We start from the raw sequence: 144,179 nt of genomic DNA, 5'->3' as shown, positions 1-144,179 counted from the left end.
CTATGTTGTCCAAACAAACCATAAGTAATGGTATTACCGGTGATTGAAAGCTTTGTTTAACTAAAGTATTTTTCTACTAAACAATCATAAAATTAAGTTAAAAAAATTATATATGTTAAGATTTGAACTTAAAAGTTATTAAATGTTACATTTTAAAATTATTTTTATGAATTAATTGAGTAAAAATTGATTTTAAAATTTAAATTAATTTTTTGAGTTTTTGAGTAAAAAATAATTAGTTCAAGTTAGATAATAAATGTACAATTTCGGTTTTTTGAATAACCCAAATAATTTAAATAATTAAATATAATTCAACCTTCATGTATATAGTTTTTTTTTTTAAATAAGACAGACAAATAAAATTAACCACACAAGAATTCTTTGAGCAAGAGTGTCACTTGCTTGAATAATAGGAGAAAGTACTAGCACCTCCCTTGCAATCTCCTCAAATATCTTTAGTCCTTGGTTTGTCTCAAATGTCATTTTGGCTAAGTAATTAGCATTTTTATTGAGGTCCCTAAGAGAATCTTGAATGACCAAAAATCACGCATTCATCAAAAGGTGATGAATATGTTTAATGAGAGCAAAGTTCAAACTTGTCATAGAGGAATTTTGAATGGCCTTGACCGCCTCCAAGCTATTTGTTTGAATCAGCACACCATCATATCATTTGTCTTGGAAGAGAGCCAATCCATCAAGAATACCCCACAATTCAACATCAAAGACTGAGCATTTGCCCAAATATTTGTTATATCCCATAATTCACTCCCCGTTTCTATTTTTTATGACTCCCCTAGCTGCAACATTTCCAGAAACAACCTGAGCAGCCCCATTAGTGTAGAGATTGATCCAATTTTCTGGTACCTTAGCTACTGAAATTAGATCTTTTTGTCTAGACACGTCCCTGTGAAAACAAGCAAATTGTTTTGCCCATATATATATATATATGATTACATAGTTGAATATTAAATTTATTATTTGGTATTGATTTAAAATACACATGAACACTAAAAAATGGATATATTTTACTTAAATTCATTAGTGAAGTTTAAGCTATCCATAACAATAAAAATTTTGAATATTCAGATTGAACGTCTAGCTATATTGTAGAAGCCCAAATTGCCTGGGCCCGATTATATCAAAACCCAACCAAACCTCTAAACCCACTAAAACCCTTAACCCATGACCCATTTACATCTACCCAAACCCATTACAAAACCCAAATATTAAACCCAATTCAAAAGCCCATTAAGCCCTCCCAAAAAAAAAAAGAAAAAACCTAACCAAAAAAAAAAAGAAAAACCTAACCCCCCAAAAAAAAACCAAGAAACCTTAGCCACCTAGCCACTTTCCCACTTGCCCCATTTTTCCTCCCATTTTTTATATCCATTGTCTACCACCACCACCTACAAAATAGAAAAAGAAATAATAGAAAATCATGTAAAAGATGGCTATAAAAAGCCATTCAAAAATCATGTAAGGGAAGAGGGAATTTTGATCAATACAAAGAATTTATCTTCAAAAAATACCTAAAGGTGATTTTATCTTCTTTATTTTACTCTTTTTTATTTTTATTTTTTTTATTTTTTTTCCTTTTTTCGAATCTATTAATCTATATATATACATCATAATAAAAGATATAATAAAAATATATATACAAAACAAATATAAAAAAAATTACCTTTTCTTGCCACCACGTGCGGTGGCCGGCGCCAGTGACGGACGGCGGCCGACGGTCGGCCGGTGACCGGCCCCTGGCCGGATTTACCTTCCCCCTCCCTTCTCTCTTCCCTCTCTCTTCTTTTTCATTTATTTTTCGTATTTACCTTGGATTTCATATTATTTTGCTATTTAATTTAGCTTTAAATATTAATCATGTTATATATGTAATATTGTTATCACTATTATTTTATATATTGTTATTATTATATTATATTTAGCTATATATATATTTTCTTTATGTTCCGTTTCTTACTATTATATGCATATATATCTATTATTATATTTATTATTAATATTGTTAGCACTAGTACTTTTACTTAATGTGTATGTAGATATACATGTACATATTAATAGTTTTTTTACCATATGTATATATTGTATATATTATATTTATATTATATATATATTCTTAATGTTATTAGTTGTATACTTCTTGTATATTTCTATGTATATACTTTATATTGTCTCATGTACATACTATGAAATACTATTATATATATACGTATTTTTAATACCATATTGAGTATATATTATTGTATTTATTTTTATTCCGATTATACTTATTATTAATGTTAGTACATATATTTCACCATAAGTGTATATATACCTTTTTGTGTATATAATATTATTTTCGTATATTTAATTATTATTCTAAAAAAGGGTTATAATATGTACATATTTATGAAGTATTATTAATAGTATTATTTTTAAACATCATTGTTATTTCTAATATATATATTATGTACATTTTTTATTTCTATTTTTTTATTTGTCAATATTAATTATTATTATTCTAATATTTTGATATTTTAATATTTTATATTATTCACATCACTATTCGTATTTTTTACAATAATATTCTTACATTTTTTACTATCATTTTAGAAACTTTTTACATTTTAATTTTAAGAATAAGGCAATGTACCGATTTTAACATTAAGTCATCGATTTCATCGTTATGTTGGGTGAAATTCGTCGGCTTGTGTTAAAAAACGGGACACCCTTTCTAAAAATATCGAAAACTAAAAATTCTCATTTTTCAATCGGATCACGATTAAATATTATATTGAACTCGTATTTTTGAAAATCAAGTCAACACATGTTTATGAGATACCAATTTTGGACGTCGCGAGGGTGCTAATACCTTCCTCGCGCGTAACTGACTCCCGAACCCCAATTTTTCTCTGGACTTTCACGTAGACCTAAATTCGGCCTTCTTTTTGTTTTAAAATAATTTTATTAGGTATCCGATCACACCTATAAAAAAGGATCGGTGGCGACTCCCTTTGTTAATAAAATCGAAAGTTGGTTTTCAAATGTTTAATAAATCGCCACAATTAGCGACCAAGCGAAACTAAATTTTTTTTACGTCGCTACAGCTGGCGACTCCACTGGGGACGCTTTTTGAGAGTCGAGTCGAATTAAACTCGCGTTGTCAAAATTTTCAAAGTTCCTTGTTCAAATTAACATTTAGTCGTGATCCTCAAATTTTTGGTTTTCAAAAAAATCATGCATTTGCATCGTGTTGTATATATTCTAACTTGTTTTATCCGGTTGTTTTTCAGCTTTAAATTTTTGTGATTTTAGTTTTGGTTTAGTTTTTTAAATAAAACGTAAAGGTTTGCAAGTTTCTCCCCACACACCGTGCACTTGCATTTTCGCATAACATGAGCTCCCTACCCGGGCTCCGTCCGTTTAAGTGAAAGTTAACGTTACGCCTTCGTGAGTTAACTCGTCCCTCCGCACAGGCTAGTGAATACTTTCGGGTTACATATGACTTATGCTTTCGTGAGTTAACTTGTCCCTCCGCATAGGCATAAGTAAATGTAATCCCTCGAATTGAACTCGTGAGCCTGTGATGGGTTATGACCGAGACTTCGTACTACTCTTAGCAGATGATAGTACGAGCAATTAGAGTACCTGTCTGGAACCGAGACTGCATATAATGAACCATACGAGCTATCCAATTAAAGCTATGCCGAACCTCTGTCCACTTATAGTCATCAAAATAAGTACACGGGGAAAATGCTTTTTGCTTTTCATTTACACTGTTTATACAAAAGATTTGGATTGGGTAGTTTAATTTGGTTCTCAAATTATATTTGTTGTGTTTACTAACCAAGTTTGTTTTTATTTTTATTTTCATCATGCATCATAGGCATCATATTAGGAAGGTGTTGATTAAAGGTTGGTTGCCAAAAAACGGGTTTCTGATAGAGGAGTCAATTACACAAATAACCGAGAAGAATGCCGTGGTTCGGGACTGGTCTCTAAAAACTCAGAGAGAAAAGGGGGATAGTCTAGTGGAAGGGTGTGTTGCCAATTTGCCCGAACATATAACTGTAAATGTTCGCCAAAATAACCTTGAGGATTTGGTTCGAATTTGGAATCAGTGGGATTCAGACATTAGGGGCATTTTCACTGAGAGGTACGGAGATATAGCTCACTTGATCACCATCCGTGTAGACGAACAGTTGATTCAAGCCATGGTTCGATTTTGGGACCCAGCTTATCAGTGCTTCACCTTCAATCAAGAAGACACGACTCCAACCATAAAAGAGTATGCTGCTTTACTCTGCATCGACAATGTACAATTCGGCAAAATATATATGAAGGAGCCTAAGCCGATGACCTTCAAGAAAAAGTTAGTAAGACTGACAGACATGACTGATGCATGGGCCGAAAAACAAATAAGAAAGAAGAATAAAACCGTTTGTATTCCATGGTCTTCCTTACGAGATTTGGTTCTGAACTATCCCGACATACTAAAAAGGGTGAATCTATTTGCCGTGGCTATTTACGGTTTGGTTATTTTCCCGAAAGTTCTCGGACATCTTGAAGTTGCAGTAGTAGATTTCTTCGAAAGGCTAAAACAAGGAATCAACCCTGTCCCGACCATCCTAGCCGAAACCTTTAGGTCCGTGAGTAGTTGTTGAAGAAAAGGGGAAGGACGATTTATTGGATGCGCGCAGTTGCTCAATGTTTGGATTTTGAGTCACTTCTGGAAGGTAGAGCGCACTCCATTCCATATGTTTTCTAAAACATTCTCCCCGCTAGAAGCTTACCTCAAGAAAGAATGGCCGAAGGAAGTCACCGAGCAACATTGGATATCAGTTTTTCAGAATCTTCGCGCCGAGAATATAACATGGAGAGCACCCTGGATCCGTCCTTCAGTTCTGCTATACAAATGTGGAAGCCAAGATTGGGTACCTTTACTCGGGTTATGGGGACGAGTTGGATATGTTCCGCTATTAGTCCAAAGGCAATTTTCTTCGCGACAATTCCTACCCGCAACTGGAGGGTTAGCATAGTTTGAGTTCGCTTTCGCGGGTGAAGGATATATGAAGAGAGTCCGAGACACTGCAAAGTCTTGGAAGGAAATTCACCTCATGGAATTAGCCTTGTATGCTGATACGCTTACCCAAGATTACGACATATGGAGGAAGCAACGGGTAAATAGTCAGCAAATCTCGTTTACAAACTACACTATCCAGAATCCTTTCTCGGAGGAAACACCGATCGAGCTGGAAATAGTTAGACAAGAATTCGAACGAGAAAAAGCTAAGATGTTTAGGGACGTTAGTACCCTTCAAGAAGAAAACTATCAGCTGAAGATTGAAGTTCAGGTTGAAAGGTCCAGAACTGAAAAAGTACAAAGAGAAGCCGAGATCGTGAGAAACGACTTAAGGGACCTTCATTTGGAAAACAAGAAATTAAGAAACACTATAAAGAATAGTGGGTTGGGCAAGTCGACAACAGAGTGGAAGGAAGAAATTAGCAATATCAAGGGAGGAATGGAATTTTGGAAGGGAAAAGCAAAGAAAGAGGAGGAAAAGGCTGTGCGCGCTGTGATAGAGTTAAGAAGGAAGAATGCCGAGTATGAAATGGTGACTGCAGAATTTGCGAATAGTCAGTCTGAACATCAAGAATTAAAAAGGAAAGCACGAGATCTAGAAAATATGCTGCAATCTCGTCAACAACAATTAGATAACCTCCTGAAGGCTCTAGAAGAAAAGAATGATCAGTACGATAGGGACATTCACGCGTATGAAGAAACTCTCAAAGAAAAAGAAATGCAACTCGACTTTTTGATCAATAAAATTCGCAAAGCGGCTATGTAAGTTGTTCAATTATCAGATGAAGCCGAAGTTCTCAGTTGCCAATTCCCTCCGAGCCAAAGATCGAGCATATCAGAGTTTTTAGAGCAAGGAAAGAAACAAGGCAATGTGGCTAGAAAATTTGTGTAACTGTTGGAAAAATGGAAACTTTTTGTAATAGACTATGTTGATAAATGAAATGCCTAAATATGGGGCTATCTTGAAATCAACACCAAATTCTTGCATGTTTACTCATAACTAACATTTATGCATCATTTATTCTTTGGACATTCATCCATTCATATACTCATTCATTCATTCATCGCGTGTACATATCACCATAATCATCCACCGAAACTAAAGAATCGTATGATCCGCAGTTGCAAGACTTCAAATCTGGAACCACGCCATTCCTATAAAACGCGCCGACAAGCTAGAGTAATGGAAGCTGAATTCAATGAGAGAATTGAAAGGATGGAAAGGGCTCAAAAGGAATTACAAGAGCAACTGGCCAAATCGCAACAAGAGACGAGAGACCTAATGGTGAGATCTCGAGAGGAATCACTCGAGCAAAGAGATCAGATGGCTAAAATGATGGAGATGATGACAACTTTGGTCAAAGGAAAAGGACCCATGCAGAACCCCGATGTTATGGAACCTCAGTCAAGAATTCACCACAATCAGGATCCACTCTATCCCCCGGGATTCACTCCATCGCCCGCATATACAACACAAAGAGGGTATACTCAAGGGGAACCCACAGGCTTGGAACATCGACCTATGCCACCTGCTCCACCCACTAATTTGGGGTAAGGAATATTCGCGTCGAACCCAAGGGCTAGTCCTGCTGATCCACTAGTTCTAGATCCGGATAACCCAGCAGAGGTAGCCCAAGTTGAAATTGGATAACCATGAAGCAAAATATAGGAGACTAGAGGAAAGACTCAAAGCAATAGAAGGCACTGAAGTCTTCTCCGCACTAGGTGCCAAGGAACTCAGTTTGGTACCTGATCTAATTTTGCCTCCGAAGTTCAAAGTGCCTGATTTTGAAAAGTATGATGGGACAAGGTGCCCAAAAGCACATCTCATTATGTTCTGTCGAAAAATGACCGGTTATGTGAACGAGGATAAACTACTCATACATTGCTTTTAAGATAGTCTAACAGGGTCAACTCTTCGATGGTACAATCAACTTAGTAGAGAAAAGATTCGATCCTGGAAGGACTTGGCGTCAGCATTTTACGAGCAGTACAAGCATGTATCGGATATGGTGCCAGACCGTATGACCTTGCAAATGATGGAGAAAAAGCCATCAGAGACTTTTAGACAACATGCGCAGAGATGGAGAGACGTCTCAGCTCAAGTGGAACCCCCACTAACAAAAACGGAGATAACCGTTCTCTTTATCAATACTTTAAAGGCACCGTTTTATGACAAATTAGTGGGAAGTGCCACGAAGGATTTCGCGAATATTGTAAAATCTGGTGAACTCATAGAGAATGCCGTCAAGAGTGGTAGAATGGAAGGATCAGAAGGCTCAAGAAAAGCAGCACCCGTAAGGAAGAAAGAGCTAGAAGCCCACATGGTGGGAACTGGAGTCGTTACATTTCCAATTCGTATCCTAACCAACCCCGACCTCGAAATTACCCACCTCCGAATTTCCATTATCTTCCTCAAACCCCTTACTACCAAACACCGCCTCTTTACTCTTCCTACCCTGTATACGCCACGAATAACCAAAGACCCGTCACCACATTCCCACAAAACACGGTACCCGCTCAAAGCCAGCCCAGAAATGAACCAAGACCAGCAAGGCCCATTCCCGAGAGACAGCAATTCACCCCTATTCCTGTGTCGTACGGGGAACTGTACCCAAAACTTCTGGAGAAGCAATTAATATCTCCCCATTACATGGCACCCCTTAAACCTCCATACCCGAAATGGTACGATCCAAATGCTAGTTGTGCATACCATGCCGGGAACCAGGGGCACTCAACGGAAAACTGCCTGGCCTTCAAAAGGAGAGTTCAAAGACTTATCGATGCGGGTATTCTGCGATTTGACGGCACTGGCGGTACATCCGGGAACTCATTCCCAAACCACGCCGAAAGGAATGTGAGAGCAGTAGGAGAGGAGGACAAACGACAAAGTAGAAGACAGGTTTCTGAAATAAGAACACCTCTGCAGAAAATCTGGGAGGTGCTAGTTGAAAAGGGTTCGCTTTGTCATCTTAACAGAGTATTTGAGGGAAGGAATACAAAAGATCCAAGTTTTTGCGAATTTCATAGTATTGAGAGGCACGATATTCAATCCTGCAAAGAGTTTAGGAGATTACTGCAAAATATGATGGACAATAAGGAGATTGAGATTTTTTATAAAGGCGAAGAGGCCAATGAGAAAGAAGTATGTACCTTCGAAAATCAATCGTCAGGTTGTCCGTATAGCGCCAACCGACCGTTAATAATTTATTATGACGCGAAGAAGGAACTAGTGAAACCAAAAGTGATAATCGAGGTACCATCTTCTTTCCCCTATAAGGACAATAAAGCAGTACCATGGAAATATGACGTTAATATCGTCACACCAGAAGATGAAAAACCCAAAGCCGTGACTGGAAGCGTTGGGGAAGTAGGTCATTTCACTCGTAGTGGAAGATGTTATTCAAAAGAGGTCGAATCAGTAAAGAACAGTGACTTGAAACAGAAAGGAAAAGCACCGATGCATGTGACTGAAGATGAGTATGAAACTGTGCCTGAACAAGAAGCTAAAAAGCTTGTGGACGAGGAAGAAGCACAGGAATTTTTAAAATTTATCAAGCACAGTGAGTACAACGTGGTAGAACAATTGAGTGAACAGCCAGCGCGAATCTCGGTATTATCTTTGCTGTTGAATTCAGAACCACACCGGAACGCTCTATTGAAAGTGTTAAATCAAGCTTATGTGGCAAACAATGTATTCGTTGAAAAACTGGATAGGTGGGTGAACAACTTGAATGCGGATAATTTCATTTCTTTTAATGATGATGAAATACCACCCAATGGTAGAGGCTCAGTGGAAGCATTGCATATCACAACCCGTTGTAAGGGCTATATAATACCGAATGTGCTCATCGACAATGGATCGGCACTCAATGTCATGCCTTTAACCACACTTTCCAAGATTCCGATGGATTTGTCCTATCTAAGGCCTTGCCATTCTACAGTAAGGGCATTCGATGGAACAAGACGAGAAGTTATGGGAAAAATTGAGATCCCTTTAGAAGTGGGTCCCTACATATACGATGTTGAGTTTCAAGTCATGGACATTACACCATCATACAATTGTCTCTTGGGAAGACCTTGGATTCATTCTGCTGGAGCAATCCCATCATCCCTTCATCAAAAGGTGAAATTCATCATGGATGGCTGTTTGGTCACTGTCGAGGGAGAAGAAGACATTGTAGCATCTATTTCTACCGACGCATCATATATTGAAGTGAGTAAAGATGCTATGGAATATTCCTTTCGATCTCTTGAATTTGTCAATGCCACATTTTTCGCTGAGGGAAACAGAATTCCCAAGCCAAAACTGTCAAGAAATACCAAGATGAGTGTCAAGTTGACTGTAGGAAAGGGAGCCCGAGCAAGGAAAGGTTTGGGAAGGTACCTGCAAAGAATAGTCAGGGCCCTAAAGCCAGTGCACCATAAGGCCCGATACGGTTTGGGGTTCCAGCCGGACATGCGTCAAAGAAGAAAACAGTTGAAGAAGGATCAGGAGAGAAGGATCGCGAGAACTTTGGGCCGAGAAACAGAATGGGAGCCCATAACGTACCCTCCTTTGTCAAAAACATTTACATCTGCAGGAATGATATACCTTAGACAGGATAATATACAAAGCACGCTGTTATTAATTGAAAGGGGTCTTCAGAATGTCAGTATAAATGTCATTGACAAAGAAGCTAACGCAAGTAAAGACGTCTCAAGGATACGCCCTTGTCCCCTGGGTTTCAAGTTGAACAATTGGACTACCGATGATCTTCTTGTAGTTTATAAGTCTTCAGAGTAATGCTCAAACATTAACATTCTGTTATGTCCCTAGATATAATAGAATTCTTTTGTAAGAGCCTGCATTCGCTCTTTATCATTCAAATGAATATCAATGAAGATGCATTTCGTCATAATCTTTCACATTATCACTAATTTCATAATCATTTTCTCATGTCATAGCCAATCATTACATTTGCCTCATCCAATGCCATAACATTTCGTTTGTTGGTTTCAATACTTGGATGCCCCTCTATAGTTCCCTTTTCCATTCAACTTTCAGGTGCTCAGATGTCAACAGCATGAACAAACCCGTTACGAGTCCTGAAATTGATTTTGAGAAGGCTGTTTGTTTAGGAGAATTTGAAGCCGAGGAAAACGCTGAAGACTATGTCTCGTCTCCTGATTTGCTAAGAATGGTGGAACAAGATGATGAACAGATTTTGCCTCATCAAGAATATGTTGAAACAATAAATCTGGAAACTGAAGAAAGGAGGCAAGAAGTGAAGATTGGGACTTCTATTTCAGGGGGCACCAGGCATATTTGATTGCTTTGCTCTGCGAATACAAAGATGTATTCGCATGGTCATATCAGGACATGCCAGGATTGGATGAAGATGTAGCGGTCCATAAGCTCCCATTAAAGCCAGAATGCAAGCCTATTCAACAAAAGCTAAGACGGATGAGGCCTGAGATGTTGTTGAAGATAAAAGAAGAAATCAAGAAGCAATTTGATGCTGGCTTCCTACAAGCCTCCAAATATCCAGAATGGGTGGCTAACATAGTCCCGGTACCAAAGAAAGACGGTAAAGTATGAATGTGCGTGGATTATCGTGACCTGAATCGAGCAAGTCCTAAAGATAATTTTCCCTTACCACACATTGATACGTTGGTGGATAACACGGCAAAACATTCATTGTTTTCCTTCATGGATGGATTCTCGGGGTACAATCAGATCAAAATGGCCCCAGAAGATATGGAGAAAACTACCTTCATAACGATGTGGGGAACATTCTGCTACAAGGTGATGCCTTTTGGGTTAAAGAATGCAGGGGCAACATATCAGAGGGCTATGGTGACGTTATTTCATGATATGATGCATAAAGAAATAGAGGTCTATGTCGACGATATGATTGCTAAATCCCGAGGGGAAGAAGAGCATGTAGTGAACCTGAAGAAGTTGTTCGACAGATTGAGAAAGTTCCAGCTAAAGCTCAATTCGACCAAATGTACGTTTGGAGCTACCTCAGGAAAATTGCTTGGTTTCATTGTCAGCGAGAGAGGTATTGAAGTTGATCCAGGTAAAATAAAAGCCATTCAAGAGTTACCACCTCCGCGCACGCAAAAGGAAGTCAGAGGATTTTTAGGGAGATTAAACTACATCGCCCGATTTATCGCTCAACTTACGGACCAATGCGACCCAATCTTTCGACTCCTTCGAAAACATAATCCTGGAGAATGGAACGAGGAGTGCCAAGTGGCTTTTAACAAGATAAAACAGTATTTGTCTAGTCCTCCAGTATTAGTATCGCCAACTCCGGGAAGACCATTAATTTTGTATCTGACAATGTTCGAAAATTCAATGGGTTGCGTACTGGGCAACATGACGAGTCAGGAAAGAAAGAAAAGGCGATCTACTACCTCAGTAAAAAGTTCACTGAATATGAGGCAAAGTATTCATCCATTGAAAAATATTGTTGCGCTCTGGTTTGGGTAGCTCGGAGGCTCAGGCAATACATGTTGTATCATACGACATGGTTAATTTCAAAGCTAGATCCAATAAAGTACATGATGGAATCACCTGCACTCTCAGAAAGAATGGCACGGTGGCAGATCTTACTATCAGAGTACGACATCGTCTATGTGAGTCAAAAGTTAATAAAAGGAAACGCAATAGTTGACTTTTTAGCGACCCGAACAATGGATGAATATGAGCCATTGAGATTTAAATTCCCGGACGAAGATTTGATGTGCATTATAGAAAAAGAATGCGAGTTACCAAAAGAGAAGTCATGGAAGATGAGCTTTGATGGTGCATCAAACGCATTGGGGCACGGGGTTGGAGTAGTTTTAGTATCACCAGAAGGGAACTATTACCCACTCACTGCCAGGTTGAACTTCTTCTGTACTAATAACATAGCGGAATATGAGGCATGTATCATGGGACTTTGTGCAGGTATTGAACAAAACGTCAAAACTTTAGAGGTATACGGAGACTTAGCCTTGGTGATTTACCAAATCCGTGGAGATTGGGAAGTGAGAGACTCGAAACTGGTTAAATACAGTGACCTAGTGGCAGAATTGATTAAAGAATTCGAAGAAATAACTTTTAATTACTTCCCACAAGAAGAAAACCAGTTAGCTGATGCCCTGGCCACGTTGGCTTCAATGTTCAAAGCGAGCAGAGAAACTGAAATAATGCCTCTTCAAATGAGCATATACGAAGTCCCTGCCCATTGTTTCAGCATTGAAAAGGAGCCAGACGGACGACCATGGTTCCATGATATCTTAGAATATATCAAGAATCAAAAGTATCCTGAACAAGGAAACGAGAACGACAAAAGAACAATTAGAAGAACGGCAGCGGGATTTGTTCTTGATGGGGACATCCTGTACAAAAGAGGAAAAGATCAGGTACTCTTGAGATGCGTAATTGCTGTTGAGGCTAGAAAAATACTTAAAGATGTCTATGAGGGAATTTGCGGGACGCATGCCAATGGTTTCACTATGGCCAGAAAGACTATGAGACTCGGTTACTACTGGTTGACGATGGAAAGCGACTGCATTAGTTTTTCCAGAAAATGCCACAAATGTCAAATCTACGACGATAAAATTCATGTAGCCCCTTCGCCCCTTCACATCATGACTTTTCCGTGGCCTTTTTCAATGTGGGGCATGGATGTCATAGGGCCTATTTTCCCGAAAGCTTCTAATGGACATCGATTCATTTTTGTGGTCATTGATTACTTCACAAAATGGATAGAAGCCACTTCGTTTGCCAATGTGACCAAGACTACAGTTTGCAGGTTTTTGAAGAAGGAAATCATTTGTCGATATGGTTTGCCTGAAAGAATCATTTCAGATAACGCCATGAATCTGAATAACAAGATGATGAAGGAAGTATGCGAGCAATTCCAAATAAAGCATCATAACTCCTCGCTTTATCGCCCAAAGATGAACGGGACTGTTGAAGCAGCCAATAAAAATATTAAGAAGATCATTGGGAAAATGACTGAGACGTTTAAAGATTGGCACGAGAAGCTTCCATTTGCTTTGTTTGCATATCGCACATCTGTACGAACATCTACGGGAGCAACTTCTTTCTCTCTGGTTTATGGAATGGAAGCTGTGCTACCTATCGAAGTTGAGATCCCTTCTCTACGAGTCTTAATAGAATCAAAGTTAGAAGAAGCAGAATGGGTAGAAGCTCGATATGATCAGCTGAACCTCATTGAAGAAAAGCGTCTCAGGGCAATTTGTCACGGGCAGATGTACCAAAAAAGAATGATCGCAGCCCATGACAAGAAGGTACGACCAAGAGAATTCCATGAAGGAGAACTCGTACTGAGAAAAATTCTCCCAATACAAAAAGATCTGCGAGGGAAATGGGCACCAAACTGGGAAGGACCATACGTCGTAAAGAAGGCATTCTCAGGAGGAGCTTTGATCCTTACCGAGATGGATGGGAAAGAGTTGTCGAATCCAGTGAACTCAGATGCTGTGAAGAAATATTATGCTTAAGATGAAAACCCGAAAAGGGATCTTAAAAAAAAAGGGGATCAAGGCGAAAACCCGAAAAGGGCGTCTTGATTAGTATAAAAAGATTAGGATGAAAACCCGAGAGGGCGTCCTAATGAAACAAACCTGGCGGTCGAACGATAGGTCAAGCAGTGAGGCTACAGTATTTGAAGCATTTCTGAAAGCTCGAAATCTTCTACGCAAGAAGCCGCGCTCAAAAAGACTTTTGATTGAGGAACGAGGAAGAGTTCATGTGTTGAATATCTAGAGCATTTGTATCCGTTGAATACGACCCTTTCTTTCTTTTTGACATTTTTTACTCTCATTGTTTAACTTGCTTTGTTTGCCACATTTGAAATAGATGAATATGAAATATCATTTTTGTCCCTATCTGACCTTTTTCATGCATCTCATTATGTGTTTATTTACATGATAAATGGTGAAATGACATACTCTAAACAAAAGAAATGTTAAGCATTACCTGGATGAAAATTTGATAAGCACAAGAGTCTCAAAGTAAGAACAAAGTTCAATCGGGGGCAGAAGAGTGATATCTGAGAAACGTCGATTACTCGTGAAGCTTGAAGACAGGTATAAGGACTGAAGAGAAAGTCGAGAATCAAAGCAATGAACACAGATCCTCAACAATCGTGGCTAAATAGACATACGACAAACATGCTTAAGGAGCACTGCATAATCGTGTAGGCATAAAAGCATTTAAGACAAACATGTGCATATCATGATAACATCATACATGGCATATACAGGTACTCCAGCAGAGCAAGAAATCTTGAATAAGAGTCGCACTGAATCAAAGGAAAAGACATCTGAGTTCCACCAGTTGACATCTTTTGGTATTTTGATGTTTTTATTTCTGTTTCAAAAAAAATCAACTCATACTGCGAGAGGTGAGTTGAGCCTCAGGACACGCTGAGGTAATTTCAATTTTTGTTGTCAAAAAAATCAACTCATATTGCGAGAGGTGATTGAGCCTCGGGAGACGCTGAGGTAATTTCAATTTCTGTTTTCAAAAATCAACTCATATTGCGAGAGGTGAGTTAAGCCTCGGGAGACGCTGAGGTAATTTCAATTTCTGTTTTCAAAAATCAACTCATATTGCGAGACACGCTGAGGTAATTTCAATTTCTGTTTTTAAAATTCAACTCATATTGCGAGAAATGAGTTGAGCCTCAAGACACGTTGAGGTATTTTTAATTTTTGTCTTTCAAAAAAATCAACTCATACTGCGAGAGGTGAGTTGAGCCTCAGGACACGCTGAGGTAATTTCAATTTCTGTTGTTAAAAAAATCAACTCATATTGCAAGAAATGAGTTGAGCCTCAGGACACGCTGAGGTAATTTCAATTTCTGTTTTCAAAATTCAACTCATATTGCGAGAAATGAGTTGAGCCTCAAGACATGCTGAGGTATTTTCAATTTTTTGTTTTTCAAAAAAATCAACTCATATTGCGAGAGGTGAGTTGAGCCTCGGGACACGCTGAGGTAATTTCAATTTCTGTTTTCAAAAATCAACTCATATTGCGAGAGGTGAGTTGAGCTTCAAATCACACATGTGGTATTTTTTCAATTTATATTGCGAAAGGTGAGTTAAGCCTCGAGTCACATGTCGAGGTATTTTCAAAATCTGCTTTTCAAGATAAGTTTCAAAAATCAACTCATATTGCGAGAGGTGAGTTGAGCCTTGGCTCACACGCTGAGCTATTTTCAATTTCTGTTTTTAATGTCTGTTTTTAGAGAGTCAATTCATATTGCGAAAAATGAGTTGAGCTCAGGATCACATGCCGAGTAAAGAATAAAGACTGGAATTAATCGAAGACACAGATTTTATATCCCTGAAGTTACAGTGAAGCTAATTGAAGTTACAGTGGAGCTGATCGAGGATATCAGATCTTGCCTTTCTAAAGTGGCAGAAGAGAAGACCAAAACCTTATCTCATTGAAGCGATAGAAGAGCTTATTGAAGTTGTAGATCTTATCTTTTTGAAGTTACAGTGAAGCGGATCGAAGCCACAAATCTCATATCCTTGAAGTTACATTGGAACAGATTGAAGCTACAAGGCATATCTCCGAATTTGCAGTGGATTGAACCAAAGCTACAAGATGCGGTGGACTGAAAAGGGACTAACTAAACAAGAAGAGTTCCAAAGCAAGTCAAGACCTAGCAAGACCGGGCAAGTTTGGTCTTCCTTGAAAGTCTTTGCTCTATTATCGTTGCACGACAATGAGCAAAGAGGGGCAGCTGTAGAAGCCCAAATTGCCCGGGCCCGATTATATCAAAACCCAACCAAACCTCTAAACTCACTAAAACCCTTAACCCATGACCCATTTACATCTATCCAAACCCATTACAAAACCCAAATATTAAACCCAATTCAAAAGCCCATTAAGCCTCCCAAAAAAAAATCTAACCCCCCAAAAAAAGAAAAACCTAACCCCCCAAAAAAAAGAAAAACTTAACCCCCCCAAAAAAAACCAAGAAACTTTAGCCACCTAGCCACTTTCCCACTTGCCCCATTTTTCTTCCCATTTTTGATATCCATTGTCTACCACCACCACCTACAAAATAGAAAAAGAAATAATAGAAAATCATGTAAAAGATGGCTATAAAAAGCCATTCAAAAATCATGTAAGGGAAGAGGGAATTTTGATCAATACAAAGAATTTATCTTCAAAAAATACCTAAAGGTGACTTTATCTTCTTTTTTTTACTCTTTTTTTTATTTTTATTTTTTATTTTTTCCTTTTTTCGAATCTATTAATCTATATATATACATCATAATAAAAAATATAATAAAAATATATATACAAAACAAATATAAAAAAAATTACCTTTTCCGGCCACCACGTGCGGTGACCGGCGCCGGTGACCGGCCCCTGGCTGGATTTACCTTCCCCCCTCCCTTCTCTCTTCCCTCTCTCTTCTTTTTCATTTATTTTTCGTATTTACCTTGGATTTCATATTATTTTGTTATTTAATTTAGCTTTAAATATTAATCATGTTATATATGTAATATTGTTATCACTATTATTTTTATATATTGTTATTATTATATTATATTTAGCTATATATATATATTTTCTTTATGTTCCGTTTCTTACTATTATATGCATATATATCTATTATTATATTTATTATTAATATTGTTAGCATTAGTACTTTTACTTAATGTGTATGTAGATATACATGTACATATTAAGAGTTTTTTATCATATGTATATATTGTATATATTATATTTATATTATATATATATTCTTAATGTTATTAGTTGTATACTTCTTGTATATTTCCATGTATATACTTTATATTGTCTCATGTACATACTCCGAAATACTATTATACATATACGTATTTTTAATACCATATTGAATATATATTATTGTATTTATTTTTATTCCGATTATACTTATTATTAATGTTAGTACATATATTTCACCATAAGTGTATATATACCTTTTTGTGTATATAATATTATTTTCGTATATTTAATTATTATTCTAAAAAGGGTTATAATATGTACATATTTATGAAGTATTACTAATAGTATTATTTTTAAACATCATTGTTATTTCTAATATTTATATTATGTACACTTTTTATTTCTATTTTGTTTTTTTATTTGTCAATATTAATTATTATTATTCTAATATTTTGATATTTTAATATTTTATATTATTCACATCACTATTCGCATTTTTTACAATAATATTCTTACATTTTTTACTATCATTTTAGAAACTTTTCACATTTTAATTTTAAGAATAAGGCAATGTACCGATTTTAACATTAAGTCATCGATTTCATCGCTATGTTGGGTGAAATTCGTCGGCTTGTGTTAAAAAACGGGACACCCTTTCTAAAAAAACGAAAACTAAAAATTCTCATTTTTCAGTCGGATCACGAATAAATATTATATTGAACTCGTATTTTTGAAAATCAAGTCAACACATGTTTATGAGATACCAATTTTGGGCGTCGCGAGGGTGCTAATACCTTCCTCGCGCGTAACTGACTCCCGAACCCCAAATTTTCTCTAGACTTTCACGTAGACCTAAATTCGGCCTTATTTTTGTTTTAAAATAAATTTATTAGGTATCCGATCACACCTATAAAAAAGGATCGGTGGCGACTCCCTTTGTTAATAAAATCGAAAGTTGGTTTTCAAATGTTTAATAAATCGTCACAATTAGCGACCAAGCGAAACTAAATTTTTTTTACGTCGCTACATATATATTGAATAGCAGTAATAAAAAAATGAATGAAATTTATTAAATCATTTGAAAACTATAATGATGTAAAATTTCGTTTAATAAAAGTAAAATTATAATTTTTAAAATAAAAATATATTGATTTAGTCATTAATTAATATTTTTAGAGAAAATATTTAGTACACTATTAGTGAAGTTTTTAGACTCCATAAAGAGTTAAGGGTTGACAATTATTGTATAAGAGTATAGTAAAATATTAGAAAAAAAATAAGTACTTAAAAAAAAAAGAGGCATGGCAATTTTTTAAAGATAGTTGCGAAATAATAAAAAAAAACATTGCAAATATATTAGATACTAACTCATATTTTTATTTGTATTATTATGGTTTATAATATTATTTAATATATAATTTCTAATGAAAAAATTCCAAGCGAAAGCGGAAGAATCATACTTGTTATAATACAAAAACACGCCTAAGCTCCAAAATCAGTTAAAAACAAGTGAAATTTTTTATTTGACAATTATAGTAATTAATTTCACTGTCACTATTGTTTTTAACTTTATAAAAGAAAACACATTACCCATTTAAAAACATATTCAATTTTAGCCCGTCAAAATTAAACCCAAAAATAAATTATTTAAATTCAAACTTCACCTAACTCAGAACACAAAAACACTTATAATCCTAATATTCGGTAGTTAGGTGTTGGTGAAAGCAAGTGTTGTTCCAGCTCTGCAAAGATGGCGGTGCATGAACTGCATGTTATTCACCTTAAAATTCCTTAATAAACTATCCTCTCCTTGCATAAAAATATTGGGCACATTAAACAATTCAAACCCCTCCATATGCTCTGCTTGCTTACCCCTTTCGTTTTCTCATTCTACTCTTATCCTTAAATGAAAATATGATTTCATCGGAGTAGAGTTGTATAAATAATCCTACGTGGTTTTATCTTTTTTTATAAAACATCAGTTTTAATTTTTTTATTTTTATATAAAAATTTTATAAATATTATTTTATATAATTTTTTCATCCATAGAAAGCGACGCCACTACAGTAACATGGGGGAAAGACCCATTTCCCAAACACGTAATTATTAGTACTTGAAATAATAATAATAATAAGGGGGGGGGGAAATTCAGTTAAAAATTGAGATATATTACGAAAACTAAGCAGGCACTATTTTATTTTCTTGGATGAATGCTAAATTTGTAGTAACCCCGATTCAAGTGAAGAATATTCAACCTTTGTGAATTCTAAGGCCAGACAGCACAACCGTTTGATGTTGACCTCCACATTCAATCACTATTTTCTTGCCTTTTTGTTTATTTTTGTAATGTTTAGCAAATTTCCAGTGAACTTTTGGTTTGGTAGTAGAAAAGATTGAATTGCATTTGAGATTAGGACCCTACGATATTGGTTCTTTGTAAATATTTCAAACAATTTCCAAATACTTAATGGAAAACGGATATGGTAAGCTTTGATTAGTTTTTGTGAATAATGGAGCTCACCAAATTTACCAACAACTCGGGTTAATGTATAAAGGGAAATGCGTTGGATTCACACATTCAACAAATCAGGGTTCATGTTGATATTATTATTATTATTATTATTTGTGAATTTAAATATGTTAAAATATATTTATTATTTTATTTAAAAATTAAAAAGAAATTAAACACCGCCCTCTATATGTCCTTTTCCTATTTCTCATCTAAACTCATCACTACTTTTCAACATTTTGTTGAATGAAATTATTTTCAAACAGCGAACCAAATTTTAAAATAATTTTTGTAAAAAATACATCCGGTGTATAATCATGTGCATGGATCCAATCATATCAAATTAAAATTATGGATTTATGAATAGAAACGACACCCTAATTAAGGTTGAAATTATTCTTTTTTTTTTTTAAAAAAAACTTTGAAGATCCACGACTAGAAAAGAAGAAAAACAATTCACTTCTAAATGAAAAAGACTGCACAACCTCCACAAACTGCTTGATTCTTATTAATCACATTTGGGTTTTTTCTTTTGGTTTTAGAAAATAAAAATTTCTACTACTTTTTTACTGTCAATTTCTGCTTTCAATTTTTTTCTCCATTTATTGTATAGCAAAGTGTACAATTCCCTTACAAAAAAAAAAAAAACTAAAAACGAAGGGATAGACGAGATATTAAGATTGAAAAAAAAAACAAATAGTACTTGACGTCCTTAGTTCTTTCTTCTTCCTCAATCCTCAGTCTGTTCAAACTTCAGACACTGACGCTGCATCTAGTCACAAACTGAAACTTAACAGCGTTTTGTGCGACAATAACACCGTTAAATTTGCTTCCAAAAGTAATTATTGCCGGACATCGAACGTAAAGATGGTATCTCCCGGACACGAAAGCTCCAACTTTCCATCTCACCCGCCCATCAATCTTAATGGTAAGAAAAACCGACCCGGAAGCCTGTTCCGAACTTAAAGACGTGGAAAAGTCCGGGGAGATAGGTATCATGTTCCCGTTTATGAAAGGCGACCAAACGTTGACATCCTTGTGACCCTGGTAAGTGGGAGGGAGTGAAGTCCGGGGTGTGATCTGTTGGTTCCTGTAGGTGGCGTAGAGGTCGAGCCTGTCGTAGTATATTCCTATTCTGTCATTGGGGTTTCGAGACGATACGGTGACTTGGAAACTGGAAGTAAGGAAATTGGGGACGGAGGCGTTGAAACCGTAGACGGTGGTGTCCTGGAGAATGAATCTGGGCTTGCTGGGACGAAGGATTGCCCAAATGAGAAGGATTGTGATCAGAACAATTAGGATGAAGAACAGAATGCCGAAGAGGAGTCTTCGGCGGAATTTATTGCGGCCTTTGCCATGGTGGCCGCATTCCTTTGCCGACATGGTAGATAGAAAGTGTGAGTGAAAATTAAGGAGGGAGGGGGGGGGGGGGGCGGGGGGTTGAAACAGAGTGAGGGACCTCTCTGCTTTGGTTTGTGTAATGAGATACAGATGTTGCCTGTGTTGATATATATAATTACATATAGGGTACCATCTACATAATATAAAATGAGAGTTTATTATTATTATTGCATGGTGGAAAAAAATAAATCATTTATAGTATAGATATTATGAATTCATCTCGATGCATTTATATATTAGTTTTTAAGTGTTGGATTAATATTTATTTATCAATTCATGTATAAAATTATAAAAAAATCAGTTATTTTATAAAATAATAAACATTATTTATTAGGGATGGGTAATTTTATTTTTTATGTAAAATCTAAAAAAATATAATCTCAAGATTTAATAATTTTCACTTTTTCACTTTTATCATTTAATTAAAACCTCAATTATTTTTATATTATATCCTAAATATGTCGTAATCTAATTAATAGTTATAACTTTTTCAAAGACATGGAAAAAGAAAATACTCAAATGATTGGTCTCCACCCTTTATTTTATCCTTCTTTGATTTTCTTTTGCTGGATTGTCATGCATGTTACAACAAAATTTTGTCAATATTTTTTTGTTTTCATTAATGAAAAATAAAAAATTAAATGAAAAAAGAATAAAAAAAATTAAAATGGTTAAAACCTTATCATTTGATTCATTAATGCGATATAATTTTATGTAATATTAATGAATCAAATTATATATATCATATTATAAGAATAATGTTAATTAAAGCTAGTTTTAAAATATTTTTAGTGATGGCGTACATAAAATTATACACCATTAATATATTAAATATAAAACTTTAAAATATATTATTTTTAATACTTAGTACGTGCATGAAATTAACAAGTCAGTAATAATGAAAAAAAAAAGAAAAAGTAGGATAATTGAAAAAATTAAAATGAAAACTAAACATACAGCTTTTTAAAAATAATAATTAAATTACTAGTATAATATTTTAAAAATATATTATTTGATTCTTTTTAATAGTTTTCACTAAATTAATGAAATCAAATTTTGTCAAAAACATTATTAATGTCAGGTTACGAGACACTTATGTGGGTAAAAAAATAAATTTCATATGAAAGCATTGGTATTGTTGATTAAAGCAATCGACATGATCAGTTGTTTATCTTTTTGAAGAATATTCATATTGAGAAGATTAGTTATTGCTATTGACAGTGGACATTTTGATTTGGACAAAATAAAAAGCAGAGGTCTTAGGTTTTTAAATATCTATATTCGTGTTTTACCATTCACAATTACAATATGTGAATCTTAAATCTCAACATGCTAAAAATATATTTTTTAAAAAGATAGTTAAAATTTTATTTTGTAAAGAGATATTTTTCTCTGAAGTAATTAATGTTATTTAGATATTTATAAAAATGAAAATCCCTTAGTTTTTCTCCATTTAATATATCTTGATATATTAACAACCATTTGAAATGAATAATGAAGTCAAGAAGGGGAAGCTTACCCTTATCGTTTTAAAATAATAAAAATGGTAAAGGTGGATCGAATGAAAAGATTAACCAGTTAGGTCTATTATAAAATATTAAGATTGGATTAAAAAAAGATGGATGAGTTTAACCAAGTATTAGATGCGTATTGTATTTTTAATGAAAATTTTATGTATTTTTTAAATGATATTATTGAGAATATTAGTTATTAACTAAAAATTTAATTTAATTTCCATATCATATATTGGTTAAAAAAGAAGAAGAGGAGGAAGTCCAAGTAACACGTATCCATGGGATTCCCGGCCAGCCAGCCAGCCAACCAGCGGGGCCCTACCCTCTTTTTGGAGGTTCCATATGTATATCCAGCCAAGCCACGGCCACCCACTATAGAATATACACCCACATCTCTCTTCAGCCATCCCAGGCTTAAGAGTGGGTGGAGGGCAAGGAATCAATGACTCCATTCCCCGCTTGCTTTTGTATTTCTATGGATTGAAAAGGTTTTAAAGTGGTTTCCCTTTCATATATACGAATATCCTCTTTTTCTTGATACCATATTTTTATGCTTTTCTTGATGATACAGCAGGTGGGGGAATCCATTTATTTACGCCCTCTAGCACCTCCTTTACGACAAATCAATCACAATAATCCTAACCTTATTTTATATTTTAGATTCTATCACACATTTTCTTTTTTGTTTTGATCCATTGAGAGTGAGTTTTTTAATGTCTTTCTCTAGCTAAATTATTGTTTGCTACTTGAGGTTTGACCAACCAATGTTATTTTAATTAACAAGCTCACAAATCGCCTCAACTGTTATCAGCATTACTAATAATTGAGTCCGGTTAACAATTACATTTTATAGTATTTTCATTGATTTAAAGAAAAAAAATACAAATTATATATCATTTAAGCTAATAGCACTTGAGCATTGTTAACATTTACACCTCCAAATTTAGGGTACTCGTCCATGTAAAGAGTAAAAGTCAACAAACTTGAAGGTTGCTTGGAAATTTCAGAATGAACCCTTCTTGTCTGATACGTTCCCTTGGTAAATTAGTCTTCGAAGCTCATGACTTAGGAATGTGAAAACCAGATGAATCCACCCCCCAAAATAAAATAATTAGAAAGCAAAGCAAAAAAGACTTCTTCCCTTGGAGCACAAAAGACAGAAGAGAATGGAAACCCACTGTATGTAAGGATTGAAATTGTGGAAAATGTAAAAGCTCTAACTAACACAAGAAAACAAGGCAAACCAAAGTGTTCTTTTTGTACCCCTAGCCTGAATTTTCAATGCTTGAAATAACGATATCTTAACAAAACCTTCAATATCTTATTTCATAATTCATATGCTTGTAACTTTGTTTTCCCACGAATTTATTCCCATTGACAATTGAATGTGGCACAAAAAAACATCTCAAATTTTTGAATTTCTTTTTTTATATATCAAAGGTTTGGAAGGGTGGTTGAAACAACAATGTTTACAAAAGAATTTAATTAACAGCTGTCTAGATTTTTCTTACAAGTATAAATGAATACAACCATTATAAATGTATTAGAGTAATTAAAAAGTAGAATTAAACTAATATAAATATAGAAGGACGATGAATCGAATACAATCTTCATATTGTAACTGTGTATGGTGAGATTTGAGAACCACACGTGAGAGTTACATAGAGTAGAATTCAAACCTGGGTACTAAAAGACCTAAGATGTTAGTCTTTGCCATTAATGTTAAATTCTCTTTGGGCTAGAATTAATTAAGTGGGCACAAGAAACTAAGTTGGATATATTAGTTAATTCAACCTTAGCTCGATTAATACCGTTGTTATTATAATAACAATGAAGATATGGATCTAAATGTATTTAAGCGTGTAATTTTTTCTAATTTAAGAATTCAAAAGAATTATAAATAAAAATAAATATTGTATAAAAACTTGAATATATCTAAATAAAACATTGGACCTTATTTACTCATAACAGAAACATTGGATAGAAGTTTGCCGATCTGGAGAAGCTTCACCTACGATGAGCTTCTATGGTAAGTAATAGATTATCAAATATCAATGATACAAATTTTATTTTATTTAGTGCAAAGTACAGTTTAAATTAATAAGTGAGTATATATAAAAGCAAATGTTTGAACGACACATTTATGCATTTTTGTGCATAGGAGAAATAGAAGAATTTTAATAATATAATTTCTTAAAAGTAATTTTCACAAATCTTTTAAATTAAACCCAAAATCATGTGTGTAATTTTCATTTATTGAGGTTTTTTTAAAGTTATTTATACAAGTATAATTACAATTGTAGATATAAATAATACATATTTAAAATTGTAAAATTCGATAAGATTAATAATTAAATTAGAATAAATTTAAATATAATTCATACATGTAAGATTTAAAATAAATTAAAATTAAAATTAAAATTTACACATAATTTATATAAAATAAAAATTTAGAATTAAAAATTCTCAAAACTTTAAACTTACCATTAAGTCAAAATTACATTAAATTAATTTACTGAATTAAATTTAAGACTCTCGTGTTCAAGATAAAACCATTTCGAAATAAAATTATAAAAAGAAATATAAAAATTGATTTGATCAAAGTGAAAAAGGAAGGACAAGATAAGCATAGTGAAATAGAAAAATGAGTAGCAGAAGGCAAGGATATATACCCTTTGGATCGAGTTGTGGGTTCGTGGGTAGGGATATTAGGATCCCCAAAAGTCAGCTTTTTGGGCACAGAAATTTAAGTTGATTCCCACCCTACACATTGTTTGATTGTACCAAGTGCCCACCACACATCTTCTTTCAACCTCAAAACTTTTAATTCTACCATTTGAATTTTTTTTATAGTATTATTTTCCCAATTCTTTTTATTTATTTATTTATTTCTTGCATTCAGATTTTTTTTTGGCTTAACTTGAAAATTCATGCTTAAATTATACTTTTTTTTCAAAAAGATTTTATTATTTTCTTCTTTTGTATATATATATATTTTCTTTTTCTTTTTTTTCTTTAGAACTATATCGATGGTTGAGCCTGTCAGGCTACCCATTCTCCGTTTGACCAACTCGTATGGTTCAATCAAATAAATTATTAGAAATACATAAAATAAAAAATATTTAAAAACAGAGAAAATGGTTCCACTGGTTTTTTTTAGCTTGGTTCAATCAATTGTATTGGTTTGTTAGTTAATTGATTCAACCCCTATCCTTGTCCCTGGACCAATATCTCGACCGGTTCTAAAAATATAATTTTGATCGATAAAATAACTTTTTTGATCTCGTCAAGTAGAGCATGTAAGTTGTGAAGTCCAAAATCAAAATTAATCACCAACATCTAGATCTTGGAAGGGTAGCTTTTAAGCAATTATTGTCAAACATTATAAAGGAAGAAGGAAAAAAAAGGAAAAAAGAAAAAAGAGAGAGAGAAATAATGTAAAATAAAAAAAAGAATTGTAAAAAATATAATTTTTATTTTTAAGTTTATATGATATAGCAGTTTATTATTGACATTTTTTTATAATGAATATAATATTTTAGCATAAAATGGGTAACAAAAGAATAGTTTAAATACCACTTGTGACCAAAAAAAAAGTTTAGATAGCAACTTAGACAAAAGGGAATAGTTTAGGTATGCGAGTTAAGCCTTTTTTATAATAGATTTAATGAGTTAACTAACGGAGGTATCAACTTGGGAAAAAAGTAGTTTAGGTACAAATTGTGATAAAAAAAAGTTTAGGTACCAAGATGGTGAAAAGGGTATAGTTTAGGTACCAATGTGTGAATTATAAGCCTTTTTTTAATCTCTTCTCTCTCTCTCTCTCTCTCTCTCTCTCTCTCTCTCTCTCTCTCTCTCTCTCTCTCTCTCTCTCTCTCTTTGGATAAATCTCAAATCTATGTATAAACTTCGATTTAATGTGCAATTGTATATGTCGAAACCATTTTTATTTTGAAAAATGGGGATCGACTTTAAAACGAGGTATGGAGTCGCCACCAATCCTTTTTGTTCAGGTGTGATCGGGTCACCCTGTGATCGATCATTTTAATAAAGCATTTTGGTTTATTAAAACAACGTTTTTTAGTCTGTGAAAAACTAGAAAATGGATTCGGGAGTCGGTTACGCTCGAGGAAAGATCAGCACCCTTGCAACGCCCAAAGTTCATACCGTACTGATCAATTAACTTCCTAATGTTGAAAACTTGAAAAAAAATTTAAAATGTGATTCCTTTAAAAACGTTTAGCTTGAAAGTCGAGATCCTCTCGTTCAGAAGGAATAAAATATCACATCTAGCACGATTGGATACAACATTTCAAACCCTCAATACAAGATCACCTCATAATTTCCGAAACTCATGTATTTGAAATTTAAAAAGGATATTTAGCTATTTGGCCAAACGATACTTCGAAACTCAGCACGATTGGGCACGATTTATCAATTTTCTAAATACGGAATATTGCCTCATTTTAATTTAAAAAACATAGATGAAATTTCAAATGGATATTCTGTACTTTTGTCGAATGAAAAATTGAAACCCAGCATGATTGGGCACGATCTTTCAAACTCCCAAACACAAAATATTACCTCGTTTTAATTTAAGAAAACGTAGGCGAAATTTCACAAGGGTATTCCATATTTCAATTGAATGAAAAAAAATCGAAACCCAGTACGATTGGGCCCGATCTCTCAACTTCCAAACACGAAATATTTCCTTATGTTGAGAGGGTTTTTTTTTTAAAACACGAGCGATTATAAAATGAATAAAAATAAAATATAGAAAATACTAATTGATGAGAGTGCGTAAAAATCTGAAAAAATAGGGTTTTTAAAAGAAACAGATGGTATATAAGTAAATTCTTAAGAAAATACAAATATGAAACAACATGAGATTTATAATGTATGTAGATAAGCTAATATAAATTTTGTGTATGTAATAATACATAAAGGTGACCTAATTAAATATCATACATAATTTTAAGAACATATCATATGATAGATTTTTTTAAAACAATAAGAATAACGAAAAATATAATAATATTAAAGAAACACTTTAGTATTAAAAAAATGATAGTAAAATAATAATAGGAAAAAATTAGTAAAAGTGATAATAACAGAAATAGTAATAATAATAATGTAAATAGTAATAAGAATAATAACGAAAATAGTAATGATAATAATAATATCTGATAGTTTCGATAATAGCAATAATATATGATAGCAAGAATAATCTTAATAATAATAATATATTAGCAATCCAATGTTGAAAAGCATGTAAAAACGAAATAGTAAACAAAAACAAAATAATAATAATGGAAGTAATGCGATAAGTAATAAAATATTTAATAAGCACAACAAAAAATGAAAATAATTGGAGTTATAAAAGGTTTGGGATTTAATCATAATCAAAATGAAACATGGGGTGCAAGTCGTAAAATACCAAGAAATACCAAATCATGAATTGGGACCAAAGTAGGCGCACGTGCAAAGGGGAAGGACCGATAGGAAAAAAATTCCAAGCCCACAAAATGCAGCGTTCAGGCGTGGATTAAAATGAGTTTATGCGCAACATCCACGGGCAATTTAAAAACAAATAGGATTCAAATAGGGCCAAATTAAAAAGTAGTACAAATGGGAAGGACTGGGAGCGGAAATTACCCATTCAAGGTAAAAATGCGCGGACCCAGCCTATTAATCGGGTCACTACGCGGGCTTCTTTCTCCCCCCACCCCAAATATTGCTATTTCAAAATTAAAAAAAAACATTTATTTTATATATATTTTTTTAAAACATTTAAGAAGCTTTTAGAAAACCCTAAAAGTTTCTTATTATTTTCTCCATTCCCTCACTCTCATTGTTTCCCAGCCGAAAGGCTAGTGTTCAGGCCTTCAACCCCCCTTGTAACCGGCGAAGCAAGGTCCTCCAACGGTGCAAGCACAACGCACGGTAAGCCTCTTCTCCTCTCTCCGATTCTTCGTATGTGCTGTGGATCTAAATGGAGAAAAGAAAAAGGAAAAATAGAACAAAATTGTAGTAAATAATCACCTTAGAAATATTCTTGGTCGCTTTTCTACTGATTTTCATGTGTATCTTATATTATATTTCGTATTCTATTTCTCTTGTATATTTTTTGAAAAAAATTGATCCCTTTTTACAAATGTTTTCGAAAGCTTTTATAGCCTTTTTTTACGACTGTTTCTTGCTTGTTTACAGGTGCGTGATCGAGCACGACTCCGACGTGGTGTAGTGGAGTGGCGCACGTTGCGGCGCGCGAGGGAGGCGTGTGGCCTGCTAGAACGACGCAAGAAAGGGTTGAGGTTGGGGTTTGTTTTGGGTTTAGGTCTGATGGGTTTAGGGTTTGGGTAGTGGTTTAGGTTTCTATTTTTTTGTATTTTCGGCTTAAAAATTGGACTGTTTTGGTCTCTTTTTTGTTTATTGTTTATGGGTCTTGGGCCGAACAATTTTGGCCGATTACAGTATACATACATTTTGATTTTGTACAATTTTATATATGAAAATTTGATTTGATTCAGTTCTCATAAATTATTAACACAATTATTGATATAACATAGTTTTATATTTATATATTGCATATAGAAATAATTATATTAAAGACACAATAAATTGAATAATTTATTTATATAAATATGTATAATTGAATCAAATTAAATTTACATATATACATTTGAACCACGGTCAAAGTTTCATAATCAAAGTTTTGTGTATGATTGTACAGCTTCCACATCAAGTGGAGAGTATAGAACAAAAAAAAGTGGATGTCGGTACCAAAGTTGCTGATTAAGCTGTTACTGCGGTTTTTTATTTTATATAGAATCAAACTCTTCTTTTGACTATGATTGGGCCTATAACGAAAGTGGTAGAACCTCGTGAACCAGGCGTATTATACTTCTTTTTTACTTTCTTCTCTTATGATATTTCTAGGGGAAGATGAAGAATGATGCTATAGCCTCTACCAAAATAAAATTGATTATCAAATTACACATTAAATTAAATTCATATATAATTTTTAGATTTATTTTTATTTTTACTATTTTGATTATTTGTCATATAATCAACATTTCAGAGCGTGTAATACACGTCCTATTAGACTGTTAACTATGAAGAAAACAGCTTGCCCCCATCATCAAAAAATTGATGGCTTAAGCTGAAAAATTAAGGAAATAGAAAAAGGGAAAGAGGAAGGAGGGAACTCTTGATTAATAGGGAATTATCTTGGCTGCAGAAAAATCCAAGCTACAAAAGTAGAGGAAAAGATGGAAAATGAGAATTTAAAGGGAAGAAAAGGATTTATTTTTTGGGAAAGAAAGTCATATGTAGGATTTGATAAACGAAGTCAATGAAGTTTTATTTGTATTGATAAGTTTGGGGATTTGCAATTTTAAGTAATCAAGTTTAATTTTCACTCTATGTAAATTATGTGTAAATTTTATTTAAATTTATCTGAACTTAAGTTTAATCACATCTACCTAAATGAAGAATGAAAATCCCATATATCTATCAAAGTTTTTAAAAAGAATGATATTTTAGAATTAATATATTAAAAAAGTATTAAATATAATTGCATCACTTAGACAAATACTTTAAGAAAGAATTTTCCAAAATTGGAATTTAATAAAATAATTATAATAGAGAATTATAATATTAAAATATATAGAATAAGAAAAATGTACAATATGAATGTCATTATCTATAATATATATAAAGGTACGAGCTTGAAGAAATTTTTGAATTGATAAGAATATTTTTTATTGTTTATCGTATTATTAAATTAGTTTTAAAATTAAATATAATTTATTTTAAAATTATTAGTTAAAATAAATTGTGCTAATTTTAAAATAGAGTTATTACTTGAATATATAACTCTAAGCATAAAATATATAAAAAAAATTATGATAATTATAATTTAATTTACAATTATTTGTTAAAATTTTGAAGTAAAAAAAGTTGTGCTCACTTTAAAAAAAAATTATGCTAACTTAATTGATGTAAAATAGAGTTATTACTTGAATAAAATTATAAGCACTGTAATTATCACTTAATTAATACTATGTACCAATTAAAATTTAAATTATAGTATCCAATAATTAAACATATTCAATTAAATGGCATCTAAAAAAATTACTAATAAAAAAATTGAAATTATTAGCATTAAATTATTCTAATTTTATTATTACATTTCATGTCCAAATAAACCATATCATTTATCTCTAATAATTATACTACATTTTCAATTTAAAAAAAATTGAAGTTGTAATTTATCTTTGTACATACATACTAAGTCTTTGAATTTCCTTTTTTTTTTATAATAGTTTCATTTCAATATTTTATAAATTAAGAAAAAATCAATATGGACTCTAAAATTAAATTAAGTTTTTAACTAAATATGGGTAGTGAAATTTCATTTTGTCTATTATTTTACTAAGAAGTTGTCATTGGAATTTAATAAGTTTTAAGAGTTTTTAAATTAGTTTAATTTTTATTAAAATTGAATAAGTTTTTATTTATTTCTCTTCCTTTTTATATTAAACCTCAACAACTTCTTAAATCGTGGCATTAAAAAGATTTACCCAGCGAAAGAGAAAATGTTGAATATACAAAAATAAACAATAATTGAAAAAAATTGCAGTGATTAGTTGAAGAGAAGAGGAAATGAAGGTGGCATTCCTTCTTGGATGGACCAACTTCCTTCATGACCTTGGTTGGGTAGAGAAAAGAAAAAAAAAAGGTATTGTAACTATTTCTAATAAAATAGAAATTGAAATAGGAGGAAAATGAAAACATAATCACCCCATGCACCCCCTCCCCCCCCCCCCCCCCAAAAAAAAAAAAGCAGAGAAAAAGGAAAGTTACATCTCTTAAAAATCATATGACATTTTGCAGGTTTTGTTGATACAAAAACATGAAATTGAATGAGCAAGATACTAGTCTATTAACATAACTATCCCAAAGCAACCCACTTCATAGATGCAGGAAAGGATGTATTGCATATAAATTTAAAAGTAAAAGAATAGAGGATTCATTCAGGTGCTAACATAGCAATCTTCACGGTCTTTAATATATTCCAAAGTTCCTTCCCTTGAGGAATTCCCGAAATTAACCTTCAAATCATCACATTCAACATTGAGTATCAAGCTCCTCCTGAACCACAACCACATCCCACTTTTCAAGGTGGCCCAGACCTTAATTTTCAACACAAAATTGACGCCCCCATTCTTTTGATCTTTGCCCATGTCTTGGGCTATCCAAATGGGGACGGCGTGATGAGCCGACTCCCCTGTGTTAATCACAACTTGCATCGAGGTTTTGTTCTTGCTTTCCATGAACATGGGGTTGATCCAAGTAAACCCCACGTCGTATTTGTCGTTGTAATTCATAAAAACCTCCATTCCATCCACATAAAGATACAATTTAGTGTTGGGGTTTTCAATTCTAATCTCCGTCTCCCACCTTGCCGTGAAAGGATTTGCGTCGGTATTGAAATTTGTGACATGCATGTTCTCTACGTGGAAAACTGGGAATCGTGGCAGAAGAGTTGCCTAGATGATCAGCTTTGTTAGCAGCAAAATCACAATTACCAGAATCAAAAATACCAAAAAGCAACGACAAGCTCCCGAACAACGATGACGGTGCTCTGATTGTATGTAACCCTGTCCATAATATGGCCCCGGTGGCGGGTAAGGGTAAGGGTAAGGGTAAGGGCCGTATCCGCCGCGGGGAGGAAGTGCATTGTAGCCATGGAATTGGGCGTTGGGAGGCACAATTGCTGGAGGATAACAGACCTGCGGCGGATGACTTTGTGGCGGCCATTGGATTGGAGGTCCTTGTTGTGATGATGTGGGTGTTGTATTTTTATCTGTCGTCTGCTCATTTGGTTTTCCTACATGATCAGATGCCATTCTCTTTTTTGGGTTGCAATCTTTGTTTTTCTCTCTCACGTAAAATAGAGAGAGAAAAGGTTAAAGAAGTGAACCTTAAAAACGAGTGGGGAGCGTGTCTTATATTTTGGATACAAACCTATTTTTAACTTCATAATTTTATTTTCATTTTCATATAAACCTCAATTTGGTAACCGACAGACAATCATCTCATTTCATTCCTACTCCCTTCAAACATCTTCTGAAACATCATAAAAACCTATTTATGTTTGAATTATGTAGAGAGATATGTCAAAAATGGGTTAACTCAATTGCTTTTTCGATATAATTATTCAATTTTTATAATTTATTTTTTATTTTTAATTTCCAGAATAAATCGATTTCTTTTTTAACTCATAGCGATACTCAACCTCTAATAATTACATATCAAATAAGCTATATCCAATATACACCTATCCCAACTAAACTCAAACATAAATCCAATTACCCAAATAATCTAATTAAAATAAATAACTTACAACCTAAAAATTACAATTAAATTAAGGGTTAAATATAAAATTGGTAACCAAACTTCTCCACTTCTCTCAAATTGGTACTTATGATTTTTTTTTGTCTCAAGTTGGTATATATCCGAATTTTTTTCTGTCCACTATATTAATACATTAGCCTAATACTATCAGTTTTTAATATGGGAAAAAATGTCAGACTAAAATAAATTAATTAAATGTCTAAAATTTTTAAATTTTCACAATAAAAGGCTTCATCTCTTAGAGCCCCCTAAACTTTTAAGCTTTTATTATATTACAATCTATAATTTTTTTTAAAGGGCCCCTTCTCCTAGAGCCTCAAAATTACAAAAATGGGCTTGCCGCCATTTGACATCCTCTTGTACACTTTTTCTTTTTCTTTTCTTTTTCATTTCCTTCATTTTCTCTTGTTTTTAAACCGTTTCTCAACCATTATCACTTAATTTTATTATTAACTTTAAAAACTAAATAAATCATATTACTCTTCTAACTAAACCAATTATTAAGCAAAATAAAATACTAAACCCTCTCAACCTCTAATCTCTTAGCCGTATCTTTGTTCTACCGACGCGGTGAATTTCTAGCTTACTGTTCCCTTTCGAAATGAGGACAAAATGACCAACCGCCGACGTCAAAAGCGGCTATGATAGCAATGTCGATGGTGGAAATAAACGAAACCCATATCGACGATGAACTATGTTGCACCGTCTGTAAGGAGCGATGTTTACTACCACTGTGTTTACGATTACTAGCTAAAGCACAATTTAACACCCATTTAAAGAGAACCATGAAAAGGAAAAAATTTGGGAGGGGATTTAAAAAAAAAAACTCATTCAAAGTAAAATGTTGAAAACCCAGAACTTGAAATACCGAAAATTAATATTTTTTCTTAAAAAGTCAAGAAAAAAAACCCAAGAATCTAGCGTTGGTTCTTTGTTGCAGTTGTCCCTTAAACTAGAAGAGGAAGAAGAGTGAAGACGACAAGGGTAGGAAAAAGAAAAGTAAAGAAGAAAAAAAAAGGGAGAAAATGAGGGAAATGAAAAAGAAAAAGAAAAAGAAAAAGATGTACAAGAGGATGCCACGAGGCGCGTGTGATTGGATAGTGTTGACATGTCAATAAAAAGCTAACGACATTAGGCTTTTTTACCAATATAGTGGACGGAAAAAAAAGTTCAGTTATCAATTTAGAACAAAAAAATTCATAAATGTCAATTTGGGAGAAGTGGACAAGTTCAAGTACTAATTTTATATTTAACTCTTAAATTAATTAACACCCCCAAAACTAAAAGTTGTAAGTAAAACAATTTTGAAAAATCACATACCCCTTACGAAGCAAATAATTTTAAAAAATAAGAACGCATAAGGGTGATCAAACGGTCAATTCGATTAATATTCAAACCGAATTATCATTATCGAATTAACCAAAATCATAAAAGTTTTAACTATTAACAAAATAAAAAATTTTACATGTTTTTTTTTTGTTTTGCTCAAATAAGTTTGAAATATAAAAAATACCATTGCAATGTTATTTTTCCTTGTTTCTAATTTTAAAAAAGTAAGCAAAAACAACAAATAAGACAATAACAACACTAATTTAAAACCATCATAACAAACACTGCTTTAAAAACAAGAATGTCTAAGACTTGAGTGATGAAATGAAAAAAAGTTTGAAAATGCAAAAAATATATATATATTCGAAGAAGTCGAGAAGAATAAAAGATGCTCTAGTGTCAAGTAGCGCCCACCGAGACTTTGTTTTGAGTTTGACAATGGAAAGAAAAAAAATTAAGGCTCCTTTCTTTTATTTTTTCACTTTTTATATATATTTTTAGTTTAAAGATGTATAAATCTATTATGATTTTAAGTAAATTATAATAATTTGTATAAATCCAATTAGTTTTAAGCTTATTATTTAATTTGGGCTTACTTAATTTATTAGACTTATAAAATATATTAGGCTTATAATATTTTATTATTATTAATTTTGATTAATTAGTTAATTTAATTATTTACCAAAGAATCGAATTAATTGTTAATTGAAATTTAAAAAAACTCTTAATTGATATGATGAAATTAGATTCTCAAAATAATTTAATTCCATCGATTAATTCAGTATTAATTGCACACCCGCAGCGCAACCTTCCCCAATTCCACTTGGTTCCTAGCCCCCACTCCCATTGTATTGACAAGACTATCAATTTTGTTTCGTCACTTTCTAGCCCTTGTAAAGGAATGGAAAACCAATATTACGGTCACCATTTTTCATCCAATTAGCATGTGCCTTCTGCTCCCAATACAACTCTTGCTTACCTGATTCAAGATTAAGAGCCAGTTTCACCTGCCTAAAACAGAGTCATCCGGATCCAAACTATTCAAATTATCAAGCGTTGTTGCAAAGTAGTAGTAAACCGCTGCCAATTCAACCTAGTATTCTTCAACCAATTTTGAAAATAAGCTCCCAATTGAGATAATTTAACCGGCAAACTACCGACACTACCACTCCAACTAGCTCGATTGACCTCCTCACAAGAATCCTAAGACCCAACAATTTTCAAATCGACACTGATGTGCCACAAAATCATTGGATTGAACTGCAGTACTTAACAACAAAGGATAATGATCCGATACACTGTGCGGCAAATGTTTCACTGCATAATGCGAAAAAAAATCAATCCAATCAGCCGACGCCAAACATCTATCAAGCCTTTCCCATTTATTATTAGCAGCAAGAAGCCGACGGTCCTAAGTAAACCAGGATCCATAGTACCCAGTATCAGCAAGATTACAATCATCCCACACTTGACGGAAGGCTACCATTTGTCGCTCATCCTGGACTTGCCCACCGGATATCCCAAACGAGTATGCAATCTCATTAAAATCTCTTGCAACCAACCACCGTCCTGTGGACTGCGAAGAAAGCTGCCGTAAAAGATCCCAAGATGTCGATCGAGACTTCTCGTCTGGGGATCCATAAAAACCAGTAAACCTCCACGGCATCCCACCATCATCGTCAACACATCCTTATCAATTTGCTGCTGCAAGTAAGACCGCAACCAAATATCAATCCCGAGTTTCTAACCAATCGAAAATCCACCTCTAAATCCGAAAGAACCAACATCAATACCATTTAAAAAGCCAAGCTTACGATGAATACCATCTATTTTACGATATATTAATTTAGTTTCTATGAAAAAAAACTATGTGGGATTATGTTTTCTCAGTAGTGACTGAAAGCGTTGAACGGCATGCGGGTTCCCCAATCCACGGACGTTCTAGCATAACAACTTCATTGGGCCCGACTGGCATAACTCACAATCTTCTGATACAGGATGATCAACAGACATGACATGATCGATGCCAAAAACGCTCGAATCCACTGTGTCAGAAGCAGACGTTGCTCCCAATGCCACACGAGCTCGCTTCTTACCATCATCCACCTCCCCAGGTCGGTCCTCCAAATTATGCTTTGAGAACATGACACGGCTCAACTCACCCTGATCATTCAACTTTTGACCCATCAACCCCACATTTGAACTACCCGCCAACTTCCAAATTAAGGCTAATATCTTGCACAAAAGTAGAACTTGTGAAAACCTCCCCCACATCCTCAAACCCTTTATTCTTCACCCCCAAATTAGCAAGAGGAACCCTGTGATCCCCACGTAACCAACAACTATTCACCACTGGCCCCCGGCGAGGCCCTGCTCGCAATGTCACATCCCAATCCTGGGCACGTCCGCTGCAAAAGCTCTCCCCATGGCCCAACTGGCCACACAAGAAGCAGAAAACCTAGAGCCGCTCATATTGGAAGCGTACACAAGTGGTGCTTTTCATTGTGACCGCTTCATGAACTTCTATTACAACATCTATAGTTGACGCTTTTTAACTTATATTGTACAGAAAAACTCATCCCATTTCATCTATAAATTTATTTTGAAAATGATTGAGAGTGTTGGAAATAATTTTAATAGGAGTGGTTAAATAATGATTTTGAGGAGAAGAGATTTGGTTTGAGCAAAAAGCGTGTGAATTAGACATCACATGCCCATGCCGACCAAAGGGTTACTGAACTAAGTTTAAATATATTAAATTTTCATTACTCTTTACCTAACAAAAATAAATTCAATACTTAATTTTCATAAAAAAAATCTAAATTAAGTTTTACCAAGTACACAGTTAATTAGTGATAATATATCACTACATTTTTCATTAATGACGCTACACCAAAAAACACTTGGAATGTGAACAAAAAAAAAAACAGAATATCTGTGACTAAGATGCACAACCTTTTTAATTTATCTGGACATTTATTAACTCAATATTGAAATTTAAAATCAAACTCTCAGTTTCATTTTTTCCCTCTCCCCTTCACAGAACTGTACAAAACTCACTCAGATGAAAAAGACACAAGAAGAACAAAGCAAGCCTTGCAGAAAAAAACACACACAACCTCGTCATTCTACAATGATTAGTTGAAAGCTCCATTTCATCAGTATCTAAATTTCTTAACAGATTCTCACCAGCATTTGCCTTTTTGTTTTTTATCGCTTTTGTTCGACGCATGTCTTACCTTCAAAGAACTCACTTAGCATTCGTTCAAGGTCCTCGGGCTTGTATTTAATATACTTGCAAGGGCTTTTCCCACTCTCGGCCATAGGCCTGTGGTGTTGTTAATTCAAGCACAAGAAACCAAAACAACAGAGTTAGTGTTAAATGATGAGATTGAGAGAGGTGAAAAGGAAGAAAAGAAGCCACAAAAAAAATTATAAACAGAACTTGCCCGAAACGTTTATGGAAGGATCTATAGGCAGGCAAGAGTACTTCTGCAACAGCAAGCCTCAAGGACTCGCGCAATTCACTGTCTGGGACATTCCATTGGCACTGCCTCATATGAAGATCCTCAAACTGGGCATTGAAATTCTTAAACCTGTCTTTCACCATTGCTCTTGATATTCCACTGCCGGAATCACCTCCCAATATTCCACCACCACCAGTTGGTGCAACCCCTTGAATGGTGACACACTGAAGGACCTGCACGACTAAAAGAGAACCACTTAGCATGTTATTTTAGCTATATGAATGCATAGTATAAGTGGGGCAAACAGAACCTTTGCCCAAGAAATCCTTTTATACTGATTTGCATGCTGCTGAACAATCCGTCTGTGGATTTGAACCCAATCATCTCCCAACAAATCCTTGGCTTCTGACCTGTCAATGAAATATTAAAGAGTTTATTTTTGAATCATCCCAACGAAACACAGTAAAAACATAAAACACACCTTCGCACAGATCTCACTATGTAGTGCATGTTGTTCATCAGAAATAGTTGTGTCAGTGCAGGGTCCTTATACTGCTTGGATTTCCCATCAAGGTTAGTCTGTAGGGCATCCATTATCCTTGTAGTTAAAGTCTTCAACTGAGCTTCCGTATCACTCTCCTCAAACTCTTGAAAGAGTTGCTCCAGTGTTGTTTTGTAGCTGCACCACTCAACAACCACAATCAAATGTGATTGACCAAGCAAATATTACTTGTAGCACACAATCCAAATATACAGTGATACAGCAATAACAACTAAAATCCAGCAGCAGTTGGAAGTGGAAAAAATACAACTTACTCGAATAGAAACTTCACATAATTTATCACATAGCTAGTCAAAGGATGGACAGTTCCATCAAGAACTGCGGTTTTGGTGGCATCTTTCGCAACTGCTTCCTCAAAATCCCCAAATGTCTCTTGCGCTGTCTGAGCTAGCCGCTTTGTCAAACTTTGAGCAGATTCCCGCATTTCCGTGCAAGATTTTGTTCCAAAGAGATAATCAATCTGTCCACATTCCCCCAGAGAGAGAGAAGGATTAAGTGTCAGCTTATAAAATCATGTGAATCAATATGCATTTGTCCCTACAATGCATGTTGTACTTTTATCAAAGTGCATAGTTAAATGGACAATAAAGCAATGCTAGTTAATCTCACTACGGAAATATTTTGTTTCACTCTGTAACTTTGTCATTTTAATGCATAAAAAAATCTTAGCAGTTAACTACATAAATGCATGTTCACAATAATGTTTTAGATAAACTTGTATCTGACCCTAAACCTTTTCCAATTGAGTTGCAATTTATGCATGAATTGAATGGATTAAGAACAAAAAAGAACATAAAGTAATCATGGTGTGCTTCTCATTCATATGATTATCACAAATAAAAGGAATAAACTGACACTGTTTCAAAAAAAGAAAATTCATCATATTGTAATGGTTATGCTGCAAGAAAAAATTAATGATACCTCTGACTGTAGTTCTCTCATTATCTCGTACATATCCAGAAGAACAAATAATTTTTCGGGTGATCTCTTGCTTTTGGCAATAGCTTCTCCAAAACTAAGAAGTACGGATACACTGTTTGCAGTGATTTCAGCATAACATTGATCCCTGAGAGAATCAATGCCTGCAAGTATCTGATCGCAGATTTTCTTTTCTCCGGCAAAGAGCAGTTTGACCTGTTCAAGCATTATTATGACAAGGGTTGGCCAAAAGAACCAGAAGTAGAACACTACCACTGAAGAGAATTTTACACGAATCCTTACAGCAATACGCATGTAATGTATCCAATTCCCGATCTTAGCCTCCAAAACCTCCCACTGCATTTTCTGGACATCATCTTTACTAAGTCTCTCTACCCCCAATTTCCTCAGACTCTGTTCCAAGACCGAAGCACGAGTATCCCTAGCATTTAGAAATATCATATCATTTGCAACAATTATTCAAGATTCCAGAGCACCAAAAGGTGAAGCCCAAACAAAGATCAAAGTTTTTCCAAAATCCAAAAAAATAAGAGATGCTCTATATATGCAAAAATCTAATATGAAATTTTGGTCATAAAGTAATTTATCATGCCAAGTTCTAGTGCTCTAGAATCTTGATGTATCATTACTTAAGCTACTTGCCAGTCTCAAATAGTACCAAGACCTTATTAAATTAAAAAAAAAAAGATTTTAAACTTTCGACTCGACCAGCAGAGAAGAGTTAATAATATAATTCTTCACATATTTCTCACAACACATAAATTTTGAAACCAATTAGCGGCGAAGGTTAAAAGCTATAATCACTAAGGAGAAACATAAACATATTAGTATCAGATCATGAAAAACAGGTGTCACCTATAAATCCTGAACAACTGTTGCTGGTGACCAGCTTGAACCATTTGTTGGGCTAAATTATGCAGCAAAGGTAGAACCCTGGGCGGTATAAGAGTCGGAGGTGTGTAAACAGCATTTTCTGAGTTCTTTTGGTTATCAGAATCTTTCTTGCTATCATTTCGCTTTCCAGGTGATGTTGCTGATGGTCGCAATGAATCTGGTAGACCATCGAAAAGGCGATCAGGTTCCACCACCTTGCTGAAGTTCAAAGAACGCGTAGAACACTTTAATATTTCCCATTCTAAAAGAATCATCCAAGCATATTAGCATAATGCAGAAAATCTTAAAACCAACCTGTAATTTGTTAATAGGTTTCTAAACTCATCCTCTAATTTCGAGATAGCTTTTGTCAGCAAATTATTGGCATGGGTAATTATACCAGATGTACTTTTAAAACATTTGTGGGTAGTGAAATACTGAAGATTGCTTCTCAGCTGATCAATTGCTTCAAGATAGCTCTCAAGATCCTCATGTGGCCCTCTCAGAATCTTTGCTTCCGCCTAAATTACGTATGTATAAGTACAAATATCAGCATTAACAATACAAACGACATCATATTTCCAAACTATATGGTATAATTGGGAGAATGGTGACAAAATTCCAAAACAAGTTCTGTTTGGCTGCGGGAAAATACTAAAACATAAATCACGTTTTAAAATTGAACTTCTTCTTCTAGCTCAACACAGCGTTCGAATTATAGTTTTGACCAATTAATTTCCTTTGCTGAATAAAATATTATATCTATCCTGAGCGCCAAATGGATCCAATAAACAAAAAATAATTACGTTTCCTTAATCTCAGATTAGTTAATAAAATAAACAAAAGAGCGATAAATCAGAGAAAACCAGAAAAACGAAAAACCTTGCGCGTGAGATCGAATCGCCCCAAAATAGCTTCAGCTGCTTTAAGTGTCTTATCAATATTCTCATGCGCTCTCCTGATGGAATGCGTTCGTATCTACGTAAAAACAAAGAAAGCAAATCACTATTGGAATCAAAACCTAACAGTTCTCTCAATAATAATAATAATAATAAATCACTTAATTCCTCCATCAAACAAAAAATTGAAAAAGAAAAGAGAGGTTGTGGTAATTGAAGGAAATATAGAGAAGAGACCTGAGTGGGGCGCATGGCAGTCTCAAGAGAGGAGAGACGGTGATCGAAAGAACCGAGAATGGAGACCATGCTTTCCGTTATGGTTTGGCTCTTCTGCAAGGACTCTCTTACGAGCGCTGCTTTGTCCCGCAAAGCAGCCATTGCCTGCGGCACCCCCATTTTCCTCTCACGATGCCCGACGACAGTGCTTCTTCTTTTTTTTCCCCTGGTGAGGCGTGATTTGATTTCAGACGTAAGCTTTTAATTTTGAAAATGATTTTCCATTTTAATTTGAGAGATTAGATTTGAGTGAGGGTTGCCGTGTCACTATTTTTCGGTTTTTCTGTCTCTCGTTGAGTTCGACGACAAAATATGAAGTAGTTATGAAGGAAAACGGGCCGGCGGGTGGGGTCCAGGCCCATTTTTAAATAGTTTATTCCACGTCAGCTAATTATTGCGCAATGCCATGCATGAACTGAATACGGTTTATAGTATGCATGAATTTATTTATTGCAACTAAGATTTTTGAGAGGGATGTTTGGTTGTGGTTGTTATGAAATGTTCTTTGAGCTTTCTCAAGAAACAATCAGGACTAAATTTATAAAAAAATTATTATAAAAATTAAATGTAGCTTTAATTGAAATGATAATGTTAATATTGTGGAATATATGATATCATGAGTTCAAATTTTATAATTCTTGTTATATGTATATGTCTTTTTAGATTTATTAAAATAAAAAAATATATAAATACCTTCGAAATAATATATCTCACCTTGTAAAAAAAATTAAAACTAAGTTGAAATTATTTTCATTTTCATTAATATATATTACCTTGTATAGATAATACTTTCATTTTGATTAAAACTTTATATTTATGTTACGCTTTCCATGGTTAACGGATAAATAAAAAATATTTTTTCAATAATAAATATAAATAAATTATAAAATTTGAAGATAATAAATTCATTTTTCAACGTTGATGTCTATTATTCCTTTGGACTATTGTTTTCAATCACAATTCAGTAGCTATCAATAAGATTCTTATATTTAAAACAAAGAAAATTTTAATTTATTTAAAAGTTAAAAAAATACTCACCACTAAATTAAATGTTGGAAAAGTTTTTGTAACTTATTTTGATATGTTATTTTGAGTTTTTTTTATTTATAATGTTGTTAAATCTCAATTTTTTTTATTTAAATATTGTTATTTTGAGATTATTTTTCATAATAAACTTCTATAGAGTAACTTCGAGATCCTTGGTGTTAAGGCCTATGGGGTTTTAATTTTCAACGATTATAAGTATACTTATCTGTCACACCCTTATTTGGCGAGGTAGCATTGTTTGAGAGACTTTGAGAGACTATGCTAGTAAAGACCACCTAAGTCGCGAGACTTAGACGTAATAAGATTGGTAACTTCGTGGCAAAATACTTTACTGAATTTCGTCGATACTGCAGAGTTCTACTTCAAGGATTAACGAGTTCCTTGTTGTGGCGAGAACCTTATTAAACAAACTTTCCCACTAATAAATTTGAAAATCGTGTTTTTGTGTCATTGTTAAATGGAAGTGTAGTGATTAGTGGGACACATTTAAGTCATCTAACATCTTAGTGGAGGTAACATGTGAGTAAACAGGACACTTAGAGAGCCTCATAGGATGTCATTAATTCACTACAAGAAAACAGGCTTTTAGCGGCTTTTGAACAAAAAACGCCGCAAAGATTATACATTAACGCCGCAAAAAACTGAACAATAACAGCGTTTTTGGCCTAAATGCCACTAAAAACTGTTCAATAGCGGCGTTTTTAGCTAAAACGCCACTAAAAATTGATCAATAGCTGCGTTTTTATCTAAAACGCCACTAAAAACTAAGAAATAGCGGCGTTTTTGGTCCAAATGCCACTAATACTGATCAATAGCGGCGTTTTTTGTCCAAACGCCGAAAATAGTTGAGTAACCATTTTTGAGTAGGGTAACCATCACTCATTTTGATTTGATCTGATTTAATTTTCATATTATTTTCTTATTTTTTTAATTCGATTTAATTATTTTGGTATTTGAAACTAACTTTATAAAAAAATATAAACTACACCATTCACTTAGCTATGAGAAAGTTTCATTTTAGTTACTTAATTATGAAAAGTTACAAATTGATAACTAAACTATTTAGAAGTTTTCATTTAAGTTACCAAGCTGTTAAAATCAACGTTGTATGGCTTTCTCTGAACCCTTAAATCCTAAACCTTAAACCTTAAATCCTAAATTTTAAAAACATAAACCCTAAACACTAATCCATAAACTCTAAAACCCTAAACCCTTAAAAAAATTCATATTTATAATAAATTGTGGAAGCAGTACTTAATATTAATTAAATTTATTTTTGGGTTTAGGGTTTAATATTTAAGTTTAAGGCCTATGGTTTAGGGTTCAAATGGTAGTATATATTTTAAGTTTATGGTTTAGGGTTCAATGGTAGTATGTTAAGTTTATGGTTTGGGGTTTGTTATTTTGGTTTTGGAGTATAGTGTTTTAAATTAGTTTGTTGTTTGGGGTTTGGTGTTTTAAAGTGTTGGGGTTTAGGGTCTTAGTATTCAAGGTTTTAAGGGTTAGGGTATTAGGGTTTAAAGGTTAGTTGATTAAATGATGCTCTGGTTGAATCTAGGTTTTGGAGTGCTCGGAGTGTGGTTTAATTAAATACTAGATCTCATGTTTATACATATATTTATTATGTATATATGTTTATATTCCCAGATAATTACGCAATATTTAGTATTACGAAATTTGATGAGGTGGTTCCTAAAATTATTGAATATATACGAAATGTTAACATGAAATTCTCAAACTTGAATCAATTTTAAAAATAAAATAAAATAAATTTAGTATTTTTATTTTTTAAATTAAATTCACTTAATTATAAAATTCGTACACACTTTAAAATTTATAGCCTCATGATTAAATATTGAATTTGAATTTATAATTTCAAAATCTAAAAAATAATATGTGTTTAATAAGGTATCAATTTCCGAGTATTACAAGATGCTATAACTTTCTTTGCATGTAATCGATTCTCGAAATTAAACTTACCTTACTTTAATTTTAAGATGCAGATAATAATGATCTCTTAAAAGAATTTTTTAAAATTTTATTTTATGAAAGGTAATTTTATAAGTATTGGTCACACCTAGTTAAAAATATCAATGACAACTCTTGTATTTTTAATAAAAACCTAATGTTTTAAAAATTTTCATTTTTTCTCAATGTTGTTAAGTTCATTTTTATCAAAAATAGTTTTGAAAATATATTTTTTTATTTCAATTCATTTCATGTTTTAAATAATTATTAGAAATTATTTTAAATTGATTTTACCTAAAATTTAAATATTAAATATTTAAATAATAATTATTCAATATAATTAAAATTTTTTCAAATTAGATATATTGTTTGAAAGAAAACAAACTTAGTCTAAAAGAAATTTAAGAAATAATTAAACTATTAAAATTTATTACTATCAAATGCATTGCGTCTCCAAAGGAATTAGAGGTGCTTTTTTGAAAAACGCCGCTAAAGATCGAGTTTTAGCTGCGCTTTTTTTGAAAACGCCGCTAAAAGTTTAATTAAAATGACGTCGTTTCTTTTGTGATTTAGTGACGTCATTATGTTTAACAAAACGGCGCCACTTTTTGTTTCATCCATTTCATCCCCAATACAAACCCGAAACCTTTATTTTCCCCCAAATCAAAATTTCCCTTAAACCCTAAATTTTCCCCAAATCAAGCCCATTTGTCGTCTTCCTTTCTCTTTTGGTTCGACAGGTTTCATTTCATTTTGATTTCAAATCAAACCCGAAGCTCCTTGTTTCATTTTGATTTCATTTCTATTATTTTTTATGTAGGTTACACTTCTGTTTTATTTTTGCAGCAAGCAGAAAGGTTAAGGGATTTCATTTCGAAATCAAACCCGACTGAAGGCTAGCTTTTGAGAGTCCAACAGATCTAGGTACTCTCATTTAGTTGTTATTTTGAACCCTAGACTTTAGCATGCTAACATTGGTAATCTTAAATTGTTGTGCTTATCTCTCTTTTCGGGGTTTTGAAGATGTTTGGGTTTCTTGAAATTTTGAAATTTGATTTAGGGCTTTTGTTTTACTTCTGCCATTGATCATTTAGTGAATGTATAGGGTTTATTCAAAATAGGGCTTCTTAAAATCGGTACAGTTTTCGATCGAATGCCCCGGTATTCCAGCATGGTATTCGCATCTGGCGTTTGCGTCATACCATTTGGGATATGGGGGCTGCAGTGGTTTCAAGTGAAAAGGAGCAATAGTATGTGCATTGTATAAGCTTTGATAAAGCTCACGATACGTCACAGGGATAGGTGTGAACTGCATCCTTTTAGAATTCTGCCTTGTACCCGACTCCTACCTTTGAGAACTCTGTTGCTCAACCGCAGCTGTTTTAGGTTGACCAACTGTAATTGCCTTCGTATTGAAAGTGCTTGTGTTATTCACTTCATTATCCTTTCTCTTTGGGGCCAATCTTTTGGTCGTTTCCCCTCAAATTTTGCCACCCCTTATGACATTCTCGATCATCTCTCCCGCCATGACTATATTCGTAAAACTTTTAATGGTGTTCCCAATCATGTGAGTGATGAATGGAGCCTTTAGAGTGTTGATGAACAACATGGTAGTCTCATTCTCCAACAATGGTGGTTGAACTTGCATTGCCACCTCTCTCCATCTCTGTGCATATTGTCTAAAATTTTCATTAGGCTTTTTCTCTATGTTTTGCAGCGTGATCCTATCCGGAGTCATGTCTGTCACATGATTGTACTGCTGCATGAAGGCTTGTGCAATATCCCTCCATGAACTTATTTTGGCCCGGCTCAGTTGATTATACCACTTGGCCGCTACCGCAACCAAACTATCCTGAAAATAATGGATTAATAATTGATCATTATTTACATGACCAGTTATCCGTCTGCAGAACATGGTAATATGAGCTTCCGGGTAGGTAGTCCCATTGTATTTCTCAAACTCTAGCATCTTGAACTTATGGGGAAGTACCAAATCTGGGACCAAACTCAAGTCTTTGGCATTGATTCTCTGACGATTATCAGCATTTTCTAATGCCTTAAACTTCTCCTCTAACCATCTACAACGTTCCTCCAATTGCCTTGATGATTCGAGTCTCATTTCTTCCCTCTCAGCTACATCTAGATCGGGGATAACTGGATTGGCAGAATTGTCTCCAAGATTGAATCCCGAACCAGTTTGAAAGTTCATGGGTATTTTAGCATCGACTTGACCTTGTTGAGGCCTTATCGTGATGGACGGCCTTCAAGGATATGCTTCAGATTGAGTTTGCACATGGGGTAGGGTGAAACTCGGAGGATGATCCTCATTATCTCCTTCAGTGATAGTCATAGGGGCCTTTCCTTTATCCGTCGCCCCCTTCAACAGGTGAGCCATCTCAGCCATCATATTCCTTTGAGCCTCCAACATTTGATTCTTCATCTCTTGTTGGATTTTTGCCAATTGCTCCTGTAACTGTTCTTGCATCTCTTTTTGAATCTGCTCAAGTCTTTGATCCATATTCTTTGACTTAGCGCGTGTACCGTAAGGATGTGTTGTTTCCAGATTTCCTTTCTCTTACTCTCTCTTTCTCCCTAATAATTTTAACTAATTAGGGTCTTTCTATAAACTTGAATGCATATGATGTGATGAGATGCAAATGCATGAATGCTAAAAGATATCGATTCTGATTTAGTTTCTTTTTAGAAAACGTTATTTAAGAAACAAAAATCTTTACACAAAATGGATTACAAATATGCCTTTGCCCTCAGGCCCAAAGTTTTAACCCTATCCAATAGCAAAGCTAACTCTAGACCTCTATCTGACACTAACTCATATTTCGTACTCAATACATTAGCTTGTGCCGCTAGGTTTTGTAAATGATCAGCAACTTCTCGAATCTGGACTATAGCTTCTCCCATGAGATAATCCCTATCTCCAACTTGATCCTGAAGATGGTGAAGTTCTCACTTCCACTGTTCTTCTCTTGCCTCGAGCTGCTCAATCCGTAGCTCACTGTCCTGTAGTGCTGCTTCCAACCCTCCAATATTGTGCTTCATTTCCTCGATCTTATCCAAGCTTGCCTTTAACTTGATCGCAGAGTTACGACTTCGGTGATGATGAAGAGATCGTCCAAGCTCAACCACCTTAGTTTTTAATCCTTGATTTTCCTTCTCTAGGACCTGATTATGCGACTGCATCTCCTGGAACTTCTTCTCTCAATACTCGGCTTCGGCTCTTTCTTTTTGAATATCTTGCTGCCACTGCTCTGAAGATCTCCCTAATTCGACCCTTTTCAATGTTACCTGGGCCTTCTTGTAGTGCGTCTTTAAATCATCTCGATCTTCCTCGATTTTTCTCTTCTCCTTTTTTACCTTCTCGACTTCCATCTTTTGAACATCGACGTTGAGACTCAAGCACATTTTTTCCTCTTCGAGCTCCTCAATCCTATTTTCAAGCTTTGAATTCTTTCTCTCGAACTCTTGCTTCATAACCTCCAACTCTGATGAAATCACTCGTAAGCTCTCCTCTAATGATCGAGCCACCCCTAAAATCGGCCTAGAGACATTATCGTTGACTCTTCTACTGAACCACCCTTTATACTCACGGGATGACGTCGAGCCTTCGGTCAAGATCTTCATACAGAAAGGCTTCTTCCAAGCCTCAGAAATCTCTTACATCCTCTTCTTATAGCGATCTCCTTTATAAGAGAAATCACTCTGAGCTAAACCCTGTGTAGCCGGTATGAACTGCCTCGCTTGATATTTCCTTAGAACAAGAAATGGTGCATATTCAACAACTCCCCAAATTCTTGGCAAAGGGACCCAATCAAAACTTCCACAGCGGTAAAGGACTTCACTAGGAACTAACCAAGGAGCCTTCCACATAACATCTTGCTCTCGAAGATTCTGAAGAATGTCTATCCACCTCTCCTCTGAAATGTCATCTCTCCTAGGCATGTCTACTACTTCCTTTAAGGGAGAATAACCCTCAAAGAATACTCAGCAAAGAACCTTATCAAGCTTCCAGAAGTGACTATGGAGCCAGACTAGCAACAATTGCGCACATCCAATAAATCTACCCTCGCCGACCCCCCGACATGCAGTCAAAGATCTAAATGTCTCAGCTAGGATTGCTGGTACCGATGTATTCTGCTTACCAACGCGATCGAACAAATCCGTGACTGCCTCATCTATGTGCCCCAACGCCTTTGGGAAAATCACCATGCCGTAAATACTCAAAGCTAGGACATCGACCCTTTTCTTTACGTCTGGATGTGTCGATATCAAATCCCTCAAAACGGCTCATGGAATGCACTTACTATCACCCTTTTGTTGCACACACTACTTACTCATCCCAGTAATCATCACCAACTTCTTCACAAAAGTTGAAAGGCTAGCAGGCCTAACATAAGCCTTGTGACCCTGAATCCTTGGGCAACACAGTAAAGTCGTATACTCCTCCAAAGTAGGTACAAGATCAACATCACCAAATGTAAAGCAACTATAAGCAGGGTTCCAAAACTGTACCATAGCTCGAAACAAGTGCTTATCTACTTTGACGTCTAGAAAATAGGGAATGTCTTCATAATTTTGATAGAAAAGCTGCTTAGCCTCGTCATCCCATTGGGCCCAAATGTCTCTCAACTCCTGAAACTCATTCTGCGTCGAATTAATACGGGTGAAGTCTCATAACTCTGATGTATGCCCCTCAATGACACTATCTCCTTTCTCTAACTGGGTTTTCTCTGACCAGGTATAGACAGAGGCATTGTCCTCCACTTTATCAAGATATTCGTTCCCCATTACAAAACTTTCTAACCCAGAAATCGAACCGTGAATCGATACCTTTGAATGCAATGATAGCAAAACAAAATAAATTAGTATCGTATAAAAATATAACAAACAAACACTTATAAGGGTAGTTTACTAAAAGTTATCACCATAATCCCTAGGGTAAGCGCTTAAAGTTCACTATATGAGTTTCAGTTCTAAAGCGAGGGTGCCTGAACCAGCAGATTCTTCGGTCCTCACCCATTATAGGCTCATATAGACCAAGTTCAGTTCAGGGGGACACATTTCCCTATGGCCATGCGGAGATGTAAGTCTCACAAAGACATAGGTACAGTATCCCTGAAGTAATCCACTAGCTCATACGGAGGTGAAAACCTCACGAAAGCGTAGCTTCTCACTCCCACTTAAAGGTGCGACCACAACGGTCATGCGAATGCAATGTGCGAAATCCAAGTAACAACATATGCATCAAACACATATAAAATGATCAATATTTTAAAATTTTCCAAACTTTTGACATTTAAACACAAAAAATCAATTTCTTGGCTTGACTATCTTATAATCTCCAGCGGAGTCGCCAAGCTGTTGAAACCTCTTTTTTTTTTTTAAAAAAAGGTAAAGGGTATTTTGAAAACGGGATTCGCCACCAACCTTTTTAGGTGTAATTGGATCACCTCATAAAACATTTTGGTCTACGTAAAATCGAAAAACAGGTTCAAGAGTCGGTTACGTGTAAGAAAGGGTTAGCACCCTCACAACGTCCAAAATTGGTACCAAATTGAATTGTTTTCTGTCTTACTGTCAAAGTTTGAAATAATTCAAAATAAGAACCTTTTTTTAAAATCGGAACAGTTTGAGTTTAAAAACCGAGAATCCTTCGTTCCAAAAGAAGATGAACATCGCATCCAGCATGATAGGACACGATATTCTCAAACTTTTGTACTGAAATCACCTCGTAATTTAGAAAAATTATTTAGAAGGATACTTTAGGCATTTAGACAAACGGGAAATCGCAACCCAGCATGTTAAGGCACTATTTCCCAAATTCCTAAATACGAAAAGTATTACTTCAAAGAAAAAAAAATCCTTTTGGGTATAAATTTCTTTAAAACAGTGATGCATTTAACAGGTTACAAGATATCAAAAATAATAAAAATCATATACGCTTTAATACAAATATAACCTAAAAGCTAACATCACAACATACATTAATATTTTATAATCGTAAATCTTTATACATTAATATTTCATGCAAGAATACAACATAGTAAACAATGAGGATAAGATATATAATCATACTTCACCAAAATATAACTTACATAAATAAATAATTTTCATGCAAACATATAAAATCAATGATGACAAATAACTCGTGTAATGAATTTACATTAAACAATTAACACAAATATATTAATAACATATGAACGTATAAAAAAAAATAAAACTTAGGAAGAATCACATATTTGGCACAATGAATAATAAAGGGAAATTTTAAAGTGCTTAATACATACTAAAAACGATGTATAATATATATATAAAATAATAGAACTTTATAATAACATACATACTACATGTTTAATACACATAAATATAATGCTTAATAATAATTTATAAATTTCATAATAGTGTAATACTATATTAATAATATAAATATATATATATAATAAAATAACATATAAAATATAAAAGAATAAAATAATGTAATGATAAATGAATTTTAAATATTTAATAATAATATATATAAAAAAACATAATGTTTAATAATAATTTATAAAATTTTAAAATTATACATGATAATATGTAATATATAATGTATAATTTTAAAATATAAAATAATATATATTAATAAATAATATAATATATAAATATACTTGAAAATAACAAAAATAATATACAAATAAATAAAATTTTATATGTATAAATAAATAACAAATAATATTTAAAATAAATAAATTTAAAAAAATGATTAAAATTAGCAATGATCAAAACTTTAGGGCTAATTTAAAAATTAAAAAAATGAATTTTGGGCCTTTTGGAACACGCGTTAAAAGTTGAGGGACTCATTAGGAAATTAGCCATTATCCCTGAAACGACATCGTTCCCAGAATAAGCCTCAAAGGAGCTGTTGGGACTAAATTGAAATAAAATCAAAATGTTAGGGCCAAATTATAATAAAATAAAATGAAATTGCAAATACAAAAAACACGGAAGGACCAATTGGGAAATTATCCCATTTTACGAAAACACACAGATCCTCCCCAGGTAATCAAGTCAACACGCGGATCCTAAGCCTCGAAACGACGTCGTTTTGTGCTTATTGAGTTAAGCCAAAATGGCACCGTTTTAGTAAGGCTATATAAGCCAAATATTAAGCCTAAAATCATTTTGAAACCTTGTTTTTAAAAAAAAAAAAAGAAACCCTCTGAGAGGGTTGGGGGAGATGTCCTCGGAGTTCTATCAAGACTCTGTCTGAGGCTTGCATGCTTTCACGCGCCAACGCCGCCACTTACGGCGGTTGGAAACTGGAAAGTTTCCTTTTCCAACGTGGATTAAATCGGTACGTTTCTTTTCTTTAATTTTTTATTATCAGTATGTATTTAGAGAAAAAAAGAATAAAATAATCACCTCTGTACTCTCCAGTCGACTGTTGGTTTCTTTTAGTGTAAAATGTATTCTGTTTTTATGGAATCTCTATGTAAAAAAACGTGTATACAAATTAAAAAAAAAAGAGGGGTTTTATAACCCCCGGTTACATTTTTGGGAAAGAATCTTTCGATTTCTTTCCTTGTTTGCCTCTTTTCTGTCGTAGTTCTTTCCTTCTTTTGCAAGTGACGACGAGAATTCCGGCGGTCATGCGGGCGCGCTGATTGCGGCGTGAGACGAAGGGTCGTTGACTATGGCATGACGCTTAGGATCATGCTTGCGGCGCTAGTGCTTCTGGAAACCCTAGGGTTTCCTGATTCAGTTTAGGTTTTGGGCCTTCTTGGGCTTCGCTGCTTTGGGTCTACTTGGGTCGTCCATTTGTGGGTTGGGTGTAACCGGGTATTGGGTAGTTTTAAGTATTCAGTTGGGCTACAAGTGTAATGGGTTTTAGGCTTATCAGGTTTTGAGGCCTGTTTATTGTAAATGGACTGTAAATGAACACTTTATTTCATGGGCCCGGGCGAATTTGGGCTGTTACAAATGTAATTTATAATACTTTGGTTTAAGTTTCATTTATATTTACATTTTAAACTTGTATTTTTTTAGGAGAGATTTGCTTTAGAGGTCTCGGATGACTATATCGAGAAGGCATTGGGTAAAAAATGGAGAGACCATAAAAGCGTTTTGAAAAAAGAATATTTTAAGAAAGACATAAGCCTCGAAGAAAAATTGCGAAATGTCCCACCGGGAATGCTGAGGTACCAATGGAAGATGCGGTTAGATTCTGGAATTCAAAGAAATGAGAGGTATTACGTACTTCCAAATTCTTATAATTTTTTTGGTACATAGTGTTTATTATGTACATAATAATAATTTCATTATGTAGGACCGTGAGCGAGTTGGAACAAGCAGCAGGCAAAAATAAAAATTCACGCATACGGCAAGGTCGAGAAGTTTTGCTTCTGTAGCTGAGGCCGAGGTATTATGAATTTATTAATTCTGTCAAATATTAATGGCTTTCTACTATTAAATAATTTTTTTACTACTATATTGTAGGAAGTCTCGTTTGGTCAAAAAGTTGGACGCCTTTAGCTTTTTGAGATTATGCATAGGAAGAAAGCTGGATCTCCTATGACATCCGAAGCTGGAGAAATTATAGTATATTTACTTAATAAAATTTGATTTATTATAAATATTTATAATGTTTAATTAAAATGGTTTAATTCGTCGTTAGTAGTTTTAAATAATGTTAAGTTATGTTGCATTTCTTTTTATTATATATTTTGTTTCTAACTCTTTGATTGATTTATTAGGAGAAACTAAAAGAGAAGAAGGCGGAGTATGAAGCGATTGCTTTGACTGATAGTTCTGTTAATCTTAAGAACATTGGTAACAGAATTATTACTGAAGTTTTCGGTCCTGAAAGGTATGGTCGGGTTCGATTTCAAGGATCTGGTGTTACCCCAATCCAATATTTTGGATCCAGCTCTCAGCAATACATGCCTTTCGCGAGTCAAGCTCAAGTTAAAGTTCAAAGGTTAAGAGACCAGATAGCTCAGATGCAAGCGAGTATAGTTGAGCAAATTGTCGAGGTTCAAAGAAAATATGAAGAACTACAGCAACAACTTAGAACGGATGTAGTAGTGAGGGAGGCAGCGACGGCAGCGATGGCAGCAAAGCAGAGTAGAAAGTACAATGAGCTCCAGATACAGCTTCAGCATATGATGAAGATGTTTCAGCAGTCGCAAAAGCCGCCATCTTAGACATTTGTTTTCTCGTTGTAAGAATATTTTTAACATTTTCACATTTAACATTATTGTAAGAATATTTTGAGTTATACTTCATTTATTAATTTACACCATATGTATTTCGTTGAATTTGAAGTATCATTTAGATTTAATATTTTTGGTTGTATTTTTTATGCTATATTTGTTGTTTTTGGTTGGATTTAATGTAGGAAGGGTTGGATATTGGTGAAAAATGTATATTGCAAATCTGCCAAAATTAGTGGCGTTTGTAACAAAAGCACCGCTCATGACTTTTAGCGGCGTTTATCCCACAAATGCCGTTAAAAGCTAGGACTTTTAGCGGTGCTTATCCCACAAACGCCGCTAAAAGTCATGATCTTTTGTGGCATTTTTTTCAAATAAACGCTGCAAATTTTTACGGCGTTTCCTATAGCGGCATTTTTTGCGGTGCTTGTGAAAACGCCGCTAGAAAGCGCTTTCCAAAAAAAATACCGCTAAATGTCTGTTTTCCTGTAGTGATTAGTAGAAGTGTGTGAGAATGATTACTGATTATATTTAATCCTGAGTGGGATTTGGATGTGAGTTAGCTACGAATAGGATAACCTGGTAATGGAGAGAAGATTTCTATTTAATCTTCTCTGCTAGCCTTTGTTATCATTGAAGAAAAACAAGAATAGTTCTTCGTCGTTAATGAATGTGTTGCTTGTTAAACTTGTAAGAGCTTCTGTCCTAAGTTGTCTGCTGGTAAACTCTTAAAGCTTTCTTTAAGTTTTACCAGATAGAAAGAAGTTATTGTAAGAGCGGTTCAGTAGGGCTTTCATTTGGATACTGGATAGAAAGGAAACTTCAATCCAGAAAATTGTTTGAATGTCTATAGATTCATGTTATTTTTATAAAGTTTTGGTTGCTTTTTATGTTTAAAGAATTCGTTTTATTATTTTACCTAAAGAAATGGAAGAAGATCCTAGTGCCAAAGGGAAGGAACCCGTAGAGTAGAAAAAGCTTTGAGTGAAGATTTCTGGTGAGTTCCTTTGTACCTTGAGACTATTATCTTCGTTATTCTGTTTAACCTTTCTCACTTTACAGCCAGGTAAGTGGCTTTAACCTTTGGTTCTGATACTCATGTCTAAGGAAATGTGTTTAAGGAGTTTATGCATGTAAGGGTACAAATGGTTAAACAGACACAGAAGTCTTGTATGTACTGTTGGAAAAATCCCGGTTTGTGATATTAAAAGTAATAAACCTTAACTGAATTCATACATGTGTTTTTGACTTAGCGAACGTTCGTTATTCCTAGCTTTCAACCAAACGATCTTCCCTGCTATTCTCGTCTATGAGCTGCTACGTAAATTAATTATCAGTCCCATCTATCCAGTTAGTTCCTAACCAAATTACCTTACAATTTAACTAGCATAGAACTTTAGACTAACAGGGCGTACTATCCCTTTGGCGTACTTTATATTTAATTACCTTTTTAATTAATGATTCACTCACTTCAAAAGTCAGAGTAGTCTGACATAGGATCTATACTTACTTACACAATGGTTGTTATTCGCCCATGTTACATGCCAAAATAAATAATTGGGCGGATAGGACTTTGCCGAACATATTATTTTTCCTTAATCCACGCCATAATTCATACTCGCTAGACCTGGGGTGTTACAGTGAATATTTGAAATGAAAATATAGTGTATGTGTTTATGTGATTCAAAGTGATTGTGCAAAGTGATAATTGTGAATAAAGCGAAACTTGTGATTTCTGAAGTGATTATGGGTTGAAAGGGGCTGGGGGTTTAGATGGGAACCGGGTTGGTGATGCTAGGGCTTAAAGGGGATTAAGAGAGAAGTATTGGGATATATTACTTGTTTAATAGAGTTCGTGTATATTTTTTGGAGTGCACGTTATCAGAGTTTCGTTATAGGTTGGGAGTTCGTATTTAACCTAGATCTATGCAAATGTATTGAAATATCAGTGCTTCACTGATGCAAGTGTTATAGTGATGAAAGTGTTACAGTGATATATGTGTTTCAGTAATATATGTAAATTAAGTGTTAAGTGATTTTGTTAAGTTTGTGAACTGAGGAAGAAATTTTAATATGTCAAAGTGAAAAGTATAAATTCTAAATTTAGTTTAAATAATTTTATGTTTTGAAAATGAATTAAAAGTTTAAGTGTATCAATGAAAGATATTGTGTGAATAAATATTTTTAAAATTAATTAAATTATACATTTATAAATGGTAAGATTAAATTTAATTGAGTACTTACTAAACTATTTGCATAGCTTAACGTATTTGTTTAAATGTGTAGGTGAAAGAAAGTAGATTGAAGGTATGTGGACTTCTTTTTTATAAAGATTGTTAGGTCAACTTGGACCACATTACTAATCTAAGCTACAAGACAAAGTTCTTTTTGGTATATATATATATAAATTTTGGAGTTTAAAGATAACACGTACTTAGGTTTGGTAGTATAAATATAAACTATAAATGTATAATAGAAAGGTTATCAAGCAAGTGTATGAATGTGATTCCAAAAAATGATTATGTGCTTAAATGTAACATCTCTTGCTCAGATCTATTATCAGATTAGGTGAGAGGTGTTACACAATCGACATATAATAGACTTGCCATCTAGCCAACCGCACGAGTATGACGCCATTTGAATTGTCGATGACATGACATTATAAGGCATAGGGACCTTCCCCCTATAAATACTCCAACACACGATGAGTGGAGGATCTTTTTCCCTTCCTGACTTCCTAAAGCATTTTGTCCTAAGTAGTCTACAACCTTTTCTACCTTCTTCCTCTTCCTCCTTAACTACTCTAGCTCTTCACCTGTAATAGATGAATCCATCTCCTTATTATCTCTCCCTTATTGAATACTAATATCAACACATCTTCAATCAAATTAAAAAATATTCAAAAATCATGATCAAATTTCACCTTAAAACTTCAACTTCGCCAAAACCCTTTTTTATTTTAACTTATTTTTTAAATTTCTCTTTTGATTCTTTTTGCAGAAAATAGCCTTCTAGTTTGGCCCATTATTGGAAACGGAGATCGTGATTTGTTACAACAATAGGGATGATTCCATCGGTGGTACATTGGGAAGATGATCACCAAAATCAAATGGTGGATATGCTATTATTTACTTCAATTTGAGGAGGATTTCAAAATATATAGGAAAATAGATTGAGTGTTAATTTAGTTGTTATTAGTATTATTATTAGTATAAAAAGATGTGTATTTAAGTGTATTAAAGAATATTTATTATTCTATTTAAGAGTTGAGGTTATGAATAAATTTAAATATTATGTAAAAAAATTAAAATAAAAAAAATATTGGGTTGATCTCTGATTTTAATCAATGCCAGAATTTAGATTGTGAATAGCAATAGAAATTAATGGAAAATAAAAAATAAAAAAAATAAAAAGGAAGTTCAAGAAATAAAAGATTAATACATCTGTGAAAATTAATTCTGTAAATATGCCTTTAGCGGTTTTCTATAACAAAGAAATAGAAATTGAATAATGTGGTAAATTAAATGAAAGTGCATGTACTAAATTAATAAAAAAACTGAAAACTTGCTTATTATACAACCAAATTAGATGTTAAGTTTTGACTTTCTCTTTTCTTTGTATACTAATTGAAATCTACTCCTCTGATTTGATGAATTAAGAAATACTAAAATTTAAAATACAATATAAACTTATTTCCTATGAATCATATTCGGGTTTTTTTTCATATTTATATATATTTATTCCGACTTAAATCACATTGTTCTAGTTTAACTTTAGTTATTAACTTAATTATTTTATTTAATGCTTGATTCTGAATATGTATTATTTGTAATTATAATTATATTTATAAATTTTAAATATATGAAAATGATATGACCTTCTTAGAAAGGCATTGCAGGTTTTCCAAACCCCTAGTACTACTTTTTGGGTAGGCTCATTACCATAAAATTGTTTCTCTCCTTTTTCTCTTTTTTGTATTATTAGTTTTAAAATGATCGGTCATGTACCCAAATTCTCCATGGATTAGGAAATTATACAAACCCTTTCCAAACAGCCATATATTAGAAAGGTGAATCATTATTTTAGTTGTGTTGTCTCTATTTTTCTTAGATTATCACTTTAAAATAAAATTTATCTTATTTAATTATTTTAATTTTTTTAAATTTAATCACTCTAAATAAGATAATTATATGAATTAATTATCATCATTAAAAATTTCTTTTTTTTAATGGGCTGCTGATGTTGTAACACATTAGTACATTAAGTGATCGATACTTGATATTTTTTTGTTAACTTTTAACTAAAATTCAAAGACTTCTTTATAATTATTTTTAAAAAAATCCCAAATTTTAGTAAAAAAATAAAAAAAAATCATATGTTAGAATTAATATAACTAAAACAATTAATTCATACAAATTATTTTGTTTAAAATAACTAAATTAAAAAAAAATTGAAACGATTTAAATAGGATAATCTGATGTAAGAGATTCCAACACGTGCAGGTATAGGTAATGGTCATGAAAATTGTGTTCGTTATTATCTTTCATTTAAATTTAAAGCATAGTTTATTATCTACTAATACTAATCCAGTTTATTAATCCGAATTGTAGCGGATTAACCCAAGACTAATCATTTTTTTAAATGTTAAAAGATTATACAATAAAGATGTTTATAATGAAAAACATGAGGCAAAAGATATAAAGAGCAGGATAAGGATTGATATGATGATATTATTCATTCAAGTGAGAAATATTTTCCAGCGGAACCACACGCTAAACAATTAAAGCAAAAAAACAAAAGAATTTTTTTTTTAAAAAAGGTCCTATACTTATAAATAATTTTCCTTTCCATGAGAACACCATGTTCTTTTAACTTCAATTTTCCATCCCTACAAACAATAAGGGAGGATGCTACTGCAAATCATCAATTCCCTAAAAAGAAAAAAGAAAATCAAAGCTCCTATAATCCTTCCAACTATATTATATATATATATATATATATATATTCCTTTCATACTATTTTCAATTCCACCTCTTCATTCCAAAACTACATGTATGTTACGGCAAAAGCTCAACTGCGCCCAAATAATTTTCTTGTTTCAATTCAACCCCTCTCTTCGCAGGGGCTAAAAACAAATAGAAAAACATCCTTTCTACTTAAAACCAATAATAACAATCATCATCATTATAAGCCTACTTTCAATAACCGGAGCCTTTTGCGGGTCGGGCAATCGGACCGGCGTGAGACCGGAACCCGAAAGTAACGGCGTCGTAAACGCACCAATGAAAGTCGATATCTGTTCCGATAACCTTGGCCTTCTCGCACTCTTCACAAAACAAACTTTTCGATTCCCTTGCAATTCTCAGATTGGAACTTCCCAAATTCACCAAATACCTCTCTTTCTCCATCTGCAAATCCCTTACCCTCCTCTCAAATTCATCCAATCCCGTACATACCCTCGCCTCCACCAATTCACTACCCCCACCACCGCCTCGCCTCAACAACATAGCGTTCGCTGGCGGTTCCTTCTTTATCTCCGCCATCGGAGGAGACGATTCCGCGTTCTTTCCTTTCCTTGTGCGTGACCGCCGTGATCTTTTCAATACAACGAGGAAGAAACAGTCCTTTTCGTAAGAAAGCGCTGAGAAATTTATTTTCCCAGTTATAGGGAAGCGGTTGCGCGGGTTGTTGCCGTCTGCAACATAGACGGAGAATTGATGAGGCGAGATCCCGATCTTACGGCTGAGAATCGATTGGAAAGCCTTGAAATCCATGGCTGGATGAATAACGACATTCCCTATACCAGTTTCACATTCTCCATCGAAGAAAACAACCGGGAACGGAACTCCCCCTCCAGCAACAACACCACCAACGGCAGCGGCCTCCACCATGTTAATGACGTCAGCTTCAGAAGAAACTGCAAATATAAGCGGAAGAATCAGGAGTGGAAACCGAAAAAGAGTGATGAGAGAAAGAGAAAGGGGGGTTTATTATATATAAAAAGCTTGGGGGAGCAAGGGGGGGTTTAAGGGGGCAGAGGGTGAGAGTACAAAAGGGTAAATTAAAGTAAGGCGGTGAGGATCGAAAAGAAGAGGAGAGAGATACGTAAGGTGGAGATATAGACATGTATCGGGTACTCTTTTCATTTGGACGTTTTTTAATTTAGTTTAGAGAAAAACTTGGGGCTCAAGTAAAAGACGGGTTGGGATGGAGATTCTCAAAACGACGCAGTAAAACTGAAATTCATTTGTTTTATGGGATTGAAAGTCGAAATTGCCCGTCCCCCTCATGTATATCTTTCTAATGTTATTATTGTCTGCTCCAAGTACCATTGGCATCTATATGGGATTGAATTTGAAGGTCCTAAAAACGTCTTCACCCATTGGTTCGATTTTTGGTCATTTTCCGTTTGGACGTTTGTTCATCATTTTCCATCTTGGGTAAAACTTTAGTAAGTTAGAACTGAAATTGTTAATATAGTCTTGTTATTGGTTAAACATAAACTCTGCTGGGCCATCCTTGAATTTTAGTGTTAAAAAAAGAGTAGTGAATTGAATTTATTACTAAAAAGGAATGTTGCGTAGAAAAGAAGTAACAGACGCTTACACTGTCCACCCTAGTTGTTATTACGAGTAAGGTGAGAACAGTTTGATGAGTGTAATGGAATAAGATGAAACATAATGCGAATACTGGTGTTGTATGAACTATGCATTGGATGCAGCAGGTGATTTAAGAGCAAAACAATGGAGAGCTTGACATCATGGGTTTTAAATCCTATCAACCTGCTGTTCTAGTATTCAGTGGCTACGTATTACTACTATCTTACTTTTCTAAAAAAGACTCCACTCTTCGTTAGTCGGGGGGTGGTGGCGGATTGAGAATGTCAAAAAGAACACTTTTTGTGATAAAAGCTAATGCAATTGAATCCAGGTTATTTGAACCCCACCAATTGGATAAAAATATTGGCCAAGATGTCAATTCAAAAAAGAGCTTTGAATGGATTGGTCTAAGAACAATATAAACTGATTGAACCAAATTTTTAATGATGTATTTAATTGAATCAAACAGATCGATCAAACCGATAACTTTACTAATTCAACCTCCTATCCAATTCCAAAAATCTTGAATTGGATCCAAGTTCATTACAGAATCAAGCAAGATATATTTGTTCACCGGCAATAGCTAATGCCTCTTTCTCGACTGAATATTGGGGGGAAATGAATTTATACGAAAGAATTCCATCGTTAATGTGGTTCCATTAGATATTGAACCAACACGGTTAGGCTTTGGTAGCTATGTCGTCAAGATAACAACACATTCTCAACTCAAAATGGAAGAAATAAATAAATTTACTTGAATTTGGCTATATATATAATATCTAGCGGCACAAATTGCCCGTTTTATACACCAAAAAAGACCTGGTACCTATGTAGTTGGACGCCAAAGCTTGTCCATCTGAGCTTGGTTGAGAAAATGCCAGCAGAGATTTTTCAGTAACATATCCGTTGCTGAAACTTTTCCTGTAATTTACAAAACAGCATAGTCATTACAAACTGAATTGGAGCTAGAAATAGGCCTTGCAGTTCAATCACCAAATTCCGACTCAAAATTTCATGTACTGCTTCCCAAAAGCATAAAACAAAAGTAGCTACTTTCGGAGATATGACTAAGCATGCAAGACTGTTTCATTGCAATTACTATTTTCAACACTTTTAACTTCTCCACTCTGGGGAATTTGTTTGATCTTGCAGGGGATCATATAAGCATCAAAGGGATCACATAAGCATCAAATCAGCCATGTTGACAGGGATATTACAGAGTTAACCAACCAACAATGACATAAGAAATACTAGGCATTGTTGGGTTAAGATAACTTTTGCCTGCTTGAATTATGAATTTTGGCTCAATTTTAGGAAGTGCCCTGCTTGACCGCCAGAGCACAAAAAAGGAAGTGTACATCGAAAGAAGGCTACATAAGTGAACCCTTAGCATTATTTTCTAAGTCAAATCAGCTGATTTACGCATAAAAAACAACAGACTGCTATGCTCTCATCTGTTTTGAGATTATGCTAACCTAATTATTTGTTTTTGCTATTTATATATATTAACTATCTCATTGATATCCAATAATAATATCTTAGGTTATGCTTTAACTGATTCTCATTGTGATATATATTGTCAACAGAAATAAGTACAAGGCTAAAATGAGCAGGCATTCAAAATGAGTCAGTATACTGTGTAAGACACTCAAACATCACCAAAAACCAAAGCCATTTTGAAACAACAGTTTGAGTTAACTAAAATGGTCAAGGATTTACCTCACTGCTTCCAACAATTGAGTGGCAATGCCTTTTCTCCTGTTGGAGGGAGTGACCCAGATTGCTCTAATGCCACAAACAGCGTGTACTGCTTCCTTTTTACAGAGAATTGCTCCAGTGTGATTTTCATGCAATACCTCTGAAGGAGCTCTTTTTATGACTTCCCTCTCTAAAACAATTTCCCCAAACTGAAGTTTGCTTGGGTTTGACCTTCGCTTTGCTATGGCACCATCCTGTCTTTCACCAACTGGATATGAAAGAACTTCAAACGCTTCCTTTATTGGTTCTGCAACTAGACACCCAGCAATCCGTTGGGAGGAAATGAATAGGTATACCTGTAAACAGTAGAATATAAAAATTCCCAAGATTGGAGTTCATAAATTGTTGTACTTTGCAACTATTTGGACTGTAATACAGTGATATAGAAATTTATCAAATGCAAGCAACTAAGTAATAAACCAACACTATACGAAGTAAAGCAAAGCATACTGAAGTAGTTGCGGAAACTTTGGAAGAAATAAGAATCATTTACTACGACAATTAAACAGATTTTTGTGCATAGCGTGTCAAATTGCCAGTATGTAAAATGCAATCAAGCCACCTTACAAAGCTTGTGAAAAATCCAGCCCTCACCAAGTTCAGTCTCCATCATCTTTACAACCTCTTGCACCTACTAACACGACAGTATTGCAACAAAGAACCTCACAATCATCAAGTTGAAATAAATTATAAAAGATAAACCGTGTAATATTCTCAAAAACCCAAAATCTTAACCTTATTCCTCTGAGCTAGAGGATCAGAATCCAAAACCAAAATGACTCGACTTCGTTCAACATTGGGCACATGAACAACCCTCTCATTTCTCCATCCCTATAAAATGAAGCTAGAAGTCAAAAGATTCCGTGAAAATTACCATTCTTTCACTACTTTTCAAATTCTTAAAATACTCTATTAGCTTTTGGATCAGAACGAACTTCTTTTTTTGCTACTATTGTATTTATGTAAATAGCAGAGGAACAATCCTGAACTGCAGAAGACATGTTAAAAAGCACAAAGCGAAAACATAGAGAAGCTTCTTCATGTGTATATATATATAGTATTAAGCAAATTAGAGATGTACCTTGAATTGAACCCCAAGAGTGAAATTCTTGTGAAAAATGGAATGGTTCCTTTCATCAGCTTCATCCACGGGAGAATACTTGACCCCACAAATTGAACAGGCATGGAGAAGAAAATCAGATTGACCTAACTCCAAATGAAACTGTGCATAACTTCTCTTCTTATTTAGATTTCTCCCATTTGAACCACATTCATCCCTTGAAACCCTAGTCTCTGATATGGGTTTATCGAACTTGTCATCGCCAGATTCTTTTTTCTTGTCATTCCTTAAAAAGTCCCCAAAGTAAATAAAATTAAAAAAACAAAACAAAACAAAAATCCAGACTTTTTGTAGAAAAGAAAATACCCATTAAAATTTGAAGGTCTACGCGTGTAGGTGTTAACAATGGTGTGCTGACTCTTCTCCCAGGTGGCTAATTCATCGTTCTCATCATCGCTGAAAACTGGAGGTGAATTTGAGAGCTCAACCGACAGAGAAGAAGAAGGAGGCTTGAAGAAGGAATTTATTTTGGATTGCATCCTCGACCCTCTTTTGGATGATTCATCAAAATGGCATATTGGTGGAGTTTTTGACTTTTGGTTGCTGCTGAATTGGCGCTCTAAAGATTTTAAAAGATATTTTAAATTTTTATTGAAAACTTCCCGCCTGACCGGAATAGCCCCTTATGAATCTCCTATTCTCCTTTCCCTTCCCATTTTAAAATTCAAGTTTCCTATTTTAAATCCTATGAAGGTTACGTTTGGATTCATCCCATTTTTACTCTCTTCCTTTATAGTTTTACGCAAGTCGTGATCAGAAAGTAACACTGAAAGTAAGAAATTTTTATGTGAAGGATGCTGGATGAAGGGGAAAAATGCCGGAGTCAAAGGAAGCAAAGAATGAACGTCGTTTGAATATTTTTTAAGTGAGAATTTAGCGAGGGTAAAATAAAATTCTTCAAGTACCGAATTAGTAATCAGTGAAGAAAGAAAAAAATAGAAATCAACAAATTTCCCTACATAAGTCTAGAATAGAATATACCCTTAATAAGTATTCTATCGAACCAAATAATTATTTGCGTGAGCCTACAAGATAAACTTATAATGATTATCCATAACATTGAACTAAACATTCCCCTTCCCTTAAGAGTTTTGTTTGTTCAAGTAGTAGTTACAAAAATCTTTATTTTTTTTCAGTTTGTTTGGCGTAGAACATCTTTGATCAATGCAAGTGATTTTCTCCATTAATTTGTCATTGTTGATTAATTCTATCCTTATTAACTTATTCTTATTTACTCAAGAATAAAGTGAAGTAGTACAGGCTTTCATTCATGCATAACTTTAAGGTTTATTTGCAAACTTCTAGCTGCTACCAAACCAATTTTCAAATCCTTATTTTAGCAAAAAGAAATTACGAATAGGTCCAAGGTATGCTCTGTTGAATTATTATCTTATTTTTTTTTTCAAGATAACGTCAAATTAAGAAATCGTTCCGTACTTCTAAATTTTCAATTACAAAGAGTTAATATTTAAATTGAAATAAACAAAGAGAGACTGCTGCAATAGGCAGAATAAGATACTCAAGAGGATATCCGAAAATTTTACATTATAGAAAGGATGATTATAAAAAATTTCATAAGCGTCTGCTAAATCATCTACGAGGCAGGATTTCTGGTTTGATTTGGAATATGTAATCCTTGGGATCCATTTCAATGGCTTTTCCCTTGGACTGCAGGCTGGCTGCTATATCTATGTTTTTCAAATATACAATGCATGACCTCATCCTACAACCACGTGGTGTAATCAACAATTTCCCCTCTAACCACCATTAAAATTACAAACAACCAAAGCAGGGCCCTTACCAACGTCGGATTAGCTGAACCAGCATTTTCATCAATATTCCTTCCACTTGATTCATTTTCCCTTTTTGTGCTTGCTTTCTGCTTAGACCCGATCCCAAACCCTCAAAGGGGTAAATGCCTTTTTGCTGCTTGAAACAGGAATGTGAAAGATATTAAAGACCTTTTTCTTTTTGAAGTTACAATAGTTCCCCAATAGAATCAATTATTTACAAGCATCATTACTATTAACTTCAAATAATTGGATTCAGACAACAATCTATAGCACTAATCTTAGATATTCTTAAGCCTCTTTTGTCTTGTTTAACCTTTCCATCACATGAAAATCTCTCCTTTTGTTGCACAAATTTTTGTTAGAAACTATGTTATCTGGCTTCATTTTTCCTTAACTAACTGCATCGAACACATTTTTGAACAAGGGTTTGGAGGTATAATCTTCAAAATAGATGAAAAACTTTTACAAAATAAAAAATTGAGTTGTATCAAAATAATAATGATAGAAGAAAATAAAATATACTCACAGTGCCCAAAGTTCATTGGATAATCAGCCAGCTGGTGATGTACTAGTAACCACCTTTAATTGTTCAAATGAACATTGAAATCTGTGCCTTCCTTCAAGGGTCATCTTGACTTCTGAAGACTACAGTAACAATAGAAAAGAGACCAAAGACATGAATTAATCACACAACATGAGAACCACGGAGTTCTATAATTTAAGTTAATTTGCAGTGCCTTGTCCAAAGGATTAACTAAAGCACCATTTATTTTCAAAGCCATATGGCTGTCAAAAGGTACTAGGCAGACAGATCTAGTAGGAAGCAGACCCAGCAGGGAAAAAAGTTGTAACGTCATAAATTGCCAAAATCGGATGAAAAAGGGCATATCCAACGAAGAAGTTATACTCTTTCATCATTTAATGAAATCTTGAAGTCCATAGGATTAGAAGAGCATACTTGACCAAGTAATGCAAACCAAAGACCTAAAACAAAATGTGCTTTTGGCAGAAATCATATTCATATACAGAAACTGAACAATGGGATTGACACATCAACAATCAATGTTACTGAGCACAGGATGCATGATAAACAAATAAAAGTATAAATGCTAAAAGGATCCCAGAGGCTAGAATTTTAGTGAAATTTCAGTCATGATTAACACAAACAAGATTCATCCATACTTTTTGCTTCTTTGCTTATAAAAATATTTTTAGAAGGAACAATGCATGATACAAAACCATACCTGTAAAGAAGCTATGCTTTGCAAAATTGAGCTGACCTCTGTTCTGAATAAAGAAATAATTTTCTGAACTTTAATGTCCTTGTACATTAATAGTAGCAGAGAAATAGTTGCATTTATCCGACTGAGACTGTCAGTGGCATATCTTGTAGAGGTATCAGATGGAAGCGACAAATTACTGTCAGTTAAAAATGAACCAATTACATCCAATACAAGCTTCAGAATCCTGTTACTCCTATCAAACAAGAAAAAGCATGGTAGAAGGTAATAACGCCATGTGCGAACATCATCTTCTGGAATACACTGCATAAATCAAAAGAAATTTGGCAACTAGAATCAAGAAAACAAAGTAGTCTACAGAGACAACATGATGATGCACAGAATTTTTATTTGCTGGTTTCCCTTTCACTCCTGGTAGGAGTTAGCAAATTCAAGCATAGATGCACAAAAAACAAGAACTAAGTAAGAACAATTTATAGTACTTAGGATCAATATAAAGGCAAGAGGATGACCAACAGAAAAACTAAAAATGCGAAATATAACAAGATAGCAGATAAGAAACATGTGAAGAATTTAAGTCGAAGGCAAATGCTGACAACTTACATGCACAACATCCATAAGATATCCGGGAAGGAAATTGCTTAGAGCAATTATACTTTGTTCAGAAAGCCTAGTGGGTTTAGAGTCCAGCACAATGAGCACTCTCAACATTGTACATGCATTGTCAAGAGGTGGTTGCAACAACTGTAAAAGGTTACATTACCACTGTCAAGCATTCTGACTTGCAGATAAATTTTTAAGGAAAGGGACCAAATGGAAAATGAGAAACAACTCATCCAACATATCAAAAACTTGGATAAACCCTAGGCTACGGGAACAAGGAAATAACTGAAAAGAAGATGCAAGCAGTTCAGTCAACTTACTATCAAGCCAATGATTGCTTTATCTAGTATTTGTAAAACAACAGAACTATCACCCATCTGTGACAAGTATGAGCAAAGCACGCTGGTGAGAGACTTAAAAGCTCCATGATTTGAAACCTTCACATCACTTTCTCTAACAGGATCTATATTTTCTGCAAATAGGAAATCCCATTGAGATAGATATCAAATAATGATAAAGTAAAATCACAAGTAAAACTATAAAAGTATCAAAACAGAACAGAGTGTAGCAATCAATTATTCCCCTATAAGCACTTGCACCATGATGCACCTTATTCCCCGCTCATAGAAAGAGGAGTTTTAGGAGCAACCAAATCAATAGAATCTAAAGGGCCAACTCTCTGTAGTTAGGAAGTAAAAACATTTTACAAAACCATCCTATTGTGTAGCAGGCTATTATGAACTTACAAGATACAAATTTACAAGCATATGCACCATAAAGGGTTAAGTTAAAAGATACCCAAAATATTTAAATTTGTTGAAAAGACAAAATAAAAGAGCCAAGTGATATAACCAACAAAATTGGAAAGTGAAGGTAGTTCTGAAATACCAGGGAAAACTTTGAAACGAGATAGTAAAGTCATGAAGAAGCTGATGTGGTCAGCAATTTGGATGTGTCCAGCTTTGTAGGCAGCATGCAGAACCTCTAAAATGCGGAAAGATACAAATGGCTCCAATTGAGGACCTGAAATATACAGAGGAAAATGAAGATAATAGAAGACATTATATGTCAAACAGAGAAAATGTAGCTTTGCTATTTTAAGTATCTCCTTACCAAATTTACAATAAGATCATCCACCAAAAGGCCAAAAGAAGGTGCCGGCAACATCCAGCAGCACAAATGTCCAAATGGACAACTCACTTCTTTTGTCTTTTACTAAAACAAAATAATAATGTCTCTAAATTATATGTCAACTTTCCATTTCGGGTTACCTTAAAAAAACCACTTGCCATTTTGGGACGTCTGAAACCGTCATCTTTCTTTTTTGAAAACCTCAAATTTTTTATCTTTTTGGTATTGGATTCAGATTAAAAAATATGAAGGTTTTGAAATTATAAAAGTATAAAATTTTAATATAAAAGACCTAAAACAAACAAATCATAAAAAAACACTTACACAGGCAACATAAAGCTACTGATTTCAGAAAAAGACCACTCAAGTTAGAGAAATAATAAAGGCAACAGATAGACAACTCCTGACAATCCCTAGGAAGTCTCATGAAAGGACCATAGTATATGTTTCCTGCAAACAAAGAAATGAAATGACAGGTCAATTCTAAAGTAGGTAAGTTTGTTTCATCAACTAAAGTTTCGGCAAAAATTAACTTATACCTTCTTCACATGTGCTGTAAAACTCACTGAGTGCAAATTGAGTATTTTCATATTCCCAAAAAAGAAAAGAGTTTGAACCAGAAAATTGCCCAAGACGAAGAAGAAGGCGCAAGACAACCTAAGGTGCAAGAAAAATAGTTACTCGTGTTTTGAGGACTCACAACAAAGTGGATCATTGGTTAAGATGATTATAAACGATGATCAAACTTTTCAACTTCAACAATTTTGTCCACCATCTAACCATGTTAGTGAAGCTCATAAAGTAAAATAGGTTAATACCTGAGAAGAGGATGGTTGTCTATCACCAAGTAGCATTAACAACAAGGGCAGCTCTCTTATCCAAACAGTCTGAAAGTCTAATACCACAGTATCACTTGCTTCAGTATAGTGCTTATCTCCATTCTGTTATTTAAAAAATAGTACTAGACTTAATTTTCAGATGATGCAAATGAGGTCCAAAGTAGGAGTTGCCTTTTAGTGACACTTAAAATGTATCGAATTGAGCTTACAGGAATTAACATTTCTTCAATCATGGACAGGCAAGCCAATTTAAGTGAAGACTCTGGATTGCAACCCTTGAATGTCTGAGTAAATGACTGCAACAAAGTTTTTAATGGTTATTTTCTTAAGACCTATGAAACAAACACCTTGAACTATATGGCCAACAAAACTGGAGGGAAAAAAAAAAGCCAAGCCCAGAAAACAAGAGAAAAACTAATCAACATAATGTACTTAAACAGTGCTCTCAAAATAAAACCAACCTCAAGAATGCGTGACTGCCAACAAGTTTCCACTTCTGATGCAAGTTTGGGAATGAAAGGAAGCAATGAAGATACATGCTTTTCCCATGCTGCTTTACCAGAACGTGTGCTACAACAAATCTACAGGATGCAAGTTATCAGAAGCAATTCTATAAAGACTGCACTCCATAACATAAAATGAGTCTTATAGTTGAAGAGCATCAAAATACTTTAAGAACCTTTAAACTAATTCAGAGAAGTATGATGATAAAATAAAATTTGAAATTATTGCGTAATTTAAAATGCAAAGCTAATAATCCGAGGAAAATTGTTCTCAGGTAGACAATAGATTTTTAAATCAAACCTAGAAAGCAAAAAAAAAGAGAAAAAGAAAAAGAGTAACTAGCTAGAAATACTTCCTTAGCCACTAAAATTTCTCTGACTTCAACCACAGAAATCCTATTCCAATTTTCAATGATCCCAACCTTTCCAAGAACTATTCCAAACAATTCCCTACTACAATCTACAATCAGACCTTTGAATTGCTGAATTTTGAAAGATCATGAACAGGAAAAAATTGATCTCCAAGAAATCGCAATGACTATGTTATGTGCCAATTGCAAAGTATGGGACTTGGACCCCACATAGGAAAGTAAGGGATTTCCTAGTGGGGCTTATATGGACCTAGGCTCTCCAACCTCTAGCTTTTGGGGTGTGGTTCTCCAAACATCCGTATCAATTGGTATCAGAGCCAACCATCATGTTTCTCAGTTGCAATCGTGTGGCGTGGGTGGTGATGCTGGCATTGCAGTGTTTGCCCGAGGATAGATTAAGCTAGAATAAAGCTAGCCCGCGTGGGCGCCGGGGCTGCAGAGCGTGGTAGATTTTTATGTGCCAATTGCAAGGCGTGGGACTTGGATCCCACATAGGAAAGTAAGGAATTTCCTAGTGGAGCTCATATGGACCTAGGCTCTCCAACCTCAATAGCCAGCTTTTGAGGTTTGGTTCTCCAAAGGTCCATATCAGACTATTAACCAAGTTTTAATGCAAGGCACATATCCATCATAATTGTGATATGGTATGAAAAAAATGAAGACACCCTCTCTCAACACCCTAATTGTTCTCTTTACCTTCCAGTATGAAGCTACAGTGGGTACAAAACCTTTTGAATCTTAAGAATTCATAAGTTGGATCAAAACCTTGTTTTTTAAGAAAAAAAACCATTACATGATCTTTAAACTTGAGAGTTTACTTTTACTTCAATGAGCAAGTTCAGAAAGAAACCAGATAAAGGAATGCAAGAGGGTTTCAAGAAGCCAACCGTGCCGAGTAGTGCATTCTCTATAAACTCGAGAAATTTCTCAAACACATTTGCAGAAGGGCAGATCCATCCCCGGAGGTGCAAAAATATCTCCGTTATGACAATGTTCAGGATAAAATATCTATCATCCTCCTAAATTCAAAATATAAAAGGATCAGTTGCAACAAGATTAAGGAAAAATCAACAACAGTTTCTAAAGAAATCATGTAATGGTTAGGGTTACTCTCACACACGCATATCAAGAAGGAACAGGGGAGAGGGCAAGATACATGGTTCTCAATTCTACTGGTCAACAACAGGGGTTGATCAAAAGCCATATTACTCAATGAGATATTTTTTCTACACAGGCAATTGTTTTTTCTTTTCAAAAGCCTCAACATAACAATGATAGTATTGGATATGCAGAGAAGGAAAAGACAGCAACAGTCATAAAACATAATCTAAGATACCAACTGAAGCATTAGTCTATAGAATGCAAGATACATCACCATCCAACAGAACTCAAAATTGTTCATCTTTTTGTTTTATTACTGCTAAAACGAAATGGGTTGACTGAATGTTTTCCTTACACAAGAGATTGGAAAGAAATTAAGATGTATTTGTTAAGAGACAAAAGATAAGAAAGGCCATTGGAAAGCCAAACAAAGATTTGGAAATCATGTTAAGGAGATACCTTCACAGAAAGGTGGTGTTTTGGATAAAGGGGAAATGCTCCCAATAACTTCTTTGACAAGGGTGATGAGAGAGTTTGATTGCATATTGACTCAGGTGCCACTTCATGAGTACCATAAATAAAAAATCTTACAGCAATATCTATGCTTTGAAGCATGGATAATATACAATCAAATGATTGTGCATCCAGTTGTGGCATAGAAATGAGCAATGGAATAAAATCTTGGAAACAGTTTATTAGAACTAGCACAAGCTCCTTTAGTTTCTTGATAATGGTAGAGAACCCTACAGGAACAAAAATAAAGTCATTAATACAACCAGAGCATGCCAGCATGGTTTTCTTCACCTCCTAATTAAAACAAAAAAAGCTGAAAAGAAAAGAACAAAATAACAAAGTTGACAAAATTTGGAGCAGAGTATGTAGCGGGGGAAAAAGAGAGTTTAGCGGGGCAAGGTTAAGAAACTTTGCAATTTACACTACTTATTATTACAATAATGAAGAAAACACACTCCTCAACTCTGATTGTTAGATAGAGAAGTCACCTAACTCCTTAGGAAGAGCTGGCAGCAAATGCACAATTTAATACTTTAAATAACAAACAGAAATTGAAGCCCAAAAAAACCTAATAATTAAAAAAAAAATTGGGGGGGAGGGGGGGGGAATTGCACAAGGCATAAACACAGAAACCAGACCATACACTTTCCAATTAATTGTAACCATCATTCATTTAGTGGAATAGAAAACCAACACAAAGGAGAAAAAAAGTGTAATGAAGACAGGGTGCATTAAGATTTTACATACCAGTATTTGCTGTTGGTGCATCAGGCTCAAAAGCATGTATCATCCTGTCTCCTGAAATACCCTAAGATATTTAATGGAAAATAAATACAGACATTAGAAGCTGGTATCATTACAGACAAAGAACCACCTCATGTTTTTGTTTGCCAAAATAATAGAGCCAAGAAAGATGGTATACACAAGATTGACAATAGGAACATACCTTTTCAGATTCTGGCTTTTTGCTTGGCAACAGTGACAGGCAGCGGACTAACCCTGAAAGAGTAGTTCTGAGCTTTCCCTTGTCTTCTACATAATACTGGTTTTTCCTTAAAATATCTTCATAGCTCTGAAGAATCTGGTCATGAAACAACCAACTAAGAAACACAAACATGAATATATATATAAAACAATAAGAAACAATTACTCAAATTAATTCAGAATGGGATATCACCATCCTAAATAAAAAAAGTTCAGGAAAAAAAAAAGGAAATACGACTACAGAGAATAAGGACTGGCTATATCACAATTTTAAAAGATCATCACTTAATTTTATCTTGAAAACTCAATAATACCCTGTTCCAATGAAACCAAAAAAGCTTCATATCTGATATTATTAAGTATCAACGTGACTTTTCTTTTCTGCACTATATATTAATTCCTTTAACAAACTTCTTGTTTTACCGAAGCCAATAAAAATATAATAATTGCAATGATTAAAAAAATGACTAAATTATGTACCTTCTCAGCATATAATGAAAAGCAAGGAGGATAGTATTGCACAACAAGATCAAAAAATTTGAAAGCCATCAAGCGGATGTCAATTGCTAAATTTGTCATTGCATTGAAAATATATGTCATCAATAAGGAGATGAGAAGTCCTTGATTATCCTGGAAAAGAAAAGCCAAAACCTATTGTCAGTTAAATGGACAAGAATAATCACTATAAAAATAATAAATGGAGAAAATAGGTACAGCCATATCTTAACTCACAGGACAACAAATGAAGCACATGTAGAAAAGATGGTAGCAGAAAGAAACTCGGGCAGGATTATTTTCTAAAAGATATATATGTATATGTATACGACAAACACGTACATATATACATACATATGAAATCAAGTATTGATCCTAAGAACAATAATCTGGTTTAAGCATACACTTAAAAATGATAATAATTCCTTCGCCTTAAACAGCATTCCACCCTGAGCCACGTTTGAACTATGAGAGTAATTTCACACCTTAAGAGACACATCAGCATACAAAAAAGAATACCAAACTTATGGACAAACAAAAATAGCAAACCCACTTAGCATTTCTCCAGCATGTTTTGGTGTTGTGAAGGTGTGTACCATGCTTGTGCCTTTGCACTAGACAACAAAAGCACCTTAAGACACTTTTGGGCAAGGCCCATTTGATCAGGCACATCCCTGCTGCACCTAAGCATGCTGTCTTGTAAAGCTTTAGGCATAGAAAAAGCCCAGTTGATCGAAGTTCTCTTTGTTTTCTTTTATTTTTCACTTTTCTTAGATATATATTTACTTGTAAGAAAGGCATAGCATCTAAATTTATACTTTTCAATATTTTAGTATTCAACTATAGACATGAACCATAAGGAAATCACACAAATTGACTAATAAAAAAATTGCATATTTTGTAGATACACTAGACCAAACTTTAGAGTTTATTATATGTCTTAAGCTTTATACACACACACACACATAAAAAACTCACATACATACATACATATCATTCTTTACTTCACTTAGGCTAGAGCCTTTTTTGCACCTTGTGCCTAAGGCAATATAAGAGTTCTACTACCTAGAGTGCGCTTTGTGCCCTTGACAACTCTGGCTCGTTTATAAAACAATATAAGCTAGTCTAAACCAGCCCTTTAAATATTTAATAAATAACACCAAAAGCTAAAGCATAAAGATATCTGCATCACCAGAATTTCTACCGAATAATATAAGCATGTAGCAATACACCATCATGGAAAACTTAATCTTGAAAGTAAACACCAGCTTGAATTTAAGAGCAAACAAACAAAAGGGAAAGAAAAAAACCTCAGCACAACCAGGGAAAATTTCAGACTTAAACAGTTGATATAACGCTTCTCTAACTACTTTATCATCATCACTTATCCGCTCCCGCAGTTTCTCTATAACTGCATATCTGTGCAGCCTCAACTCTGCTGGATGATTAAGGACTAAATCCTTGATTCCCATTAATGCATCTTCAAGGAGAAGAAAACTCATATAAAGAACAATTTATGGATCTCAAATACAAACACAGATTCATAAATTATACTCAATGAACAAATCATCTAAAATCTAAAAGAAAAAGTTTATTCATGAATCACAAATTAGAAAACAAATAATGCAATCGAACAATAAAAAGGCTGTAATTCTTTAAAATCATAAAAAAAAAGTACCCCTTCGAACTTTGGCGTTATGATGAGATGTTTGCTGAAGAAGTTCTTTCAAAGTCAATCCTTTCTTACTCACAGCTAAACCTTCCTTGTTTGTTGCCACACTCTGCTCAGGAAGTACAATTGCTGCTCTCGCAATACACATAATAGCAAATTTCGATCAATCAGATCCCCATAAAGCTAACAATAATGCTTTTCGAGATTATAACTAAGAATTTTTTGTAGCAAAAGAAGTGTTTCAAATTCCACTAATTACTTTTTCCAGCTAAACATATTGTCTCCCTAATTCAAAAGTAAAAATATGATAACAGATTAAATTATTAACCCTCACCTTTGGATTTAATTTCAGTATTTGTGGCATTCTTCGGTGGAGGCAATTTCCTGCCTAGCTTTCTCTTTATTTTCTGTAAATAAACTCAAATAAATACTTTTTTTAAATAGTAACGAGTAATACAAGAAAACAGAAAGGAAGCATTAGCAGTAGAATTACTTTGAAATCTATGCCTTTCTTTTGCTGCTTCTTTGAAGAAGCCTTCGAACGCACCATTTTACTACACCAATAGACGTAAAATCACAGTACTTCGCATAAATGAAAAAAGGGGGGAAGGATGTTAACGAAATTCGTCAAGTTTTAGCAAAATATTTGCGTTTGCTTTCCGATAATGAACAGTAACACAAACAACGAACCTGGTTTCCAGGTTCTGGTTTATAGGTCAATCGCCAGTAAGGGTTTAGGCATCTGATAAAACCCCTTTCAAAGTCTCTTATTTATTTTCTTGTAATCGGCCCAAAAGCCCAACAATTCGACCAATTACGTTTATGGGCTTTTCTTTTTGAGGTAATTTGAGTAGGCCATTCTTTTCGAGTGAAAGAATTAATATATCATTAGAGTAGCTATTTTTAATAATAGGTGAAAATAGCATCATGTTGACATGTAATAATATTATATTAGATATTAGAAATACTATAATTTAATGAAATTAACTATTATTTAATTAAAATTAAAATTTTAAATTTTGAAAAATACAAAAATTTTAAAGGATCAAACTAGATTTATTCTTGTGTAGTCAATATCTCATTTATAGAAAATCATTAATTTTTACATGTTTAAGATATTGTATTAATCAGGAATAACAGTTCTATTATGACAAAAAGAAAAAGAAATGAAACCGCGATACTATTTTTTTTTTCAATAATCAGAAGAATAATAACAAAAAATGAGCAAAGTTGTCAAAAAAATTGACAAAAACAACGGTTCTAGTCTGGCCACGTCAGCATCATTTACCATGTCAACATAATTAATAATGAAACTAGTTAATTGACAATTTCTATTAACAATTTTTTTGTCATTAAAGGTTTAATAAAGTGAAATTTTTAAGAGTTTAATTACTTTTATTTACTTTTTAACCCTTACAAAAAATAAATAGATTTGAATTGAATTTTATTACTTTAATTAACCAATTTTTTAAAAATTTTAATGCATTTAAAGAAATCACTAAACACTCTAAAAATTAAAATAAATTCAATGCTGATCTATTGAATTCAAATAATTCTAGTTTATTATTTTTTAATAAACTAGAATTATTTATTTATTTATTCTTATTAGTAGTATCTTTTCCAAAAAGAACCAAAAAAAAAAACTTATTATTTTAAACTGAAAACCAAGTTAAGCTATTGCCTTAATTAAAATAATACTATGATTGGATTGGAATTATCCATTGGCTTTGTAGAAACATATATGATGATGGACTCATGAAGCATCCTACTTCCGCCATAATTTACAACCTCAAGCAGCACCTTTCTTCCTTCCCGTTGGACGAATACCCCTGCAATTATGTACTTACTCGGTTGCCTCTCTCCCTATATATCATTGCTTTCCGACATACTTGCAACATGTTTTTTGCCTTTATGGTTTTCGGTCCATTTGTCCAATCTAGTATTGTCTCCCGAATAACTTGTTGATTTTAATTCATCAGAAAAAAATATAAACAAATAACAAAGAATCCAATTCATAATTCGAAAAGAGTTAATGTCAATCCAGAAATCTGTTGCATCCATCCTTGTGGCAAACCTCTTATGATGTAGAGTTTTAGTTGGGAAGAACAAGGAGGAGTTGAGACAGAGAGACATGGATATTGTTGTTTGTTTCGGTGGGGCGACAAGTTAGTTTAGATATCTGGTTCTAATACCAATTGTAATGTCTGTTGGCTAACAAGACGTCTCTGCCCATAAAATTAATCAAAGCAACTTACACCATCATAAGCAGCAAAATATTACAAACGACTATATTTAATGCGGAAATATATATCAACATTGAATTCTCAAATAGATAGAACACAAACTACTATTTATAACAACAAGGAATTCAAAGAAATGCAACAAAGTACCTCTTTTTTATCGACCATCGGCAGAAGTGAATGACTCTGCAAAACCAGTAGGCCGAGCCGGGATACTACCTTTGCTGTCTTCTAGGTCCAAATAACTAAAATCTTTTCCTTCAGCTTCCTGCCAGTCTTTCACCATCTGATTAAGAGGAAGGCTGTAATCAATGGCACAATAATCATCATTATCATCATCCAGTGGTTTCCATTTTTCAACAAGTGGAGCCAATACATTCACAGCATGCCCCATGTCTGGCCGTTGGCTGGGTTCCCTTGCAGTGCAATGTCCAGCAAGTTCAGCAATGATGGAGATACTCTCAAATGTTTCATCCTTTACATCGAGAGATGGGTCGATAGCAGCCCTTAATTTCTCCTTGTCTGGTTTGATATGCCAGAACCATGCAGCTAAGTACTGGGTCTCTTCAGGCCTATCCTCATCAAGTGCAGTCAATCCAGTCAGAAGTTCCATCAGCACGACACCAAAACTAAAAACATCGGCTTTGGTGGTGATTTTTCCTGTAACTGAAGTATACTGAAACTTTGAAGTTAGAGTCAGTACAAAAACAAAATGACATCAATAACAACTACGGGATATGCTTCCATTTGTGCAAAGACTAGAACAAATCAGCTTAAAATCCTCTAGATCAGTTTACTAGCGGCATATATTACTTTCAAAAAGTCCTTGTAACTACAAGGAGGACTTCAAACTACATTCATATTGAAAGAAAGAATGGTTAAAAGTTTTAAGCAAAGTAAACTATTTCATGAGAAAACTTATGTTTATTTAAGCCTGATCTCATTTCAAATGATTAGACAACCTTAGACAGGTTGCTTACCTGCATATTCTGGTGCTAAGTAACCAAAAGTCCCAGCAAGCCTGGTCACAACAGATTTCTCCCCGTTAGGAGCAAGTTTGACTAAACCAAAATCTGAAACTTTTGCTCTGAAATCATCACCAAGTAAAATATTTGAAGACTTGAGATCTCTATGTATGAAGCTTTGATGACCCAGGGTGTGAAGATACTCCATTCCTCTGGCTACATCCAAGGCGATATTTAGCCGTCTCTTCCAAGATAGAGGCTCTAATTTCAGGCTCTTCCAATGGAAAAGATGCTTGCTAAGAGCACCTTGAGACATATATTCATAAACAAGAATTCTCTCATTGCCTTCAATGGAATAACCCAAAAGAGATACCAAATGACGGTGCCGAACCTTTGAAAGGACTGCAATTTCAGCCTGGAATTCATCCAAAGCCTTGTTTGTAATCACGCCAGCCTCCATTCTTTTAACTGCAATTTGTGTTCCATCATCTAGTTCCCCTTTATAAACTACACCAAAGCCACCACGGCCGAGCTCTTTCTGTGCTGCAAAATTTTTTGTTACACTCCGAAGAACTTGAACTGCTATGACCAAATTTCCAGCTTCAATAACATGAGACTCCCCAATGCTACTACTATTTCTGCTTGCAGAGCCACTCCCTGTTAGTGTAGAAGGGTTTGCATTGGTGTTATTGGCAGCAACAACAACCTTAACCATGTTATCCGGATCAGATGGATCCCTGGGAGGGATTACCAGGGAAGTTGAAGCCAAATTACTGTCTTTTCTCTTCTTATAAAAGTAGATGGATAGAGGAATGACAAGAAATGCAACAAGTGCAAAACTTGCAACAGGAGCCATGATCAAAACAAATGTGTTTCTTTTGAAACCTTTTGTTTTTGTTGATTTCAGAGAAAAGTTAGTGGCAGAGGAACCCGGACCTGTATCTTGCGATGAGGTAGTAGGGATATTGGGTGGAGAATCTGAGCTCTCAGGTGGAATATTAGCCCCTTTGGTATGGTCTGTCTTATCACCGTTCAATAAAGGATTACCAGTTACGACAAGCTTCACAGTTCTACTAAATTTTGGTAAAGGACCAGATATGTTATTGCCACTGAGATCCAGAGTTTCTAGGGATTTCAAGCTAGTCCAGTTATTTGGAATGGGACCGCTTAGGTTGTTAGATTGAAGCCTGATTTGAGAAAGGGTGTCCAGCTTTGCAACTGAAGGACTCAAACTACCAGAGAGATTATAATGGGGCAAATTTATGACTGAAACCTTCCCACTATTGCATCTAATTCCCAACCAGTTGCAGGGCTCATTACCAGACCAGGAAGATACAAGCTTGGAAGGGTAATTCACCCCCCAAGAAACTCTATAAGTGCCATAACTGCTGGGGAGCAAAGAAGCCCCTGAGTGGCCTGACAGAACTTGTTTGAAGCAAAAGTTACCTTTGATGCCTTGAACATTGGAATTGGACCCATCAAGTGATTATTGTTTAAATCTAAGTTTTGCAGTCTCATATTTGCTAAACTAATAGGAATTAGGCCAACAAGTTTGTTACTATTAAGATTGAGATCCTTCAAGAGAGTTAACTTACCAATACTCTCTGGGATTGTTCCAGTGAAGTGGTTCCCGTGCAGCCATAAAACTGTGAGGGACTCCATTGTTGCCACAACATTGATTGGACCAGTCATCCCTCCATGCAGTTGATTATTCAGCCAAAGCATCTGTAAAGCACTGCCATTGAAAGTTCCCTGAATTTCACCAGACAACCTATTACCAGAAAGCATCAAGTTTGTCAAGGAAGGCATGGAACCAAGGAAATCTGGCAATGGCCCGATCAAATTACAGTTCATACAAGAAAGATTGGTCAATTGAGCAGAATTTTCCAAAGCCTTAGGGAATGACCAGCCGGTACTAGCATTAAAATTGTTGTCATCCAATGCCAAGACTTCCAGATTATCTAAACCATCAAGGAAATCAGATGGAATAGAATCAAAATTGTTGTAATCCAAATAAGCATACCGCAAATTAGATAAACCAGAAAAAGATGGCAACTTTCCACTCAACTGGTTCCTTTGGAGACCAATGTTCTTGAGCATGGAGAGCTTGTTCAAGTTTTTAGGCAAAGTACCCTTCAAACCCATACCTTGAGCCTGAATCTGAGTAACCCTGGAATTCTCACAATAGATGTGGTTCCAGCTTGGAGGACCACAAGGATCACCACCATTTTCGGGCCATTTCAAGAGCTCCGGATTTTCAAGTTCATCTCTGAATTGCATTAAAACATCAAGGTCACCAGAGTCAGTGGTGCTAAAAACCACTGTAACAAGACACAAAATAAGCACTGAGGCTAACTTCTTTCTCATTGCAGATATTTGGCTGCTGCTGCACTGGAGCAGATAACCTCAACTACTATAAAAGCAGCTTCACTTGAGCAACAATGGTGGTTTCTTCAAATACCCACTTCAAGCCTTGCATCAAATAATTAAAAAAAATAGATTTTAGATTTCTGGTATACTAAGAGACAGTGAAGAAGAGACACAATAATTCATGAAAACAAACAAGGAGAAAAAAATAATCAAACTTTGGGAGCTCTAGAGCAACAAGGGCAGATTTTTTACATGAAAAACAAAACAAAACAAAGTATTCGATCAAAGTTGAACTATTGAAGAATATAAGCCTAACGAAAAAACAAAAATGAAACTTGGACGATACCTTATAGCCTGAAGGTGAATTTCTCAATTAGCATTACAAATATAAATACATATAATCATCAACTTCAATATTCTGGAAAGGTAGTTTTTCATTTGCCAGACACCACCAAAGACCATACCAGATTTCCTTTTCACTCTCCCCTTGCCTTATCAATAACTGCAAAAAGACAAGGGCAGTACTGTCTTTTGAGTAGGATGCTACATCCAGGTGCCATTACTTTTAACAGTTTTCTTTCCTTTTCATTTCTTCATTAAAACAGCACTCACTGCTATTAACTAATTAATCAATTCCACTTTTATGGCTTGTTTAATTAAAGTTATATATTTTTATTGTAGCATTAAGCTGGTGGGTCATTTTTTGTTGAGTAGAACACTGATCCATTTCAGAGGTGCTTTGATTTCCATGCCTTGGTGGCTTGTTTCATGGTACAAGTTATTATTAATATTCTTCTGCAGATAATAAATAATAAAATAATGCAGACCAAACAAGTTTTATTAGTATTATTTTGCCCAACTAATTTGGGGTCGGAAGAATAATGGTGTAATTGTGGTCCTGCATTTTCTTTTTAGATTTTTCTATTGTTTTCTTCCAATATTTACTTCATTTCTTCCATGGAGAGTTTGATATAGGAACAGATTTGAGTATTCAAATTTCCCAAGTCTTTTATGATTTTTGGTGAAGATAAAAGAATAGTAAGAATCATTTCACTAGATGTAATCACTCAGGTCGTCAAAATATAAAAAGATTTTTTTATTTTTATTTTGTTAAAATCACAAGATACACTATTCATTACTTTAAACAAGAATCTAAGAAGATTTGATTTGATTGAGAAACAATACTTTAAAAAAGAAACAAGAAACAAACTTATGCCATGATTAACCAAAAAGTGAGATTTCAAAACCTCTCTATTGCTCATTTGCTCGTCGACGTATTACACATAATCATTGCACTCAGCTTAAGCTGTTTAATATAATATTAATATATAGCATATGCTTTTGGGCTCACACTCGTTTTTAATCATTTTTACTGTTGGACTATATTGTATATGCTCATTCAAAGGCCGAAGCATAAACTTTTATGTTGCATATCCCTTCAAAATCACGCTGATCGATATTGTATTGAAGTTAAGAGATCTTATCCTAAACTACAGTCCACGTAGGTGTGGAGGGATGATACATGTGGGTGAAAAAAGCACAATATTTCTCTGTAAACTATGAGTCTCGCTCGCATTCTCAATTAAAAAACAAAATGAAGCACTAGAGTAATTGGAAATCGTAGCTGGGATCATTACTTAAACTTGTGGTTAATTGGTATGAACTGACGAATAGCGCAGCAGTATTTTTTCTATCATAAACGTATTTATATTAAAGAAGGAAGATACTATACTATTGGTAAGTTAGTAGAGGACAACTAAACCTAATTTAAAGAATATTAATTATCCTAACCAATGATTTTGATTGCATTAATGTTAAAAGTTAATCATATACTAATTTAGTTCGAAAATTTATCAAATCATTAAAATTTTTTTGTAAAGTCATATGTTAAAAGATAAATCTATTCATGAATTAGGCTACTCACTTAGGCCCGAAAGTATGTCCGAAATTTGAGAGGGTTTAGGTAAAAATATTAAGCTCAAAAAATGAACTTAGACAAAAAAAATTAGGCCCATTTAAAATATAGATTGGGCTCAAACTTAAACATTTAAGACCCTGAACATTTTCAAGCCCAAGTCAGACCCATTTTTAAGTTTATAATACTTTATATTATGTTATTTTTATATATTATGTAATTTAGAACAAATTAAAAAAAGTAAAGCTATACTAAATATATAATACGACTCTAATGTATACATTAAAATAATGTTAGGATGACTGTATAAAAATTTCAATAAATAAAAAATGTATAAAATTATTAAATATTAAAATAGTATAATATAAATATTTTTTAAAAAAATTAAAAATAATATATGCGGACCTAAAATGAAATTGAGTTAGTCTTTTGTAAATATAGGTGGGTTTGAGCAAAATATATATTAATATCAGGCTTAGACTCCGTGAACACCTTTAATTTAAAAAAAGTTATATGAACAATTTAATCTATTTTAAAAATAAAATAAAAATTGAATCCTGTGTGTTGACCTAATGGCCAAAGTGTTCATCATACAAGTGTGGCTTGAGTTTGAGTCACGCTAGTTGTGTTGCTTTTAGGACTTTACCAAAAATTATGTAGCAAATACATTTATAAATAATTAATATAAATAATGAATGAGTTGAAAACTATGAAGGATTGAGTTCAAATTTTATCGTGTATATATATTTTTTATATAGAAAATATAAAATGACTACTTTCAGAATAATACAATTTACTATGTAAAGTAAAAATATTTTATTATAATTAAGTGTTTAATATATAGTATAGATTATTTTTCTTTCACCCACGTAGTTTTATTTGTGTTATTTGAAATATGATCAAAGGATTTGTTTGTTATAAATTGAAATATATGATGAGTTAACAAATATATAAAAATAAACCTGAATGATAGTGGTATAACATGGTTGGAGTATCTCTCCAAAACAAGCACGCCTCAATGTACGCACTTAGAGCGAAGGGCCCCGAGCATGGAAGGAGAACCACACCAACAGCGAGATGAAGTTAACTGGGGCATGGTTGTTGGAATAGCTGGGAACCAAGGTACTAGCAAATTTGGTGCAACAGCGATTTTTCAATACAAGAAAGACAACCAAATTATCATATGGCAGGCAATAGAGGGATCCACCAAAATTTATTCTACACTGATCTTTCTTCGGACCCTTCTACTACATCTCAAGCATATGGAGCATATGGATGTAAAGAATTGTCTATGCAAGGATCCCTCCTGGAAATTAAGCAATATTCTAGAAAAGAAAACAGTAATAAATTGGCAGTTGCAACCTCTTATGGAGGATTTACAGATTCTACAACGGGAAGTGCAAATTCTTGGTGCTCCAACAAGGGATGGCTTGCAAAGACGAGTAAATTGGTGGCTAGAACAACATATCAGACTTCATATAGTTGGTGTATTTGCTATTGTACCAAAAAAAATGATAGTAGTATGGTAGATATGATTTGGATAGGTTAGTCTGAATAAATAAAATATCCGTTATTTTATATAATTTCATAAAATATTCATTTATATAACTGTAATTATATTATATAATTTATATAGAATGATTATTTACATCAAACATCTTCAAATTATAATTTTCATTCTAAATTTATTAAACTATCAAAGTTAAATTAATTAAATCCTTTCATTATTAAAATAATTTTAATGTTACTAAATTATTATTATTTTAAAAATATAAAAATTAAAAATAAAGTACAATTGAAAAAAGAGATAGTGAATAATAAATCATTTGTAAAAACTTCAAAATCAATATTTTGACAACATTTACTTCAACAAAAAAATTTTTAATTTTTAATTTATATTATGTTGTATAAATTCTGATAAATCATTTAATAATTGAATTAACTTTTAGAATTATCTTACCATATATAGATGTTGGCAAGCCTTGAATTGGAATCTAAATAATAGGTATTTCTTATTCGAGTCCAAGACCCTGCTTTAAACCCAGGCTTCTTGAATGAAGCACAAATTTTTAACCGACCAAAATGTCTTACAAACAAATACCCGACCCGCATTTCAATACCATTTTCACCATACCTTAAACCTCCATTTGTTATTTTACAAAAAATTTTAAAGCCCTAGACTAGGGTTTTCACTCGCTTCTCCGAAATAAAGATCAAGTCTTCGTCGCGATGGTTTGGTCGTTTCGAGTTCACTCTCTTTCTTTTTAAAGAAGTGGCTGCAATGGTTAATTTTTGTCGATGTTGCTAATTTCTTATTTGATTTGTCTGTTTAGCCGCAAGGTGATTACATAGAGCTACACAGAAAGAGGCATGGTTATCGCCATGACTTCTTCGAGAAGAAGCGTAAGAAGGAAGCTCGCCAAGTTCACGAGCGTTCCGCTAAGGCTCAGAAGGTCTTTATTTTCTTAATTTTCCCTTTTATTTTGATTATTTTCTCTTTTCTTTTTCGGGGGTTTATGAGCTAATTCATTTGTTTCTCTGTAGGCCCTTGGTATTAAGGGTAAGATGATTGCCAAGAAAAATTATGCAGAGAAGGCCCTCATGAAGAAAACGTTAGTTCTATTTCCTAATTATTATTTTTTCTAATTTGGATTTTTCCATCTTTTTTAGTATGTTTTAATCCAATTAAGATCTTATGGGAATGATGTTCTATTTTGCACTTAAAAAATTGATGATAACTTGTCTTTTTAATAGTTTTTCAGATGAAATTAGATTCTGTAAATTGATTGACTTCATGGGCTAAATTCATTGTGGTAATGCCCATAATGATCATATTGTCTTCCATTAAATCAATGTCTTATTCATGCCACTTCTTCCTAGGAAATTAACATGACTGTTTTCCATATTCATGTTGCTCAAAATTTTAAATTTTCCTCACTCGGTTGGTCCGTAATCGCCTATTCGTGTGTACTGTGAATTTGTTGTGATAATAAGGTCTAATGATAGAGAAGGGACGGAATGGAATTAAATGCCTATCGTTTCTGAGGCCAGTTATGGAGTCATGAAATGGAACTTGGGCTTGAGACAGTTAATTTATTTTTTTAAGATGTTAACACTATAAAGCTTTTGCTTTGGGTCTATACCTTGTTAACCATAATAACCATTAATTCTGCATCACATCAACAGATTGGCCATGCATGAGGAATCGTCAACTAGGCGCAAGGTTGATGATGAAGTGCAAGATGGCGCTATTCCTGCATATCTTATGGATCGTGAAAACACCACACGTGCAAAGGTATGGTGACATATGAGTTTGATGGCACATGAATCCAATCATCAATACATGTAACATTATACTATGTTTAGGTTCTCAGCAACACGATAAAGCAAAAAAGGAAAGAGAAAGCTGGAAAATGGGAGGTCCCTATACCCAAGGTAAAAAGATTCTCAAACTTTCTGTTTGTTGCATCTCAATATGTGCTTTCTCAGGTATTTTTTCTGTTTCTGTATTTTATTTTTCTTGTAACTACAGCTGTTTGACTTCTTAAGTTTTGACCTTCAGGTAAGGCCTGTGGCAGAAGATGAGATGTTTAAGGTGATCAGATCTGGTAAACGAAAAAGTAAGTATATATAAATTGCTTCTTCCTCTTTTTATGCTAACTTTACTTGCATAACATGAACTTTTTTGCATCTGGAGTTGGATTGCACCAGAGGAAAGGATAATGTTGGATTTTTATGAGAAATTCTGGTTCTTCTGTGTTAATTTCTTTCTCTTGCAGCTAAACAATGGAAGAGGATGGTCACAAAGTGCACATTTGTAGGACCTGGTTTTACAAGAAAACCTCCCAAATACGAGCGTTTTATCCGTCCGTCGGGATTGCGATTTACTAAAGCTCATGTTACACACCCTGAACTCAAATGCACCTTCAATCTTGACATCATTGGGGTGAAGAAAAATCCCAATGGTCCAATGTATACCTCTCTTGGTGTTATGACCAAAGGAACAATCATCGAGGTTTTTTTTTTTTTCATTGTTATTTTTTTATATATTTGGCATGAATTCAAAATTACTGATGTCCATATTTTTATGTTGAATTCAGGTGAATGTAAGTGAATTGGGTCTGGTCACACCGGCTGGGAAAGTTGTTTGGGGTAAAGATCCTCTCACTATATTCAAGCATGATGAATAAATACCCTATCTTGCTTTTTCATTTTAATGCTTGTTCCTATTTGGTTTTTCGAATGCAGGAAAATATGCTCAAGTAACAAATAACCCAGAGAATGATGGTTGTATAAATGCAGTTTTGCTTGTGTAAGAGGTTTACAACAGACATTTCAAATTTGATAATCCAATTCATATCAAGTCTGCTAACTTTCTCTCTTTTTCATTTTTTTCAGTGTTATATTTAGATTTAGATATTTCAATGCTTTTGAACCAAATCTGTTTATTTATAAATCTGAGTTTATAAGAGTTATGCCTTTTTCCCTTGGTGTATGGTACGATAGAAAGTGATCAATTCCTAAGGAATTTAATTGGTGATAGAATGATGACTTTCTTGATGCTAAAAAGCATAGAACTTTTTGGGGACAATTATCATTTTTCTCATTTATTTTCATTATCTTATAGAATAATTTTTTGGTATAATATCACTTTGTCCACCACTTGACCTCTAGTTGCATTTGTTTGTTGCCTTATTTCATCAAGGATACTTTGATTGTGTCTATCGAGTCTAATACCATCAAATGCTTAAATACTGGCCCATGTTTTAGTTCTGTTAAGTAGTCCTGCTCAAAATATCCTACTGCAACATCAATCTTATAATCGTAATCCGAGTTTGAAGCTACGACTGCATTTTAAGGTTCTTACAAACAATTATTGAGTCCCCTCGAGTCTCTTGTTAGCCTCGCCGTTTCAAAGTTATTATTATCTACTGCCCTTAACAAGATCACTTTTCAATTACTTCTAAATTGAGGTGTGAGTTACAACCTTTTTCATTCCCACTTGAGGTCGCATTTGGTGGTACATCAAAATCTTCATGAATATAGCGTAACGTCTGTTCGTGCGAATTGGGTTTGAGAACTTCTCAAACCATTGCTTTTCTTGCTTGGAATGAAAAGGAAAATCGAGTAAAAGCTTCGTGCTTCCTTAGGTTCCAGGTGATTATATTCAAACAAAAAATCCATTACCTTAGTTGTGTTCAACAAGAAATGTTGCACAGAAAATGAACTTCTAAATTAGATGGCCGTGCAAACTCACAATGGACAAAAAATTGTTATAAGAGAGAGATATCACTCACACTAACCGATATTCTAATAACTTCGTCTTTTGCGGGAAGACACTTTACTTCAATTTTCCATGGAAAAACTATAATTTGAGTGGCAACTTTAATTTCCACGATTTCTTCCATTTGACTGTTACTAGTACAATCTCCTCTAAAGGCATTGTTCGAAAAGAGTTTACCGAGGATTCTTCTTCCGGATCAAATTTCCACACCTATTTATTAAATCAATATCTACTTCAAATACAATTTTAACCGTATATTAATTTTGTTAGAACTAGTGTATTAATTGGGAAATATCAAATTAATATTTTATTTAATGCAAATAATTTTGAAAAAAATCCTAACTATGGATTTACGTTTCCCAAGAGATTTAGGTTCCATCACCAAATACTCATTGAAAGACAACCAGACGTCACCTTACAAGATGTTGCCATACGGGTGTGTCCTCAATTTGTGGATTAGAAATGCTGATAAACAAATAAATTATAAACTCCTTATATAAGTCGTCATTATTGTTGCACAAATCATTAACTCCATATCAAGGGCATAAAAAAAGCCAACTTTATCAAGCAAACCACCATCTTAATAATAAAGATGCAAACAGCAAATGAAAAATCTGGAAATCCTCACAACGCGTTTGAAAGATCAGAGTTTCACCGGATTAAAAACTTGGAGCAACAAGATGCTAATGGGCAGTGGCTGCCAAAGGTTGAGGTTCAATCACCTGAAGCAAGCCGGTTGCCAGTCTTCTCGTAAGATCCTCCACTGGAACTTTCACTGCATCCATCCTTATGCCGATGTCAGCTGCATATCGACTTGCACAGTACATCCCAACTGCTGTAGCTGCCATGCCATAAATGTTTGTAGTAACAAGGCGTAACGGAGTTGACAACACAGCTGCGAGAGGGCCTCCTACAATAGATATTGCTTGACCACTACGTCCAACTGAATGATCCAGAACAAGCAGCCCAGTTTTGCAATAGATCGCAAAATCCTCACAGTTGTTCTTGAATACATTATAGCAACCAAATCCATTTTCGAGCAAGTATTTTGCTCGATGAACCACTAAATCATCCGAATCGGAGACTGCAAGAGTGCAGGTTCCACCTCTTGCTTTTGCAATAAAGAGAGCAGGGGTGACTGCATACTCGAAACGATACAATATTCCACCAGCAAGGAAGCAGTCCAAGCACGAGGAAACAACACCATTACCTTCTTCAGGTGGAGTGCAGGTAGGGCAATGCAGTTGAGATTGAGCTGGTCCAGAGCTTACCAGGATGAGATCAAGCACAGTTCCTGTACCAACTTCTTGGCCACGTCTTGTAAAATGGATGACCGTATTGTTTCCAACATAGATGCCTGTCCTCATACACAAGGAAAAAGATACAATTATTAGAATAATTCCAGCAAAGTATAACTGGAAAATGAAAAACATAAAAGTAAACACATAACTCTCCAATAGATAATCCGAAAACATACTCAGATAACAGAAAAATATATACCATTCTGAATTCGTACCATAATCTCTATAATAGCAAAATATTTACCATTCTGAACTCATACGTATCATTTCTAACCTCCAAATGCATTCCAACATCTCCTATTTTGCAATACCCGATCTCAAACTCAAAATTACAAGAACCATGAAACAGATAATTCAATCTGGTCGCTCTTCTCTATATACAAAGAACTTCTTAATAAAGTAGTTCGTTAGAGCATTGCTGCAAATGCAAAACTATTTATAGAAGGTAGAAAAACTAACCAATTCTATTCATATAAATATAAATATATATTAGATTTGCAATTGATTCACACACCCTGACAAAAGCAAATCATTACCAACTCACATACCATAAACAAGGCTGCCCCTATGATTTGAACCCATGATGTGGGTTTTTAGGGTAAACATCCAGTGCCATTAGGCCAAGAGTTGAAGTTCTTAAATACAACTAAATGCGGATAATGCACTGCCACTTACATTTAAAATAGGATTTGGTAACAAATGTGCTGAAGTCACTCTTAAGGTCACAATATACGGTAATATCTTTAACAAAATGCATTGAAAATGATAAATAATGTTACCAGTTATTGCATTTCATAGAACGTCCATTACAAAAATAGAAAGTGCCATGGGTTAAGCAAAATCCTTGAAACTATACAGTTCTTTAATTACGGTTATACGATATAGGATGGATACCAGAGTACCTAAGGAGGCTAAGCATATTATAGAATGGTCCTACTGCTTAACTAATAAAATATAGGTTTTCAAGAGGAAAGGATCTTCTGAGATAAAAGCATAGAAACAGTGCTTTTCAAACGCCAAAAATTGGCCAAACACAGAAGGAAAAAAATTGAGCTTTTCTATACTTCCTTAACCATCAGATCATGCTTAAAATTCAATTCAAACCCACATCCACAAATAGAAATGCAAACTATTCCCCAAAAAAGGAAAGGGTGGAAGTAAGTAAAGAACCGTGATGGGCATAAATATAAGCAGTCCTCCATGAATAAACGTGATCCCCTGGATTCAGGCTCTTCTTATCAATTCTGTTTTACCCATTTGTTAACAAGAAAGAAGCAAAATGATTTTGAATCAGTTCAGCATACCAATCTTTAAAAAAACAAAAACAGATGAACTGCAAAAGAAGATAAAAAGAACCTGTTAGAAAGCAGTCCCATACTTTTCCTTTTTTGGTAAAACCAGATCTGGAGATTGTAATTCTGAAAATCCGGTTCGTCTTCTTCTTCCTGCTTTGCTTTTTAAGTATCGTTTTTCCCTTTTTATCCGAATTCCCGTAAACTAGATTTGCGTGTAATAATCGTTAAGATATTATATTTAATTTTAAACCGTCTATCCCTTAACTACTAATAAAATTCTTTTCGCTTAAGTGTAAAAAGTAATCAAACATTTTATAAAAAAATATTGTTAAGCTCAATTCTCTTTTACTCAATTTCATACTTAAAACTTTTAAAATGCATTAAAAAAAATTTTAAAATTTTTTAAAAAAATAATTAAGCTCCTGTATTTTTTTTACACTCAATTTGATACTAAAACTGTCAAAATGCATCATTTTTCGTCCTATGTCATGCTGCGTTACGACACGTGATTGCTTTAATTGAAAAAAATTAGGGATCATTAGCTTTAACAGTTAAAATTAATAGTTAAAGGACCTTTTTTATGCCTTTTTATAATTTTTATAAAATTTTACAATTTTTTATATTTTTATGGTTTTTATAAAAAAATAAAAGTTATAAAAATTTATTTTTTATAACTTTTATTTTTTTATTTTTATAATTTTTTATCACATATCAAACCGTGGTTTAACTTTAACTGAGCAATTAACTTTATGATCAAATGACATTTTTAATGCATTTCACGTACTTGATTGAGTGAAAAAAAAGAACTTATTTATTTATTTATTTATTTTTAAGTTTGTGGGCTTTTTTTACATCCTTAAACCAATTAATTTTTATCGTACAATTATAAAATTATACTATTTGATTTTTTTCTTTTTCGATTACTAGTCATTAAATTAATAACGGAAAGATAGTTTGATAGTTTTTAAAATTAATATAATAGTAACTTTAATTTTCAATATTCATTTATTGTGTTCATTTAGTCTTAATTCTAAAGCTTGTAATTCTAATTTTAATTCTAACATTTATACATTGTATAATTTAGTCTTTTTTGTAGTTTTGTTATTTTTTACGACGTTGAGGGTTAATTTTAAAAGAAAAAAAATATTATCTTAAATTTTTTGATGTTTTCATTTCTGGTATATTTTTTTATCAAATCTAGTGGATAAATTTGTTTTTTTTAGCTTTTTAGGTAGAAATGTCACAAAGAAACACAAAACTACAAAATACCAAATTACACAATCTGTAAATATTAAGTGTTAAAATTTTTAAAATCAAAACTAAATTGACATATTGTATAAATGTTGAGGTTTAAAATTGCTATTATGCTAATTTAAAAATAATAATTTCATCTTTTTATTAATTATTTAATGGCCTGGTGACAAAAAAATAAAATAAAATAGTTGAATGACTATTTTATAATTTTTCATAAATAAATGATGAAAAATAAATTATCAATAGTTTAGTGGCTATCAATATAGTTTACCTTTTTTTGAAAGCATTTATTTATAATATGTTTGATATTTTCCAAAATAAAAAAAAAATTGTTTAACATAATTCATGGCAATTTATTCTAAGAAGGGATTAGTGTCAGCAAGAAAAATTAACTTCAATCAAGATGTTTTGATAATTTATAAAATGCAAGTTTAGAAAACGTGGTTTTTCGAAATAGAATTAAATTTTATTTTTATTTAATATATAATTAATTTTAATTTTTAAAAAATGTTTTTAGGAATATATATAAATAAATAATTTGAAAATTTTTCAAAAATATTTAAAAGTTATAAAATAAAACTTATTTTATCAAAATAAGTTTAAAAATTAAAAATAAAAAATTAATATGAAAAACTGAAAAATAAATTAAACTACAATTCATCAATTAAAAAATTCAAAAAATCTAATTAAACCGTACTGATATCACTTCCAAAAAAGATATAAGTTGTTTGGGAACCTAGCATTGACTAAAATTTCATTTTAACATAAATCTTTTGCTGCTCTATTATCACCGTTTCACAAATCATTGAAACTTTAGTTTTTATTAAAAAAATTTATTTTCATCGTTTATTATGTATATTTATTTAATAATGTTATTAAAATTTTAATTAATACAAATTTTCAAAAAGAAAAGTGGTAGAATAAAATAAGTAAATAGATAACTATTTATCACTTAATTTTAAATATATTAAATAAAAAATTTATTTATCTTTTAAATAAATGATAACTTTTTCTAAGAAAACAAAACATTTAAATAATCCTATTTAAATTTTATTCAAAATGGTCTAAAATAATATAAAATATTATATTTTGAAGATTAAAATTACAAATAAATATTTTTTAAAAATTAGAATTTAATTTTATGAAACAAATAATTATATTTAATTCTTAAAATTTATTATATAAATTCAATATTAAAATTTTGACATTTAAATTTTCAACTTATAAAATAACACCTTAATTGATTGAATTGCAATACTTTCTATGGTCCGAATAAAAGAAAATTTAGGGTTAAAAAGTGAGTGAATATTTATATTTTAAAATAAATGTTTTTAAAAATTTGCCTATCCTTAACTGACGTAATTTAAGCTTATTGAATTAAGTGATATTAAATTAATATATTCTTATTTTATTATGTTTTTTTTATCGCATTATAATAATAATTATTATTCTATGTATGTTATGAACACAATACAAAATACACGTGGCGAACGTGTACGCAGTTAATAGCGGATTGTTGTTGCTGGAATTTAAAGTTTTGCTTCGACTTTAAGAAAACGAAGGGCGACCGTTCCAAAAAAAAAAAAAAAAGAACGACGGCGACAGCAGACAGGTGTTATTATTACGTGTCATCGAACATCGGTTTCCAATTTACAGTGAAGTTCAAAGCCTTTTTTCATAATTAAATTAGAATTAAAACCCTTAGGAGTTTTTAGTTTTAAACTTTATTAATTAACAATTTTAAATTAAAGCTTATTAATAATTGTTATAAAATAAAAAATTAAACAACAAAAAAAAGTGGGAAAGTAAAAAAAAAAAGTAATATTTTATTAATTAAATAGAAATTTTATCTTTTATTTCTAATAAACATTAGAGTCTTAATGTATACCAAACTTACATTGATTTTAATGTACATCTACTTAAAATATTCATAACTCCCCCTTGAATATTCATGATTAGATAATGTGCCTCGTTAAAATTTTATTAAAATAAAAATTTATGGGAATAAAATTTGCTACTGAAGGAAAAAAAATATACATATCTATAGTACGCATAATATGATGTCTCTTTAAAAAAGTATAAAAAAAACTCAATAGGACAAAACCTCAATTAAAGAAAAAAGAGTACAATGTGTATTTGACTCCCCTCATGATAACATCACATGATATATAATAATGTTAGCTTTTCAAATGACCACTTAAACAGATTTCCTAAATATTCATATTATCATTCTTTTTAATATCATGAGTGAGGAAGAACTTTGGGGAAATATATTTTGATCTTTCTAGAAGTTTCAACAACAATCATAACAAGTGTTGATCGTATTCTTTCTATATAATAATGCATATGTTCAATCATTTTAATAAATATTTACGCAAATAAATTGAACAATTTCCCAGAAAATGATATATGCTTCTAGTATTCTAAATATTTTAAGGACTTTAATATATAAACTTTCACTATATAGTGATTCATATAAAGGTTGTAGCAAGAATCATAAGATACTTGTCAAATCTTTCATGAACTACCAGACTAATAAAATATCTAAAAGTTATTTCATCCACCACAAAAGAACATATTATACTTTTCATAATCAATGTTAGGACTTTAAAAAAACTTTGTACATTTAGATACTTATTTTGTTTTGCAAAACTACTCATTTATACCCCACTAGCTTTATACATCTAGATATTTGGATTATTGATCCAAATTTTTTTTTAAATTTAATTCTACTTGAATTGAGTTTTTCCATTTTGGCCAATCCATTTCATATCTATATCTCTCAACAAATTTATTCAAGATCCTCATTTCCTTTTATTATCTTAATAATACTATTGCGCACAAAATTGTTGTCGATAACTTTTTGTTCTTGATTCCTCATTTTCTTGTATTAACTCAACTTATTGAGATATCTTTATTTTCATTATTTTTTCTTGAATTTCAGGTACTTGAATCTCTCGTAAAGTTGTAATAATTAGTTATATTTTGAGTTTCTTCAACAGCATCGCCTCCACTATTATGACCATATTGATTTATTATTTTTTCTACAAAAATTTTTATCTTTGGAACCAATTAATTTACCATATTTCATGCATGGATTACTTTTATTTATTCTAATAGGTTGTCTTACTGGGACTTTGACACATCAACTGATATATAATACTTGGTTATTCTCATCAAGTCAATAAATACACTTGGCAGTTGACTTGCAATAAAGTGAATTATCCTTTTTAAACTTCTAATTTCAAATAACTTTCTACGATGATCTAAATAATGATAGTTCATTAAAATCAATTATTTCATCCAGCCATTATCATTTCTCTCCCCTAATGTTGGGAAAATTATCAAATTAAATAGTAATCACAAAACATGTTTTAATTGAATATCCAATATTTATTCAGCACATTTAATAATACAAGGATACTCATAACTAATGTATATTCTCAACTTCCTTTGAATACTTCATTTTGTGCATTGTGGTGGAGCAATTTAAACATATATCGTACATTCAAAAATTCTAAAATGAGTTATGTTTAACTCCTGACCAAAAACTAATTGTATTGGGGAGTATTTATCATAATTTATTAGTATGATGCCTACAAGTGCTGATTTATATAAAATATCACATCATTAGACATATTAAAAAATTGTGTTCTAAAAAGGATATGGTTTAACTACTAATTGGAGGCATTTAATTATTAACACCATTTTATATGTATAAACATTAAGCTTTATGATACTTACTCGTATTAACAATCTAGCTTATAATAATCATTGAAAGTCTGAGCAATGACCTCACCAACATTGGCTAGAATCGATTGCATAATCTGGAAGTTTTATTTTTAAACAAATCATTAAACAAGTAATTTCACAAATAATTGGTTGTGAGTTGATAACTCATATGCGATTATCTTGTAGATGTATCTACTAGTATCATATCAAAATATTCCCTTGCTAGATAAAACGGGCCCATATTTTTTTTAGAAAGGTAAAAGGTTCAATCTCAACTTTTTCTAGGGAAGTTTAATAAATATTATTTGAAAACAAGCAACACTTAATAAGTGAAGAATTTTCAAGTTCTTTAATAAATTTCCATGTAAATTCTTATCTTGTCGCATCATTACTGATCGGGATGGTCTAGCCGATCATACCAATTAATATACTATTTACTATGCAAATGATTCAACAATGCTAATATAAACTTTTGGTTTACCCATCTCATATAATTTAACTATATTAATGTATACATAGCACCAACCACATGTTTGATTGTGTAAAGTTATGATTTTCACGCGCATAGAGGATGATTATGATTTTTTGTTGGATAATATAGCTTTTATTTTTGTTCTTACTTACATTTGAACATAAAATGAATTTTAAAGAGAGATGACTTCAAACTTTGGAAGAGAGGGTTAATAATAATTCTAAACCGAAATGTAACAAACTAAAAAAGGAAGAAGTTATTTAATGGGCTTATAAGTCCAATGATATCCGCCTGGGGTAGTGCAACTAATCCATAAGGCCTATGTAATACATAAGAGAAGCCCACTGAGTTCCATCTTGTGACTAAAGTTAGGAGGGAGTAAAAATTAATTCTAAAATTGTTTAAAATTTTAAGTTGAAAGATAGAATTAGAGTTATTTGAATAATTGGAATAATTAAGTAAAGCCAACAATAGGAAGGTCATCAATGGTTTGGCTTTAACAATGGTTATAGGACTTATAAATGCTAGTTTTCATCTAAAGGTTTGGTTCTTGTTGATAGTCAAAACCAAAATATCCAAATCGAAATTTTGCGTCAATGGTTATGTTATCTTATCACCTCTGAAAACTAATTTTATTGTTGAGTTGGTTGAAATGTTTGGTGAAGAAACTAGTGTGACGCACTGTATTTATGGTTATGGACTTGTTCAGCTGTGTTTGGGGATGAATCAGCTGTAATTTTTACAAAATCCTCGGAGGGTAATACATGCAAAGATGCGATGTATGAACATCGGATCCCTTAGTTAAGAGTTAAGACCCCTCTGCAGGTTAATTAATCTCTAACTCATCATACAAAACCTGTTATACACAGAAAAAGAAAATCATCAAGGGAGACAAAGAAACTGCTGGCAATAAACTTTTTTGGCGTGCGCTTCATGTGTCAATCCAACTTATTTTGTATTTAAAACCACACAGAAATGGAGTTAAAGAGTTTACAGTGGTGATGTAGGGTGGTTTATATTTAAGTGGCCATGTGATTCCCATTTACCACCACAAACTGACTCTTCAACAAGTTGAAAAACCCTAAGATGGATCCAAATTTACAAGTAGGGAAGCAGGCTTTATAGTGGTCAAAGTCAAAGCACACGAGGGATTATTTTAGCAGCGACTGTTTGGAAATTTCAGTTTAGCCCATACACTTTCATGTTTACTAATTATATTACTTAAAACAACTTCTATACTCAACCATACGTAAGCCATAAAAGATATGTATTCAAATATGTTGATATTACTTCGGATTCTATATCTACACAAAGTTACACAACTTTTTATTTATTTATTTATCGTTTTTCTCTGTTAAAAAAAGAACCCTAGCTTTGTCCATCAGAGTTTCAGAGATTTTTAATGCATCATGACTATAACTCGAGCTGAGAATGAGATATCTTGATCTTATAATTATCAAATTGCCTTGTAACCAAAATGTGGAAAGGGTCTTCAATGATGAGTATATATGGTTGGAATCCCGTCAATTCATTACTGTCTAGGTTCATCCTGAAACACTTTCTCTCTATAATTAAAGTCATTCATGGACCAGATCTAATTTTATAAACTTTTTACTGATTCTACGACTGTAAAACATTTTAAGTGATTGGTTCCTTTGTTATTACTTAATTGAATTTACAGCTGGTTTAAGCTGTGGGATTGCAGCCGATTGGTAACTTCAAAAAAAGCAATAAACTTTACTGACATTTACCTAAAAAAAACATGGTAATGAAAGAACCACTTATATTGCAATTTGCATTGTGTTTCCCACGTTCTATTCGCATCTGAAATTAACTTTGACAAGCCATAATGCTAGTACTGTAAAATATTGAATATAAATCGTAAACTTTTTAAGCTGTAATCAGGGCACTTCACTTTAAAGACATTGGGTGCGTTGTCCTGGTTCAATATATAGCATGGGAAATGAGTGATGGACTTGCATCCTTTCTGTAGCTTCTCATGAATAATATTTAGGAAAAGAAAAAGAGGAAACAACCAAGCTACTCCTTCCTTCAGAAAAGAGCCGAGTTACTCATTCCACTAAACAACTTCAGTTCTGTCCCGATTAAATCAACTATAAAAAAGGATTACTGTTTTGAGAAAACTAAATAACTCCTTCCATTGCACAATATCTTTCACTTTAGTATTTCTTTTTAGAATTTTGATTTTTTTTTGTCAAAAATAATATCAAAGCTATGCAATAAATGTAATTTTTTAAATTTAATTACGAGCAAGGTAAATATGAATTCTTAGGTCATGTCAGTTAAACAATTAGTGTTCCAATTCAATTTAATATCTGCGATCCAATTGCTTATATAGGGTGATCTGATTCTCCAAACATGTTTCTTCAAATGATATATTCTTCAATAATGGATTAGATATTATCTACATAATCAGCACAACCCAAAAATACTATTCACTAGATTGTAAATATCATAAATAAGGAAAATGTCTCAAACAACTTCAATACTCAAAGGATGGACAGCCCTTTAACACTCAATTATCAATTCCATATTTTTCTACAGCAACTTTTCTAATCAAAATTAATAGCTTGTATATATTTATCATTTATAACCCTCTAAAAATATATGTTGAAAAAATATTCATAAAAAATAAATGACAGCACTTTGATTGTATTGACAAAATTAAGGTTTTGGAATTTTCGATGTTTTACCTTCAAGTTTTATTATTTCTAAATCTATTTTAGATTTAAATTATGGGTTGTATCTGGTATATTATATTGTTTTTATTAAACAATTAATTTTAAAAATTGTCACCTATTTTTTAAAAATATTTTATTATATTTTAAGAGACATTTGTTAACGTCTTAATTTTATTTCTGAAATTTAAAAACTCCAATAATAATATATAAAATATTATTCTTTAAATTATAATTATAAATAAATTATTATAATGATTTTTTTAATTTTATTTAATTTTCGGATATGTTCCATTACATCAAACAATTTTAGTAGTAATGATGATGATAATGATAACTCTGTTAGTATCACCTAGCATCATTCACCTGCTAACTGCTGTTATGTACATTTCACATATTCAGCACTTAATTTGATTGGCTTTTGACATTGGCATGGAAAACACAATTAGTTGCTTAAGCGATTTAAGTTCTGCTACGTGAAAGATAGATTGGATTTAAATTTTATGTTTTAATTTTATTTTTTTTATTTTTTTATTCCGTTAATTTTAGTTTTTATATTTTTTTGAATTTTAAAAATTCAAGTCTTGATTTAAATAATAGTTAAATTCATTTGATTACCTTCAATTATTAATTATGTGTTTAATTGTAGATTCAGTTTATATTTTTTAATTAAATCAGTGTAAATTTTTACATTTTTTTAAAGATTTTTAATGAGTAATATATAAAAATGACAAGTTGATATAGACATTAATATATGATAATATATTTACTGCATCATATTTTAAAAATAATAAAATTGAACTTAACGGATTTAATAATTATCATTTAATAATGATTAAAATATTTTAAAAATATAAAAACTAAAAATAATCAATTTAAAATATTAAAAATTAAATTCAGACTAATAACAAATTTAAATCTAATTCATTATATCAAAATGGGCTATCTTTAAAGCGGTCAAATTGGTGACATCAAAGAAAATAATGAAACGTAGAACAAGGTCAATGGAGGCAAATAAAGACCGTCCGTGAAAGGAATATATATACACTAATCTGATCCTGAGTAGCAAAACAGGTTTTGCTGGGATCTGAACTTAAAAATTCACACACCAAACCCAAACCCAAACCCCTTGGATATATTGTCTTATTACTTTGTGCATTGGGATCAATAAACAATGCCCACTTGCATGGAATTATAAGTGGTGACCAACTCAAAATTCCGACCTCAATTTTTAGAATGTCTGTACTGTAGTTTCAACTTTGTTATTGCTCGCCCATGGTTTATGCTAATCCCAAGGGCAGTATTACGTCCTTAATTAGTATGGGTGCACTTTAATTAGTTTGCTATACATATAAGCCTTTCCAGTTCCACCGTAATATGACAACTTTACTGTTTCCTTCACTTCCAAATTATCTTCTCCTTCAGCGACAAAAATTTAATGTATGTTTTATGTTTGTACGCACTACTAGGTTTGGGGTTGGAATATGTGAGAAGATCTTTTATTCTTTTAAAATAATAATTATATATTAAAAAATTATTATAGTGTAAAAATTATATATACTTAAAATATAGAGGTGTGTTTAAAATAACATATAATAAATTATGAAGCGCGTAATTTAGGTCTAATTAATAATAACATATAAAATATGTATGATGTTAAAATGAAAAAAAAATAGACTAAATGAGTAATTGTTTATCGTGGTGTCGTCATCAATCCTAAGTTGGTATAGAGTTAATTTGTATCACAAGCTCAATCAATAATATTAGTAATATATATACAATTAATGGAGGTAAATAAAATTATGCATAATAAAATTAAAATGCATAAAAATATTAAAATAAAATTTCGATTGAATGATAAATTTAAGACTTTCTACTGCAATTAGCATGAAATACTATCATATCCATATTTTTTTTATTTTAAAATAAAAAGATTAAGATATCCTCTAATAATACAAGGTATCTTAAATACAAAAGAATAATTAAGTATAGATAAACTAAAGAAAATCTTGAATTCAAGAGACAACATCTTGTATACCTGATGAGATTTAATTATTGTAAGCAAAAGTAGAGAATTATAGAAACTCTTCTTCATAATTTTATATATAATCAAATTTTCTTGTTAGTCAAAATTTAGGAGAGTAAGAGAGGGAGTATGAAACCATGTTTTCCTAGCCTAAATGAAATTATTTTTGATGTTTTTAAGCAATGAAAGGTGCAATATATGAGAATATGTCGTAGGAATTGAGGTTTAAATTCTAGATTTACTAATTTCATCTATGAACCAATTTTAATTAATAGTTTGAAAAGTTAAATAGTGAATTTTCAGTAAAAAGAAATTAATGAAAATAATGATTTTATAATTTTAATTTTATTAATACAATGTTTTATAGTTTTGGAAAAAATAAAATAATTTAAATATTTCATTTGTAATCACTATAAATAGATAATGCCATTTTCTCCACCAATCAAACGTTTTATTAATAAGGGATTGTAACAAGATATAATCAGGACAAGGGCAAGGCATACACAATACAACACTGTTGTCTTCTAATATGAACAATACAACACTACAAAATCAAAATAAGGCACCTGGTGTCAACTAACAGAAACAAAACAACAACCTACCATAATTAAAAAAAAAAATACAACACTACCGGAACATATGAAAAAAAAAAAAAAAACCAATCAGTAATCCCACCAAGCTTTAAACATCTGGCTTCACTGGAGTGTCGTCTTTTCCAGAAAGTCCGCCATGCTGATATCTTCCAAGAACACATTCACCAGAAAATTTTCCCAAATTTGGTCAATGTCGTTAAAACATTGCCAGTGTGGTCTTGAACGCCATCTCAGTGAGAACAAAAGTGTTTTGAGTTTCATAAATGAAAACACCATGAGAAAGGAAGAAAATAGTTGAGTGAAAAACGATATCTACTTATTTTATTGAGAAAGCTCTAAAATCTCAAAATAGAGACGAACTGGGATATATACCTGAAATTATCAAGAGAAGTTAACTAACAAGTATACCTGCCTGAGTCTCTTGAATCTTCCTACGTTTCATTTGTTACAACAAAATTAACTACACACACTAAGACAAAATACCAGACTTTCTTAACAGACTAAGCACACATTTAACACATGGCATGACACCATCATATCACTAATATTCACCCCCCGTATCAAATGTCCTTAAACCTGTATCATGTTACTTGTTAAACCTCAGCCGCAAGAACAATACCAAAACGGACCATACTTGAGGAAAAAAAATACAATGTAGATACTAAGCACTAAGAGACCGTTACGGTAAATTAATTCTCAGTAATTTTTGTGATATTTTATTGGAATTTTACGAGATTCAGCACTGAAAATTTTGGAGCGTTTCAACCGATGAGATCAATTATTTGGCTTGTTGCTTTTAAAGGTTGGAAACTATGCATTTCTTTACAGAGATTTGGATCATGAAGTATTTATAGAGCCCCCCTTAAGCTTTGTCTCTATTGATTTCTAGAATATGTTTGTCATTTGAAGAAAGCTGACCTAAAGCAAGCTCTACAAACATGATATGGTAGATTTGCTCCATATTGGTCTTAGAATCAAATGAAAAACTTTAGGTATTATTATACATTGATAATATGATAATAACTGTAGATTATGAATCCGAAATTTCTAGTTTGAGGAATGACTTGTTTGCTCGTTTTGAAATGAAAATATTGAGGGAGATTGGATATTTTTTTTGGTTTAGAAATTTTGATGGTGTAAATACTTTATTTCTCAGAAGGTCTTTTGGAGCGCTTAGTATGGGGGAGTCTAAAAAAAACACTACTCCAATGGAGCCAAATCTCAAGATTATGCAGAATCCAACAACACCTCAACAAAAAGAATTATGCATTATGTTAAAGGAATGCCTGATTATGTTTTCTATATAATTTATTGATGCAGATTGGATTGGAGATACAAATGAATGCCACTCAACTTTAGGATATTGTTTCAAGATTAGTTCAACAATAGTTTCTTGGTGTAGCAAAAAACAAGACGCAGTTGCTTTGCCTGATATTGAAGCTGCAGATAGGTGGCAGCAACTATAGCTACACAAAAATGCATTTGGTTGAAGACGTTGACTGGAGACACGTGAGAAGTTAGTTATGCTCTGTTTTTTATCGGATCGAGTGAAATTATTAGAGTTAAATTAAAAAAATAAACATGTCAAGTTGAAATTTTGTTACAGTATAACTAATCTTATGTTAGAGCACATAAATTTGAAACCGAAAAAATTTTCAAAGCTAAATAAAAAAAATACATTAGCATGATAAGTTTAAATGATTGATTAACGTACTTATTTAAGTCTCTAAAATTATTATTTTTATTTTTTAAAAATTTTTAAATTTATATAAATTTTAAAATTAAAAAAAATTATATCTTTCAAAAAAAATATAAATTTTGGAATTTTTATAAATATTTTGAATTTTGAAAATTATATTGAATTTTTTTAGAGACAAATCAATTTGTTCATTTTCAAAATTGACAGGGAACAAAGGGGTATTTACACCAATCTATTATTCAAATTGTAAAATTCAACTTAACTCAAACTACTTATTTAATTTAACTTAAATAACTTGATTCAATTAACTCAAAATTTGAAATTTTTTAATTTTTTCGAATTAAATTGAATTTTTTCATCTCTAAATACCATCAAACGAAGTACATTAAATTTGGCATCACTTTATTTGTGAAAAGATTCTAAGTGAAGAGATTAAGCTATTAAGTATTCAAACTAATGATTAAATGACCAATATTTTCACCAAAGCTTTGGTGAAGCCTAAGTTTCAATATTTTAGAGATGCTCTAAGAGTGTCAAAATGTAAAATTTTAAGATGTGTTTGATTGAATTAAAAAGTGAAAAGAAAAATAAAATTTGAGTGTACTTAGTTGAGAAGAGGAAAGAATTAACTAATAGTTTTTTTCCCTCTTCAATTGCCCCATATTAAAAATGAGAACTAATTTGATTAGCAACAAAAGGGAGAAAAATAAAAAGAAAGACAAGCTAATCACATGTTAGCAACAAATATTTACAGTGCTTCTATTTTTTGGCCAGGCTTTGGCACTTGATGCTGATCACAAGCCTTCCCATTCTCTGGCGAATCGGTGGATATAATTTCGTGTATTGTGATAACAACATTATCGTTGGCGGTGCTATCACCATCCAAAACAGGTTGGATTATTCCCCTATGAAGCAACTGCGGTGGTTTCTCGGGTGAAACAGTTGGTTCCACTGTCTCCTTTTCGAAGTGAGCTAGTTGGGAAAGTTCATGGACTGCTTCTGATATTTTCTCAACGCATTTCACTATCTCAACCAAGATCGAACCCACTGTGGCTGCTGGTAATATTGCTGCCAAGTCTGCATTCTCTAAAGAAGCAGCTTTGAGGGCGAACTTGAGGTCTTTCATGGCAGCTTTGGAGTTCTCCACATGGGTATTGGCTGAAGAATATGGATCTGTCATTGTTTTCATTGATTTGGCTAATGCTTTTAGTGTTTTCCCACATTCTGCACTCATTCTTGTACATGATCCTTCTATTTTACCTTTGAATTCTTCTGATCCCTGCAAATTAATCCTACCATAAATTAAATGCTTTTCTCCAAATTTGCTGTTTAAAGACTGTACACACAAGTTTTAGAATATATACATGGATATGATCAGAGCCGATGCAGCCATTAATAGCTTCAATCTGGTATGCACATTGTCGGGCAAGGGCTCCAATCTTCAAATAGTGTTTCCATGGGTGACGGAGGCGAAAGCGTCCATGTCCAGGTTCCCATCTTGCAAAATTTGCCTGTTATTTATATGTCGTTAGATCAAAATCATGGTGTTAATTATATTAAAAGGAAGAGGTTAATTCTAGAGGAAGTACAAATGTTAGTGGCATGCATGTACACTGCAATGGCCAAGTTTAGTGGAGAGAAGCCAAACTCACCAAAGATTCTTCACTGCTCTTTGAGTTGAGAATACTTTTATATCCCTGAGGAAATGACTTGCCGGTGCCCATGCCATCAATTTCAGAGGATTGAAAATATACACCTCCAAATCCTGCATTTAGTATTGTTACTAATATATGCAGTATTCTAATTTTATATCAATATTATTTTTGTTAATGCACACCTTCAAGGTAAGTAGCAAGCTTTTCGAGGTTGGAAGCGATGGCCTTGTGAAGATCTTCACCGGCCCATACTGGACAAACAAATATAGATATAAGCATGCAGGTTGCTCCTCCCATTATAATTGTTGAGAGTCGTTGGTGAGCCAAAACTACCAGTTCATTAACTCGGTACCCCGAAACAGCTACCAAACTGAATGTCAGTATAAATATCAGCACCCCATAATCATATCTTGCCTTGATCCTTGGAAAGAATCTTGAAAATGTTGCTGCTGCCGCTGTAATAATCAACACCAATCAACTTGCATGAGTGCGTGAAAACATATATAGAGAAACATATATAGTTTCTTTTTACACATATATATACCTAAAAGGAAAACAAGGATTCCAAGGACAATGGGTTCTCCATTCTTTCCGAAGAGACTTGCAAAGTAATCGGCTCCAAGTCCAAGAGCACCGGCGAGAAATGTAGCAAAGCCTCTATTTAAACTCTTGCTTAGAGTTCCACCTGGACATATATATATAGGATAAAGATATGAGTAATTTTCACTAATTTTCAACTGTTGAGATTTTTTGACAGTCTCCTGGAGTAACTTACCCACTGTGAATTCAAATACGACCACAACTGTTAGCACCGCCCACATTCCCGACACCCCAAAACCATCATAGATAGGCCTAGCATAGTACAATAGTGACACCAATGTGAGAGCAAGTCCCACTTTCAGGGAGTGAGTAAGCCTTCTTGGGTCATCTTGGCCAAGCTTTTTGATGCTCTTAGCTGTTGATGTAACCTTGGCCTTCAATTTGCCAGGCAAGGCCTTAACCCTGCCCCAAGCACCCGCAAAAAGTCTGGCTTTATCTTGGGCTGTTGAATCAATATCCATGGCTGTGGAGAGGTGCTTGTTACTTTTTCTTTTGGTCAAGGTAACTAAGAAGAGGGAATGTGTATGAAGAATTGAATATTGTCCTCGACTGCCCTCATATTTATAAGTAGAAAAGTTGGGTGCCAAAAAATATTTAATTGGGGAATGAGAGACAAACATTTAATTTGAGGGATTTCTACTTTCTAGTGCTGACTAGACCTAACACACTGTTTATTACTACAAACAGAAGCCCACTCTTTATTACAAGAATAGAGAGTTTAGCCCACTCTCACACCACAAATATATATAGTTAGTGGCACAGTGGGTTAGTTTAGCCCACTAGGATTCAGGAGTCAGAACCAAAGGCTTTGAAGCACTATCTGTTGTACTTTCCTTGAGAAATAGGCACTGTCAAATTGGCTTCGACAGCCAAGTTTTTTTTCTTTATTTGGACCTCTTTCTAAAATCTCTTTTACTTGCATTTGGGGTATGTCAATTACCTAAACTCAGCTGGATAACAATACTCAATTTCCTAACTCAGTTTATATCTGTTTTGAGCTTTGGTATTGAATTATCCAAACCACAAATTTATTTATTTATTTTTTAGGATTTTGTTTTTTTTATTCTTTTAATTAACAAAGTGGAAGGATGATGAGGCTAAAGCTTTAAACTATTGCCAAATAATCTAGCCAAAAGAATCTATTGTGTTAATGGCATTGGACAACAATCAGTGCTGCCCCCCCCCCCCTTTTTTTATTTTTATATATAGCCTAAAGCCAAAATATTTGAGGAAAAAAAAGACTTGGTTCAACAATAACAACGAGCATTAAGTAGTATGAACTGTGGGAGTTGGGAATCAATTAAGAAATTAAAAAAGCAAAAAATGTCCAACAAATCATAGTGTATGCCTCTAGTTCTCAACAGAACCGAAAGTTAAGAAGCAAGTCACCATGGTTCTTTCCTGCAGTAAGTTATTAACATTGAAAATAGATGCACAACATTAGATGATTGGTGACTTTGCATAAAAGAACAAATAAAGTAAGAAAGAAGTGAAGATAGCGAATGACAGGTAATGTTATTAAATCGATACTTAGAACTCTCCATACTATCTTTTCCAGCTTTTAGATATTAAAAAAATCAATGAAAAAAACAGATATAGCTAACTTAAATGATGTAAACACTGATAATCTTATGGTTTAAACATTCCATATTTTTATTTTGTTTACCTTATAATCATAACCCACCAAAGATGATTCGTCAGCAATCACTACTCGTCTTATCTTTTAAAAGCAATTCCTTTCAGTTGGTAGGAAAATAGTATCAATGGATATGCTTATATTTTCCTTGTTGGAAGGAGATTTGAACCAGTTTTAGGGAAGGAATTTCATCTCCATCCTTTACACAAAATTCTTACATATTTGGCATAAAATACCTGAAGTTGGTTGAAAATGTGGATGAAATAAGAAATTAAGGAGAGTGGAAGAGGGAAACAGCAAAGCAATGAGTAGTTGAATTCTATATATAAGGCTGCTCTCACTCATGCTTTCCCATCTCAACATCATCCGATTTCCAATTATTTTCTTTACTTCCTATCGTGCTTATAACTTTACATATCATTTGAATGGCCTGAAATCCACGTGAAGAAATCCAATGTATATTTAATGTATAGATGTTGATGATCTAGGTAACGTCACGTTACAATTTGCTTTTCTTTTTTCAAAATTGTATCTACCTCCCTTTGATTTATTCAAATATCATGTTTTATTATCTAAATATAATATAATATTTTAAGAGTAAATTTATAAATTTAAATTAGTATTATTTACATTGAATTCAAGTTGAATCAAATTGAGTGGAGATTGAATTCTTTTTCTTTCTTAAGCACGGCTCAAAATGAATTCGATCAATTCAATCAATGGAATTACCTTACTTGTGACGAGATATAATTGAATGCTTTGTTATATTTTGATTATTTGATAGGAAATCCCGCTTTTTGTCAACTTTAAGATAATTTTTTCACATCAATTTGATGAATTTATTTATTATAAATATTTTACTATTATAAAATAGATGCCTATTAGGATGAGAAATTTGATGTATTTTAGGAATTTAATGTCTATTAGGAGTAGAACTTTGTATAATTCATACTTCCTTATTTATATAAATATAGACTTTGGAAAAGTACTGTAAATATTTTATAGCTTAATAAAATGCATATTTCTCTCTTTGTTTTCCAATTTTTTTTATTTTTTTATTTTATAATACATTATCAGTACAATACTCATTTTTTTCATTATTTTCTTCTAGCTTTTTTCTTAAGTTCCCTTGAGAAAAAGATTGCAAAGAAAGAAAAAATTCTAGGCAAATCACCAGAGGAAGAATGCTATAAAATTAGGTGAAACTTTTTTACTCTTTCAATTAGATTAGCTAGTTGCAACTGAACATGCAACTAAAAGGTAAATTTATTGATTTTCAATTGGTATCAGAGTTAGGCACTTGGTGTACTAAGTAGCGACTCTACTATTGAATTAGCCAAAGGAGATAGGACTCTTAATCTCAAAACCCACTATGCTTGATGGCACATATGAGAGCTTATATCAAAAGCCTTTTATCAAAAAGGCTTGAAAGATTATTTTATTTGGTGGGAACCACCTACTCAAGAAATCGATGGAGTTCAAATCATCAAACCTAAAACCACCTGGTCGGCAAATGAAGACAAGGTAACCAGTTTCAATTCAAAAACCTTGAACGATATTTTCAATGGTGTAGATCCTTAGAAATTCTAAGTATCTCCAAGTGCAATTTTGCTCATGATGCTTGGACCACTTTTGAAATGTCACATGAATGGACTACTTGTGACACAAGTGAAACTTTAGATGTTAACATCTAGATTTGGAAATTTGAGAATATCACATGAATAAACAATTTCTGATTTTTTATGCTAAACTAGGTGACATATTTAACGAAGCTTTTGCTTTTGGTGAAGAGTACTCGAGTGCCAAGTTGGTTTAAAGGATTTTACAATATGTTCTTGAACGTTTTGCAATTAAGGTGACTATGATATAAGAGGTAAAGGATATTGATACAATGATGATTGATGTGCTTATTGGATCCCAACAAACCTTTGACATGAATCTTCATGAGTTCAAGAAGAGTAATGGTAGAAAGTAATATTGCTTTGTAAGTTATTTCTCCAGTTGCAATTAAAGAAGAAACTCTTATGGAAGTTTTGCTATAATAGTTGGCGATCTTAGAAGAAAGTTTGAAAGTCATCCAGATATAGAAGAAAAAAATGTTATGAGTGGATATAGAAATAAGAAGAAAAAAAACTAAATGTCATGAATGCAAACACTATGGACATATCAAGGCTGAATGTGACAACATTATTAAAAGGTTGAAGTATTTTGAAGTTACCTTGAGTGATTCTAAAAGTGAAGATGTTGATGACAAAGATAATATCAACAACCATGTTGCTTTTACTTCTTGGTTGTTTACAATAGTTGCAATTGATTCAAAAACTTTATAGATTGATTGATGCTTAAACCAAACATGAAGTTACAACCAACATAACAACTAATGAAAATCAATATGAAGATATTTCAAACATCATGAATACTCTATTAAGATTTCGTGGAAAAGATCCTTATTGTTCCATAATTCGTGACTCATTTATAGAGTTGTTTAAGAGTTAGCATCCATTGCACCCCTATTGAAACATCTTATTGAGGTAGCGTCTATTGATGCAACTATAGAAGAGGAGTTCTATTTTTTTTTACATTCATACTACTAGTCTTTTCTTTTTATTTATTTATTTATGATGTTTCCTACTCGTTATTGTTTTGTGATGTTAATGAAACTTTAGCCGATAAACATGTTAATTTGCATATTTTTTGTGTTTAATTTAGTTTATTTTTGAACTGAACCTTACTAATTAAGTGCTTTTATGATTTAATCCCCTTGCTAATTAAGTGCTTTTATGATTTAATCTTGTCAGGGATGCAATTAGTCAAAAACAAGCTAAAAATGACCGATTTGAAAGATAATCATTGAAATGGGGCCAAATAAAAAGGTGGAGGAAGCTAAGGACACATCAAATATTTTGACTTTGTCAAAACCAAAAAAAAGAAAATTTTATTTTATTTTATTTTTGATTTTATATTAAATTAGTTTAGGCTAAATTTAGTAAACCCCATGTATATAATAAATAAGGGCTTTATGTTCTTAGGAAATCATCCATTAATTTTGTATTCCTACTTCAAATTGAAATAGAATTGTTCTTTCTTTTTCTTTGGAATTGACGTGAGCTACTGTTATTTTCATTGGCATTTTGCTTACTTTTATAAAATTGGGCTAATTGCCTTTCAAGTCTTTTCATTCCCCAATTTCTTCCATTATTATCAACCAACCTTTCAAAACATACAAAGCATGAATAATTTCATGCTTAACTAAATTTCATTTTAGCCTTAGGCCGGTATTCTTTCCAGTCGGGAATTGTGAGATACGAATTCGTGTTAAAAATTCATCCAATCGGTATTCATTTTTTTCCCTAAGTATCAGGGTAGACCAATCATCCCTTAAAGTTAAATTCGATTTCAAGTCAAAGTTCATGTTGGGTTGGAGTCATGTTTGCTGACAGTTGGAGATTCGAGTCGGCCGTGCTGTATTCAGATTTCCGAGAATAAATCAAGGAAGAAGTGATCGGGTTTAAACGACCTACGCGGTTAAGGCCGTTGATTTGAGTTGGGTTCTTCAAAATACAAGGCTACCAGAATCTTGAGTTGGTAACATGTGTATCTCGGCTAGATAATCGGTAAGGGTTGGTTTGCAGGTCGTACCGAAACCAGCTACGAGAGGAAGAAGTAGTGGTTAGGATATTTTTAACTGCTATAACCAACTTATCGTTTAGAGGAGAAGATTAATTTTCAAGGATCGATTCTTGATACTAAATTTATCGAGTCTAAGGTAAGGCTTATTTTATCTGTTTACACAAGTCTGAATTTATTTCCAGTTTACATTTATATTCAATAGTATTCAATCGTTTATTTAAGCTGATTAGATTATTTTACTTTCTTAAACATTCTCAAACTCCCCTGATTTAATTGTTTATTTTTATTGCAGGTACGTTTGGAGTCGTGGGCACGACTCTTGACACGATGTTTAACGCGACAAATATTCTGTTCATAAGTAAACATAGAAGTTGATTACGATATCCAATCCCTGTGGACTCGACCCTACTATCACTCTTTACTACAATTTAGAGTTGTTTTTGTAGGAATTATTTTTGGTGGTTTCGACGCCCACCAAATTTTAGCGCCGTTGCTGGGGACTGAATATATTTTTTTCATTTTTGTTTGTTTACCTTATGACCAGATCAGAACCGAGAACTCTAGAGTTTAAACTAGAAATTAAGAAACTAGCCCGACAACTGGCAAGAGAAGCCACACGACGTGGTAAACGACCAAATCCCGAATTTGAAACCATGTCATACACCGAAGATATTTCCTCGTTTGACGAACCAAATGAAATGGCTGAGCAGACGATACGCCAACTCGCGGCAGCTCCGAATGATCAATAACCTTTATGTATAACCTATCCGGCAGGTGGAACACCGTTCAAGTTAAAATCTGATTTGATTCATTTACTACCCACCTTCCGTGGACTACAAAACGAAAACCCACACATCCACCCTAAGGAATTCCATATGGTGTGTACAAACATGAAGCCTCAGGGAGTAACCGAAGACCAAATCAAACTTTGTGCTTTTTCTTTCTCACTAGCTGACTCTGCTAGAGAGTGGCTATTTTATGTGCCTCCGGGATTTGTCAATATATGGTCTGACATGTCTCATTTGTTTTTTGACAGGTTTTTCCTTGCAGCTCGAGCAGCCGAACTAAAGAGAGACATTGTGGGAATTTGTCAAAAAGAGAATGAATCGCTCTACAATTACTGGGAGCGATACAAAAAGTTGTGTGCAAGTTGCCCACAATATGGACTGACTGAACAGTCACTCTTGCAGTATTTTTATGAGGGATTGCTCCCGATGGAAATGAAAATGATAGATGCTGCAAGAGGGGGGGCACACGTTAATATGACGCCTCAAAGAGCGAGAGAGTTAATTTCAACCATGGCTGCTAACTCTCAACAATTTCGACCTGTCACAGAACCCACGAGACGGGTTCATGGGTTAAGTTCTCTATCTCTAGAAGATAAAATTGATAAGCTGACTAACGTTGTTCAAACTTTATTTACAAATAAAACGGGCCCAACACGGTTGTGCAGAATTTGCGCTAAGCCAGATCATCCGATGAACTCTTGTCCAATACTACATGAGGATTCGACAGAATAAGCGAATGTTGTCAAAAATTTTCCAAGACTGCCTTAAAAGCGGTATGACCCCTACTCAAACTCGCATAATGTGGGGTGGAAAGATTACCCAAATCTAAGTTATAGGTCGAATTCTCAGTTCAATAATCAACCTTACCAACAAAGGCTACCTCTGAATCAAACAATTACCGCCCCCAAAGTCATCTTTGGAAGCCATAGTGGAAAGGCTAGTCAATAGTATTGAGAAGTTTCAGCTAAAAACTTAAATGCATTTGCAGGAATTAGATAAGCAAGTGAGCATGCTTGCGCTCATGGTTAGTTGTTTGGAGTCCCAAGGTAAGCTGCTGTCCCAAACTGAGCCTAATTCAAGACACAATGAAAGTACTATGACGTTAAGGAGTGGGAAGGTTTTAGAGCCCGTACCTGGCATGAGTTGTGCCCACAAAGCTAGTCGAGATGAGAAGAAACTTGACGCAGAGGCTCCAGTAGAGTCAGCAACACAAAAATCATTTTCAGTACCACTTCCATTTTCTAGAAGACTTATCCAATGTAAGAAGGAGCGAGAAGAGAAGGAGATATTTGACACCTTTCGAAAGATAGAAATCAACATACTTCTTCTTAATGCGATTAAACGAATTTCATGGTATGCAAAATTCTTAAAAGAATTATGCACAAGTAAGAGGAAGCTCCTGAGCAATGAAAGGGTGAGTGTCAGAGAAAATATCTCCGCTGTTTTACAAAGAAAAATACCACCTAAATGTAAGGACCAATGTATGTTTTCCATATCTTGCAAAATAGGTAGTGTATGTATTAAAAAAGCCATGTGTGACTTAGGTGCATCAATTAATGTTATGCCTTTGTCAATTTATAAACTATTTAATGCGGGTCCTTTGAAGGAAACAGGTGTAATTATTCAGCTTGCAGATAGATCTGTAGTGCATCCGGAAGGAATGTTAGAGGACGTTCTTGTTAAGGTAAACGAGCTAATATTTCCTACAGACTTCTACATTATCGACATGGAGGATGACAACTCGGCCAATTCGTCTGAGATACTTCTTGGGATATCATTCTTGAGTACTGCGTGAACGAAAATTGATGTTTGGAGTGGAACACTCACCATAGAATTTGACGGTGATGTGGTTAGGTTTAGTGTTTATGAGGATATGGGACATCCCAATGATAAGGTACAAATAGTACTTTGCAAGAATGTAGATCTCGATGTTAAGCAAGAGGAATTATCGATGATCCAAAAACCAATACGTGAAACCGTCATGAAAAGCTCAAAATTAGATCTGAAACCATTTCCAAAACGTACAAGGATTCCGTAACACCCCTCGCCCGTATCCAACGCCGGAACAGGGTTCAAGGTGCTACCTAAATTAAACAATAATAAACGAATAAAATCGAGTTATAAATCTGTATTTCAATTTAAAATTTCTTAAATTTCATCTTTAATTCCCTAATATGGACCTACGAGGCCCAAAATATGCTTAGGAAGTGAATTGGGACTAAACTGGGAACTTTGGAAACTTTTTCTTGAAAATAAGGGCACACGCCCGTGTGGCTTGGGACATACCCGTGTGACCTGCTTGTGGGGCTCCCATGGCCGTGGGGCCAGCCCGTGGGCAGATCTGTCTTATTCACACGGCCAAGGGATTAGCCTGTAGGCGATATTGACTTTCCCACACGACCTGGGCACACACCCATGTGACCTGGGCGTGTGAAAACCTAATTTTTCACCATTTTAAAGCTATTTTCACATATCAAACACACCTAGTTCATGCTCAAAACATTGACTTATAAATCTTGATCAAATAACATTCATTTATCCATTTCCTGTACTTAAACACAATTATACACTAATAGAATCCAACTAATTTAATTATTTCAAGCCAAAACATGTATATTTTATTTTCAAACACAAAACATCACATTCAACAAACTTTACATATTTAATCATTTACATAATTACATTATCAAATCAACTCCTATACATGCCATATAAATCAAAAAGTTGTTTAGCAAAATCTACCAGAGTAAATCCGGATAGTGTGATCCTTGATATAGATCTGATCCTCCGTATGTATATAAGTTAATCTACAAAACAAATAACATACACAAGTAAGCTTATAGAAGCTTAGTAAGCTCATAGGCATAATTACACAAATCTTACCAAATATTGTACAAAATCATATATCTATTAGCTTATCTAATTCTTCCTGCAAATCATAATTTCATTAATAAACTCATTTGGATAATTTCCAGGTTGCTATTCACAAATTTAACTCCCTTGGGCCCATTTCTCATTTACTTCCATTGTCAAATTAAGGAACAATAAAGGAATTGAATGCTTCATTATCACATCGCCATAGTAAACTATGGACTTTCATATTGTCACACATCACACACCGAAGCCATAGCCCTGCCATGGTCTTACACGGATCACATAACATACCGATGCCATATCTCAGATATGGTCTTATACGGAATCACATTATCACATCACACTGATGCCATAGCCCAGCTATGGTCTTATACGGGAACATGAATCACATTGTACCGATGCCATAGCCCAACTATGGTCTTATACGAAAGCACATATCACATCTTTTCAGTCAATTCATTATGGTCACAGAATGAAAGCACTTAAATCCATTGTTCCAAATAATATGTACTTTTACTTAAATACTATTTCATACTTTTTACAATTTAATAGTATTCATCTATAATAATATACTTAAAAACCATAATATTTTCATAACAAAACATTAAATTTTCCATATGAACTTACCTGGGCTAATTTGCAAAAATCGTAGAAAGTCAGATACTATTCTTGAATTTTCTCCTTTCCACGATTCAATTTGTTTTCTTAATCTATAATTATAAAATCATTCCTTCATTAGCATCTATTTCGATTCTATTCTATTTCACAACTTATGTCCTTAAATTTTTAATATTCTATTACCCTAAACTTTTTAATTTTTACAATTTAGTCTCTGTTCAATTCATTCATCAATTAAACTAATTCCTTTCAAATATAATTTTATCTAAACACTACAAACTACTTCACAGCCTTTGACATTTCAAGCTTCAACACAAAACCCTAATTCCAACAACTTTCACAATAAGGTCCAAAAATAAATTTCTATGCAAATCTCTTCATAAAATCATCATATAATAAAATTAAAACTTCAATTCCATGATAAATCATCATAAAATTTCAGCAATTATTCATGGGAACTTTCAAAATTACCCATGAAATCAAAAACTAATGAATTAAACAAGTGGACCTAGTTGTAAAAATCTTAAAAACACAAAAACTACAAGAAATAATCAAGAGTTGAACTTACATGCTGTAGAATATAAAAACCAGCTTCTTAAAAGCTCTCTAATGGTGTTTTTAGCTGATGAAGATGAAGAAAAATGTTTATTTCTCTAGAATTACCACTTACATCATATTTTACTATTAAATTTTTACCCTATTTCCAATTTTGCCCCTTGTTCACACTTGATTTTTATTTTTTTTGCACACAGATGCCATCCAGCCCAATAATAGGTGTTTAATTTTCTATTTAGTCCTCCTTTAATTATTACTAGAGCTATTTAATCACATCTCACAATTTTGTACTTAATTTAATTTAGTCCTTTTTACCCAATTAACTACCGAAACCTTAAAATTTCTTGACAAAACTTTAATACAAACTTATTAACACTTCATAAATATTTCTAAAAATATTTTTAGCTCAGTTTATGAATTCGAGGTCTCGATACCTCGTTTTTATCCTATTTTATCTACAACTTCCTTTAATTTATAATTTCACTAATTCAAAATTATTTCTAAAACCACACTTAACATTTACTTATTAATATCTAAACTCACATGTCAGATTTAGTGATTTTAAATTATTGTTCCGATATCACTGAAATTTGGGCCGTTACAGATTTCGACAGAGAATAATGCAAACTTGAATGGAGAAGCTCAAAGACACCTCAATCCACGAATGATAGGGGAATCCAGGAAGGGCTTCAAGGATAGAGGGCAAACGTCTAAACTTTTCTGCAAGAACATCCAAGTGCACGAGATGGAAAAATTAATTTTCAATGAGCCAAATGGATAACATTTATGGTCGTTGAGATAACAACGTTAAACAAAAGCGCTTTTTGGGAGGTAACCCAAAATTATTTTCATTTATTTAATTTTGAGTTTTAGTAAGATTTTGGTTGTAAATAAATAAATTTTTATTTAATCCAGTGAATTTGCTGTTTTCAAGAACATAATGGAGGTTATGAATTTTTCCAAAAGTCAGATAATGATGGTGGCGTGGGCACGCCGTGTTAAATGCCAACAATTATTTTCCAATATCGACAACATCGTTAGAAACACATGGGGAGTATTCTTAACCTTTCTCTTTGCTTGTTGCTTAAGTTACTGTCCTTTATTTCATATAACACATGCTTGAGGATAAGCATAGATTAAGTAGGGGTTGAATTGGAAAGTAAATATGCATGATTTTTGCTGCATGTTTCTCTTTTGCATGTGTTCAATCTTACGTTGAATTCATTCAATAGTTTATTTAACATTGAGCCTTTAATCTCATACTTAATCAATTTGGACAATTGGACAAATTTTTTATTTTAAATATTCAAGTGTATAGATTAGTCAACATTTGTGTTTTAAGGTTGATATATGTAGCTAGGTTTTTCGTATAAATTGATTGTTTGGAAAAGTATTTGCTTGTGTATAAATAAATTAATAAAATAAAAAAATTTTAAGGCTCAAGTTATGAGTGAAGTTTCGAAAACATGATTGAATTTAGTAACCGGGGTAAGGTGCTTGGGTTGTCGTATTATCTTGTGTAAAAAGAATCGAGTGACAAGTCGATAACTTACAAACATTGCGCTAACCGAGCCTTCAAAAGTTAAATAAAAAAAATGTTGACAAAATAAAAATAATAAAGACTGTTTGAACTGAGTAACCGGAATAGGGTGCTTGGGTTGTCTTCCTAGTTCGCGTAAAAATGTTTGAACATGTCTAAAAATTTTTACTAATGCGTAGTTAATTAACAATGCCTTGCAGATTATTAGATTCAAACTCAATTTGATGAAATTTTTTAGTTTACATATTTCAATTTTATGACACTTGTTGATCAAACTATATATTCTAAACATTCATTTATTTTTTGCCTATGTTGTTTGCATTAATTGAGGATGCAGAAAAGAGGCTCGATTTTTAATAAATTATAGAATGAATTCTAATGTTTGAAGGAACAATATGCTTGAAGGCAAGCATGAGCTAAGTAGGTGGGATTTGATAAACATGTTAATTTGCATATTTTTTGTGTTTAATTTGGTTTATTTTTGAACTGAACCCTACTAATTAAGTGTTTTTATGATTTAATCTTGTCAGGGATGCAATTAGTCAAAAACAAGCTAAAAAAGTCCAATTTGAAATATAATTATTGAAATGGGGCCAAATAAAAAAGGTGGAGGAAGCGAAGGACACATCAAATATTTTGACTTTGTCAAAGCCAAAAATAGGAAAATCTTATTTTATTTTATTTTTTATTAGATTAGTTTAGGCTAAATTTAGTAAACCTCATGTATATAAATAGGGGCTTTATGTTCTTAAAAAATCATCCATTAATTTTGTATTCCTACTTCAAATTGGAATAGAATTATTCTTTTTTTTTCTTTGGAATTGACGTGAGCTATTGCTATTTTCATTGGCATTTTGCTTGCTTTTATAAAATTGAGCTAATTGCGTTTCAAGTTTTTCATTCCCCAATTTCTTCCATTATCATCAACCAACCTTTTAAAACATACAAAGCATGAATAATTTCATGCTTCACTAAATTTCATCTTAGCCTTACGCCGGTGTTCTTTCCGGTCGGGAATCATGATATACGAATTCGTGTTAAAAATTCGTCCAATTAGTATTCATTTTTTTCTAAGTACCGAGATAGACCAATCATCCCTTAAAGTTAAATTCGATTTCAAGTCAAAGTGCACGTTGGATTGGATTCGTGTTTGCTGATAGTTGGAGATTCGAGTCGGCTGTGCTATATTCGTATTTCTGAGAACAAATCAAGTAAGAAGTGATCGGGTTTAAATGACCCACGCGGTTGAGGCCGTTGATTTGGGTTGGGTTCTTCAAAATGCAAGGTTGCCGGAATCTTGAGTCTGGAACACATGTATCTAGGCTAGATTATCGGTAAGGGTTGGTTTGCAAGTCGTACCAAAACTAGCTACGAGAGGAAGAATTGGTGGTTAGGATGTTATTAACTGCTATAACCAGCTTATCGTTTGGAGGAGAAGATTAATTTTCAAGGATCGATTCTTGATACGAAATTTACCAAGTCTAAGGCTAAGGTTTATTTTATCTGTTTACACAAGTCTGAATTTATTTCCAATTTACATTTATTTTCAATAGTATTCAATCGTTTATTTAAGTTGATTAGATTATTTTACTTTTTTAAACATTCTCAAACTCCATCGATTTAATTGTTTATTTTTGTTGCAGGTATGTTTGGAGTTGTGGGCACGACTCTTGACACGACATTTGACGCGACGAATATTCTATTCATAAGTGAACACAGAAGTTGATTGAGATATCCAATCCATGTGGACTTGACCCTACTACCACTCTTTACTACAATTTAGAGTTATTTTTGTATGAATTATTTTTGGTGGTTTCGACGCCCACCATTAGCTTATGAAGATATTTCTCCAATCGCAACTACCTCAACATTTGAAAGGCTACCTAATGTTGATAAGGCTAGACTTATAGAGCATCTCGATGAAGATTTAGCCTATACTGGCAAGTAACTCCAACACTTAGAAAGTCAAATGAAGCTCTTTAACAATCAAAATATTTGTGGTATCTGATACAAAGAAAATTTGCTTGCTTGTGGATCTTTGAACAATAAAGGAGGAGAATAAGTTGTACTCACTATAAGGGACTCAAGGGGTATGATTTTTTTATTGATTTGATGATTGATGATGATACTTTTAGTTTTTTTTTCATGGATTTTATTTTTATAAAAAAATATAAAAAATTGAGTCATGCAAAAAATCATACCCTTTTACTTCCTCAACAAATAAATTATAAAAAATAAAAAAAATAAAAGTTGTAAAAACTGGTTCAATTGTAAATTCAAATGGTTTTTTAGCCTAGGTGAATCAGTTTATACCATTATGGATGACAATGGAGCGGGGTGGGGGTGAATATTGCTAAATCCACCACCCGTATTCGTTATCGGAATAAGGTTACGAAGCATTACCCTAATATACAGATCAAGCAAACAAATATTTTATTTTATACAATATTCATGTCAAAAATCAAACATAAAGTCCCTTATATGAACTCTTGAGGTCCAAAACATGCATTAGAAATGAGTTGGTACTAAACGGGGTACTCATAGAATTTTTCGCAAAATCTCAAAATTTTTCCTAGGTGTAAGGGTCACATGCCCGGTGGTCAGGCCACGTGGTTCACACGACCAAGGGGCACTCCTTTGTCTCAGGCCGTGTAACTCTTTAACTTGGGTCACACGGCCAAGCCACATGCCCATGTGCTAGGCTGTGTATAAATACCTGGGCATTCTATTTTGAAATTTTAAAAATGCAGGGGACACACGGCCAGGTCACAAGCCCATGTGCTAGGTCGTGTGTCTCACACGGCTGAGACACACGCCCGTGTCTTTGCCCGTGTGGACGAAAATTGGCTATTTTCCAAGCCATATTTCTCACCCCATTTTGTCATCCTCCTATGCCAACACTTTAACACAGTTACAAGCTATTATAGGTGATTTATTCCAACTCGAAATCAAGTCCTATACATGATATAATACCTCATATAATCAAGTATACACACTTACTTAAATTACCAAGTTTGATATATGCATATCTTATCAAATATGCTAACTTAATTCAATCATCAATATGCTAATTAATTTCTATCAATCAACCAATTTCAAACACATACCAAACATATCCATCACAAGTCATTCCAATGGCTAGTTACAATTAAAGCATTTATATGTCGATATTGGCCAATTAAACTATACATGCCATTATAACCATAATTAATTTACCATATATATACCAAAATGGGTTAATGGATAGTGTTTGTGATCTCCGCTAAGCTTCCAACCCAACGAGCCTTCGAATTACTATAGAACAGGAGAAAATAAAACAGAGTAAGCATGAAATGCTTAGTAAGTTCGTATAACACGGTAATTAACTTACCACTCATTTAAATTCAATATAAATATATAAGGCACATTCAATCAACTTGATCACGAGCCCTAACACATATCCTCATCACCCTTGTTAGTCATATATTTCATATAAATATCAAGAAACATGTATAGGCTCAACAATAATTAGATTTCCATGTACATTTACTTTCCACATCATGTATTCCTATAACATATACAAATCATATCCTTGTATTTCAAGTACATTTTCATAATAATTCGTTTAGAGTTCAGATTATTTCATGTCAGAACTTTGCCCATTAAATCATTTGAAATGTCAATGTCACACGGGTAATACACTCAAGGTGTACAAATCTATAATCATGGATGAACATATTCATCAAACAAATTCCATGTTCATGTATTATCATCTCGTATTTCCATATATCATGTATCATCATTTTCATGTATTTCAGGCAGATACGTGTATTAATTCATTTCATGTTCATATTGTCTTATGTTAGGATTTTGCCCGTTGAATCATTGAAAATATCGATGGATACACAGGTAGTACACTCGAAGTGTACAAATCAGAAATCCGTCAATTCATATAACAGGAAGCTCATAAGAGCCATAATCAGGAAGTTCACAAAGAATTTTTAATCAGGAAGCTCACGAAGAACCTTTAATCAGGAGCTTGGGATAGCCATATATCAAGAAGTTCAAGCGAGCCATATCAGGACGCTCACAAAAAGCTGCGTTTGTGTCTGTCCGCTATATAAGCAGGATCATAATTGATTATATAACAGGATGCTCACAAAGAGTTGCAGTAGTACGCAAAACATACAAGATCGCTACCAATTAGGATGCTCGTAGGAACCATATAATGGGAAGCTCGAGAGGGCTTCTAACGGGATGCTCGTAGGAGCTGTGGTGTATCCGCAACACATGCAGGACCACAACCAATCGGGAAATCCTGTATCCATCGAATTCCATTATTCAAACGAGATTTAATATTTATCGGGCTTTGTCAGATATGTAACCAATTTAATATATTTGACATTTATATAATACACATACATAACATTCAATTTAAACATATAAATATACACAATTTAGTTACACGAACTTACCTTGACAAATGTTTGTGTACGTAAAATCTACTAATCCGACATTTTCTCTCTTCCTCATTCTAACTCCGAATTTGGTCTATTTGAATCTATATGAATGAATTTAAAATTAATTCACGTTCATTTCAATTCAATTCACATCTTAAGAAAAATTACCATTTTACCCCTAAACTTTTAATTAATAACGATTTCGTCCTTAAGCTCGAAAAATGAAATTCATGCAATTTAATCCTTATTCCAAGCTTAGCCGATTTTTACATGTAAAATTTACAGCCTATGTATTTCATAAAATTCAGAATTTTTTCATGAATTTTACATCTTTTCAATTTAGTCCATAAATAATAATTTCATCAAAATTCCCTTTACAAAAGTTATTTATCTATCAATAACATTTCATTTTCTACCATAAAACTTCATAATTCATCTATGTTCATCCATGGAAAAATGCTAGTACCTTAATAACTTTGCAAATTAATCCCTGAGATAGCTAGATTAAACTATTACGATCTCGGAAATATAAAAATTATTAAAAACGGGACAAGAATACTTACCTAATCAAGCAAAATAAGTTGGCTTGAGCTTAGGTTTCCATGGCTAGGGTTTCCATGCTTTTAATTTGGGAAAGATAATATAAATGATGATATTTTTATTTTTTTTATCCTTTATCATCTTTTATTATTTCACTCTCTAATTTCATCCTTTTTTTATTTTATTTTTCATGGATGAATCATCATCCTTAACCACTAAGCATTTTTTTAATGGTTTATTTGACATATAAGGATCTCAAATTTTGAATTCCATAGCTATTTAATCCTTTTAGCTATTAGAACTCAACTTTTGCACTTTGTGCAATTGGGTCCTTTATCAAATTAAACATGTAATCGGTAAAATTTCTTTACGAAATTTTTATACAAAATTACTATCATACTATAGACCATAAAATAATATAAAAATAATTTTTTCTTCTGAAATCGAATTTGTGGTCTCGAAACCATTGTTCCGATCTTACCGAAAACGGGCTGTTACATAGCATGCTCTACTCCACCACCAGCCCTGCTTCACTATCAATGTATATTCTTGAAAACCACTACCACCTCTATGAATGTTGGATGCATTCATTCTCGTTCCACCCCACCTCACCCCACTCCACTCCGTTCCACTTCAATTTAATTTTTGCTACCTATCTTTAATAATTTAAATCTTTTTTATGTAAAGTAAATATGTTTAAAAATTTTCAAAAATTATTTAAATATAAAATATAAGAAATTTTTTCTATATTACATTATTATATTTTTACCCTTTTAATAGTTTATATATACAAGGATAAAATAGTAATTTGATATAGTGGAACGGGGTGGGACAAGCAATTACTATAACCGCTCCATATCCACCGTCTAAAAAAAAAATCCACCCCACCCCACTCTGCCCCACGTCACTTTTCAAAAAAAAAATCTGCTTTTAATCGAAATCCGTCGGGTGGTTCAGGTTTTGCCATCCCTACGTATTGGTTCATAGGTCAACCGATTTTAACATTTATAATTTTTTTTAGCCATCAATATTTACAGTATTGTTTTTGTCAGTCCATACCCTTTAAAAATACTTAAAATTTTAAAAACTATTTTTTTCATATTTTAAAAAACATAAAGGTTTAAAATTATTTTTTAAAATAAAAATGTGAAAAAAAAACTCTTTAGAAATAAAAAATATTTCATAATAATTTTAAAATATAAAAAAATTCAAATTTCAATGTTATGAAAACCGGATCAGACTAATTGGACGAGAAATCGACAGGTTAACCAATTTTTTACCTCTCACAGAATCAATACCCCAGCCAATTTATGGTCCACCTAGTCCAACACGGCATAGATGACATTGAATTTTAATTTTTTTTTTAATTTTAAAGAGTTTTTAGTTTTTATAACTTTTTTTTAAATGAGCGTTTTAAAATTTTTACTTTTTTAATATGATTTTTTATGGGAAACCCAAATATTTTTTTTACTATTCAAAATATGCCATTTAGATAAATAATAGTAGGTCTATGTTATTTTGATAGTAAATTATTTTTAATATTATTTATGTAAATTTTCCAAAAATTTTTGAAAAATAGAAACAATTATGTAAAAGTTGATTCAATTGAATACAAAGAAACACTTCCGTCCGCTTTTTTTAAATTTTATTTCCCATTCTTGTTTTTAATTAATTAATTAATTAAATTAATTATTAAATCAAAATATTTCTTTAAAAAGTGACATGTCAGCTTTATAACAAATTAACATTTGCCTCGTGCACAATTTTATTATTAATTAAAATCTATATCTTATTAGATAATCATTATTTTATTATATCCTAATCATAGTCATCAATGCTATCAATATTTTGAATGATTTTTGTTAACACCGTTAATAATTTTATCAACTTGCTTTTGTTTTAGAAGTAGAGGGTTTAATCTACTTACTTCTTGATATTAGAGGGATTGGCTAAGGACTTTCACCCATAGTTGAATGGTTGGATAAGGGGAGTGTTAAAGATAATATTTAAATTGTTTGAATGTGTTGGTATTTTTTTTAAAAATAAAAATGTTAAAAGAGACATAATTAATATCGACATATTATTTGGATATAACTTTATTTGCTACTTAACTAATGTAATATTTGGTTGCCATATTTAGGGGAGATTATAAAAAGATGAGATGGAGTGTCATATTAGCAACAAAATAGTTGAATCAACAACTTTTAACGATTACGTTTGCCATATAATAGTTCAAAATGAAAAATGTCGCTCAAAAGGCTTAATTAAATATTGCATTTTCGTGAATAACTTAATTGATTTTTTTTGTTAAAATTTAAGTGTTTAACATAATATATAGTTTAAAAATATATCTAAAATTTGCATTACTAGTTATTCTCTACATTTAATATTATCTTAAGAAACATATATAAAAATCCAATTATAAAATAAATAATATCTTTAAAAAATCAATGTAATAAAAAATATTTTGAAGATAAAATTTGAACATGTGCTAATATCATGAGCAAAGTGGGGAGATATTGTGTTCTTTGAATCTCCATAATTTATGGTAAAGCAATGTGAATATTTTTCTGACAAAACCACTTGAAATATGTATCTATACTAAAATCCAAGGCAGATTAAATCCGAAAACCAGTCGGTTTCTTGCAAGAACACATAAATTATATACAACAAACCCCAAAAATAAAAACACTACTATTGGGGTCCTCATCATTTCATAACACAGGAAAGGAAAAGATAATATTATTTTCCTATCAACCAAAAACATGTTCATTATACCAAACACCAATGGACAAATAATGTACAACCCTTCATGTTTACATCTTTATGGGTATCCAATTCTTTAATCTTTTTTAATCCTGTGTGAAACACATGCATGTCTGCCTATTTCTTCAAAATTAACCTAATTAAAATACATTTAAGATTTCATTATTTCTTGTACGTACGAGTAGAGAAAAACAAAATCAAAGACAAGTAGTTGTATTTTTGGTCATTTTCCACAGAAATATTCCCTTGACGACGAATGAGCATTTATCATAAAAATATTATAAGGATTTTGTTATAATAATTAAGTTATAGAATGATATAATAATAGTAATTGATATTATAGAGGACGTAAAAAGTTGTTAAAGTAATAGTGATTCACATCGTAGTTAACATGAAAAGCTATTGGAAATGGTGATTTAATGGATGCTGAGGTTCAGGGGCGAAGTCAAGGGGGCTGATAGGGGCTCTAGCCCCTTTTAAAATGAAAATTTTACTTTTAGTTCATTCATAATTTTAAAAATTTTAAGTTAGTATATGGTAAAATTACACTTTGACCCCTTCAAAGATAAGAAAAAATTGATTTAATCCTTTCAAAATTATAAAGGTATAGACTATTAAAATAATGAAATTTAACTTTTGTTATCGTAAAAATATACAACTTAATTCCCCCCCCTCAAAAAATTTTCTAACTTCACCTTTGTTGAGGTCACATTTTAGCAAAGTACAGGCATTGTGTCCTGACTTCTCCTCCTCTTAGGAGAGGGGGTATTTATAGATGAAGAAGGGCATGGAACATGTCCTTTATCTCCAACTTAGACTTAGGTTAGGGTATGGTCAAGATATGACCATTTTCGGGGTTGGTGAGCTTGGAAAGTTGGAAACAATAATGAAATTAAGTGCAATGTGATGATTGTCCTTAATGGTGTCATGGCGACGTTGTTTCCATAATGAGTAAGGTGTTCATGTATGGGAAGCATAGAAGGTACTCAACTGTAGGGATATAACAATTACCCCTATAAGCGAAGAGAAATTTATAAAGTGAGATTACCTAAGACTATGATAATGGGATGTCACCTTTTGTTGAGGAGTTCACTTGTCCTTTGGAATATCTATGTTGGGGTTAATGATTACTCTGCGATAACTGAGAAAAATTAAAACGTCTTTAATGATTATGATTGTCAACTTTTGATGTGTTGTCATTCCTCGAACCAACCATTACTTGTTCTATGCCTTTTTCTTCCTCATTTGTTATTGTTTCTTAATCACCTGTGTTCCATAATTAAAGGCCTTAAGGCCTTTTTTAGTGAGATTTTATTTATGGAATCCTCAAGCACCTATTTCTCTTTCATTAAGTGTGACTACTTTTTGTTTTTTGATTTCTTCTATCTCTTTTAGGTTTTTTGCATTTTCTTTCTTGGTTCCTAATTTGTATCCATTAATGGCGGGTCCATCAAAGAAATGTGTTAAAAGGAAGAGAAAAACCTAATATAAGATATTCCCACTACTAGTGATCACATTCTTTGCATCACCATAATGGAGGAAATGCGATGAGTCTTAGAGGTAATGGGGAGTGAAGATCCTCATTATCGATATAAATTCTCTGTTAGACAAGGCTAACACCTTATAAGCTATTGAAGAAATTGGTTTAGAAAATAATTTTTGGGCATATCAGAAGTTTGAAATATTTTCTTAAAATCGAGCATTGTGGTATTTCTAGTAATAAATCCTAAATCGAATTATTACTTGCGCTTTTTGCGAGGCAATCAAAGTTGTTTCCCGACTTTCTACCAAACAATTTTCTCCGCTATTCTCAAACCACGAATTGCTTTTAGCGTGGGTTTAAACGGCTCAAACAAAATGAATTGAATGCACAAAATGAAAACTTTTATTAACTTTCAGTGAGAAAGTCAGTTTCTCTAATGGGAATTGGAAACTTTGAGCTATTTAGAATATAAAATTTATTCTTGTAAAAAAATTACCACTTTTATTTTATTTATTTATTTAGTTAATTGTTTATTTTATTCTCTTAATAATCATTTTATTTCTTATTAGTTAATTCTTATATTATATTAGTTTAGTTATATTCTTGTGTTGAAACTTTTATTTTAATATTTAAGAATTGCAAATCATTGAGTTCTATTTTTGAAATACTTCATTGGAATTATCCCATTGTAATTTACCCCCAATGAAAAACACTATTATTGTAAGAATGGATACATAAAGATCACACCCAATTAACGGAGATAGCTATTAATCAAATATAAATAAGGAGAAAAGATGGTATGAAATAGAAATATTATCCCTTTTCACTAATTTAATACTACATCAACAATTTTATCCTGAGTTTCAAGATTTTCATTTAGATTTGATTTTTTTTCACGATGAAAATCTTGAAATTCAAGATGAAAATGTTGATGTGGCATTAAACTATTGGAAAGAGATTATATCTCTATTTTATACAATCTTTTTCCTATAAATCAGTAAGTTAAATATAAGAACAGGAAAACTAAATCGATAACTATCTCTCTCTACTATTTAATTCATATATTTTTAAAATTAGTTTTTTTTTCGTGCATGCACAAATTGATTGTATCTATGAATTAAAACATAGTATATTGAATTATTTAAAAAATGATATAAATTTGGTAACACTTTCATAAATATTATTATTGAAAAGTTAAAAATAATATAAATATTTAACTTTTAATAATGATGATAAATTAAATTATAGTTGATATAAATTAAGACAAAAAAATTAATATTTTAAAAAAAAGCTTGAATGATTTGATATTAATCCCTATTATGGTTTCAACTTTACTCTTTTTAGACTATAATTTAAAGATTAAAAGAGAAAAAAAATTACATAATGAAAAAATGAATACAAAAAGAAAAAAAAATACGCTCACTCAACAAGAAAAAGAAACACATAATTGGTAACTAAATTAATAAGTTAATCTATATGAAATTCAATTTTCAATAAATAAAAAAATTTATTTGTAAAATTTAAATTTTAGTGACTTGAAACACATATTTATATTTTCCTATAATGAATATAAAAAATCATATATAATAACTTAATATTAATAACAAATTAAAATTTTGAATTAACTATGTATATAATTTTTTTTCGCAATCTATATCTAAATCAATTATAATAAAGATTATTAACATATATAATCATTGTTATAAGAATGGATATTTAATATCGATATATTTTTATAAAGAAATTGAGTTAAAATAATATTTATTTTAAACTTTAATCAATAGAAATACGGGATAAATAATTAATGTGTCAAATTGAAAATTCTTGATCGTGCCACATAAAAATTGTTTATTTTATTGTAACTTCAAATTATTACTCTATATATATATATATGTTTACCAACTGTTATTAGAATTAAGACGAGCATTAAAGCAAATAAGTGTTTTTATTATTATTATTTTTGTTTCACTATTTTTTGCATCGATGACTTGATTATTATTCATAGTCAAATGAGTGATACACAGATAAATTTTTTATATGAATTAAAATTTTTTAACATTTTAAATATTTTCATATATTTAAAAATTATGCATCATTATATTTGAATATATTTTTGACAAGAGTTAAATCCCGATTGGATCATTAGATAAGCAATAATCCTGAAAACGAAATCATTAACTGACATCAAGGCCATATGTCCATTAGAAGCTAGTGGGTTATTGTACTTGGGTTTCATGACAGGGGCTGAATTATGAGCCCTAATTTGAACGAATTGGGTTTACATCAACTATTCCGTTAGGAAGAAAAGCTTATTTGAATATACAATAATAATAATAATAATAATAATTCAGAATTATTTATATATTCTATGATCAATTTAGGATGTTGTCTAAACAAAACCATTAGCTTCCCCATTGATCCATGATTTACTTAAGTTAGTGATAAGTGTTGTAATGAGCTTTAGAGAACAAGGTAATAATATAGAAGATGTAGGACAATTTGGAAAAAGTTTAATATGATTGGAAAAGATAAAAAACCCACCCTGTGGTCCATATCTGTCTCTCAAACATGTAAATTTGAGTAATGGGCCAAGCAAAAGGGGTGTTTTGTTCATTACCAACTGAGTTTTTCTTTTTTGTTGTTGTTGGGTTAAATCCCATTGTTTTGTTGACACAATGGACCTTCTCAAACTTGTCAAGGAAAATCGTAATCATTACAATTTCCAATTATGCATGAATTATTGTTTTTGGCATTTGAATTTACTTGAATGTAATGAAACAAAATGATAGGCATACACATTGCATATTTAAATACAGATCTCAAGTATACAACGCAAAGGAAACATAATGGGATATTGACTGAAAGATGCATGGCATGATGATGATAGTGAAATCGACTACTTGGGACATTGGATTTGTCTACACTTTCTGAGGCACTAAACCTTCCAAAAATCTTTATCTTTTTCCAGATCAGTGAAGCTACCCCTGAATCAAATATATGGTAAATTAACAAGCTTTGATACATATATATATATATATTGAAAACAAAGAAAAGGCAAGGCAAGGTGGAATATTTTATTTTACTTTTTATGATAAAAACAAATATATCTATTAACAATGGTTTATTCTAAAACTTGTGTTAGTGACTTGTGTCTGTTGATTGTGTGTAAATTATTTGTGCTATAAATTTGAAGTCAAATAAGAACTACAGCTACGATAGAATAATTCTTAAATTACCAATGTTTCACACTTTTATAATTGTAAATATTAAAAATATATCTTTTAATATATATGCCATGAAATTAAAATTTATAAATTTTTTTATAAATCTTTCATATGTGTTGTATGATTTATGTTAGACTTCTTTTTTTTAATAATATCACCTGCATAAAATCACCGTTTTAATTATTAAAAAAACCTACATATGGTAAATGTTTCAAAAAGCTTTCTCAGAGACACAGCCTAACAATGGAACAACCCTTAGTTTAATGTGAAAACCCTAATTAGAAAATGGAAAAAATGAAGAAAGTTGTTTAGAATCCAACAAGAATAGTTAGGTAAGGGCCATATTAATTTATATAGATTAGGTCTTTAATAATTATTGATCGACCTGTCTGTGTGTCGTGTCTTTGAACAGTGATGTCTAGAACATGTCATTGTTTATAAAGGGCAAACAAGGTAATTAAAAAAAAAAAGGGTCAAAGCAGCAGTGACTGCCTAACCGGCTACTTGATCGTTGTCATTTGGATGTAGAGAAGCCACGTTTCCAGTAAAAGCATAAAGCACTCAAACTAACAACCCATGCTACTCCCTATATTTAAATATATATTAACAGTGCCAAACTTGCAGATTCAGGGTAAATTATGCCATGATTAAAATATTTTTTATTGTTTAAAATATTTTAATGAGCTGTGGTGGTAAAGATTATTATTTTTTAACTTATCACTAATAGTTACGACCAAATAAGTTGTCACATATGGTGAGATTTATTACTTGCATGAATTTGACTATTTTATGTGATAGATTAGGGTTAGATTAAGACTTATCAACGACTTGAAAGAATCAATATTTCCATAGGAAAATATGTTTAAACGTCTAAGATATCTCTTTTGTGGGTCTTAAACCAGATATTACATTTGTTGAAAAAGCATTGCCTTTTTCCATATTGTTCACAAAGATTGGACCCTTAATCAATAATTCTGAATTTACTTTAAAAAAAAAACATCTTATAAATTTGAAATTTAAACTTGGGCAGGTACAATTATTTGTTTTTTAAAGTATCCTCGTCACGAAAATTTAATTAAAAAAATGTTTTTAATAACTCTCTAATCCCTTGACTTTTGCAGCTGGGTTGTGGTAATTATGACACAGAATTATCTACTTTTGAAAAAGACTCAATAATATTACCACATTATTTAATATCAAAACCCCCAGGGGCTCAACGACTTTTGTTGGGATATATTAATAGGGGATGAAGGGCAAAGAAACCTAACTGTACACATCCTTTGAATGGCCACCATATCACCATTTGCTTGAACAAATGGTCCATGCTTTTTGTTGTGGACGACAACATGAATCATGTGGCTTTAATTTTTGGCATTGGGGAACTGGGAAGCATTTTCAAACAAAGTAGGCCAGCCTAGGGTTATTAACCACAACCATCTTCAACTTCAAGCGCAATATAAATTTAGCTATTTCAAACTTTAATTTCATCAATCTTACCAACATTGATACATTACACAATCATTTCGGCTTCTTGTTTAAATGTTTACTGGCTTTTAAATGGAGATAATTTTAAAATTTTACAAGGGTAGTTTGATTATTATCTTAGGTTAATATCTCTTACACTATAGAAGCACAAAATTATATACAAATTTTACCGAAATTTTGAATCTCGAACAAAGAATTAATAGAACTGTAGCCACCACAAATCAATTCCTGCAAAAGAGTATATCAAATATGTTTTCAAAATGAACATTTTAATATCAATTTAGGATTTTTTTTTCTGACAAACTCGAATCAAATTAGTATTTAGTCAAATATGTTTGCGTTGAGTTTAAATTCTTTCAAACCATAGCCGAAGCATCAGTGTTATTGAGCTTGGGAGCTTCGGCCTTGCATACCTTTGCATGCAAGTGTTTTTTTGATTTGTTTTACATAAATTTTGTATTTTTGTGATTGTTGTCTTGATATCTACTTAAATCAAGGATTAATTTGTGAAACCGTCAAACGTTTAGAAACTTACCATTCATGGTTTTGAAATTTTTTTATGTTAATTGATTTTGTTGGAAGCTTGGTCGTTATATATGATTAAATCGTAAAGTAATTTTTAGTAATTTTAGTTTAAGGATCAATTTGTTAAAATAGAAATTTAGGCATGGAATTTTATGAAAATTTTGAAAGTTAGGGACTGTATATAGACCCTAGAGTATTTGATTGGTCTGAATTAAGATGAAATTGTGTTAAATTTTTGGAAGTTCTGGTTTTTAGAACTAAATTGAATAAAATATAAAAGTTTGGGGCAAATGTGAAAATTTATAAAAAGTAAATCATTTGCACTAAATTCAATGTTATATGAAATTAGAGCTAATAAATTGAAATAAACTATTTCATATATCAAGAACAAGTAGATAACCCAGGAAAAGGAAAAGTTGTTGAATAGTCCCTGAACTTTTGCTATCACTGTAGTTTAGCTCTAGTAAGTTCGTACGGTTTAGCTTTTCTATAAATTAAAATGATATATTTATTGTGAGTTAAGATTGTTGGATATTATGAAATTATTGAATTGTAATAAATTGATTGGAGTCGAGAAAGTAATTTATTTGAACATTGTTACTCGATATTATATTGAGTTGATGAACGTAAGATAAGTTACAATTGGCATGCCAATAGGTTTTTAATGTGGGTTTGACTTGTGATGAGATGGTGATTATTGATTCATTACTGTTCACGAAATATACTAAATTTCAGCATTCCTTACGGGCTATCACGTTGTATTTATTGTGATTCTGGTGTGTTACCGAAGGCAGATGTAAAGCTTTCGGGCATGACACTTAGTGCCCAGGTATGTTTGAGAGGGATATTAACCTACAGGCTAGGCACTTGGTGCCCAGGTGTGTTCTCGATTGGTTAAGCTCGTTTGAGCGTTCTGGTGTATTTTGGATGGTTAACCATATATCTGAATCCGTTATATCATTCACCAAATAGATTTACAACGGTTATATGATTTGTAATTAAATCTTGTAAATGGCTTTATGATTTTCTAATTGATTAACATGTGTTGTTATTGAATGTTCTAGTTTAATTGATCATATTGTACAATATGTGCACTATTGTAAAGACTCATATGTTAGATAGTTGTGATTGATAGGATTTTTGTATATTAACTATATTGTGTGAATGATATGTTTTTACGATAAGTCTATTGTTTTAACTGTTGAACTTACTAAGCTCTAGTAAAGTTTACTCGTGTCTTTTTTTCTATTTCTTTGTAGATTACGTTTTGTGGAATCGGGTGATCGGACCAACTCAAAGAATCACACTATCTGGATATCTTTTGGTGGTTTGATATTTTTATTTTTAGGTTATATGGCATATAATAGACATGTTTTGTATATGTTTTGAATATTTACTACATGTGTTACATATGAGATTAATGCAAAGATGTTTAAGCTTGGCATTAACTTACTTGTGTATGTGCCTTTAATCTCGGTGTGAATATTTTCATATAAAGTTATTTTGGTCATTTGATATAAACCTTATGTAAGTGTTTGAATCATGGTATGAATAAATGTGAATGAATAAGAAGAAATGGTAAGTTTGGCATAAGCTTTATATATGAACTTATGAACTTGAATGCAAATTAGTTTGGTGTGACATGTGAATTGAGGTTGATAATTGAATTGTGGTGTCAATGAGGACACATTGGTTAAACATTTAAGTTGAATGTTTTGGTATGTTTTAGACTTGTTTAAATGTGTTTTTAAAGTATGGAAATGGTCGATTTTGATTTGGCTTGGTACCTAAGTTTTGGTTGAAAATTTGCCTTATTTTTGAAGCTTTTTAAGGTGCACACAATCTCCTCACACAGTTGTGTGCCTTATTAATTTTAGGTGCAAGATTTTTCACACAGTCATAATTAGTTACACAATCTGACCATACAGGTGTGTGGGGTAGCCACACAACCATGTCTCCGAGTCACATGGTCAGGGCTTTGCAACATGGCCTGACCACACAACCGTGTGACCCCTGTTTCCAAAATTTTCAAAATTTTTCATATTTTTTTTGTTTTGATTCAGATTAGTCCCTGATTATTCCCGAGCTATTTTTAGGGCCCCGTAAGCTCTTTTTAAGGCCCGTAAATGTTATTTTGCTATGAATGAAATACAAATTTGAATGTTATTTAAATTAATAAATGAATAGTTTAATGATGTAAATTATTTTGATATATGTCGTAATACTTCGTAACCCTAATTTAGTGATGAAGACGGGTTTAGGGATATGTGGCATGTAATAAGAGGAAATCTGCTCATAGGCCAGACCACCTTGCTTGACTCGAAGGTCCGCTCAAAAAGTGGAAAGGTTTGGGCAAAAATATAGGCCCGAAAAATGGGCTTGGGCAAAAAAATAAGGCCTATTTTAAAAATGGGCCAGGCTTCGGGTATGACATTTTGGCCCGAGCCTGGCTCGGCCCAAATTCACAAAATGCCAAAAAAATATGCTATTTTTTGTTATTTTAATGATATTTTCTTGTTGTTTTCTCCCCATTTTGCTACCTTTTCACTATTATTTTGTTGTTATTGTTTGGATATTATATAACACTTGTTTTATTGTTAATTTTGTTATTATTTTAAAGACATTTTCTTGTTAAGTTGCATCTATCTTAATATTATTTAAGTATACATATTTTTTAAAATTTATTTTCAATTTGTTTGAAAACTTTTATTTTAATTTTTTTTTGCATTTTTGATATATTATATATATTTAAAAATTATGTAAAAAACAATATAATATAAAAAAATTAATATGGACGGGTTAGATCGAGCCTGTGTTTTAGCATTTTTACCTGGGCCAGGCAAGAAAAATTTTTTAGGTCCATTTTTCGGGTTGGGCCCGAACCTAGCAAACGAGTCTAAATTTTTGCTCGGGCTCAGCCCGGCCCATGATCACCGCTAAATAAAAGTATCTTATATTTAGTAAAAAGCGTTCTTCATACTTTATGGTTGTTATAAATTAAAAAAATTTATTATAGATTATAAAAATTTTGACTATTATAATTAAATGTTTTTATAAAAAAGTAACTATTATAAAGAGTTAGAGCTGTTCATGGGCCGGGCTTGGTCGGGTTAGGATCGAGCTCAACTAAAAATTCAAGCCTATTTACTATACTCAACCCCGGCCCCGGCCTGAAAAATGTGCCTAAAATTTTGTACAAGTCCAGCTCGACCTGGCCTGCCTGTGTTAATTTTGTATATAAATTTTAAATATATATAATACATAAAAAAATACTAAAAATATCAAAATAAATATTTCCCAATAAATTGAATATAAATTTTAAAAAATATGTATACTTAAATGACACTAAGATAGATGCAACTTAACAAGCAAATGCCTCTAAAATAATAACAAAATTAACAAGCAAATGCCTCTAAAATAATAACAAAATTAACAAATGCCTCTAAAATAATAATAAAATTAACAATAAAATAAGTTTTATATAATATCTAAACAATAATAACAAAATAGTAGCAACATAATCATAAAATGGTAGCAAAATAGGACGAAAATAAGAAAAAAAACTAACATTAACAAACAAACAAAAAAATAGATTTTTTTTCCTTTAGTGAATTTGGACTAGGCCCGAGCCAAAAATGCCTTATCCGATCCAACCCGTTTTTTAAATGGGTCTTATTTTTTGTCTAAACCTATTTTTTGAGCATATATTTTTGTCCAAATCCTCTCACATTTCGGGCGGGCCTTCAGACTGAGTGGCCCGACCCATGAACAAGTTTATAAAGAGTGTTGACAATAAATTAAAAAAAAGACATAATATTATTTATTGTAATCCAATCAATTAACTAAAATATTCATTTAAAAAAAACTAACTAAAATATTCAAATAGATAATAACATGTAATATTAGGAAAAATATTAAAAAATGGTAAATATACAATTTGATACTTGTATGTTTCAAAATTCAAATCGATATCTCCAAGTTTTTTAATTAGAATTGAATTAAATTAGAAGGAAAGTGATTGAGCGGGTAAGGACAGGGCCACGGGAGGGGGGAGGTGCGATCACGTGACAGAAGTAGCCAACACGTGTCTAATCAAGGAACAGGGAAGGACAAAGACAAAGTTGAAGATAAAAAAAAATTATAGAGGGGCTCCAAAGTATTAAAGAAAAAGGCAGTTGCCAATCGACTCAACTCTCCTCCTATTGGCTACTTTCAGGACCTACCATCAACTCGTGGGACCCTTCTATTCGTAGAATTACACGACTTTCAATTTTTTATTTAATAAAAATAAGAAGAAGAAAGGAGTTTGGTTTTGATTTGTTTGGACGGTGGGGCCCACATAGGGAGGGGGAGATTCTTCTTCATTGGACATATTTGTAGGCGGTTTGTGGGACCGACGCGTGTACTATGTACAGTGAGCATTAATAGGAAAACTCCAAATTCAATCTAGTCATTATATTTTGTGGCATTTCAAATATATAGATCATGGCAAGAGCGTAAAAAGTTCAAACTATTACTAATTTTTTTTTAGTCAACTATGAAAAAAAATTAATTAACTATTTAATTTTATCATTTTTGGTCACCTACTTATTTTAAACTTTTAAGAATTTTAATTTTTACATTAGTGAACTGGTGATCAAAAAAGGTAAAATTAAATAATTGAGTAATCATTTTATAATTTTTTATAGTTGGGTGACAAAAAAAACTAATAATTGAATGATAATTTTGTAACTTTCTATAATCGAATGACCAAAAAAGAAAAAAATCATAGTTGGACAACCTTTATTGCAGTTTACCCTTATAAAATTTTATTTTGGGCACCAAATTTAAAATGTTTACAATATAAGTAATATCGTTATATACTTTTATCATTTTATTCACCGTCATTATATACTTTTTATAATTTTAGTCACCCAAAATTAATTTGCTATTAGATATATTCATTTTAATCAGACAACCTTTTACTGAAAAACTAAAATTAATTCTAAAAAAAGGAAAAAAAGAAAGAAAATTAAAAAGATAAAATAATTTTTCCTTGTAAAAATTTGGTTTCCTATAAAAATCGAGGCAATTCTTGTAAAACCCTAAGTTTTTTCGTCTTACTAAAAACTAAAATTAATTCTAAAAAACGAAAAATAAAAAGGAAAAGAAATAGATAAATAAGATTTTCTTGTAAAACTTTTTATTATAAAAACTCATGTAATTGCCTTAAACCTCGGGCTTTACTCTTCCCTTTTATTGAGAAAACATAAATTAATTTTATAAATGGAAAAAATAAAGGAAATTAAAAAATAAAACGGTTTTTTAACCCAGATTTTCCATATAAAAACATAAACACGTACTAAAAACTTGAAACTAATTCTTAAAAAAGTAAAAAAAATAAAAATAAAGGAATTTAAAAAGGTAAAATGAGTGAATAAAATGAAAACCTATTAAAGTTGGATGAATAAAATAAATGTATGTAATAACAAATTAACGGTGAGTGACTAAAATGTAAAAAATATGTAATAATAATGTTCAAATTCTAAACTTTTTTTTGTCTGTGCCCAAAATGAAAATTTATGAATTTTAGGTGACCAACTATATAGTTTACCCAAAAACATATAACATATATCTGTAAAGAACAATTAAAAGATAAAAAAAAAAGGTTGAAATGACAAAAATTTTGAGAATTATGGTATTTTGAGTTTGAATATGAAATAAAAAAAATTCCTCAAAGTAATTTTTATTAGTTTATTAAAGAAAGAGTTTTTGATAATTGTTTAATTAAGTTGGGACTAATGTGAGACGAACTTGATAAATCTCTTAAATATAATATAGAGAAAATGAATTTTTTTTAAAAATTTAACTAGTCATTTTTATAATAATGGTAACAGAAGTGAATTTTTTTGAAAAATAAATCAAAAGATACGGGAAATGTATAGTTTTACGAATACGGAACGTAGGATGGACGCGATGAGACCAGCTTGCATGCCTAATTTCTGCAATTATTTTTTTAAGATTACAAAGTTCAGGATTCAACCACTAAAAAATATTTTAAAATAAAAATAAATAAATTTAGTAAAGTTTTTAGCCCAATTCAGTCGATTTGATATTATCTGTGAATTAGTATCTTAGTCGGTTCTCGATCAAAGCGATTCAACTGGTCAATTCAATTTATTTCAGTTCAAACAACATGGTTATTATTGCATTTATCTTAACATTTAATTTTTTTTTTCAAGGCTTTCAAAACTGGGCCAGTGGTCGAACTAGCGAGACCATCAATTTTCAATTCGATTCATTTGATTAGTTATTCGATTTGATTAAATAAATTATTAAAACTTTATAAAAAAACATAGTGAAAATTGATTCAATCGGTCTATATCAATTCGTTAGTCAACTAGTCTATAGCCCCTTTAATAGGAGTAGTACCCCAACTGATTTCTAATCTAATTGATTGGTTCAATCCAGTATAAACAACATTTAAGTTTCCTCAATCAACTCGGTTAAGGCTTTTTTTTTCTTTTCGGCTTTTATCTTTTATTCATTTTTATATGGGGGAGGGATCTACTTACTGCGTGCGTCATTTAAATTTGATCATTAGTTCCCTTGATGGATCAAACTATTCACTCAATTGGTCACATCAATTTGTTCTTTGGTGAGACAAATATGATAATTACAGATCGTATTGACACACTAATAATATGTTGCACAACACTGAATCAAGGGACGCCCTACTCACATTGATGCTAAAATGACGTGGTTAGTTGACTGAATCTATTTTGTAAATCGGAGAATTAACGAATACCAAAGTAGAGAGTGTAAGTGCGATTTTGAGTCTCATGATCTAAACACCAAATTAACTAGGGGCAAAACCAAAATTTCATTTTAGGGGGGCCAAAATTAAATTGTAATTTTACCATTTCAATAACCTGTATCTTTATAATTTTTAAAGAATTAAATCAAATTTTTATATGTTTAAGGAGACTAAAATATAATTTTATCTTTACTAATTTAAAATTTTAAAAATTTTAAAGAGTATAAATAAATTTTTTTTCTAGGGTTCGAGTCCCCTACCAGCCCCTAGTTTCCCTCTAAAATTAGTTATAGTCATAAAGCTAGAATAAATATTTAGTTATTCACAATTGAAAGAAAATAAAAGTCAAAGAAATAATTAAACGGAATTTTATTCAAAGGTAAAAAGAAGGAAAAAAGAACTAAATAAATAATGGGTGAACTACACTATTACTCATCCAAATTATTTGTTTATTTATTTATTTATTATTATGAAAAGTTACAAAATGATTACTCAACTATTTAATTTTATCTTTTTTTTTTGTCATAGTTAGTTAAAGGTAGCAAATTTTAAAATTGATATTATAACAATTTTAACCCTTAATGTTTATACACTGTATCAATTTAATCTTGATTTTAAAAAAAATCTAACCCTCAACATTTACACATTGTGTAATTTGATCATTTTTGCTGTTTTATTTTTCATTGTGACCATTTCACCTAAAAAGCTAAAAAGTAAATTTATCAGTTAAATTTGATTGAAAATATAAAAAAAAAGTGGAAAGGCAAAAAATTTTAAGATAATAATTTTATCTTGTCTTATTCTTTTAAATTTAACCATCAATGTCATAAAGAAAAACAAATTTGTAAAAAGAAGAAGAAGAATAGGGAGACCAAATTACATGATGTGTAAATGCTAACAGATAATCTTTTTTTGGAATCAAGACTAAATTGACATAATTTATAAAAGTTGAGGAATAAAGTTAAAATTTAATATCTGCAATCATTGGCCAACTGGTGACCAAAAAAGACAACATTAACTAATTGGATAACTATTTTATAACTTTTCATAATTAAATAACCGAAAAATTACTAATAATTTTATAACTTTCCAAAATTCCGAAAAAAATAACACCTCCCAAAAAAGTTTTTAATTTCAGATTCATATCAAATTCTATCTTCTAAGTTTGTTTGTTTTTATTTAAAATTTAAAAATTAAATTAATAAAATATATTAATTTATAAATCAATATGTTATTTTAAAAATTTGTAACCAGTCTAATATATTGTATATCAATACATTCGTTTAAATTTTTAAAATTAATAAACAAATATATTGATTAATAATTTGTGGAATAATTTTTTTAATATATTTACAAAGATGATGAAAATTTTTAAATTGATAAACAAATATATTGATTAATTGAAATTTAGTAGCATGCAAATTTCCGAAAATTTAAATCTAAGTTTCAATAAGAGAATTTATATATATATATATATATCAAAATATAAAGATATTTTAAAATTAAATATTTTATAAGTAATTATATACGCATATATAACTGATTACTCCATAATTAAAGCATTTAAAGAGTATTTATCTAAAGAAATAGAAAAAGCATTTTAGTAATTTAAAAAATTTAAATTTTAATAGGAATATATATATATATATATGAATACTATTCACATTTTAAAAATAATTTGAGTTTTATTTAATTTAGTTTGTTTTAAAAATAAAATCCAAACGTGAATAGTCTTTTAAAATATTAGTAATAATGTTTTATATATTTTACATTTAAGATATATATTTATCTAAAAAAACATTTAAGGGGTAATTTAAAAAATTAAAATTAAAATTTTAATAGAAAATATATATATATATCAAAATATAAAGATAAAGATAATTTCAAATTAAATATTTTGAAACGATAATTTGGTTAGAGGGATATAAAATAATTTTTTAAATTATAAAAATTAAATGGATAATAAAAATAGATAAAAATATTAAATAAAAAATTGAGAAAGCTCTACTTGGTGCAAATATAGTGCATGTTCCTTTTTATATTATATTATATGATTTGTGGACTAAATTATTAAAAAATATTTTACTTAAAAAAGATGTTTAAAAATATGTTAAAAAGACAAATATTATTTTTATTTAAAAATGTATTTATATAAAAACTTTTAAGAAATTCAAAACTGTTTTAGAAAATAAATCTTTTTCAAGTCTGGATGATTATTTTTTGAATTTAAGTATGGTGAAATTAATTTTTTTTTTAAATTTGGTAACTACATATTTTTTAAGGAAGAATATTTAATACATTGCGGTGCATAAGTTTCATACACCATTGGTGAATAATAACAAAATGTTTTGTTAGGTTATTCGTCATTACTGACCCGCTACCCGATTACTCGACTGGGACCAACTCGTGGCCTACATAGTTTGCATAGGGGAGTTCGTATCCTCTCATGAACTCGTACGGGGTGGGTTCGCACCGTCATACAGGTGAAACCCCACCTAGAGAACACATGTTAATCCTAGAATAGGTTACGTGTTGGCATGCATGGAGGCCTACATAGGACGTCTCATTCAAGAGCAAGGACTGTATCATATAAATAGAGAATTTAACCCCCTCTAAAAGACACTAACACAAAAACACTAACGAGAATTGTTGAAACCCTTTTTTTATTTTGAAAACAATGGGGATCGACTTTTGAAAACAAAAATGTGGAGTCACCACCAATCTCTTGATTTAGGTGTGATTGGACCACCTACTAAAACGCTTTATTCAATGAAAAATAAATTTGGTTCATATAAAATAAAAAAATGGGTTCGGGAGTCGGTCACGCATGAGGAAGGGTTAGCACCCTTATTACGCCCAAAAATTGGTACCAAATTGATTTGATGTTGTCCCTATATCACAAGTTTTTTAAAGAAGAGATTTTTCGAAGTATGGATTTTTTTAAAATGTTTGAATGGCTCAAATTAGCGGTGAAAAATCTCTCGTTTCAAAGATACGCAGTATCATACCCAGTACGATTGGATATGATCCTTTGTACCTTTAAAAATACGATTGATTTTTGACTTTTGAAAACTTGTGTGCTAAAATAATAAAAAGGGTATCCAGATATTTGGTTCACCGAAAAATCATACCCAGTACAATTGAGCACGATTTTCCGAATTCCCCACATATTAGATATTGCCTTATTTCAAAATTTTTGAATAATAAAGAAAATTAGAAATTTGCTCAAAACGCATTTATCCATTTTAAAACGGAATGCTTAGTGAATTGTATCAAAACATTGGCAATGGAAGGAATTAACAAACATGAAATAATAGAACATAACAAGTCATAATTAACAAATCCACAATTATATACAACTATTCTAAGTAAAATGTGACAAATTTTTAATCATAGATGATAAACAATCAATAAAATGATATACAACAATATTTAACATGACATAATACAAAATTATCCATAAAATATGTACAAAATGCAATGGAATTAGAACTTAGTAGTATAAATTGATGAATTAATTAACACATATTATAAGTTGACAAACTTGTATAAAAACTAGGGATTTATTTAAAATAAGTATTATAAAACAAAACATTTGAATCGAATAATATGCAAAATATTTTAAACACAATTTCATTTAGAGATTTACAATGTACATGATAACTTAAATAATATGTAGAATATAAAGGATAAATACAACACATGATAAGATATAATATACATAGCAAATTTGTAAAACATGTATATATAAATAAATTTGGAAATAATTATTGGTAGAAGATGGCATGAAATTAATAATGTATATATAAAAAATAAGTAAATATATGAATTATGCATGTAACGAATCTTTTTTTTAAAAAAAATCTAATCATACACACAAAAAGGTAAAAAAACTATATTTACAAAATACATAAATTTGGTGATGTATATTCATAAAACTATATTTATAAAGGGAGATTTAAAACAAATAATATATAACATAATTTTACATGTAACAAATTAATTTGAATTGATGGTACAAACATAAATAGTACATGTATAAGGATAATAAAACATGAGAGTGTATATAATAAATAAATTATATGATTTAAAGTATGGTTCTTAAAAAATATATATTATACATATAAATAACTTTTAAAGAGGATATATACATAAAAAAATATTTACAAGAAGCTGTATGAAATTAATAATATGTGTTATAGTAAAAATAATTTAATATGGGTTATATACATGTGAAGACATTTTTTAAAATAATTGAATATTAAAATAATATAGAATAAAAATATGAATTATAAAATTAACCTGAAATTAGCATAAATTATATATATAATAAATAACATAAGAAAAAACGCAATTATATACAAATTTGCTAAAAATTATATGTATAAAAAAATAGTGTTTTGATAATGCATGCAAGTTAAATATAAGTGGTAAACAATTAACATACTATCTTCCAAGCAATAATATATCAATTAACATCTAGCCAGTAGAGCAATCATAAAACAATACCAAACATTCCCAAAACAAAAGACAACTTATACATCACATAATAATTATCAAACACATAAATCAAACCAACTCAAATGGCCAAATTCACACCAATATTTACATCATTTGCAAGCCAAATCTCATGGCTAAAATCATAACTCAAAACTTATCATCTTAACACTAGCCTATATATGACATATACCATATATACAAAGCTTCAAAAGTACCAACAAGATGATCGATAGTGTGATGACATTTTCCCGATGATCCTCGAGTTTGAGCTAGCTTCGATAATCTAAAAAACAGGGAAAGAACATACAAAGTAAGCTTTAAAAGCTTAGTAAGCCATATACAAATAAATTACCACATGCATCAACATCATTTCCATTAATAAGCAAACTATGAGTAAGCATTTATAAGTTCACAAACCTTTCTCATTATACACATATTCAATATCATAGTTGAATTCATCAATTACTTCCCTTTTCAAAGCTCGTATAAATCTCATACGTACTAGAGTCACTTAACTTTTTCACACATTCTTTCTCGACTTGACTTTGTCCGTTGAACCATTCGGAATTATTAAGGATACTTAGAAATCACATAAAGCTCGTAAAATGCCATATCCCAAATATGATCTTACATGTTATCACATATCGATGCCACTGTCCTAGACAGGGTCTTACACGAAATCACATAACGATGCCAATGTCCTAGACATGGTCTTACACGTAATCACAATACAATGCCAATGTCCCAGACATGTTCTTACATGTAATCACATCTCGGTAATCCTAATGTCATGACATTTGTATCCTATACTTTTCCTAAGGTTCGTACGGGACTTTCGTATATCGTGACTTCATCGATTCTTGCTCATATTTGCTCGTTCAACATCCATAGAAATTCAACAACAAATAAACATATATAAATCAATTTAAAGATGTTTATTTGCACATGAACTTACCTTGTATATACGATGAACGGATTGGATCGACTACTCGACAACTTTTGATTTCCCCTGATCTAAATCTGATTTCTTTCTTTCTTGATCTATATGAATTAAAATTTAGCACAATTAATCACCTCTTCATTCAATTTCATCCAAAAATACCTATTTGGGAATTTTTTCAGTTTAGTCCCTAAAGTTTCACATTTATTCAATTTAGTCTCTTTTTCACAAATACATAAAATTCACAAAATTCAATAAGACCAATGCTTAGCCTAATTACCATAGTGCCCGTAGCAGCCCATATTTCACATTTATTTCACATTTCAACCTCTCAATTTACAAATTTCATAATTTAATCCTATTTAAGCATTTTTATCAAAAATCACTTTACAAAACATGAAAATCTATCAGCAATTATTCATTTTCCATCATCAACATTCAAAAACATCAAGCTATCATCAATGCCACTTCATGAAATCATCAAAAATTTCAAAAATTAGGACATGGGCTAGCTAGAACACGGAGCAACGATCACAAAAACATAGAAATCATAAAAAACTGAGCTCAAAACATACCTTAATCTAGAACGACAATGGCCGAACCCTAAAACCATATTTTCCTCTTCTTTTTCTCTTAATAATCGGTTATGAATGATGTTCATTAGGCTTATTTTAACTTTATTTTATTTATTTATCATTAATACATAGTTTACCATTTAACCATCAAATATAAGACCATTTATGTACATTCCCACTATCAATGGTCTATTTACAACATAAGGACTTCACATTTAATCAACCATAGCAATTAAACACATTTAACATATAGAATGCCACTTTTGTATTTTACGCGATTTGGTCCTTTTCTCAAATTAAGCATTCAAATGCTAAAATTATTTCTCGAAATTTTCAAACATAAATAATCACATGCTATAAACCCCAAAAATAATATTAAAATAACTTTCTGACCTTGGATTTTTGGTTCCAAAACCACTATTTTAATTTTGCTAAAACCGAGTTGTTACACATATGTTGTCAGTTAAACAAATGCGCATTTAGATTTGGATAGTATGAATGTTAGAAGTGAGGAAATAATTCGCAAGCCAAAAGCAACATGAGAAGAAAAATGAGGACTTAGTACAGTGCTTGAGGGAGAATTAAGACTTTTTTACATGGTCAGCAGCGGGCATGCCTAGTGTAGATCCTTAGGTGATTGTCTATCAGTTATGTGTCCCTTGAGGTTAAACCAGTTAAACAGAAAAGAAGAAGGTTTTCTCCATAGGTTGTGAAGGCCATTAGACAAGAGGTAGGCAAATTGTTTTCAACGAGATTTATCAAGGGGGTGGCATACCTAAACTGGGTATCAAATGTTGTGTTGGAGAAAAAGCTAATGGAAAGTGGAGAACATGCATTGATTTTACCATTCTTAACAAGGCTTGTCCAAAAGATAATTTTCCTTTGCCCTCAATTGATAGACTGGTGGATGCATCATCAGACCATAAGTTCATGAGCTTCCTGGATGCATTCTCAAGGTATAATCAAATTTCCATGGCTTCAAAGGACTAAGATAAAATGACTTGTTTCACTGAGAAAGGTTTATTATACTATTGGGTTATGCCTTTTGGGTTGAAAAATGCGGGTGTAGCATATCAGAGGTTGGTTAGTAAGGTTTTCAAAGAGCAGGTCGGTCGTAGTGTTGAAGTCTACGTAGATAACATGTTGGTGAAGAGTTTTATTTTTATGAGGCATATTGGGGATTTGTCAACACTTTTGCTGTTATGCGAGCCTACAACATGAAGTTGAATCCAAA

At 32.2% G+C, this 144,179-nt stretch overlaps 9 protein-coding genes, 1 long non-coding RNA gene and 1 pseudogene across 13 annotated transcripts; 2 read left to right on the top strand and 9 right to left on the bottom strand.

The window, feature by feature from the left end:
• Positions 1-19,791: 19,791 nt before the first annotated feature.
• On the bottom strand, positions 19,792-20,756 carry LOC107889437 (NDR1/HIN1-like protein 1). The gene has a single exon (XM_016813852.2). It carries the CDS (start codon positions 20,686-20,688, stop codon positions 20,059-20,061), a length of 630 nt encoding a protein of 209 aa, XP_016669341.1. The 5' UTR covers positions 20,689-20,756; the 3' UTR covers positions 19,792-20,058.
• Positions 20,757-27,558: 6,802 nt separating this feature from the next.
• Positions 27,559-28,749, top strand: LOC107890323 (uncharacterized). Its single transcript, XR_001681918.2, has 2 exons — positions 27,559-28,163; positions 28,431-28,749. It is a non-coding gene; the product is annotated as an uncharacterized lncRNA (long non-coding RNA).
• A 2,509-nt stretch (positions 28,750-31,258) lies between these two features.
• LOC107890105 (uncharacterized) lies at positions 31,259-32,134 on the bottom strand. The gene is made up of 2 exons (XM_016814616.2): positions 31,829-32,134; positions 31,259-31,774 (listed from the first exon to the last, which is right to left on the bottom strand). Exons 1-2 carry the CDS (start codon positions 32,132-32,134, stop codon positions 31,259-31,261), a joined length of 822 nt encoding a protein of 273 aa, XP_016670105.2.
• Positions 32,135-36,927: 4,793 nt separating this feature from the next.
• Positions 36,928-41,290, bottom strand: LOC107889438 (exocyst complex component EXO70A1). Its single transcript, XM_016813853.2, has 11 exons — positions 40,949-41,290; positions 40,695-40,790; positions 40,128-40,333; positions 39,795-40,031; positions 39,222-39,360; positions 38,922-39,134; positions 38,255-38,460; positions 37,920-38,117; positions 37,749-37,848; positions 37,421-37,671; positions 36,928-37,299 (listed from the first exon to the last, which is right to left on the bottom strand). The coding sequence occupies exons 1-11, from the start codon at positions 41,105-41,107 to the stop codon at positions 37,182-37,184; spliced, it is 1,923 nt and encodes a 640-aa protein (XP_016669342.2). The 5' UTR covers positions 41,108-41,290; the 3' UTR covers positions 36,928-37,181.
• Positions 41,291-57,920: 16,630 nt separating this feature from the next.
• Positions 57,921-59,648, bottom strand: LOC107889439 (uncharacterized). The gene has a single exon (XM_016813854.2). The coding sequence runs from the start codon at positions 59,097-59,099 to the stop codon at positions 58,407-58,409; it is 693 nt and encodes a 230-aa protein (XP_016669343.2). The 5' UTR covers positions 59,100-59,648; the 3' UTR covers positions 57,921-58,406.
• A 629-nt stretch (positions 59,649-60,277) lies between these two features.
• Positions 60,278-63,482, bottom strand: LOC107890106 (protein CHROMOSOME TRANSMISSION FIDELITY 7). Of its 2 annotated transcripts, XM_041076649.1 has the most exons (6): positions 62,992-63,434; positions 62,647-62,911; positions 62,301-62,396; positions 62,128-62,196; positions 61,527-61,861; positions 60,278-60,728 (listed from the first exon to the last, which is right to left on the bottom strand). In XM_041076649.1, the coding sequence occupies exons 1-6, from the start codon at positions 63,162-63,164 to the stop codon at positions 60,587-60,589; spliced, it is 1,080 nt and encodes a 359-aa protein (XP_040932583.1). In that variant the 5' UTR covers positions 63,165-63,434; the 3' UTR covers positions 60,278-60,586. The 2 variants fall into 2 exon arrangements, with proteins under 2 accessions (XP_040932583.1, XP_040932584.1); XM_041076650.1 differs by lacking the exons at positions 62,128-62,196; positions 62,301-62,396 and having other exon boundaries at positions 62,992-63,482.
• Positions 63,483-64,213: 731 nt separating this feature from the next.
• On the bottom strand, positions 64,214-74,672 carry LOC107889440 (uncharacterized). Of its 2 annotated transcripts, XM_041076648.1 has the most exons (21): positions 74,425-74,672; positions 74,266-74,338; positions 73,938-74,060; positions 73,570-73,739; positions 72,245-72,394; positions 71,727-71,861; positions 71,528-71,588; positions 70,727-71,010; positions 70,054-70,185; positions 68,754-68,873; positions 68,502-68,588; positions 68,272-68,394; positions 67,993-68,110; positions 67,778-67,903; positions 67,211-67,345; positions 66,643-66,794; positions 66,323-66,463; positions 65,723-66,022; positions 65,242-65,308; positions 65,005-65,123; positions 64,214-64,611 (listed from the first exon to the last, which is right to left on the bottom strand). In XM_041076648.1, exons 1-20 carry the CDS (start codon positions 74,479-74,481, stop codon positions 65,098-65,100), a joined length of 2,580 nt encoding a protein of 859 aa, XP_040932582.1. In that variant the 5' UTR covers positions 74,482-74,672; the 3' UTR covers positions 64,214-64,611; positions 65,005-65,097. The 2 variants fall into 2 exon arrangements, with proteins under 2 accessions (XP_040932582.1, XP_016669344.2); XM_016813855.2 differs by lacking the exon at positions 65,242-65,308.
• Positions 74,673-76,138: 1,466 nt separating this feature from the next.
• Positions 76,139-80,010, bottom strand: LOC107889441 (receptor-like kinase TMK3; annotated as a pseudogene).
• Positions 80,011-83,414: 3,404 nt separating this feature from the next.
• Positions 83,415-85,907, top strand: LOC107889442 (ribosome biogenesis protein NSA2 homolog). Of its 2 annotated transcripts, none has more exons than XM_016813856.2 (9): positions 83,415-83,653; positions 83,755-83,874; positions 83,966-84,033; positions 84,608-84,716; positions 84,788-84,856; positions 84,984-85,041; positions 85,201-85,436; positions 85,522-85,573; positions 85,670-85,907. In XM_016813856.2, exons 1-9 carry the CDS (start codon positions 83,651-83,653, stop codon positions 85,735-85,737), a joined length of 783 nt encoding a protein of 260 aa, XP_016669345.2. In that variant the 5' UTR covers positions 83,415-83,650; the 3' UTR covers positions 85,738-85,907. The 2 variants fall into 2 exon arrangements, with proteins under 2 accessions (XP_016669345.2, XP_016669346.2); XM_016813857.2 differs by having other exon boundaries at positions 83,494-83,658.
• Positions 85,908-87,174: 1,267 nt separating this feature from the next.
• On the bottom strand, positions 87,175-89,635 carry LOC107889445 (protein LEAD-SENSITIVE 1). The gene is made up of 3 exons (XM_016813858.2): positions 89,363-89,635; positions 89,177-89,250; positions 87,175-88,062 (listed from the first exon to the last, which is right to left on the bottom strand). The coding sequence occupies exons 1-3, from the start codon at positions 89,380-89,382 to the stop codon at positions 87,389-87,391; spliced, it is 768 nt and encodes a 255-aa protein (XP_016669347.1). The 5' UTR covers positions 89,383-89,635; the 3' UTR covers positions 87,175-87,388.
• A 12,672-nt stretch (positions 89,636-102,307) lies between these two features.
• LOC107890324 (aluminum-activated malate transporter 8) lies at positions 102,308-104,567 on the bottom strand. Its single transcript, XM_016814789.2, has 6 exons — positions 104,207-104,567; positions 103,976-104,116; positions 103,614-103,886; positions 103,429-103,541; positions 103,141-103,287; positions 102,308-103,055 (listed from the first exon to the last, which is right to left on the bottom strand). The coding sequence occupies exons 1-6, from the start codon at positions 104,490-104,492 to the stop codon at positions 102,525-102,527; spliced, it is 1,491 nt and encodes a 496-aa protein (XP_016670278.2). The 5' UTR covers positions 104,493-104,567; the 3' UTR covers positions 102,308-102,524.
• Positions 104,568-144,179: the final 39,612 nt, after the last annotated feature.

This window comes from Gossypium hirsutum, chromosome A09, assembly GCF_007990345.1.
Source record: "Gossypium hirsutum isolate 1008001.06 chromosome A09, Gossypium_hirsutum_v2.1, whole genome shotgun sequence".
Classification (NCBI taxonomy): Eukaryota; Viridiplantae; Streptophyta; class Magnoliopsida; order Malvales; family Malvaceae; genus Gossypium; species Gossypium hirsutum.
This window is presented reverse-complemented; position numbering and strand designations above follow the sequence as displayed.

Excerpts from the sequence above, each read along its gene's own strand:
- LOC107889437 (XM_016813852.2), bottom strand. The coding sequence starts at position 20,688 with ATGTCGGCAAAGGAATGCGGCCACCATGGCAAAGGCCGCAATAAATTC.
- LOC107890105 (XM_016814616.2), bottom strand. The coding sequence starts at position 32,134 with ATGGCATCTGATCATGTAGGAAAACCAAATGAGCAGACGACAGATAAA. Across the intron at positions 31,775-31,828 it reads GAGCTTGTCGTTGCTTTTTG|GCAACTCTTCTGCCACGATT; the intron begins GTATTTTTGATT and ends CTGATCATCTAG.
- LOC107889438 (XM_016813853.2), bottom strand. The coding sequence starts at position 41,107 with ATGGGGGTGCCGCAGGCAATGGCTGCTTTGCGGGACAAAGCAGCGCTC. Across the intron at positions 40,334-40,694 it reads GATTCGATCTCACGCGCAAG|GCGGAAGCAAAGATTCTGAG; the intron begins GTTTTTCGTTTT and ends TACGTAATTTAG. Across the intron at positions 39,361-39,794 it reads CAGTTGTTCAGGATTTATAG|GGATACTCGTGCTTCGGTCT; the intron begins GTGACACCTGTT and ends TCTAAATGCTAG.
- LOC107889439 (XM_016813854.2), bottom strand. The coding sequence starts at position 59,099 with ATGGTGGAGGCCGCTGCCGTTGGTGGTGTTGTTGCTGGAGGGGGAGTT.
- LOC107890106 (XM_041076649.1), bottom strand. The coding sequence starts at position 63,164 with ATGCAATCCAAAATAAATTCCTTCTTCAAGCCTCCTTCTTCTTCTCTG. Across the intron at positions 62,912-62,991 it reads AGACCTTCAAATTTTAATGG|GAATGACAAGAAAAAAGAAT; the intron begins GTATTTTCTTTT and ends GGACTTTTTAAG. Across the intron at positions 60,729-61,526 it reads CAATTGTTGGAAGCAGTGAG|GAAAAGTTTCAGCAACGGAT; the intron begins GTAAATCCTTGA and ends TGTAAATTACAG.
- LOC107889440 (XM_016813855.2), bottom strand. The coding sequence starts at position 74,481 with ATGGTGCGTTCGAAGGCTTCTTCAAAGAAGCAGCAAAAGAAAGGCATA. Across the intron at positions 73,740-73,937 it reads TAACGCCAAAGTTCGAAGGG|ATGCATTAATGGGAATCAAG; the intron begins GTACTTTTTTTT and ends TTCTCCTTGAAG. Across the intron at positions 71,862-72,244 it reads TTTCATTATATGCTGAGAAG|ATTCTTCAGAGCTATGAAGA; the intron begins GTACATAATTTA and ends TTTCATGACCAG.
- LOC107889442 (XM_016813856.2), top strand. Across the intron at positions 84,034-84,607 it reads AAGGCCCTCATGAAGAAAAC|ATTGGCCATGCATGAGGAAT; the intron begins GTTAGTTCTATT and ends TCACATCAACAG. Across the intron at positions 84,857-84,983 it reads GGGAGGTCCCTATACCCAAG|GTAAGGCCTGTGGCAGAAGA; the intron begins GTAAAAAGATTC and ends TTTGACCTTCAG.
- LOC107889445 (XM_016813858.2), bottom strand. The coding sequence starts at position 89,382 with ATGGGACTGCTTTCTAACAG. Across the intron at positions 89,251-89,362 it reads ATGGGACTGCTTTCTAACAG|AATTGATAAGAAGAGCCTGA; the intron begins GTTCTTTTTATC and ends TGGGTAAAACAG. Across the intron at positions 88,063-89,176 it reads TTATATTTATGCCCATCACG|GCATCTATGTTGGAAACAAT; the intron begins GTTCTTTACTTA and ends GTATGAGGACAG.
- LOC107890324 (XM_016814789.2), bottom strand. The coding sequence starts at position 104,492 with ATGGATATTGATTCAACAGCCCAAGATAAAGCCAGACTTTTTGCGGGT. Across the intron at positions 103,887-103,975 it reads AATCCTTGTTTTCCTTTTAG|CGGCAGCAGCAACATTTTCA; the intron begins GTATATATATGT and ends TGATTATTACAG. Across the intron at positions 103,056-103,140 it reads TCGGCTCTGATCATATCCAT|GGATCAGAAGAATTCAAAGG; the intron begins GTATATATTCTA and ends ATTAATTTGCAG.